We start from the raw sequence: 142,946 nt of genomic DNA, 5'->3' as shown, positions 1-142,946 counted from the left end.
CCCTGCGACCTACGTCCCTATTCATGACCACGGCAGGACATGAGCCGCGAGCGAGATCCCAATCAGCCCTCGTTCTAACCTTCAACAACTCTAAACCATAAGTCTGTTCATCCTCGCAGCGGCTTTTAGCTAAGCTTCGAACAAAGACAGCCACCCCATCGCGCGCTTCCAGATGTGCTTCTGCGACCGTCTGGAACGCTCTCCCTTCGAACATTCGGAAGCCATTGGAGCTGCGCACTTTTAAATCTCGATTGAAAACTAATTTCTTTTGAACGTATTTAGCTTGTTGTCCTTCCACCGCACCTCCGATTGCCACGGTTAGCTACGTACGGTGCGAAATAAGTTCAACATACAAACATGAACGGATGACCCCTATCACTAACACGGTGTGGGAAGGCCTTCATCCATTAGCGGATTGACAGCGGCCCGTAAATTATTCTCGTGCGCCGCTGTGCATGTATATGTTTCGACTTCATCGCTTATTATTAGCCAAATAACTTCATAATAGCTTCCACTTTATTATCACCAATATTATACACGCATCGTACATCGTGATTAATATTCGTTTACTCGTTGATTTCACGGTGTGTGGCACTGCATGTGCAACCTGCGCACGGCGTGCGATCGCTCAGGGAGTGGGGGGAGCAGGGAGTGGGAGAGGAGGGAGTGGGGGGAGGAGGGAGTGGGGGGAGCAGGGAGTGGGGGGGGGAGGGAGTGGGGGGAGGAGGGAGTGGGGGGAGGAGGGAGTGGGGGAGCAGGGAGGGGAGGGAGTGGGGGGGAGCAGGAAGTGGGGGAAATGGGGGAGCAGGGAGTGGGAGAGGAGGGAGTGGGCGCGGGGAGCGAGGAGTGGGGGGGGGAGCAGGGAGTGGGGGAGGAGGGAGTGGGAGAGGAGGGAGTGGGGGGAGCAGGGAGTGGGGGGAGGAGGGAGTGGGGGGAGGAGGGAGTGGGGGGAGCAGGGAGTGGGGGGGGGAGGGAGTGGGGGGAGGAGGGAGTGGGGGGAGCAGGGAGTGGGGGAGCAGGGAGGGGAGGGAGTGGGGGGGAGCAGGAAGTGGGGGAAATGGGGGAGCAGGGAGTGGGAGAGGAGGGAGTGGGCGCGGGGAGCGAGGAGTGGGGGGGGGAGCAGGGAGTGGGGGAGGAGGGAGTGGGAGAGGAGGGAGTGGGGGGAGCAGGGAGTGGGGGGAGGAGGGAGTGGGGGGAGGAGGGAGTGGGGGGAGCAGGGAGTGGGGGGGGGGAGGGAGTGGGGGGAGGAGGGAGTGGGGGGAGCAGGGAGTGGGGGAGCAGGGAGGGGAGGGAGTGGGGGGGAGCAGGAAGTGGGGGAAATGGGGGAGCAGGGAGTGGGAGAGGAGGGAGTGGGCGCGGGGAGCGAGGAGTGGGGGGGGGAGCAGGGAGTGGGGGAGGAGGGAGTGGGAGAGGAGGGAGTGGGGGGAGCAGGGAGTGGGGGGAGGAGGGAGTGGGGGGAGGAGGGAGTGGGGGGAGCAGGGAGTGGGGGGAGTAGGGAGTGGGAGAGGAGGGAGTGGGGGGAGCAGGGAGTGGGGGAAATGGGGGAGCAGGGAGTGGGGGGAGGAGGGAGTGGGGGGAGGAGGGAGTGGGGGGAGCAGGGAGTGGGGGAAATGGGGGAGCAGGGAGTGGGAGAGGAGGGAGTGGGGGGAGCAGGGAGTGGGGGGAGGAGGGAGTGGGGGGAGCAGGGAGTGGGGGGAGCAGGGAGTGGGAGAGGAGGGAGTGGGGGGAGCAGGGAGTGGGGGAAATGGGGGAGCAGGGAGTGGGGGGAGGAGGGAGTGGGGGGAGCAGGGAGTGGGAGAGGAGGGAGTGGGGGGAGCAGGGAGTGGGGGGAGCAGGGAGTGGGGGGAGCAGGGAGTGGGGGGAGCAGGGAGTGGGAGAGGAGGGAGTGGGGGGAGCAGGGAGTGGGCGCGGGGAGCGAGGAGTGGGGGGGGGGAGCAGGGAGTGGGGGAGGAGGAAGTGGGGGAGGAGGAAATGTTTGGATGAGGGAGTAGGGGAGGGGGAGTGGGGGAGAAGGGAGTGGGGGGGGGAACTTGGTGGGGGGAGGAGCGGGGAGTGGGGGAGAGAGGGGGGGTGGTGGGAACATGGAGTGGGGGGAGCAGGGAGAAAGTGGCGTTGGGGGGAACAGGGAGTGGGAGAGTGAGGGGGGGTAGAGAATGAGGGGAGAGTAGGGGGAGCGGGGAGTGGGGGGGGAGAAGGGAGTGGGGAGAAAAAGGGAGTGGGGGGAGGGGGAGTTGGGGGGAGCAGGGAGTGGGGGGAGCAGGGAGTGGGGGGAGGGGGAGTTGGGGGGAGCAGGGAGTGGGGGGAGCAGGGAGTGGGGGGAGTGGGGGAAACATGGAGTGGGGAGGAGAGAGTAGGGGGAGTGGGGGGAGTGGGGGGAGTGGTAGGGGAGTGGGGGAGCATTGAGTGGGGGGGGGGGGAGCAGGGTGTGGGGGGAGTGGGGAGAGAAAGGGAGTGGGGGGAGGGAGAGTTGGGGGAGCAGGGAGTGGGGGGAGTGGGGGGGGGGCAGAGAGTGGTGGGAGCGGGTAGTCGGGGGAGCAGTGAGTGGGGCGCTGGTAACCGGCCGAGCGGCGTTTCTCAGTGAAACGGCCCTCGGGGAGTGCGACTGTTTTCGGAGCCCAAGGAAACCCCCACACACACACGCGCGTGCCGGGAGCGCTTCTCTTGAGAATCCACCACTCTAATTACTTCCCACTCGATCCAGGCAGCAGCAGCAGCAGAGTGTCACAGCTAAGTGGAGGCCATTAACAAACTACGTGAGTCATCTTAACGACTTCTCCGTTCAAGAAGACCAATCGCAAATAACGAATCCCAAACGCGGTTGTCCAAGCACGTCCCGGCTGCTTGCGTTGTGGCCGAAACGTCGTGATAATTATTTTATTATGTTCTATTTTTATTATTTTATTATTTCCCTTCTACGTGATTTTACCGAAAGAACCAAGAAGATGAATCCCTGCAGTCACGAAAGCTTTAAATCGAAATTTTACGTCCCAAGTTGTCAATCCACTGCTGCACGATGAGGGTCTCCTCCACCACCCTGCGTGGGTCGTGTGGTGAAAGAAAGTGCTCGCCGCATGCACGACGGACGCACCGTCCAGACTTATCATCCGTGCTGAGATCCTGAGATCGGCCGCATTCTGGGCGATCCTGTCACAGGCCCCGGGGTTACACGTCAGCCAAGAAAGGCACTGGGGCGTCATGGTTAAATAAACGACGCGAAGAGATTATCTCGCTCTCATTAGGCTCTCCGACGGTTCCATAAAGTACACACACGCAAAATGAATTAACCTCATTGGGCTTACACTTGCTTAACTGAAGGATGGAAATAATACGTGCGTCGGAATATGGCTTTACAATTGATTTACCACCGTCAAGAAGTCATCGTCTCAGCGGACTCTCGCGTGACTGAACGGTAAACACGAATCAATGGGTCTCAAGTGGGTTTTACACCTCGTTAAATTATCGTCGACCATGATCAATCGACTGCTGGTGAATGCCTCCCCGTGCCGTTGCCATCCCTCGTGGCCCTGCGATGCCAAATCCATCTGGCACCTGAGTGACGAAGGGCATCTCCTTCGTTAGACGGATGCTTGTTTATATTTGGTCGCTGAGCCACTGGGGCGACATCTGCGTCACAGATCCAAATATAGGACAACAGATCTTGGGCATTTGTTGGTGGCGCCGGCTCTGGCTGCTTTTTCGGCTCGTCTGTGATTTCCTGCCCCCCTCCACTCCCCTCCCCCCCGTGCCTTCCGTGCAAAACACTGCGCGTTACAAAGTCTACAGCAGCGTTGTGATATGTGATTCGCGTGGACGGCGCTGAATGGTTATTACGATAATGCCTCAATGTTGTCATAGCCATCACTAGTATTAATATTATCGCGAAGCGACAGCAGCTGTGCCTGTGATGAGCCGCAGCCTCCGCCTGCCTCTGTCCAGAGACTCGGCCCGGCACAGCCCTGAAGGCAGCACGCGCCTTGTCGTAGCAGCAGCGTCCGTGTTTATTTGGCGTTGACAACCAAACTCCTCACATAAGACCTCAACGATGTTCCTCGCCGCCGACTCAAGATCCACAATCCCCCTTCTGGGATGGCGCTGCTGTCACCATCATAGCATCTCTCCCAGACGGCCGCTTCTGCGGCGACAGCAGAAATGCCTTCTGCGGTCGACTGAAACGCTCTTCCTTGCGAAATTAGGAAGACACTGGGGCTATGGGACTTTTACATCTAGATTGAAAACTAATTTCTTAGGAAATGTTATTTTGTGTTTAGTTTGTTGTCCTTTCCCCGCACCTCCGATAAACACGCTTAGCCTTCATGCGGTGTGAAAGAAGTTCAAGATGCGTATAAACAACATTGCCCAATAGAGGGGAACAACTAGGACGGACAACACAAACACCTAATTCGAGACGAAAACATCGCACCTCTTGGCTTTGACATTCCTCCTCAAAGACACCGATGGTGGAATCATCAGCCACATCAGAACATCAACAGACCGATGCGCACATCTCCTTCATAAAAAGGAAAATTAAAGACAAGCCACAGTAGTGCGCTTGTGGCCATGCAACCCGAACTATGGACCACAGAGTAAACCCACTGTGATCTGCGCTCCTTCAACGGAGGAGGAACAACAGCAACACTTCACGAACTCTCTCCTGAAGCCCTCTCGTGGCTCTCAGACCTCGCCGTTGGCATTTAGCCCCCCAACATATTGCTGCCACGCGCAAGTTTATCATAAAATTTGGCGTTCAGTGGTGAGCGCCATCCAGCACAGGAGCCCCTCGCCGTGGCTGGCTTCTCGTTGTTCATGCGCCCGGCAGCTTCTTCGGCGCGACGTTCCGGGAATTCTCCTCGCAAGCGCCAGGAGCCGACGCCGCGAGAGGCTTTGCGGCCAAGGGGCTAAGGGCCACCCGAGCTGGCCACGACGTTGTGATCACCAGGGTCGCAACGGCGGTGATGCGATGCGATCCTGGGTTACGCGAAAGCGCTAATTTGAACAAATAGACACCGGCCGTCCGACTGCTCCTCTCAAGCATTTGGCGTCTTGCAAGCTCTGTATTTAAATAATTAACTGGCATACAGCCGTGGTTATGTAACAGGCTCAACAGTTCACGAGACCCGGTTAACATGTAAACACTGATTTCTTGCTCAGAAAAACAGTAGTAATTTCATTTGGTCTGGTTAATTTTAAACAGGTGACGATCCTAAGTAAAATCGCGACAGGAATACATTTTACGAGCTTAAATAATTAATTTTTTTGTAAATAAGAAGTCGAGTAAACGTGAAACATTTTTTTTCTAAACTTGCTCAGGCCCACGGCACTAATGGAAAACACATCATAGTATCATGCAAGGCACGCTGTCATGTACCCTCAGCTGCCAAGTATGACTCCTCAGTTTATCTTTAAATAGTTTCCCTTTTGAAGCCCATCGGGAATTACTAAGTGGATTTTAAGCAGTGTTGCTCCTTTAAGGTGAAGGTCGACACCGGTTTGGTTGAACCGGACAGTCCGGGAATTGGCATATGTGTTGACATTGCTTTGTATTTAAATTGATGATTTGTATTTAAATTGATGATTTGTATTTCCGTCGGTATGTACCGTGGCCCCGGTAGTATTGTGCACAGTTTCGACAGACGTAGGATGGCTGAGGACTGTGGAAAAGGTGGCAACCCGAGGTTACGTAACGATAAGTAGTTATACAGTACGTGGATATAGGTTTAACACGACCAATATTATTCATAATAAACGTTTTTGGGTTAGATCGCGTTATTTATAAATGTGTCGTAACCCTCCACCACCCGACACGGCCAATCAGTAAAAAAGTGTCACGTTGACAAAAGACAAATAGTTCACTACTTTAGCCCACCGGTGTGTTGAAGAGTGAATCCACAACATTTACAATTTTTGAGTACGACGTTTCGCTGGTAATTACATCCAGCATCATCGGGCAATTTGGCAATGGTGACGGTGTAAAGAAATGTCCTGCGACTCTCACAGTCAGAGAAAAAAAATAGTACCTAAAACTAGACATGGAGGAACTACTGCGCTTCTGAAAGAGCATCAATAAGCCTCTAATAAAGGACGATAATCCAGAGCTTGTGCCATAGTCACGAGTGTTTGTCACAGCAGCTGAAATGTGCGACAGTATTCTGTGTTTTTTTAATGGAATCTGGCTGGGCACAGCAGCAGTGTCTGCTGTGACAAACACTCGTGATGGCAACGAGCGACTCGCAACTCCGCCCATTGTCTCTTGGAATTGATACAGTAAATCTAGTTGTGACGGTCCCACCTGATGACGGAGACTTGTGTTGCCTCCGAAACGTCGTGATTTATCATTTTATTTGTATTATTATTTATATTATTTGTATTATTATTTTTTACCTACGTGACTTTACCGAAAAAACCTAAGAGTATACATCATCACCATTCCTCCCTCCGTGGTCAATAGATTAAGTATACATTTGTGGGAAAGTCAACAGTGGCTGCCCTATACCGAGACTCGCCTCGGCCATAGGACTGCGGAATTTCCACCACTCGCTCAGGGCTTCTTCCTCGTGTCTCCTGTCCAACATGTAAGATATTTTCCCAATATTCTGCACAGGTCACCGCTTCTGGTGTGGGCATTTCCAAATATTGAGGAGTGCATTGTGGTACTGCAGGGCATCTCAGGAGATGATCCATGGTTTGCTTCCCCTGACCAATCACATTTTTCGGTTGTGTAGAAGCCTCCCTCCCCCCCATCTGCCCAAACCAACTCTCTTCAGTCTGTTTAGGCTCCACCATGTGAGCCATTTGAAATTGGGGCCAGATGCGAGCTCCTCACTGGGGGTGATTCCTTGCCAGCTCCGTTCGGCAGCTTTGTCGCTTGACAAAGCTGCTGAATGATAAACAGGAGATTTGAGCAGCAGGAGATCACTCTGATTTACAGTATTGAATGTGTTCATTGTAAACTGAAGAACGGCACGAGGTCGCCCATAGTTTCTCAACAAGGGCCACAAGAAAAATCGCAGTGTCCCTAGAGGCAGGACACGGGCGGGGGGGGGCATAAAAGCTACACAGTTCACATAGGGGGGCCCAATAGCAAAATACAGCGTCTGCATGCAAAATCAGCCCGATACGCCCTCCCACGAGTGTCGTTATGCAATCTCGTGTAGTCAGCGCAGACGAGGCACAGAACCTTAACAATATATTTTTGGCAAATATTTTCAATCTATCAATCACATTCAAACTGCTCCAATGGGCCAGTATCTTGGACGGGTGTGATGTGCGTCGAGCTGACTGAATTAATGTGTTGCTTTATGTCATTACTTATAACGACCTCCGACACATCACATACCACGCAGCCATTTACAAAACCAAACCCTCGCCATCATCTGAATAAATACGTGGTACGCCCCGAGACATCACACCAATCTCAGATCACGTTAAATTATTGTAACTTTTTACCGTAGCAATCAGAATTTCCATATTTACACCACCAAAACAAACTTTACATTGCATTTTGTATTCTTTATAAATAATTTGTATTCACACCAAACAATGATTATATCGGTGTTTTTAAATTAAAATTGTATGCAACAGAAACAAAACAGTTACGGTACTTGAAATAAGTCACTTCTGTGCTTTAAAGTTGCCAAACATACTTGCGATATTGACTTTAAAATAACTCGGCAGTCCACAAATTTCTAAACAAGAGACCTTCCTATAATGTACACAACACAATCATCCTCCGAAATACGTTCAATAGGCATAGCCTAGCAGACAATCCACAGGGAATCATTTATACTACAAATTAATAAAATAACCATACCACCTCTACCTACTCAGCAAATTACATTGTTGAGGAATTAAACAAATCTATTAAAATTTACAGTCTTCAGCTTGCTTGAGTCTACCAGTAATAGCTGTAATAACCCTCAAACTGATCTTATTAAATTTTCAATTCGCCTATAATCTTAGAAATGTTTTTTTTTTATATTATAATATTAATACGTTTAAATATGCCTATATTAACTTGAAAGATAATTTAATGTATCACTCTTCTATTGCGCATGAAACACTTTTCCAAATGCGGCATTGAATGTCTCCGTCGTCTACGCTGTGGACCCAGTTGGTCCCATAACTACACCGATGAATAGGAGTCAATGCCGTTGGAACCTCATTTGCCAGTAAAAAATTATAATTGGTTTTTTACCCTTCTATCTGGCAACAAAACTGACACCTTTTTTTACAAGGAGTCATGTTTGCATAGACCACAATACCTGCAGTCCTATTATCAGAGTTATGTTTTTTTGTTTGCATTATGACTGCAGGTATTGTGGTCTATGCAAACATGACTCCTTGAAAAAAAAAAGGTGTCAGTTTTGTTGCCAGATAGAAGGGTAAAAAACCAAATTATCAAGGAGTCAATGGTTCTGCTTCTCTGTTATCCCAACGTGCACTTGGGTAACAACATAACAAATAAGTACACATTACGCCTCCTTCGCATGTGTGTCCCTCTGCGGAAACAAAAGTATTTTCTACACATCCCATCAGCGACACGACCTTCTTTGCAGTGCATTATTTCAACGCAAGCGAACTCTGGACCGGTTTCAACATTCAGTGTCTCATTAGTGGAGTCAGCCTTGCTTGAACGAATGCTGGTGAATTGCCAGATGTTTATAGGCAGAATTTTATTGTGTTGAACCAACACTGGTGAAATTATGCCATCCCAGAAGGCCGCGTGACTTATGAGATGTGTAAAAAATACTTATTTTTTACGTGGAGGGATAGACATGTGTAGGGGTGCATTGTCTATTTATTTACGTTGTTACTCATTCTCCGCCACTATGCAAATAATTATTTAGTTTTAGACATCTGACCGATTTTGTCTCAGTCGTTCAACACTGGCCTTGTCCTGCTTTCATGATGCCAAAACTTGTGTTTTTGCAAGGTTCATCCGCAGATTGAAATGTAAAAGTCGTTGCGTCCTGCAATCCACGCACAACACCATTTCCCCTCTGCGCAGACATCGCAGCGTGAGAGACGGGAAACGTTGTGGAAAGCGACGGTGTCCACGCGTGTGATGCTGTGAGGTGTGCTGGTGTCCACGCGTGTGATGCTGTGAGGCGTGTCGGTGTGGCGAAACGTCGTCTCTTCCACCGCATGCTGACCTCAAGCGTTTAGCGACAGTGCCGTGCGTGCGAGGAAAATCCCGAGGGGGTCACATTCTTGGGCACGGCTTTGCTTATCAGCCGGACAACACCAACCCTAAGTGTGGCTCTACTAATTCCTCTACTAATGGACGCCCCTCCTTTTGAACCGTCAACAGCTGCTTCATTATACACGGTTAACCTTTGTCTATTTTTTTTGCTGTCATGCAATCCGCAATTTTGACAGAATCAATAAAATCGTACCATCAAAATACTCGTTGCGTTCGTTGGGGGAACCAGTGCGATATTAAATGTGGTTTCAGACGCTTGTCACGGCACGGACGCTATGTTGCGATAAACATCGATTGCGATGTTACACAGAGAGAGCTGTGACATCGTACTCCGTACGTGTAAAGCAACTGCCCGGTACAGTAACACAGAGTACGCTGAACAATTGACAATAAAACGTCTTCACAACCTTTTTCTAACGAATTGCCCTCCCACCAATCAGGTGTGGCGTGGACTTAAAACGTAGGCATTGGTCAACATTGGGACGTATAAATCATATTTTTTTTGATGGTGACAATCTTGGCGGGTGGTGGATGGGTTAATGACAATATGTATTTGCATTAAACTTTCACGTGGACTACCCCAAAAAGAAATATGGATCAGGTGAGCATCGTCATTTATAAATTATGCATTTTTATTTTTTATTTTTACCAGCTAAGACCCACTGAGCTATATAACTCTTTTTCAGAAGCAAACTGTCTACAAATCACAGCCCAACGAAGTGGCTTATAACGTGGCAATTTATAGCAGCCAAATACTCTAAACGCATGTTTATAAATGTGAAGGGAAAAACCAGAGGACCCGGAGAAAAAAACCACGCGACCACAGGGAGAACATGCAAATTCCAAATATACAGGCGTCTGTGTCGGGATCAAACCGACGACCTCCTGTACACCAGCCGAGGGAGTTAACATCTCCTAGCCACCGTGGCGCCCCTTATTATATGATTATTGACTCCTTCCCCAGCCCGATGGATGCACCCATTTCCAAATAGTCAATCTCCTTCATGGCTTGACACAAGCTGAGGACTTCTCCAGCAATAGAACCATAGTGATGCTTCTTTTTGGTTCTTTTGGTAAAGTCACGTAGAAGGGAACATAATAAAATAATTATTTTATTATGTTTTATTTTTATTATTTTATTACTTCATAAAAATAAAACACAATAAAATAATTATTTTATTATGTTTTATTTTTGTTATTTTTTTTACTTCCCTTCTACGTGACTTTACCGAAAGAACCAAGAAGATGAATCCCTGCAGTCACGAAAGCTTTAAATCGAAACGTAGTGATGCTGGCCAGCTAGGACCATGAGACAGTTGTCCCAAGCTGCTACAGCCACTCTAATGGAAACCTTGTCAGGGTATGTGCCCCAGGTGACCATTAAGGTTGAACGAGGGGCATGTGTGCGCCACGAGGCCACGCAGATTCCACACGCAGGGTTGCATTTTTATATTTGTTTTCACCAAGGTGATGAGCACAGGCCAAACGGACTTAATCATCAAGCGGCTAGCAAAAAAAACAGCATGATCAAAGTTTTAATAGATAAGAGTGTAAACACGTTTGTTGAGCTTGGGAAACAAGACGATGTTGGGAGGAGGAACTCCAAAGTAGAAGCATTGCGAGAGAAGAAGCAGAAAGAGAAGTGAGGTGACCTGCAATGTAGTAAGTGGGAGTGAATGTGTGAGTTGCCGTGACCTGCAGTGCGGTGGTTGAACACGGTTGTATAGGATGAGACGAAGCAGTCATTAGAAGAGACCGAGTCCTCAACGTGGGTGGAAGAATTAACGAGCGAAGTGCACGGGATCTGGTAGTAGCGATAGGAGAGTGACATGGAGGCAACTGACCGCGGCATTCATCAATCATCCTGACTGCTGCTTGCTGGTGGGAGTGTGAGCTCCCCACACCGCATTCTCGAATGACCGCTCTCCGATACCACAATGGTGCCTCACTCCGCTGGCCGCCTGACCGCACGCGATCTCGTGGTCGCCAGTTCTCGGATCCTGCGGATGCTGCCATTATAATGTGGGTGCACTGCCCGACTAACAATCTCTACAGAACATTGAAAGTTCGTATGATTTTATATATATGTGAAACAAATCTGGTCCATGTGCCAGAAAACAAATGGGAAGGAATATTTCAAAAGGAGCAATATATTCATGGATATATATATTCTTGGTTCTTTCGGTAAAATCACGTAGAAGGGAAATCATAACATATAATAAATTAAACAATTGTTTTATTTGTATGTTTTTATTTTATTATTTCCCTTCTACGTGACTTTACCGAAATAACCAAGAATATGAATCCCTGCAGTCACGAAAGCTTTAAATCGATATTCATGGATAGATTGATAATTCTAAATAATAATGATGGATTTATCTCACTTTTGCGCACGGAGTGTTTAGAACCCATCTCTTATTGACAATACGGAATCATCAAACTGTGTTAATTATACGTGAGGATTTCAACAACGAAATCATAAAGCAGGCAATTTTCCTCCTTCCCATGTCTGTCCCTCAACATAAAAATACACGTGTTTTTTGTAGGTATCCCATCAGCCATACTGCCTTCTTGGGTGTCTAAAGTTGTATAATTGGTTAAACACATACAAACGCAGTGCCTCATCAGCAGTCAGGCGAGCTTGAATCAACGCTGGGGAACTGGCAGATGTTTTCGGCAAGATCCCCACCCCCCTCTCGATTTGATATGAATCCTAGTGCGATGCAAAACTATTATAAGAAGTCTTTTTTTTCCATTGAATATTTTATAAGGCATCAGAGCTGTAATTACGCTGAACTAAGTGAAAACCAAACTGGGTACGATGGTGCTCTTCTGCGCAGTCTCTGGTGACGGGGCAATTTCACCCGCGGATGGGACCCACATCCAAGCCCTTCCATTGTCCCAGCTGACGGCACTGACAATGTATTAATTAGCTCTCTACGCCAACGGTTCTCAACCCTCTTTTTTGCTGGGCTACTGTACTTCTTATTAAATTTTGTTTCAACCGAGTTACCCCCCCCCCCCCTTGCCTGACCTTGCCTGACCCAACATGGTTCTGAGAAATACATCCGTGAATAATGAACATCAATATTTTAACCCAATTGTCCACGTTGTGAGGTATCATAACTTGCTAGTCACTGCAAGCGAATACAAAAATCAACACGTGCTTTGCAAGCACGGCGTCATTTATTCATTCTCGCTGGTTACTCTTGGAAACCACATTGTGTACGATCAATGAGTTTAGGAAGGTATATTTCGTTATCGGTTACCATATGGATTTAAATTTTATCGCAGTTTTAAATTGGCAGATTCGTACATGACTATTCACCTATGACTCGCATGTATGATTTAATTTCACACAATTATCAATCACCTCACGTACCCCCCTGGGATATTGGCACGTACCCCCAGGGGTCTGCGCGTTCCTCCGATTGAGAACCACTGCACTACACCATCCGCCCACGTCTGTCACTATTGCAGCAGCGTCCCATCGCATGGCAGGTGATGTGCATATTTCATGCAATTGAGGACCGCTATGTCGCAGATTTTTTTTCGTCGGTCCGAACGGGCACCTTTTTACGAACCACTCAAAACACCGATTATAAATTATTGTTCAATTTAAATTCTAAGTCAAAATCAGACATTGGTGAAATGTTTCATTTGCCCGTTAAGTTCGTTTGCATGTCAAATCACTAACTTTACATTTGCAAAGGTGGATGTAGTGTCGTATTCCTCTTTATAGCAAGCGTATATTCTTATTATTATTACGGAAAACCAACAATACGTTGTTGCCTTGCGTGCATCGTTACGGTTGCTGCTGTCCCTGCACAGCACACAGTGAATACTGATCGTGGTGACTTCTTTTTTACCTAAATTCGCACGATGGCAATTGCTCTCACATTATCTCACCCACTGGGTGGAATGGAATGGGTGAGGTTTAGTGCCCTATTGCCAGCCACTCGGTCAGGCTCGCCCACCTCTGTCTGGTTTTGACCCAGCGGGTGCGGGAATTGGCGTCTGTATTGATATGTGCCAAGATCTGGTCGCGGGATTGGGTTCAACTTTGCAGTATTACTGCAGTGCAGTTTTGATATGGAGCTTGGCTGACCGAGAAATATGCCCGGGTTTGTTCTCCTGCGGGAAATGTGGCAGCTCTACACTAAATGCTGTGGAAAACATTGCAGAGTCAATGCTTGATTTTGCAAGTCAAGTTTGTCAATAACTTCACCGTTAAATGCTGCATAACGAGCATGAATAAATACCATCTCTTCCTGGGTAAGAGAGGCATATTGACGTAGCTGTTCTGGTATATCAATTGATCTTCTGCTGACAGGGGTCCAGAAATGATATTTCTGACAGCCACACATTGAAATGATTGATAAAATACAGCATACTCAAATATGGCACGATACAGCATGCTCGATAGATGCAATGTACTATTCAACGGGTGCCCCAATCACATGTATAACAGCTAGTTTACTTACAAAGCCACACAGGGAAGTGCGTTCATGACTTCACCCACATTAACAGTAATTCTATATGGTAATGTAAATGTATATTCTAGATGTTCAATGTGTATGTCAATAGAGTAGACTTGGACCACGGGTAACAGATGGAAGCAGGGGTAATGAAGAGTAAACGATGGGCAACTGGTTAGATAGCCATTCTGTCAAAAACTACAGGAGAACTCCTCTTCTCTGCTACCCTATTGGCCACAACTCCTATAGCCTATGGGAACTGCAGGGTCCGTGAAAAACAAGTCGTTGCGGAAACGGAGTCCAATTCGCCGACAAGAACAGTCCAGCGAAAAGAAATGACTCCGATCGACCGAATTTTTTTCCTATCCCGCGGACAAGCGGGGGGAGATTCGTTACTAACCCCGCGACAGAAAATGGATTCGCAGTATTGGTATCACGGTGGATGAGAGCGCTGTTCTCCCGTACAATAAGTTAAAAAGGCAAGTGTGCGTTTGCAACGTAAGACTCACCAGCTCCACGCGACCGTACGTTCCTACGCCGAGGGTTCTGACGACGCTGAAGTCAGACAGCTGCAACTTGGGGATAGCACCCATCTGTAACTCCTTCCTAAGCGGGGTTTTTGGAAGGAAACACATCAGGGTGATCAATGACTGGCAGACGATTGCAATCTTCAAAAAGGTGTGAGAGAGGCGTGCGGAGATAACGCGTGATTCGCTCAAACGCAGTGGCACGCGCTCAGGTTCGCGTCTTGTACGTAAACAAACTAAACACGTCCGGTATTCAGCAAACAGAATGCACATTTTGGAATAGTTTACATCATAGCAAAGCAATTTAATAGTTTAATAAGTACAATATGTTTTCTCCTTGATTCGGAAAATAGGTACAAAGCTCATAAGGTGCAATTACATTGTCTTTCTTGGTGCATTTACAGTCACCGCAGTTACATATGCTGAGGTAATAATCCCAGTAGCTAGCGGTTGTTTAAGTTCTAAAATGAATACTAAAAAATGCTATGCAGTCATATTAGCTAAATGACAGCATTGTGATTTCCAGAGTAATGCAAAGTCACAAAGAGTGTTTTTAATTCCTGAATACTAACTTAATGACACTCGAGCTATTAAACATAGACACACATTTGTATTACGCGACGTATCCCCACGGTGTTTTTCCAATGTCATCGTCCAGAGAGGTATGCCAAAAACGAGGGTTACGTAACTGCGTGAAACCCATACTAACAATGTCTCTTTCACATCCTCCTCCTCCGCCGCCTCTTTTGCCGATGTAAAATTTCCACCCGTCCCATCTTCGAGACGACACCGTGAGCAGCAGCCGTGTGCCGGGCTGCCGATGGCCTCGTCCCACTCTGCCTGCATCACCCCGTCTCTTTCTCTCCTCTCTCTCTCTTGATTTACGATGCGGAGAGGAACGACGGCGAGAGGTGTGCGCACACGGTCTGCCGGGTGGTTCAGAAAGTTACGAAAAAGGTCGCCCCCCCACACCACCCCACCACAGGCTCAGGATTTATTTAAAGCCACAACGCAGTAGATGCAGCGCCGTTCCAATCTACTTTGGACGTCACTGAACACGATGCTGATGTAACAAATATAATGTTCTCCCTGCGGAGACTTACAGCGGTAATGAGAGGGTGGAAGAGAGGGCCGGTGACAGGGTTCAAAGCACACGGTGAGGGAGCGAGGGAACGCGGCGGCGCTGCAAGACGGTACCAAGATAGGAATCCCATTCCTGGGCTCCCCCGGAGAGCTGTCAATTAGGAAAACCAGTGCAAAGTTGTAATGGGGAATATCATTGCACCGTGCACTGTAGTAACACGGCACAGCAGTCGCGCTAGACGCTAAGTGACGAACGCTCCTGCTTCTTGTTAGAATGCCAAATGCAGAGGTGTGGACTCGAGTCATGTGACTTGGACTCGAGTCAGACTCGAGTCATGAATTTGATGACTTGCGACTCGACTTGGACTTGCATAACAATGACTTTGTCCTACCTATGAGATGTGGACTCGAGTCATGTGACTTGGACTCGAGTCAGACTCGAGTCATGAATTTGATGACTTGCGACTCGACTTGGACTTGCATAACAATGACTTTGTCCCACCTCTGGCCAAATGAATGTGGCACGTTTTTTTTTTAATTAAACGTATGCGTTGGACTCGAGATGCGTAGGAATAACGAGTTGCGTGAGAGCAACAGGCGCAGAGGTGGTGGTCGAGCTTAATAAACAGTGGTCGCGTAATTTCGTTAAAAAGTTCCCAAAGTGCTTTGCCAATCTAGCGCGCTGATTGGTCTGCGATCTAAACTAAACTCAAATAAACTTCAATTTTTATCAGGTGAGGCGCACTGAGCTACTAGGTTACTATTACTGGTAGGAACCTCCTGGTTACACCAGCCCACAGGGGATTATTGTGTCCGTCCGTCCGTCGTGAATTCAAAAATGGGAGGGGTGGGGCTGGGTGGGAGGGTGGGGCTGGGTGGGGTGGGGCTGGGTGGGGAGGGGCTGGTCACCCCGTGGTGCCCTTATAAAACTCAACGTTTAACCTACTCACGCCGGCTTGTGCCCGCCCTCACAGTCGGGCATATTTGCGGAATACACCACGCCGCCGTTGACCCTGGCCATTGACCGAGCAACCCAACGTTCCTACCAGCTCTCTCCGCAGGAGGAATGTTTTTTACCAGGTAAGGCCCACTGAGCTACTAGATTATTATTATTTTTATAAACGACCTGGCCACAAATGATAGCTCAACAAGGTGGCTTATGTGGACATGTATCGCAGCCAAAGACGATTAAACGCGTGTGGATTCTAAATGTGGGAGAGAAAAAATGAGAACCCGGAGAAAAATCCACGCGACCACGGGGAGAACACACAAACTACAAATATACACACGTCAGGGTCGGGTTCGAACCCATGATTTCCTCTATACCAGGTGAGGTAGTTAACAAACGATACCAACACCAACACTCTCCCTCAAAACAATCCTGAACAGGATTGATTAACAGTTGACGCTAAATGGGTTAATTGGCCATTGCATATTTGAGTGAGAATCAGGTTTGACTGCAGCGCCATATTTCAATGTTCATGGTTTAAACGTGATTGGTCAAGAAGAGTGAAGTTGAGATTCTGACTTTTAGTTTGCCCAGGTGCCGAGGAAAATGTTAAATGGCCAGCAACAAATTGCACCGTCAAAGTTGGAAAATATAATAGGGTGCACTTTCTTGAATTCAGCGAGTTTATTTATTGCAAGAACTTGGGTAGAGAGAAGATGGCAGATAATTCCAAAGTGAAGCAGTGTGAAGAAAGAAGCAGAAGAAGAAGTGTTGTGACCTGCAGTGTGGTGAGTGAGTTGGTGAGTGACAGGGCGAGTGAGTGAGTTGGTGGATGAGACGAAACAGTGAGTCTGGTAGACCGAAATTTACAGGAACAGGAACCATTATTATCATGATACTTGTTTACCCAGGAACACCTCACCAAGTCTCAGTCCTCCTTTTCAGGAGTGTCTTGGTAGCAGCAATTAAAGAGTGACGAAGAGGCGACCGATGGCCAATGAGTTCCTCGAGTGAATCGGTGAGTCTCTGATCATAAATCACCCTGACTGCTTCAATTACTTCTACCGGGCGCAGCACGTACATATAAAAAAATAAATAGGTCCATAAATTGCGTTTTAAAACTATTTTACAATGTTCTTTCTCCCCATCTTGATACACTTATTGAGACTATATTGTTTACGAGAAAAGTAGTTAAATCGAAAAATATCCACGAAATTAACATTGAAATTAGTTAATTTTAACAGTTGAATTCACTGGTGTTAAATGAGCATTACTGTATATAAATAACATTATTTATGAATAGCCTAAATTTGATCAAGCAAACAAATTATCTGACCAGGTGGCTCAGCGGTTGAACAAGTGACTCGCAATCGAAAGGTTACGTTCAAATCCTGGCTGGGGGTTGACTCAGAAAATCATCCCTCTGGGAAAGAGTGCTTGTCCCATGGAAGACTCGCCCTGGCCATAGGATTGTGGAATGTCCACGACTGTAAACAGGAGATGAGCACTGACTCAATGCTCATTGGAGCCCTCAAATCACTTTGAATCTGAAACTAATTCAGGGGAAGCGTTTCGAAAAGTAAAGTGTTGAGTTAATTTCATTTTCTTTATGGATACATCGTTAATAATATAATCTATCCACGGCTCTATATTTGGCCTAATTAAACTTAAGTGGGCTGATGTCAACCGTGAGTTTTCCAGAAATTTAGTTTTCGCTATTTTACATAATTCAAAGCTTAACTTTTCACACGCAATATTATTTTAGAAGAAAACTCATAACCATGACATTAAGAGAGGGAGCTAATGGAAGTGGAAGGGAAGAAGAAGCTCTTGGGTTGTGAGTTTGCAGTGCACTGACAGCAGCTGCTGCTGCACCACTTGTGCTAAGTAGTTTCGCCTCCAACAGAAAAGGTCCTTGCCGAGAAACAGCTGGGAGATCACCAGCGTTGATAGTGAGACTTTGAATGTCTAAACCGGTGCAGAGTTTTTTTTGTGACGAACCAATGCTGCTGAAAGTATGGACTCCCAGAAGAAGGTGTGGCTGATGGGAAGTGTAAATCTTCTTGGTTCTTTCGATAAAGTCACGTAGAAGGAAATAATAAAATAATAAAAATAAAACATAATAAAATAATTCTCACGACGTTTCGGCCACAACGCAAGCAGCCGTCTTCAGACTCTGCCTTCTCGACAGACCTGTTCTCCACCTGAAGACGGCTGCTTGCGTTGTGGCCGAAACTTCGTGAGAATTATTTTATTATGTTTTATTTTTATTATTTTATTATTTTCCTTCTACGAGACTTTACCGAAAGAACCAAGAAGATGAATCCCTGCAGTCACGAAAGCTTCAAAAGGGATGTGTAAAGAATATATTTGTATGTATTATGGCGAGGGACAGATTATTATGATTTAAGTATCAGTGATTAGTTTTAACGCAGGACAAGTTTGCTTTCAACACAGGGCAGGTTTTGCATGCACTGTGTTATAAGGTAAATTGCTAGATTTGACGTTTTCGTGACTGCAAGGATCCATACTCTTTGGTTCTTTCAGTAAGGTCACGTAGGTGGAAAAAGAAAATAGGACCATTGGAACCTCATTTGCCAGTAAAAAATATGATAATTGTTTTTTTACCCTTTTATCTGGCAACAAAACTGACACCTTTTTTTTTACAAGGAGTCATGTTTGCGCACAACTTTGAGTTGTGCGCACAACTTTGAGTTGTGCGCCTTTTGGCGTCATCTGGTCCAACACCTTGTGAGACTAGGCTCTAAGGAAAGCTGTCTCGGGTGTGGACCAATCAACTTCAAGGACAGTGCATACAGAGTTATGTTTTTTGTTTGCATTATGACTGCAGGTATTGTGGTCTATGCAAACATGACTCCTCGTAAAAAAAGTTGTTAGTTTTGTTGCCAGATAAAAGGGTAAAAAAACAATTATCATATTTTTTACTGGCAAATAAGGTTCCAATGGTGTAAATGCTTACCCCGAGCTCTCATACTTTGATGGTACATTGTCTTTGAGTTGTGCGCCTTTTGGCGTCATCTGGTCCAACACCATGTGAGACTAGGCTCTAAGGAAAGCTGTCTCGGGTGTGGACCAATCAACTTCAAGGACAGTGCATACATTATCAGAGTTATGTTTTTTGCTTACATTATGACTGCAGGTATTGTGGTCTATGCAAACATGACTCCTTGTAAAAGAAAGATGTCAGTTTTGTTGCCAGATAAAAGGGTAAAAAAACAATTATCAAGAAAATAATAATTAAAATAAATACATTTAATCACGACGCTTCGATTGCAACACAAGCAATCATCATTAGGTGTGACAACCACAGCAATAATTTTTTTACTGGTTGTCACACCTGATGATAATTGCTTGTGTTGCAATCGAAACGCCGTGATTTTATTTATTTATTTAAATTCTTATTTTATTTTTTTCACCGGCGTGACTTTACTGAAAGAACCAAAGAGTAAGTAAATCTATTTTTATGTTTCTACAGTTCTTTTAGGTCACATAAATTATAATGCATAATAATTTTGTAGCATAGCGTCAGTAGAATATTGCAGAATGTACTCATTAAATGTGTTGGCAAAACCCATGGACCCTGCTAGGCCACCTGATTGGAGAATACAGGGGCTCTTGGACGGGACTGTGGGACCATAGCTTGTGCAGTACAACTACTCGGAGCCGCCTCGCGGCCAGTGCCCCTGCGGCTGGATAACGAACCCTGGGTAATCAGCTCATTACCAAATATTAATCATTGGAGTGCATACATCAGTGAAAGGGAATCTCAAGCCACTGTAAAGCGAGGTACACACACAAAACACAAACACTACTCGCATACAAGATACATACAATGTCATTCCATCTTATTGGTTCTTTCGGTAAAGTCACGTAGAATGGAAATAATAAAATAATAAAAATAAAACATAATAAAATAATTCTCACGACGTTTCGGCCACAACGCAAGCAGCCGTCCTCAGGTGACTTTACCGAAAGAACCAAGAAGATGAATCCCTGCAGTCACGAAAGCTATGAATCGAAATTTAATGTCATTCCAATAAAATAATTGGGCGGATTGGCATAGTGGCCACAACGCACTTGCAAAGGTGGCACACGAGCTCTCAAACACGTGGTCCATTGGGGAACAGCAACAATGGGTACCACCTATGGCACCGATGTGTTGATTTGGCTAATCAGAGTAAATTAATGTACTTGATAACCCACTCATTTAAAATGACATAACTCATTATTGCTGACCACTCAGGTTATGCCACCTCAGATGGTACCCAGCGACTAACAGACTGCAAGCTGTTGCACGTATTGGAATAGTACTCACCAGCTTTGCGCGCATCACGCCTTGCATTCACCACCACCACCACCAAACACATCTCACTCACCACTGGCCTCTCACACCCACCAGATACTCACCTCTCACATTCGCCAGACAATCATCACTTACACTCAGCAGACCCCCACACCAGAAACTCACCAGATACTACAGATACAAAAATCCCCGTATAGCCTTAGGGGCCGTCCATAAATGACGTCACGCGATTTTGGACGATTTTTGACCCCCCCCCCCCCTTCGTCACACGGCGTCACAAAAAGTCAGACCCCCCCCCCCCTCAAATATGACTCTGCCCCCCCCCCCCCCAAAAAAATAAAAAAACGCTTCAAATCGCTTTAAACTATTGTCATTGTAGTGCGTATTTAATGTGCCGCTGCACTCTGATGTTGTAGGTTAAAACATTTATTAGAAAGTATATTTAAGTAGAACGTGTTGTCTATATTTATTTAAAGTTGCGAATTTTGATGTGACGTCACATTTATCACCCCCCCCCCCTCGTCACATATCGTCACAAATGTCTGAGCCCCCCCCCCAGGTGCGTGACGTCATTTATGGACGGCCCCTTAACAGACTGTAGACACGACTCCACTCACCAGACACGCACCACTCACCATGCAGCACACACACACACTCAGTGATGACAGACAGACACGAGGGGTGTCATATGAAACCTTGACATTTCCCACTGAAAATAAGCAGTTGCCCAAAGCACGGACGAGTCCCCACGATCCTAAACAGATGCCAGTCTCTGCATTCTACTACTGCATTCTTGAGGTCCTCAAATGACTTCTTCAGCTTCACACGATCAATCACTTTATCAAAGTCGTCAAAACACAAATTGTGTGGGCATGTTCAGGGCGTGTGACGCAGTGGCTCAGCGGTGGCGCGTTCGCCACTCATTGCAGAGGTTTGCGGCTCGGTTCCGGCAGGCCGCCCTGGTTAATACTGGGGCTGTATATAAACAAAGTTGCCTCGATTCCCCGAGCCAAATCTTTTATCTTTCGAATTGATTTTTGTGTTTAATTTGTTTTCCTTCCCCGCACCTCCTATTAGCACGGTTGGCTACGTACGGCGCGAATGAAATTAAACATACATACATGATGCCTATACACGGGCATGCTATCGCTCAGAACGTCGACACAAATAGTTGAGAAAGTGTAGCCATCCCAACAACAGGCAGGAGGGAAGCAAAGACACAGCTGTAGGCCGGTTTCATCCTCACGAAGACGCATGGGTACATTACAGGATGTTTCCAGCCGGCATTCATTTTTCCACGTTTTTCAGAGATTTGAATTCACCCAAACTATCGCTCACCGGCAGGCTTGACGAATGCGTCTCATGCGCGTTTTGGGACATTGAGGGGGCGTTGTTGGGAAGCATTGATATGAATTGTTCGCATACACAAATAATGAGTCAATCGTGAACACAGTGGCTGACAAGAGTTAACCAGGCTGTGCTATTTTGTGCAGCCCCATCCGTGGGAAGTAAGAGATTTTTTTCTCTATACTGTCGCCGAGCCAAGGCCCAGAGGACCAAAACATAAAACGGCAAATGCACCGTCAAAGTACAATAGGTGAGTCAACGCGTTTCTTGAATTGAGAAAAGTTATTCCTAGAGCTGGGGGTGGGGGGGGGGAGAGACGATGGGAGGGATTTTCAAGGTGGCGAGGGAAATAAGCAGAAAGAGCAGTGTGGTGAGTGTCTGAGTGTTACTGTGACCTGCAGTGTGGTGAGTGTCTGAGTGTTACCGTGACCTGCAGTGTGGTGAGTGGGTGAGTGTTACTGTGACCTGCAGTGTGGTGAGTGTCTGAGTGTTACCGTGACCTACAGTGTGGTGAGTGGGTGAGTGTCTGAGTGTTATCGTGACCTGCAGTGTGGTGAGTGGGTGAGTGGGTGAGTGTTACCGTGACCTGCAGTGTGGTGAGTGTCTGAGTGTTACCGTGACCTACAGTGTGGTGAGTGAGTGAGTGTCTGAGTGTTATCGTGACCTGCAGTGTGGTGAATGGGTGTTACCGTGACCTGCAGTGTGGTGAGTGAGTGAGTGTCTGAGTGTTACTGTGACCTGCAGTGTGGTGAGTGGGTGAGTGACTGAGTGTTATTGTGACCTGCAGTGTGGTGAGTGGGTGAGTGGGTGAGTGTTACTGTGACGTGGTAAGTGGGTGAGTGTCTGAGTGTCACTTTGACCTGCAGTGTGGTGAGTGGGTGAGTGACTGAGTGTTATTGTGACCTGCAGTGTGGTGAGTGGGTGAGTGTCTGAGTGTTATTGTGACCTGCAGTGTGGTGAGTTTCTGAGTGTTATTGTGACCTGCAGTGTGGTGAGTAGGTGAGTGTCTGAGTGTTACTGTGACCTGCAGTGTGGTGAGTGAGTGAGTGTCTGAGTGTCACTTTGACCTGCAGTGTGGTGAGTGGGTGAGTGTCTGAGTGTTACTGTGACCTGCAGTGTGGTGAGTGGGTGAGTGTCTGAGTGTTATCGTGACCTGCAGTGTGGTGAGTGGGTGAGTGGGTGAGTGTTACTGTGACCTGCAGTGTGGTGAGTGGGTGAGTGACTGAGTGTTATTGTGACCTGCAGTGTGGTGAGTGGGTGAGTGACTGAGTGTTATTGTGACCTGCAGTGTGGTGAGTGGGCGAGTTTCTGAGTGTTATTGTGACCTGCAGTGTGGTGAGTGGGTGAGTGTCTGAGTGTTATTGTGACCTGCAGTGTGGTGAGTTTCTGAGTGTTATTGTGACCTGCAGTGTGGTGAGTGGGTGAGTGTCTGAGTGTTACTGTGACCTGCAGTGTGGCGAGTTTCTGAGTGTTATTGTGACCTGCAGTGTGGTGAGTGGGTGAGTGTCTGAGTGTTATTGTGACCTGCAGTGTGGTGAGTTTCTGAGTGTTATTGTGACCTACAGTGTGGTGAGTGGGTGAGTGTCTGAGTGTTATCGTGACCTGCAGTGTGGTGAGTGGGTGAGTGGGTGAGTGTTACCGTGACCTGCAGTGTGGTGAGTGTCTGAGTGTTACCGTGACCTACAGTGTGGTGAGTGAGTGAGTGTCTGAGTGTTATCGTGACCTGCAGTGTGGTGAATGGGTGTTACCGTGACCTGCAGTGTGGTGAGTGAGTGAGTGTCTGAGTGTTACTGTGACCTGCAGTGTGGTGAGTGGGTGAGTGACTGAGTGTTATTGTGACCTGCAGTGTGGTGAGTGGGTGAGTGGGTGAGTGTTACTGTGACGTGGTAAGTGGGTGAGTGTCTGAGTGTCACTTTGACCTGCAGTGTGGTGAGTGGGTGAGTGACTGAGTGTTATTGTGACCTGCAGTGTGGTGAGTGGGTGAGTGTCTGAGTGTTATTGTGACCTGCAGTGTGGTGAGTTTCTGAGTGTTATTGTGACCTGCAGTGTGGTGAGTAGGTGAGTGTCTGAGTGTTACTGTGACCTGCAGTGTGGTGAGTGAGTGAGTGTCTGAGTGTCACTTTGACCTGCAGTGTGGTGAGTGGGTGAGTGTCTGAGTGTTACTGTGACCTGCAGTGTGGTGAGTGGGTGAGTGTCTGAGTGTTATCGTGACCTGCAGTGTGGTGAGTGGGTGAGTGGGTGAGTGTTACTGTGACCTGCAGTGTGGTGAGTGGGTGAGTGACTGAGTGTTATTGTGACCTGCAGTGTGGTGAGTGGGTGAGTGACTGAGTGTTATTGTGACCTGCAGTGTGGTGAGTGGGCGAGTTTCTGAGTGTTATTGTGACCTGCAGTGTGGTGAGTGGGTGAGTGTCTGAGTGTTATTGTGACCTGCAGTGTGGTGAGTTTCTGAGTGTTATTGTGACCTGCAGTGTGGTGAGTGGGTGAGTGTCTGAGTGTTACTGTGACCTGCAGTGTGGCGAGTTTCTGAGTGTTATTGTGACCTGCAGTGTGGTGAGTGGGTGAGTGTCTGAGTGTTATTGTGACCTGCAGTGTGGTGAGTTTCTGAGTGTTATTGTGACCTGCAGTGTGGTGAGTGGGTGAGTGTCTGAGTGTTATTGTGACCTGCAGTGTGGTGAGTTTCTGAGTGTTATTGTGACCTGCAGTGTGGTGAGTGGGTGACTGTCTGAGTGTCACTTTGACCTGCAGTGTGGTGAGTGGGTGAGTGACTGAGTGTTACTGTGACCTGCAGTGTGGTGAGTGGGTGAGTGTCTGAGTGTTACTGTGACCTGCAGTGTGGTGAGTGGGTGAGTGTCTGAGTGTCACTTTGACCTGCAGTGTGGTGAGTGGGTGAGTGACTGAGTGTTACTGTGACCTGCAGTGTGGTGAGTGGGTGAGTGTCTGAGTGTTATTGTGACCTGCAGTGTGGTGAGTGGGTGAGTGTCTGAGTGTTACTGTGACCTGCAGTGTGGTGAGTGGGTGAGTGTCTGAGTGTCACTTTGACCTGCAGTGTGGTGAGTGGGTGAGTGACTGAGTGTTACTGTGACCTGCAGTGTGGTGAGTGGGTGAGTTTCTGAGTGTTATTGTGACCTGCAGTGTGGTGAGTGGGTGAGTGTCTGAGTGTTACTGTGACCTGCAGTGTGGTGAGTGGGTGAGTGACTGAGTGTTATTGTGACCTGCAGTGTGGTGAGTGGGTGAGTGGGTGAGTGTTACTGTGACGTGGTAAGTGGGTGAGTGTCTGAGTGTCACTTTGACCTGCAGTGTGGTGAGTGGGTGAGTGTCTGAGTGTTATTGTGACCTGCAGTGTGGTGAGTGGGTGAGTGTCTGAGTGTTATTGTGACCTGCAGTGTGGTGAGTTTCTGAGTGTTATTGTGACCTGCAGTGTGGTGAGTGGGTGAGTGTCTGAGTGTTACTGTGACCTGCAGTGTGGTGAGTGGGTGAGTGACTGTTATTGTGACCTGCAGTGTGGTGAGTGGGTGAGTGTCTGAGTGTTATTGTGACCTGCAGTGTGGTGAGTTTCTGAGTGTTATTGTGACCTGCAGTGTGGTGAGTGGGTGAGTGTCTGAGTGTTACTGTGACCTGCAGTGTGGTGAGTGGGTGAGTGACTGAGTGTTATTGTGACCTGCAGTGTGGTGAGTGGGTGAGTGTCTGAGTGTTATTGTGACCTGCAGTGTGGTGAGTTTCTGAGTGTTATCGTGACCTGCAGTGTGGTGAGTGGGTGAGTGGGTGAGTGTTACTGTGACCTGCAGTGTGGTGAGTGGGTGAGTGACTGAGTGTTATTGTGACCTGCAGTGTGGTGAGTGGGTGAGTGACTGAGTGTTATTGTGACCTGCAGTGTGGTGAGTGGGCGAGTTTCTGAGTGTTATTGTGACCTGCAGTGTGGTGAGTGGGTGAGTGTCTGAGTGTTATTGTGACCTGCAGTGTGGTGAGTGGGTGAGTTTCTGAGTGTTATTGTGACCTGCAGTGTGGTGAGTGGGTGAGTGTCTGAGTGTTCCCGTGACCTGCAGTGTGGTGAGTGGGTGAGTGTCTGAGTGTTACTGTGACCTGCAGTGTGGTGAGTGGGTGAGTGGGTGAGTGTTACTGTGACGTGGTAAGTGGGTGAGTGTCTGAGTGTATTGTGCCCTGCAGTGTGGTGAGTGGGTGAGTGGGTGAGTGTTACTGTGACGTGGTAAGTGGGTGAGTGTCTGAGTGTTACTGTGACCTGCAGTGTGGTGAGTGGGTGAGTGTCTGAGTGGTACTGTGACCTGCAGTGTGGTGATTGGCTGAGTTTATTTTATTTATTTAAAATTGTATTTAGTTTATTTAGAATTGCCCTGTGAGCTCAGAAGCTCTTGAATCGGGTTTCATCAATTAAAAGAAACTGTAAAATCGAGGAGGGCCTGTACCCTGGTTCGCCAGAAGGCAGTACAGCAAGTGGACTAATTGTCATCCGTTTCCATCTGTGCGGGGATAGAGTGTTGTTGCCCCCTTGTGAGCATAGGTTGTTTCCAGGTGCGCTGGTTTCCTCCCACACGTATAAACACTCACCATTATCTGAAAACATCTTAAACATCTTAAAGTAAACACTCATTGCAGGCCTTCCGAAAAAAGAGTCCATGACTTAGTGTGGCTTTCTTGGATAATAAAAGCACATTTGACAACAAACGTGTTAGTTATTCTTTAGTCATTATATATTCATATAATATGTAGGACATCTCATGGTCTCTTAAAGAAGATGTCATCTGCCACCAGAAGACTCTAACACAGTAATCGACTTATGGAGGCATTGGCCCGTCACCGCTATTTATTTGTTTTTTATTTGTCGACTCTTCCAGGAGAGCCACGCCACCCCTGAAGGTCTGGACATCTGGGCCATAGCATCCAAGGACCGGACAGGCAGTACGCTACAGGCAGACTAGCGCTTGTGCTCCTCTATATATAGTGTAGAGTGTGGCGATCGAGTATTAACTGGGGACTGCACTAGTTGTTGTTTTGTGTATGTGTCTGCCTCCCATAGTTATATAATGTGGAGTGTCTGAACCACTTCTCCCTCGGGCCTCTGTGAGTGGCAACGATGTCCACTTTGGTACCAAACCCAACGTGTAGGAAACAGAGTCCAACTTACACGAGTACATCACGTTTCACTAACCCTACCAATCATAACCACGTGCCGCTTAACAAGCAAGCATGCGTTACTTTATTATAACCTTGTTAAATTCACGAAACGTATTAACTCTGTATCTATCACGGCTTTAATGGTGCTCTTTGTTGCTAACCGCTTGATGGCTTGGCCCTTCGGCTCTGTGCTTAGCAACCTTGTTTAAAAAAAAAATCATCAGGTTCAAGTTAATTTTGTGTAACGAGGTAAGAGATGAATACACAACAATGGTCTCATTTGCAAGAGTGACCCGGGTCACCAAAAAAATAAAGTACAGCAATTAAAGCAAATAGAAATCACAGCAAAAACTGGCACGAGAAATTCAGAAAGACTACTTGGCACAGCACTCACACAATCAGAATCTTTACTTCAAGTGTGCCGACCTTGTTCAAACCTTACTGGTCATCTGATTATCTTCAAATTTCAATTAATGTAATTTTTTCCTTTACGTGATATTATCATCATCACCTCTGATTATCGCGGTTGGCTACGTACAGTGTGAAAGAAGTTCAACATACATATACATACATAACCCAGTTATGACGAGGGTCTGCTTACTCACGTTTTAAAGCTACCGAGGAACCCGGGTTGGCAATGGAAACCTTGCCAATATTGGTGACATTGGAAACCACACAGGAATTCACTAAGGCTCAAGCCAAGGCGCAATGGCAGGCGGTGGGTAAGATTCCGTTGCTGTTGACCTCATAGATTCTCATCACCCTATGGTGAGATTATGAGTTTCCAGTGCCGCTGCTCTGCTGTGGATACCACTGGTTTCTGAGGCTGCCCTGCTTTCCGTAGATCTAGACAAGGGCTCCCCACGGTTGTATAGCCATGCGACATTGGCCACTACCTTCGGGAGATCCTGCTCATCACATTGCATGTCTACCATGATGACGATGGACGTTTAGATTTGGGAAAAGTAATACATGCAAGGCATTTGTGAAATGTACAAGAATGCACAAACGTACCATTTTCGTTCATAAAAAATCAGGCTGAACCACGTTATTGTTTCATAAAATGATTATTTTCTTTGCTGGATGCCTAAAAATGTTCAAATATATATTATTGCATTAAATGCACAATTTTAGCTTATCTTGTACTGCGGTTATCAAAAAAGCAGAAGATGTTACAGCAATGGTTTCCATGACGCTATGCCAGAGAATAAATTGCATCTGACATCTCTTAATGGAAAACATCAGCATGTGGGTATTTAATGTCCAGACTTTCCATCTAAAAATATAGATTTAAAAGCCTCAACGGCCGAGAGGGCTGACTTGACACAGCCATCAAAGTTGGAATGAGTGAATCCGTCTCCTGCACACAGAATGAGAGGCTCCGCGCTCAGAACCATATGTCCTGCGCTCCCACCAACGGGCCTGGTCACCTGAAACACATCAACAATGCAATGCTAATTCGATTGTGAAGCGTATTCTCATCATGGGACCTCCTTTGCCAGTACCAAAATATACTAATAGGGTTTTTCCCCTTTTTTCTGGCAACAAAACTGACACATTTTGCAAGGAATCATGCTTACATTAACCACAATACTTGTCTCTGGTGTGGACCAATCAGTTTCAAAGACAATGCATAAATTATCAGAGTATTGTTTTTTTGTTTGCATTTGACTGCAAGTATTGTGGTTAATGTAAGCATGATTCCTTGCAAAAGGTGTCAGTTTTGTTGCCAGAAAAAAGGGGAAAACCCCTATTAGTATAAGCGTATTCTCCTCAATCACGCTAGCGATTATTTTGTGTCAGCAAAGCATGTGTCCTCTGCCACTAACGGAATGCATGGGGACATACGGCTTCACACGTCGAAACAAACCAAGCTTGGACTACGTAATAATGTGAAGGTGATTCAAAATTGATTCTTGCATGGGATCGCGTGAGTAAAATGTGTGTCGTAAACCCTCCCCCACCCGACACAGCCAATTAATGAAATTGTCATGGGAACAAACTTGTACACCATGGAACACCACCAATAATGTTGGAGAGCGATCCACACACATTTAACAATTTGGTACGTTTCCTGTTACAACCAGCATCATCAGGCAGATGTCAGAATTTTTAAGTGTTTTTTTTTACCGTGATAAAGGCTGAGACTGCCGCGTCGCCATTGGCTGCCACCAACTGAGAAAACCACATGAGGTCCACCCGTTCGGTCTGGCAGAACCGAGTGCGACTGTCGTAACTAAATAAATCGTTTGGCGATGTTGATTCTGCATTGGCCATGGTGCATGAGCACGATTAACACCAAACAGATTCATCAACAACACTGCGGCCTTAAAAGGGAAAGACATGCACACAATTGCCAATGCTTCAGGCAATGGCCCTTCATTACACATTGAGAGCGGCCAAAGAGATGGCGTGAATAGTAGTTGGAAACTGCACTATACATCACGGGGGCCTGCTATAAATTACATTTTATAATTGTTTTCAGATGAACAGTGTTATTTACACAAAGGATCTGTTTTGTGTTAGTGTCATGCCACATCCTATCCAACCCATGAAGAACTCCACCACAACTTTATATATCAATACAATCCTATGTATGTAATGATAGCATGTATCCATGTACCTCCTTCATTTTCCCCATCCATTATAAACCGTATTTATGGTATTATTGTAGATTTTATTTAAAATTCCAGTTATTGTTCACATTAGTTTTTGTTTGACCGTCAACTTTAAATATTTTTTTTTAATACAGATGCCAAGCGGATGAAAATAATCAACAGCAGCCATTGCGTCCTCCTCTGAAGAGTGTGACACTGGCCTACCTGGGAATAGCGCCACTTGTGGCACTTTCCGTAGGCATGCTGAGGCAGCCCGGGCAGGAGCCTGTTCAGTTCTGCCAGAATGAAGGGCTGCACCACATTCACATCTTCATCCACGTACTTTTGCCCAAATGCCACATTTGTGTGGACCACCAGGGAAGGGCCCACTGAACCACATTCTGTGAAAAGCATTGCACATACAGGGAGCACAGGGCACACAGCCAATAGTGACGTTCACTTCACGACCATTGCAACAGGGCAGTGCTGAAAACAGTGAAATGTATAGATGGTATTTTTCATGGTATACACCATTGACATAATACTCAAACTCTGAACATTCCTCATTCAATGGAAAAATCAGATCAGACATGAGATTTGAAATACATGTCAGCATAGAGCTACCGTGTACACAGCAGAACCTACCATCACACTTTCAACTCATTTGTTTTATGATCAGGTTGTGCTTAATTGGCAAACATGATAGTACATTTAATTGCCAATAAAACATGTGGGACATTAAAATAGCCTCTGAGTGTTATTCATTTCCCTCATCCACACCCCCCCCGTTGCCCTGCACTAGAGTTCAAGGTAGAGCTCTCCACAGAAGCGCCACTCACAACCTCCTCCTCTCGACACAAAGGACCAATACAGCCGCTTGCCGGCTTGCAAGCGACACTGAGCACGACTCGGCGCCTCATTTTCACGGCAATTTATTTCCATGAAATATTGTGCACGTTATGAAGCGCATTATTATTAAATTGAAAATGAGGATATATATCATACATTTATTGGAGATGTAAATTATAATGATAAAAACAGTTTAGAAACTCTGAAATTGGGCACAATTACTTAAGGCAAACTGGGATCTTTCTGATGAAGTAGAGGTGGTCGTCAGCGTTGTGGTTGCGAATCGGGGAAAGTTGATCGTGATAATGAAAGCGGCACGGCAATGCGCTGCGAGAGAACGGGTTTGGATCAGTGTGTACTAACCGCTGTGACATATGCATAGGAAACAAGGTCATGAAAAAAAATGGGAAAAAAACTGAAAAGCGTGCAGAGAAGCAAGGAGAGCCGTATACTCAGAGTGACATCGGCATAAGTTGTTCTAATTTCAATACGTGCAAATGTAAACCTATAGATGTTTACCTGAAGAGAAGACTGTCTAGCAGAGAAATTCTTCAGCTGACACGTTATGAAGTGAATGTTTCATAGGTTGCAGTGATGCCATGGTTGATTGTTGCGCTAATTTACACACGTTATGTGATGCCTTGTGATTATATTGCATTTTTTTTTTTACTCAAAGCAACAATTCCTGACCTTGACTTCGTTTCTTTTTGTTGACAGCGATGTAACGTATGACGGAGTTGTCCGAGACATATTTGGCAGTCCAGGGGAATTCAAAGTCAGCATCAGAATTATAGAAAAGGCCCAGCGCAAACCGCGAGGAATAAGTGGCCATCTCGAGGGCTCTGCGTTGATCTGCATTCAGCACTGACAACACCGTTTTACAAAGCACCATTAGTCAGCACACTACAGCGAACACATGCATTGAGATTATTTACATAAATTTTCTGCTATAAATGTCCAAATGATAAGCCACTTTGTTGAGCTATCATTTGTGGCCAGGCCACTTCTGAAAAAGAAGTGAATACCTCAGTGGGCTTTGTCTGATAGGATGGTGGATGGTTTCGTTTTATTTGTTTGTGTTTGGGTGATTTGTTTACCTTTCTTGTATATTGCACTCCTATCATGTTTTGTTTTGTTTGTTGTTGTAACGTTCTTACCCGCCCCTACTGAACATCTCTAAAAAAGAGCTTAATAGCTCATTGTATTCCTCCAGTATAAATACATATTCTGATTCTGATATTCTGAACACAAGTGTGCATTCAAAGTTGATAATCTGCACTACATCATAAACATTATCATCCATGGTAATTCTTCTGCTGGATGGAGGCCTCCCCAAACCACCACCACCTGTCGCGATCTTGCGATGTAATAATCCACCCAGCACTTGCACGTAAATGATTTCACTGCTCCATCTCAATTAAGGCCGAATCAACCCGGGGGGGCAAGACCAGTTCAGATAATCACCACTTATGTTAGCTATGGCCAGGAATCGAACTCAGCTTGATGGGTTCTTAGCGCAGTGTTAAAACCACTACGCAACCATTCCACACAAATAACTGCATATTAGGGATAAGTTTTGGATTTTAAAAAAGTGGAATTCACATTTAAAGGAAAAGTTAGCATTTTTTTACGGATTTTTCAGATCATTTACATCGTATAATAACTGAATGTGGTTCCGCGCTAACAAGTGACATCACCCAATGCCACCACATTTTACGGGAACAGCATGAAAGTGACAAAATACAAGTGCTGTCACGTCATGTGACGTCTTACTTTTGGATCAATATGAAAGTAGATTTTCTTGGTATTATCCAAAATTTAATATCAAGGTACGATTTTATTATTTTTCAGATAACAAAAATCAGGAACACATCCCTGGTGTGGGGTGCATGGTATGTGGCCAATAATGTGGGTTAGGGCTTGCTCGATGTAAAACCACCTTACCATTTAGACACATACTCAAACTATGTTGTATTTGATATGAGAAAAAAATGCATTCGGTGTTTCCCTAGCTTTTCCATAACTTCTGTGTATAATATACGAGTTCCTCTCAGAAGACAGGTAATCTAATAACGGATGTACACTTTCGTATTAATTTTTTTAAACCACTTGAAGCCACCTTAAGAGAAGTACGCTAATCATACATGATGAATACATTGCAGTGTAATAGATTGCATGCCTCCCTTCCCTGACCTTTGAAAAATATTTCCTTGATGTAAAACATCCCGCTCCTTGCACGTGATTAGCGAAACCCGTGCGATCTGGTCCTCTATTTCTGATATGCACAACATTCCTGCATGTGTGCTTAATGGACTTGGTGTGACCTAGTGCTTCAGAATTGATGTGCATCATCTGCCAGTGTTTATTTGAATGGTGCATGAGTTGGACGTTGCTTTCCTTGAATGCAGTTGCTACTCAGTCTCTGTGCTGTTATGATTTATTTGCTGTAATTTTTTTCCCCACCAAGGTTCTCTGCGGGTCATTCTTGTAAAACAGCTTACGGCTGAATTTGTCTTACCTGTGTAAAATAATCTAATCAAATGGAGTATAACCGAGATACGTACTGGCCTGCAGGTTGCCCTGCAGCTGCAGGATTTGTGGGATAGGCATGGTGAGGATGAGAGTATCGACGCAGGCCGATGAACCGTCCCGATTCTCGACCGTCACCACCCCATCACCGAGATGGACTCGCTGCACATGGTGGTTATACAGCACCTCTGCTCCTGTCAACACGCAGTGAGATGGCAAGGCAATTATCACATGCCAAGGCATCAAATAACCCTAAGGTAATCCCCATCAACAGTTAGCAGTGCATATTTGAACCTTATGGTGGGACCCCGGGGTCCCGAATAAACGTAAATCAAAATCGTAATTAATTTATTGGCGACTCCGTCCCACTGCGCACATAAACGCCGCGACCCACCAGAAATCAATCCTCTCGTTCTTCTCCAAGCACCCGTCGTTGCCAAAATTGCTGTAGTCATAAACAAAACTTTTAAACTTTGATTAGCGCATCGTGTAGAGCACGCCGAGAGGAATGGATTGCCGTATCGTTTGCCTTCAACAGTCATAGAATGACGTCGTTTGTGCGAGAGCCAGGGGCTTATGGGACCTCGGGATCCCGCCATAAGGTTCATTTATCAGTCTATAAAAATACTTGATGTTTGTGATTATGTACACGTTTTCTCATCAATGTAACAATATTATTCGTGGACTTAGCATGCAATGCTGTTTTATGGATCCCAGCATTATTGCTGTTTTTTTGGCTGTACTGTATAGGTCTGCACTGTGTCTTCAGGTTACACCGCACGTAGTTAGGCAATATATATATTTTTTAATTTTCAGCACGTGGAGCGAAATTTTAACAATAATGCTAAACAAGTCGCAGTACAACCTGAAAATGCATCGGAGAGATATGGATTAACATCGCCTAGGTAAAAATCACGCGGAAACCACCTGATAGTGTTGTATCTCGGAAGCTAAGCAGAGTTTTAATCTAGATGGTGCGTTTCATGGGTGACCCCCAACATCCAGAAAAAAGTAGGATGTTGCGGGGAATTGAGGTCGCCATCTCCTGATTTTCCAGGGTATTGCAATATAGTTAATTACATATTAATTCACATCTGTATTCCATCTGTACAGGTGAAAAGTGTTGCCCCCCTCACGCACGTGGATTTTCTCCAGGGACTCCGGTTTCCTCCCACGTGTAAAACTGCTCATGAATGGAGTTGGAAAAACTCCCCAATATAGAGCCACAGAACTTGGGAAATTGCTGGGGCAGGTTCTGACTGCCTTCCCGCTTGTCTGTGCTTTTCCACACCTCTGATTCTTTTAATCTAGTGAAAACTCTGCATGTTATAAATGTATAATTATATATATATAAAGCCCCTCATCCTTTGTAACATGGTTTACATCAGAACTTCCCTCTGTCTCCCACCCTGTGCTAAGTGCCTGATAATGCGACTTTCAAATACAGTATTGTACAGCGGTTACCTGACTCCTGAAGATAGTATTTCACCAAAGAAGAAGTCCCTTCTGGAACAATGAAGTGCCGGATGTTCTCTTCATACTCCTTCATCCCGTCGACTTGTGATTGAAGGGGATAAAGTATTCCCCTATCTAGGAGCTCCTCGTAAAACCTCCAAAGAAAAACACATGCTTTGATTATACATTTGAGCCAGATATTTAAAGTGTACATTTTAATAATAATTCATCGCAATCTTTGCATGTACAGGACGCTCACTTAAATGTCTCAACACAAAGGGTAACTGTGCCTGTGTGACACAAAGCGAACTCAGCAGCTGGCTTGCAAGTGAACATTAGTCTTCCATTAGGGCAACGTTGCTATGTGTAATCCCAATTGAGTAATACATTTTTTCGGATATTTTGGACTGTGACGATGGCACACAATGGCCTACCCTGCTATAATGATATCAGAGGATCTTTAACGTCCACTGTGACGCACATTATGCATAATATCTAATGATTAATACACCCGCAGGATTAACAATGGTAGGCAACCAGATTCGAACCGTGAACATTTGCAAGAAGTGGCGAACGCTCTACCGCTTGGCAATGTCACTGCCTACATTTTACAAACAAAACTTTATCAATGCACATATTAGCATCCACATGCAAAACTAACATCATACACCTCGCATCAATGGTATGCTGTTATTTATGAGGTTAAATGTTATCAAAGCAGCATTTATAAATATATTCCGCATATAACATGAATGGAAAAATAGAAATCTGATGTGTAATCGTCTAACCAATGTGCAGTGCAGAGTAGAGAACGTTCTGTATATATCCACGATGCTTTCACTCCCAGTGTTTTGAAAGTGTATGAAAAAATACGTTAGATATTAAACCTGTAGAATAATGAATATTAATCATATTTGGAGACTAAATAAGGGAACTATTGAAATATATAACGCATAGGCTTGAAATATAATCTAAAATTACATAGACACGTGGGATAAAAACAGCTGCAATAGCGCATTCTAGAGTAATAAAAGTATTCTAGAATTTGTCTAAAGTTTGTAAAGCATCTGGACACAGTGGCATGACCCTTACCCATGGCCTTGCCCATGTCTTGTATCAATAGAGACTAAATTCTACCCGTAAGCTCCACAAGGGCAAAACAATTGGTTTGTGAACCGAATCGTACCAATGCATAAAACAAATTGTGGATGTAAATGGTTACGATTTTCTCAGTTTTTAATTTTGCACGTAAAACCATAAAATAAATAAATACTCCATCGCATAATCGTCCAAGTGATTTCCTGCTCAAGTGAGCAATGTGGTGGTGCTCAACTTTTTTTTACAGCCCTGAGCCAGTGGTGGAAATTCCACATTCCGGAAACAGGGGCAAATGCTATCCATCGGACAACCACTGGTGACTTACCCACAACGTGGTACTCATATCATTGACCCCGGAGGGGTTATGGACTGACCAGGATATGTACTCGCAACCTTACTTTCGAAAGCCGCTCACGATGCCACTGAGTCACCTGGCCGGATGAATGGCAAGAGGCAGTGTGATGGTCGGTGTGATGTGGTGTGAAGGAATGGCATACTTCTCATGTTCCAGCCAATAGGCTGGTGTGGCAGAAATGTATTGTGCTCCAAGGTCAGCTGAACAGGATTCATTGTTGGGGCTTCTACTTGTGCTCATTCTTCCACCTGAAAACCAAAACGTTCAAGTACAGAGTATGGCGTTTAAGCTTGTTTGTACTTTTAGTATAAATAAAAAAATTACTTAGAAGTTCAACTGTAGTTCACTCAAAATCATCCATTAGACTTCTAATCACAGTCACTTTATGGTTTATATCGCTCGAGCTGTTACACGAGACGCAACTAAATAATGCAATAAAGTACAGACGTGATGACATCCATAACCACGATGCAGTCAATCCTTCCTAAAGTGTTTTGTAAAACAAATAAAACATCATACCTGTCAACCCTGTATCAGTGACTACCTTATTAGAGACCAATTCAGATCTTATTGGTCGCCCCGTGCCCTTATAAATCTCAACGAACATCCTACAAAGTTCCATCACAAAAATATCCGTATTGAAACGGCTGTACGCCGTATGGACCTGAAAATATTTCATTTTTGTTTTCGTTACTTCATGATAGTAAATGAAATACAGGTACTTAAACATAAGCAACAATAATCACGATATGTATATTTTTCTCTCTCAAAGGGACAATACTTTTATTGTGAACGCCATCCATCGTGTTGGGCGGCATGTGGTCTCCATAGAAACGGGAGGGGGAATGTGGTCCCCATGGAGACGGGTGGGCAAATGTGGTCTCCATGGAGACGGAAGGGGTTAAGTGGTCCCCATGGAGACGGAAGGGGTTAAGTGGTCCCCATGGAGACGGGAGGGCAAATGTGGTCTCCAAGGAGACGGGTGGGGTTGAGGGCTGCGGTCTCCACGGAGACGGAAGGGGTTAAGTGGTCCCCATGGAGACGGGAGGGCAAATGTGGTCTCCATGGAGACGGGAGGGGTGGGGGCTGCGGTCTCCATGGAGACGGGAGAGTGACCCCACGCACACACCTGGGCCCCGGGCCTTGTCCCACAGGCGCACCGCGCAGCCGCTCCCTCGCCTCGCGAGCAGCGCCGCGATAATCGCTCCCACAGGCCCCGCGCCTACCACGAGAACCCGCGCCGCCATCGCCACCAAGCACCACCACCTCCCGCTCAGCCCGGGGTAGCAAGAGCGAGCGGAGTCACGAGCGGCCACGCCCCTAAAAGCCCTTCACGAGCAGCGTGTGAAGGCCGCGTTGGACCGCTCTGTCAGCGCGCCGCAGGCTTTCCTCACCCAACATGGACGGCTCCGCGCCTTCGTTCACTCACCACGGGCGTCTTCCCCACGCAACATGGCCGCGTCGGGGCGGGGGAGGGCCCGCGGTGCCCCCCCCCCCGCGAGAGTCACGTGGGTACGCGGAAGCGGCACGGACTGCGGGAACGCGCGGAGACGGAAGGCGACGAGGTGAGATCCTGAGAGGGACGAGGTGAGAGAGATTACAGACGAGGTGAGAGGGGTTAGTGACGAGGTTAGAGGGGTTACAGACGAAGTGAGAGAGATTAAAGACGTGATGAGAGAGGTTAGTGACGAGGTGAGGGGTTAAAGACGAGGTGAGAGCCTGAGAGGGACGAAGTGAGAGAGTACTCTTTGGTTTTTTCGGTAAAGTCACGTAGGTTAAAAAAACTTAATAAATTAAATCACGACGTTTCGGAGGCAACACAAGCTTCAGTCTTCAGGTGAAACCGTCACAGCAAAACTGCTGTATCAAGCTTCAAATCTAGACGAAGTGAGAGGGGTTAAAGACGAGGTGAGAGGGGTTAAAGACGAGGTGAGAGAGGTTAGTGACGAGGTGAGAGGTGTAATGTGAGGGATGGGGCGACGAGATGATTGACGGATCGGGTAGACAAAGTAAGAGGTGTGTGATGATGAGTGATGAGGTGAAATGTAATTCTCATCAGGCCCCATGGTGTAGAGTGCAGTCTCCGACTCGTGTTATCCACTCTATCTCTGGCTTTGAAGGGAAATTGCCCGAAACGTCGCCTGTTTTATATATTTTTGTTTATAAAGTCCGCAGTGTTTTGACGAATGTGTTCAATTTATGTTGTTTGTGGTTGTAACGCAGCAGCGCATCACTAAATAATGTGAGAAAATAAGTTGATTGATCTCAATGGCAGGGTTTTGTGCAGTTTTATATTTGTGCCAGGATTTATGGTGGGGGTTAGGGATGAGTTATGGGGGTGAAGAGTCATGAGGGTGACATAATCAACGATTTTTGGGTTTAGATCGCGTTATTTATAAATGTGTCGTAACCCTCCACCACCCGACACGGCCAATCAGTAAAAAAAGTGTCACGTTGACAAAAGACAAATAGTTCACTGCTTTAGCCCACCGGTGTGTTGAAGCGTGAAACCACAACATTTACAATTTGAGTACGACGTTTCGCTGGTAATTGCATCCAGCATCATCGGGCAATTCGCCAGAATGCCCGATGATGCTGGATGCAATTACCAGCGAAACGTCGTACTCAAATTGTAAATGTTGTGGTTTCACGCTTCAACACACCGGTGGGCTAAAGCAGTGAACTATTTGTCTTTTGTCAACGTGACACTTTTTTTACTGATTGGCCGTGTCGGGTGGTGGAGGGTTACGACACATTTATAAATAACGCGATCTAAACCCAAAAATCGTTGATTATGAACAATATTGGTCGCGAAAGCCTACGTGTTAAACTCATGAGGGTGAGTTATGCGGGTCAAGGGTGAGGAGTAATTTACGTGTCTTCTCGGCCAAAGTTATGCCCTCCACTCTCTATGCTTGCGAAACGTGGAGCCTTCTAAAGGAACATTTGCGCCGGCTTGAAACATTTAGGCTAGCCTGCGTACGATCCATCCTGGGTTTAACCAGACTGGATTGTGTAAGCAGTGCATAGGAGCGCCGTGGTTGCGAGATGTTAACTTTCTCACTTGGTATGCAGGAGGTCGTTTGTTCGATTCAGACCCTCACGCCTCTATATTTGGAGTTTGCGTGTTCTTTCTCCCCGTGGTTGTGTGGATTTTTCTTCGGGTCCGGTTTTTCCCTCCACATTTAGAAACATGCGTGTAGAGTATTTGGTTTCTATGAATACCCACATGATAAGCCACTTATTTGAGCTAACCCATGGCACCTAGGTCTGTTCCATGACCTCCTGCCATCGGGCCTACCACTCTTTACGTGGCCTCGAAGTGCACCTAGCATGGCACAAGTGCCGTGGTGACATCACTGCCACTTAGTAGTGAACTGTGGTTGTTGTTATGGGAGTGAGGTATGGGGGTGAGGAGTGAATTACGGGGGTGAGGTGTGCGGGGGGGAGGTAAATTGTGGGTGTGAGGGGTGAGTTAGGGGGGTGAGGAGTGGCATGAGGGTAGGCATGAGATTGTGTGATCCTATAGAGGTTCACCTGAACACTCCGCTCTATCCAGCTCCTACAGAGTAGGTCGGTCGGGAGCCTTGTAACTGGTGTTTCATAACGGGTATGTCATCACCATCGCCGTGCCAGATCAGGCGACCCGCCTTGACCTTGCATAATTCATTTTGCACTGTTGTGAAAGAGCTTTGCTGAAAAATAAATAATCAATCTCCTTTTCTGTCATCCTTTTTCACACAAATAGTAGCTATTAAACTAAAATTATTTTATTTTACCACTTGAGGCCTGGCCACAAATATGATAGCTAAAGGAAGTGGCTTATGTGACAATTTATAGCAGTCAAATACTACTCTAAACGCATGCTTCTTAACGTGGAGGGAAAAACCAGAGAACCCGGAGAAAAATCCTCATGACCACAGGGAGAACATGCAAACTCCAAATATACAGGTGTCAGGGTTGTTATCGAACCTACGACCTGGGAGTGCATCATTTCAGCAGCATTTCTTTAAATTAAGCAAAACGCTTGTTTTTTTTACGTGGAAATACACATTTGTGAAGGAGGCGGATTGCAAATAAATTACGTCGTTTAAGAGGAGGCTATGGCTCACTCCGTGCAGGCAAAATCCAGGAAGTTGGAAAATGTACAGGATTGTATTGACAAACGTTTGCATTACTTTGTCAAATTTGCTCACAACCTCATCAAATGCATGCGATGAGTCCAAGGTTTAGTGCTACCACTTGAAATCGTTTTAATTGTCTGTTTCGGATTGTCCCGCAGTGTTGTGCATGTTGTGGATTTAATTATGCTTTGTCTTGATCAGGAACATGGCGCTGATTGTGGCACTGCGTGTCACGTTGTTGCTGTTTGGCGTGGGCTTTGTGTCTGGTCGTATGCTGCCTGATCAGTACAACGGCCTACGCAGCGACCCAGAAATTTACATGAACATTGTAAGTGCAGGACATCGTTGTGCGTCACGTTTGTTTATAACCTAAGGTGCTCATGCCAATTGCGCTTCTGTTGTCGACGATCTTAACTATTGTGTAGAAACAATTATTGCATTTATGTTTTACGGCAGACTAGGAATTGGTGCACGAGTTGAATTTTAGATGCAGTCATTGCTGAATGCAGGGTAGGTGAAGCAAAATGTGCTGGTCAGTAACACTTTACATGCATAAATAACAAATGTCAGAATAATGAACGGCTATATCAAGTGCATGTCTTGTGGCCCACCTCTGAGGCGACAGAGTTTCACTGCACTCAATACAGATGGACTGACACTTTAATTATAACCGGACAGGATACAATTCGTGTTAACAAAATCATCTTGTGAAAACAGCACAATATCCACATCCTAGCATATGTGTGCACGACAACGTTATCTACAACTGGTCCTACAGAACCACAATTTAAAAAAACGTTAACCTAATTCTGTCTGCCTCACACCCTGTTGTTACTCTTCCACACTCCCCCACATCCTTCTCTCTCAACCTCTCCCTAACACTCTCAATTATACTGTGTCTTCCCGTGCAATCTTTCTGCCTCCCTCCTCTGTCCATCTCCCACCCTGCTCCCACATTCCACTCTCAAATGCCTGTCTCTCCCAATTGAATCCACATTCCCAATGTGGTCTACTGCATCCTCCCCATTTGCACCATTCCCATCCCCTTAATTTCAGATTCCTCAAGGCCCTCCCCTATTTGCTCTGCTGCCCCGTATCGTCAATTGGAGGTCACAATAACACAACGCCCGATAGCTAACCTTGCACTTACGCCCCTGTGTTTTAAACACAGTTTTGAAAACAAATATTTTACGCAGATCTTTTTTTATGAAACAAACTACACATTGTGACTCCCTTCGTAGTTGTGTGTGTTTTCACATCTTGCAATGATTTCCTCATTGAGCTGTGAAATCGGGAAGTGGTTTATTGTGGTCTTGCCAAAGAAGCCTGAGCTTGTTGCAAATATAAAATGAATAGGAAGTCATGGGTGACTGGACTGGGATAAACAACTTGATACTCTAGGAAAACCTGGTTTGTCATCTGCAAAGAAAGATAGATCTAGATTGTAGTGTTGTGTTAAAATGCTTTCGGTTATGCAGATGTGTTTGCCTGTATGCTTACCGATGCATGTATAGCCTGTCGAATAATAGACATTGCAACTATTGACTAAATAAGCAGACAATACGCCTCTTTTCCATCTGTCATTCCACATAACAAATATATTTTTACACATCCCATAAGTCAAAAAGCCTGCCAGTACGCTCACTCAGTTTAATAAGCATTGCTACAGTCTACATCATAGACTGCCAGTACACTCACCCAGCTTAATAACCATTGCTACAGTCTACATCATAGACTGCCAGTACACTCACCCAGCTTAATAACCATTGCTACAGTCTACATCATAGACTGCCAGTACACTCACCCAGCTTAATAACCATTGCTACAGTCTACATCATAGACTGCCAGTACACTCACCAAACTTAATAACCAGGCTACAGTCTACATTATAGACTGCCAGTACACTCATTCCGATTAAGAACCAGGCTACAGTCTGCATTAGTGTTTTTTTATTTTATAATTTTTATCAACTTGATTTTTGATTATTATTGTTCTATCTACGTGACTTTACCGAAAGAACCAAAGAATATCAGCAGCAATGGTTCAAAACAAGCAACCTCTTGACTGGTTTTGACATTGATTGTCTCATCAGCAATCAGGTTTGATAAACGAATGATGGTGATTTGTATATGTATGTTGAACTTCCTTCGCACTGTACATAGCCAACCGTGCTAATCGGGGGTGCCTAGCTTGTGGGAGTGCAAAGGGCACTTGGATGCTACTATTGTGGAACCTTTACACATGTGCATAGTGATTGCATAAGGTATTACCTTTCAAAACATGCAGTACATTCGTTTTGCAGGCTTTAATGAAGGTTACTGTTTGTATGGGGAAAAAAGTAATATTCTGATGAACATGTGTATGTTTCTGTGTCCCTTCAGAGCGAACTTATTTCTAGTAAGGGATATCCGAATGTGGAGTACGAGGTGGAAACTGCAGATGGGTTTATCCTGAGTGTGAACAGAATCCCACGTGGACTGAAGGACAAAACGGCAGGTATGTATGATAAAAAGATGACCCAAAATAACTGTGTAATCCAGAGTGGTCCTTGTCACACCACCCGCTCGTGCACCGTGCTGACCTTCATCGGTGCTCCTGAGCAGGGCACAAAAGGCAATATGGTGAAGATTTGTGATTATTTAAAAAAATATATAAGTTTATTTTGCATAGCCAGGTTGAAAACTCAAGAGACCAGGATTAGAGTTTCATTTGCAAAAGTTACCTGGGTCACAAATATGAGAAAGCAAGAACATGAAAACATGTACAACAACGAATCAAATAGAAATTGGAGCATAACCAAGCCTGTTACAGAAGAAATTAAAAGCAGTGTGAACATAACATACATTTTTAAGAACATTTCAAGTCCAGTAACCAAACTTGGCTCGGACAGTAAAACTCATTTAGAGGAATTTCGATTTAAAGCTTTCGTGACTGCAGGGATTCATCTTCTTGGTTCTTTCGGTAAAGTCACGTAGAAGGGAAGTAATAAAATAATAAAAATAAAACATGACAGACCTGTTCTTCACCTGAGGACGACTGCTTGCGTTGTGGCCGAAACGTCGTGAGAATTATTTTATTATGTTTTATTTTTATTATTTTATTACTTCCCTTCTACGTGACTTTACCGAAAGAACCAAGAAGATAATTTAGAGGAACGTAACAAAGAGTATGTATTGGGGTGATTATTGCATCCGTGTGTAAACGGAAGATGAGGATGCGTGTTTGTGGACCGAGTTAGTGGTGTCTTGCCGCTGTGTGGGTACAGCAGTGCGTCCCGCCGTGCTGCTGCAGCACGGGCTGCTGGCTGGCGGAAGCAACTGGGTGTCCAACTTCCCCCACGACAGTCTGGGCTTCATCCTGGCCGATGCCGGCTACGACGTGTGGATCGGAAACAGCCGCGGAAACACCTGGTCGCACCACCACCGTACCCTGACGCCTGATCAGGAGGAGTTCTGGGCGTGGAGGTAAATTGGAAATGTGGGGGTGTGTGTGTCTGTGTGTGGAAATTAGCACATTGTCACGTAGAGGCAGTGTCCTGAACCTTGATCGTGTCAATTAAGAAGGTGGAATGTGGCTGATGGGATGTCTCAAAAATACTTAATTTTTTTTATTTAGAGGGACAGCTATGTGAAGTATGGCAAATTGTCTGCTTCTTTATTCTGTTTCGTATATACTCCACAATTATCATTTTGTGTTACGTATTGTATAGTTCTACGTCGAAGTAACACTGAATGTTGAAACTGCCCCAGAGTTTCTTTGTGTTGAACCAATGCAGCTACAATTATGCATTTCTACTCAAATTTCTATGATCCACCAACCCAGTTAATGCTGTTCATGTTCTTTTGATGCTGTGTGACACACAACTTGAGTGGTTGTGTGGAAGAGTTTAAGCAATTTGTGTTTCTCGAGCCATCGCTGTATATTTGCTTCGTCCATTCTGTCCAACCAGCTACGATGAAATGGCCTCTTTGGATCTCCCTGCCGTGGTGGACTTCATCCTCAACGAGACCAAACAAGAGCGGTTGATCTACGTGGGGCACTCCCAGGGAACTACCATTGGTGAGTCCCTATTGTGGGTGACCCAGGTCACTCTTGCAAATGAGACTCATCCTGATCCCTTGGATTCTCACACCTGGCGGATAAAACAAAAACAATTTGAAACTTGACCAGTTGTTGGATGTTGTAACTTTATGAGCTGTAGTCGGTCTTCTCTTGCTGGTGAGGAAGTGGGGTACGTGGTGTCTCTCATTCATGAAAGCATCCTGTAATAATAGAAATAGGCAGAAGTTGTGTGGTGTAGTGGTGTAATGCTATGGTGTAGTAGTGTAGTGGTATGGTGTGGTGCAGTGGTGTATAGTGGTGCGTTGCCATCTGCTGGTCATCTTGCAGGTCCGCACCTGCAATGCCTGGCAAGCACTGGTGGCCGCCCATCCAAATACTAACCGGGCTCTAAGATGTGGCGAGATTAAGCACACTCAGGGTGCTTTGGTCGTACTTATCTGTGTACTTGTTAAAGAGTGAGAGATTCACATTCAGCTTGTGTGCCTTTGCAGCCCTGGCTGCTTTCTCTTCCAACCCTAAACTGGCGAAGAAGATCAAGCTCTTCATAGGGCTTGCGGCTGTGGTTAGCGTGCACCACTCCACAAGCCCCATGGCTAAACTGGCTGACGTTCCAGATTGGCTCATCGAGGTAAATGTGCAATGTTTAGAGTTTCATCCGTTGGGGAGGTGACATGATCCAGTGGTAGATGGTTTGCAGTTAGAAGCTGCCCTGGTGTAACAACCAAAACAACACGATCCGCCGCCTGCTTCACAGTGGCCAGTAAAGATCCCCTGACGTTATTCACAAGGGTAGGCCATTATGTGCCTGTGTCATCCACATTTTCCATATTTCACAGCATTTACCTGCAAATTATCCAATTGGAATCTACATAGCAATCATAGAGCCTCCCTCCTGGGAACGCTTTGGCAGGATACTCCTGAAAAAGTTATTACACTCAGGGTTTCCTGGGTAATCAAGCGTAGTAGTAGTAATAATAATAGTAGTTCTCGTGAAAGTGTAATATTTCAATTCAAGTATTTTTTTTTTTAGGTGATTTTTGGAAAAAAGGACTTCCTGCCTCAAAGTGACATTCTCAAATGGCTGTCGGCAGAAATTTGTGACAAGGCAATCATCGAAGACTTGTGTGAAAATGTTTTCTTCGTCATTTGTGGCTTCAACGAGAAGAACATGAACGTGGTGAGTGGAGTAATTGTGGGTGCTGGGTGCCATTTAACTTGTGAAACTTTAAGCTTTACAAAAAATGTTTAAACATTATTAAATCAATAATTACGAAGCAACACATCGGTTCTGTACATGTGTAGTGTTGTACTCGTCGTTGAGCTGCGTTGATGCTCCCTGAGCATAAAAAAAACAACAACGTGAAAAGGGAGACTGACGTCAAGAGACAAACGGAGTAAAGGAGAGGCAAAATGGAGAGAAAAAGGAAGGGCTATAGCAGAGGTCGCAACCGGGTACCCGATACCCGGCCGGGTACGGGTAGCCGTTTGCGACCCTGGTGCGGCCGGGTACGGGTAGGCCGTGAGTCACTGGTGAGTAGCCGTTTGTCACTCATTTCGGGTAGGGTACGGGTAGGGAGCGACCCTGGTGCGGCCGGGTACGGGTAAGAAATCAAAACCCGTTTGCGACCTCTGGGCTATAGAGAGAAGGACTACACTGCGTGCGTGTGCCCTACACGCCAATTGCTCTAGGTGGCGCTGGAGGGTGCACATTTTTTTTACAAAGTCTTAAACATGAGGCGAAACCAAAGCGTAAAACTTTGCTAACTCTAAAATGTTTAAACTCTTAAACACTTTAAACAACTAATAGAAGTAGCGAGATGGTTGTGACTTTGTGTAGGTCATTGCGCGGCGATCTGAGAACATTAATATGCTGCGTCATGTGTATGAGCGGAATTAGGGTGCCCCAAATAATCACTCTGAAATTGGTCAATGGCTGTTAAAAATGCATATTCAGTAGAATAAAAAAAAGGAAAATGTGCAAATACAGATCGTGGTTTTAGACTTGCGCTCTGTGGTCCACCATAGGCACATGACCACAGCCTATGCTTGGAAAGGAGAAGTAAATTTCGTGAGACTGGCTGTGACAACAACAACCGCCACTAAGAGACAGATACAGAAAGACGAGACAGAGAGACAAGACGGCAATGACGGAGAGATAAGACGGAGAGAAAAAAAGACGGACATGACTGGGAGACAGACTCGTATAGACTGAGACACAAACATACACAGAACCAATTACGGAGAGTCAGAGACAAAGCAAAAGCTACAGAGACACACAGACAGAGGGAGCCAAAATAAGCCAAACAAAAAGGAGAATTTGTGAATTAGTCCTTCCCTATGTCGAGCTTTTTACAATGTTACAAATTTGTTAGACTACGTTTAAGCACAGTTGCGGAGCACATCCCAATAGGCCAACATGTCAAACGGCCAGCAACAAATAACACAATCAAAGTTTTGATAGATAAGAGTGAACACATTGAATTGAGCAAGGTCATGAGAACTTGGCTAATGAGAGAATGGAAGGGAATCCAAAGCCAGGCTTGGAGAAGAATCTGTTCAGAGAAAGAAATGTCACCTGAGACATGAAGTTTGGGAGCTGGAGATGAGGTTGATTTCCTGTGTGTGGGAATGAGAAGATTCACTTTGCCCCGAACCCAGCGACTCGAGTTCGATTCCCGTTCACAGCTCACATTGGTGATGAATATCTGAACCGGTCCTGAATCTCCTCTATGTCGACTCAGCTTAATGTTAGTACCTAGTTCGGTGTGTAAGCATCAGCACTGGGAAGACAAAGGCAGCTGGACGTTGAGCTGGCCACCCACCCCCTCATGTGCCATTCCGGCATTGTTAGGCGCTCGCTATCAGTACTTGCCCAAAAGCCTGAGTAGCCTACACGGGGGGTGCTTGGATGTCAGTCATCCTTGTGTGAGGAGAGGTTAGATCGTCGTTGGAAACTGAGGATTTCTAAGATGTTTTTTGAGTTTCACATAAAGTAACACATTTCATTGCAAGAGTATACAAATTTTGTCCAATATTTTTTATAATAATGCTGCTGTTTGTGGATATTTTTCACAGAGTCGAGTGCCAGTCTATACCTCTCACTGCCCCGCTGGAACCTCGATTCAGAACATGCTTCACTGGCGACAGGTTGGTATTTGGATTTTTGTTTTTTGTTTGTTGCGGTTGCACCCGATTCAAGAGCCGAACGGCTCACAGGGCTATACCAAATAAATGAAAAACTGAAAACTGGTCTGTGTAGTAGAACTGATTTCTGTTTTCAATGTAGCTCTGCACTCAGTGGTGGAAACGTCTTAGAACTACAGTCCATGTTCTCTGACACAACCATCACACACTCTCATTCTCACACTTTCATTTCCTCTGAGGAAACATCAGAGTATAGGTATAGGAATCGTTCTGAAGATAGACACAGGTTTTGTGTTGTGGGAAGCGCTGGTATGGCCTACAGTAGTATACCAGCCTATCTCCACCATTAGACATAGCGACGTGTGTTACCTGAGTAGGCTTCACTTTCATGGGCAGGAATGCAGTGTTTCTATGTGTATATAATTACGGCTTCCTCATAAAATACCACCTTGTAAAATCTGGCAGCATTTAATTTTGCCTCATTATAAGCACTTTACAGCATAATTGCTGAAATAATTCAAAAAAAAAATGTGTTGAACAGATACTGTATGTATGTTGAAATTATTTTGCACCGTATGTAACTAAATCTTGACTTAAAGCTTTCGTGACTGCAGGAATTCATATTCTTTGGGTCTTTCGGTAAAGTCACGTAGAACAAAACTAATTTTTACAAAGACCCAAAGAATACGTATGTAACTAATCGTGCTAATCGGAGGTGGAGATGGACGTTGTCTGCTTATTTACTTCGTTAAAGCTCTGCAATATTAAGCTCCAGAATACGTTATCTGTAGTTACTTTTTTTATACAAAAAGTTTTTCCTCCATTGCTGTTTTTTTTTCTTACATTTTTATTTGAATATTGCTTTGGGGGTATTATGGGTGAGGATGGGCAGGTAGTGCACCTGTGTTCACAAAGAGACATTGTGTGTGCACTTGACCCATGCTGTGGATTTTAGTGAAAACTTTGTCTGAAATGTTTTGCATTTCTCCAGGCTGCAAAGTCGGGGCGCTTTCAGGCCTACGACTATGGGAGCTTGTGGCTGAACATGAAGCATTACAATCAGGTGCTGCCTTTTCAATCTTCCTCGTTAAGTTCTTAGATCATATCTCGTAGTTCGTTTCCATTGGGTGTTATAGTTACTATGCCACTACTAAATCTGATGTGATATCTCTCTCTCTCTATGTTTGTCTTCATATCTTCCATGCATTTTAAGAAAACATTTTACAATGTCGCTGTAAATAGCCATAGAGCCTTGTCTTTTTTTCGTACAAAACTCACTGAAGCTGTTCCGTTCTTGCGCTTGGCTTTTATGATTTATTTTGTTGTAATTAAGGTCTTGTTTATTAAGACCTTGGATTTGAGAGGGGGAAATATTCCGTCCCCCTCATGGGAGTTCACATTTTCACTTCGATGATTCGACATTTGCAGTCAAGGCCGACTATACACATCCCACCCACGTGTTCTATGTGGGAGTGGAGAGTGACAGCGGGTGATGCTACCACCATCGCCTCCGCCCAAGTGACTTCATTCCCAGTGTTTGTACACTTGGACAGAACCAATCTCGACTGAGTCTCCTGGCTCTTGAATCCCATATGGGTGCTTGGCCTCTGCAATAATGGAAGGATTGGCGAAAGGCCACTTAGAACTCCCACTGAATACTGACGATTTGCAAGTGCATTCAGTCAATCTGACCCCATTTATTTATGGTGATCCAAGGTTTGATGCAAAATAATTAACATAATGGGGATTATAAGTAACAAAATACATAAAGATACAATATGCCTCCTTCCAAAATCTGTTTGCACACCATAAATAAGATATATATTTTTTAACATTTCCATCAGTCATACGGCCTGGGAGTGCATAGTTTCAGCAACAATGGTTCAATACAAGCAAACCACTGGACCAGATTCAACATCCAGTGTTTTATCAGTAGTCAGGCTTGCTTCAACCAATTCCACCAAATTGCCAGATGCCCATAGGCAAGGACCTTCTCTGTGAGACATTCTGGGTGGTGGTGGCACATGCCTGTAATCCAGCACTGTGGAGGTAGAGAGTATTGGTAAATCACACAAATGTTGTGAGACTCCCTGTAGATGTAGAGTAGGGGCTGTAGCCTGGCTCACAAGAAGAATGCAGTACAGCAAAATGGTGGACTCCACTTGTCCCATCTTTATGGTATAGAGTGTCTCCCTTTCCCACGTGTGGGTTTTCTGCGAGTCCTCCGGTTTCTTCCCACATGTTAACACTCATCATTTGGCTGATAGCACCTTAATATATAGTGGACCACAGAGCTTTGGCAATTGTTGGTGCCAGCTCACCTCGTGGCTGTCTTCCCTCTTGTCTGTGGTTCCCTCTTGTCTGTGGTTCCTTGTGCCTCTGTGTCATTCATTCTCTTCGAGAGCGAGTGATACTCTGCGTGTTACAAGTTGAAATTATTATGTGTCTGGGACACTGTCGAAACCAGTTGAGAGGTTTGGTTGTTTTAAACCCGTGCTGCTGAAATGATGCGCTCTCAAAAGGCTGTGTGGCTGATGCAATAATTGACAGTAATGCTTACCCTACGATTGGAGGCAGAAGAATAAACAACTTAAGATATGCTGATTATACCACACGACTAGCAAATCGCCAAGCTGAAATGATGATCCTGTTGGTAAATGTTAAATAAGCTAGTGAGAAGGCTGGACTCTGCTTCAATCTCCAAAAGACGAAGGTGATGGCGACAGAACAACTAAACTCATTTAGTCTGGAAAATGAACCAATCGAAGTTGTGAAGGACTTTGTATTCTTGGGCTCCTTGATTGCTGAATACGGGGAGTGTAGCCACGAGATCAGAATACGGATAGTTCTCAGTAGAACAGCCATGTCACAGCTCAATAGTATATGGAGAAACAATTGCATTACCTAAACACCAAGAAGAGGTTTGTCAAAGCTCTGGTATTCCCTGTTGCCCTATATGGATGCGAGTCATGGACGCCTAGATTGAATGAGTGAAAGAGGATCAGCGCATTTGAGATGTGGTGCTGGAGAAGAATGCAATGTATACCATGGACAGCCATAATATCAAACATGTCCATCCTGAGAGTAATCGATCCCACTCTTCCACTCAAGGCCTTATTCATGAAGCAGAAATGTTCATTCTTTGGACAAGTTATGAGGACCTCTGGACTAGAATAATTGGTCTTGCTTGAGAATGGAGAAGGTTGCAGGGGCAGAGGTCGACCTCCGTGGAGGTGGATGGACGACATCAAGAACACCACTGGCCTTACACTAACCCAGCTACGAGAGGCCGCGAGAGACAGGGGTGGATGGCAGAGTCTGGTCATGGATGTCACTCGAGGTCGTACTCGACGTGACGGTACAAGGTGACAAGGTGAAGGTGGCTTACCCTAAAGTAGTTGTCAGGGGTGACTGAGCCCCCTACTAACCTCCCCCACCCCGTGTTGATGTTTGCCAGGCAACACCTCCTGCGTACAACATTAGCGCCATGACGGTGCCTACGGCCCTGTGGTCGGGCGGACAAGACTGGCTGGCCGATCCTACCGACACCGCCGCTCTCCTCGCCGAGATCCCCAACTTGGTGCAGCACAAGGTCCTGAAGGACTGGGAGCACCTGGACTTCATCTGGGGCATGGATGCCCCGAAGCGCCTCTTCCCCGACATGCTTAAGCTAATGAAGAAGTATAAGTACACATGAGAAACCAACCCAGTGAAATGCAAGGGGTGAGTTGAGTACGATATTAATTCGACAATTGCTAGTAGCCGGCTGTGCATGTTAAATTTGCCTTTTATACATATATTTTCAAGGAATAGGTTTCTAGAGCCCAATAGCATGAGCAGCCTGGGTGGTTTGACTTAACAATTTGGGACATTTTATCCGTGGAGGATCTCACCATTACTCACACTGTTTTAAAATTAGATTTTAGTCGCAAATAGATACCGAAATAAAATTACTCACTGTGAATTACATGTGAATAATTACACAATTGGTACCTTAAAGTTTTCATGAAGAAAACATAATTTTTAACTCCACGAGTATAGCTGTTAAATTGCATAAATGTAACTTGTGGTTTGCCAGCTTAATCACCTTCAAAGGCATCGCCATTGTCACCTTAGTGATTAGCACTGTTTACTTCGCCCATTGCCACCATCATAATCACTCCTCGCACCCCGCCACTATCGTCACCCATATTACAATCGCTGCTGTCATTAACACCACCATCAACATCATCAGCCTCATCAACACCATCATCACTACCACCACAACAACCAAACACATTACTGCAGAGTACTACCATTGTTCACAACATCCTCAACCTGAAAATGTCATTACCATCCTTACCCACAGCCATCATCACGCTCATCATGAATGCAGCACCACTGGTATCATCAGCATTATCGCCATTTGCTGCTGTTTCTACTGATTTGGCTAAATAGATTATTCTAATATTGAAATCAGGCCCACATCACATAATTAGCAACCAAGTCTTCATAATTAGTCTGATTAATGAGAAACTGTGCATCCTTATATTCAAAAGTATTATGTGTAACCTATTGAGAGCTCAAGAGAGCAGGAGAGTGTTAATTGCAAGAGTGATTTGGGTCACGAAAATTAAAAATAAATATATATCTAAGCAAAGCAATGAAGCAAATACAGATCAGAGCAAAAACAATCATGTTGCAAAAGGAATCGAAAAACAGAACACTCACATTATGCTGTGTAAAATAAAAAATATATATTTCCAGTAACAAAAGTTGGCTTTGACAAATTACTTTTATACAAAACCATTCACAGTAACGGTATAAAACGTTTCGGTAAAATTAAGTGGCAGAAACATAAATATAGATTTCAGGTGATTTTTGCCCTCGTATGTAAACAGACGAGGATATGTATTAAATATATCCATGATTGTCTCAGCATAACAACTTTAATGCCTTCCTTAGTGTGGCTTAAATTATCCGTGATATTTTACTGGAACAAAGTGGAACATGCAAAATTATTATAGAAATACGTAAACCAGACGTTCACTCATCCGGTTTTCCCACCGTTGACCTGGGCTTTTGGAGGCACAAAATATCGGTTAAAAGAATTGCCAATGACTTAAATCAAGGCATTAAATACAGGGGACCTCCAATGCAGTTTGTGCCGGCAATGATCCCAATAATTATGTAATTACGGGTATATAATAAAGTAGAAAAATGGTGCTTTTTATTCTTCCTTTTTAAATCTGCGATCCAGCTTTGGTGTTTGTTGCTGATTGATTATACTTTATTCATCTCATATTTTACTTTAAAAAAATTCTTTATTTTACCAGGTAAGGTCCACTGAGCTATATAGTTATTTTTAAGAAGTTCCCTGGCCACAAATTATAGCTCAACGAAGTGGTTTACCCATATGGAAATTTATTGCAGCCAAATACTCGAAACGCATGTTTCTAAATGTGAAAAATCCACGCGACCACGGGGAGAACATACAAACTCCTAATATACAGGCGTCAGATTCGGAATGGAACCTGACGCTTGGAAATCCAGTCATAGGTGACATGGCTGTTTTCTTGTAAACTATGACTGGAAGAGCTTAACTTGCACAGACTGTGTACATGGATACCGTCGTGCAGCGTTTCGTATACTATGCCACAGACCTGGTCACCTAAGTTTGATCCCTCATCTTGGGCCTCCGCTAGCTCATTCTTAAATGAGGATCTGTGAATTTTCATGATAAGTATTGGGGAGATGGAGGCAGCTGAGTATAATGATGGCCACTCCACCCCCTCGCGTGCCACACCAGATTTAATATATGTTCGCTAAAATACTTGCCTCAGCAGCGCGTGTGGCTCTGCGGGGCCTGTGTGTTTGTGTGTTCGCACGCACCACCTGGAACATATTGTCCACGTGACCTTTTTTGTGTAGCAATGCAAGAGGAAATGTCTGGTTTTGACATGCTGTAGTGATGTACACATCTCCTTGCTCACACAACAATAAATACGATTTTACGTAGTTTTTTTGTTTATCCTAATGTAATTGCTTCGAATTTGAGAGGCAAAGAACTGGGAAAAACGTGACGGGGTGGCACAGTGAATTCAGTGATTGAAATGTACATGCAGAAGTGCTGATATGAAACCCGTGCATCCTGCAGCACATGTTCACTTGCACGGATATGGCCAGATGTGTGAGATAGTGTTTGCTTTGTCTGAATATTGATTAAAATTACTCGAGGGTGAATTGTATTGCACTTGTGTTGAATATTGTTTTCAATTGTTTAATATTTCACAGTATTATTTTATCCATTATCACTCAATTTACCAACAACCAACAAATCCATGTTTCTTAATAGAACCACTGAAAGCAGGACAGGAGGTCGTGTTGAAATGTTCGAATTGCTTCAAATTATTTAAATTGTTTGTACCAATGCTATTAAACAATGGGCATGACACCTGCTCATCCACCTGCTTGGAAAAATATTTGTGTGTTTTTTTATTCCGAATGATATTCCAATTGTGCTATTATATTTATGTCAAGAAACAGACATTCCTCCGTCAAGAAACGTATTCAGCAGAGCGTCATATCGAGTCGGGTAACGATGCTTGCTGTGGTTTCATGAGCGTTGAATGACAAACCGAAACCTTATTCATCCATAGATAGAAAATGCCAAAGTATGTGATGAATAAATGCGGTACCCGTGGAAGCCGTGCCGGCCGAGTGATCTGAAATGGACTTTAGAACACTCGGCCATGTGAACTCTTCTAAGCCCAACTATGCTGTTGAAACGAATGGGCTCCAGCTTCTTGCTGTAACAGATTCCAAAAAACTCATTGCATTGTAGTATTGTTAATGAGTTCCAATCTCCGTAAAATATTAGAATTGAGGTCACATCCTATTCAGGATGTTTTGTCGTTGTGATCCGTGTAGACCAGTGGTCGTAGAGTTACCACGAACCAATTGTGCAAGATAAATTAATCAGGACATAATTTTTTGCACTATGTAGCAAGTGTCCGTTTTAATTGACAAATCTGACTTCCAAATTTGTTGTAGATCATCAGCCATGATGTATCCACTGCTGGATGAAGGCCTACTCACGTCATTACCACCTCAAAGCTGTCGCGGTGCAACAATTTAACTATTGCATGAGCTGATTTCATCGCTCCATCTCCGTGATGGATGTTTTGTGCGTGTTCCCCCCTCTGTGACAATGGCCATCGTATCATCTCTGACCTGCCCAAGCCCACTTAACAGTCAACGTGTCAATCCAACATTTCTAATGCATCATATTCAGCACAAATCTGAGACGGAAGCATGGATGGCACTTTAGGAAATGAAACCAAATTTGGAGCAGAAGAGAAAAGAATGTTTTTGCTCCGGTCTTTAATAAATCACCGACTGTTTCACGGCTGACGAGACTTCAGTTGGCAGAGATGATTCCAGGCCACCAGGACTGCTGATGAGAAACTCGGTTCTGCCATCTTAAGCCGAGTGTATTTAACACAGCAGCAAGCAGGTCCGTGCCAGATGACCATAGATTTCGTGATGGTAAATATGAGTGAATGGCATCGGTTAGGTAGGTTAGATTCTCTTCTGCACTGGTGACCAGCGCAGAGCGTCTTCACAAGGAGCGAGCGAGAGGTGGGAGGCAGGTAAACGACTGGCGAGACGAGCGTTTTGGAGACGGTGGAGACATTTGCCGAGGCCATCGTTGACTTCGTGCAGCAAGGGAGTTGTAGTCGTCGAGCCGTGTGGCAATTAAGACCAAGGGTGGCACAGTCGGGTTTTTTACAATCGGGTTTAATTGTCTTTTAATATTAAACCCGATCATCTGAGATTGGGAGAAATCCGGTTTAATTGGTTCTAATTGCAGAACCGCACTTCGCCAACTTCTCAACGATCGCCTTCATCCATTCCAAGCGAAGGAACTCACTGGCGCCCACGATTGTGGAGAAGCTCGTGTTCATCAAGACCAACCTGCCCGCCACATTCTACGACTACCCCGTGCCCGACGGCCCCGAGTACGATAGCAGCACCGACGAGGAAGCAGCCTCAGCCTTGGATCAGAGTTTCGTATTCATAACACCAGGTTTTAATTCCCCGAAATCGGGTTTAATTGTATGAAAGAAAAAACCCGATGCCTGCCGCTGAAAAATCGGGTTTTTTCCACCCATTATTAAGACTGCACGCGATGGGATTTTTGACATCCTTGTCGATGCAATTGCAGGTGCGATGGAGAGCTCAGGTGTGGTACGAAGTGCATGACCGGATAAACTCGCTGATACGGATTCATTCTGCTAAAGAGTTGGCCAAGAAAAATTGTGATTTGAATTGTTGGAATTACATTTTTAAAAAAAGAGGAACACACATGCACCATAGTGCTAGCCAAGAGCGGGAATGAGAGGGGGCCCAGCGTGGAGATGGAGCGATGAATCAGCTCGCGTGCAAGATGCTCGGAGGATTTCAGTTTATTTTGTGTAACCGGGTGAGGATCGTCACGTCCCCAGACCGGCAGAAAAAGCGGCGGCTTCGAGTGGCTGTTCCATTATGTAAATTCATTCAATTCAATGTATTTTTTTTTAGGAAAAACGCACACCCACGAAAGAGGGCATCGAAATACTTTACACTATAAATTAGCCCCTACCTATAAAATCAAGACAAATAAAAAAAATATCTAAATGAGGGGACATACTCAAGGAAAAAGATCAAATAAAAAATTAACCCGTAAAAACAAAGTTTTTCACTATAAATCCTTTATATGCGTGGCATCGGTTTTATTTTATTATTCATTTCAGTTTTTCTTGAGTAAGAGTTTCATTTTTATCACGTTGGTATTTTAAATTAAATATGAAACAAATTTTCCCTAAAAAGTGGAAAATTTAGGACATTTTTTTTCACGAAAATAAATTGTCACGCACAACGAGTCTTTGTGTGCAAAATGTCAGCTCGATTGGATCACGGGAAGTGGGTTAAAAAACGACCGAAAGATTTGCACGGTCGTAAGCGCGCAAGCAAGTGAACTTAATATAAAGGATTTTAAAATGAGTCTTGCAGTTTCCTGAACTGTTGCTCGGAGACAATCTGAGGGTCAGTGGAAGAGTTCCAGATCTTAGGCGCCACACTCGAGAAGGCCTCATGGGCGCAAGGTACATTTACCAGTCGTCTGGGGGGGTCAGACAGGACTGCAGGTTAATGAGGACCAAGGCCGTTTTAAGCTTTGTAAGTGATTACAGCTAACTTAAATCGTATGTGATAGCTGACTGGTAGCCAGTGCAGATCACGGAAGATTGGTTTTAGGTGTCTATTTTTTTATGTACCCATGAATACGAGGAGACATGACAACATGAAGCACAACTTCAAGTAAAATTGTTGATTATTTGAAAATCATATTGGATACATGTAAATTTGAGAGTCCATAAATGAACCGGATTTGACAATACAGGTATTACAATAGAAAAATTAAAGTGCACATTGAACGTTGCTCTTTACTCGCTGCAGGTTAACGAGTCATCAGAATTAGACAAACACGCTCTGAGACACAATACATCGATGCACAAAAACACTGAAGTGGTTACGTGTAGTGCTTGTGCTCCGCAAAGAAGTGGAAACAGCCTTGAAAAAAGCAACTTTCAACTTAACAACAGCTGTTTCAAGCCTTTCAGTTAAAATATAAACGTACTGCATCTTGCTGTAATTATCCTGAAAAGCTTATTTCACAGAAAAGTTACATCAAAGTGAGTTCCTGCACAAATAAGCCAGCAGTGGACATTCTACAATCCTATGGCAGAGTCGAGTCTATCCATAGGGCAACTTCCCCCTTAAAGTGGTACTCACTTTATCGACCTCGGAGGGAAATATGGGCCGAATTAACCCATAACCAGGAGTTGAACTCGCAACCTTCCCGACTGCTGTGGACCACTCGCTCTACTGCTGAGCCACCCGCGTCAGCTTTGGTCATATTCTTTAAAACACTCCGAGTTGTGCACGAGCTAGCGACTTTCTCAGCATTGGTACCAAACACTCCTGGCAAGGATGTCGTGGCTCGCAGCCGGCACTGCCAATTCACAGGGCCTTAGCAGACTCTAACGAGACACACGTCGTATGCAAAGAGCTCGGGGCAGGGCCGGCCGCCCCCTATCGATGGCCGCAGGACCGTGCGGGACATCCGCTGGAGACCGAAGCCACAGGAGCGGCTGCAGGGCCCCGCGGGAGACAGCGGAGATACTGCACAGTCCCCCTTGCTCCCCGCTGGGACCCCGTCCGCGTCTCTATCCCCGTCCGACGCCTTGGCGTGCTTTGCGACGGCGGCGGCCCCCCGGGCGCTGGCTTCGGCCGGTCTCCTCGGCGGGGGTTTGACATTCGGCGCGGGCATCGCTGTGAACGCTGAAGGGCTCAGCCGAAGCGACTGCTGCAGCTCTGGGTCATCGTCCGGGTCAGAAATCTTCGTTTCCGAAGTGGGTGTGGACCAAACTATTGATGACCTTGTGGGCTCCACATGTGTTGGTTCAAGATCTGATCAAAAAATATGCCACAAAGCACGGTTAATGACAATAGTACGATGTTTTCAAGCACACCTCAAGTTCAACACGTACTATACGTTATCGTAGCCACAGGTAATGATAGTGCGGTTTACTCGCCTGGGCCGCGTGTTGAGCGTTAATTCTCTCAAGCTTTCGCAACGCACTACTACCGCAGACATCTTCATCACAATGTAAATACAATTTCCTACGTGAAACTGCTTAATGAGAGAAGAGGTTTCTTGTAATTTGTTGTACCACAAGTGAGTTCATGGAGAATAATTGGAAAGTGACAAGACCACGATGGGAACATGGCCATACTTGAGATCACGTTACTGACGAGATGGCTCGTACTGTTGTGGCCATAAGCCGACAGCCATTGCAACAGAAACAATATTCACTCACTCCCCATAATCGTATTTACTGGTTAAACTTGGGCGGCAGGGCGACAGTGGCAACACTTGTGCCACACAGCAACAAGGACCTGGATTGGTTGCCTTTCTGTGCAGAGTTAATTATGTTCTCCCCCTATTCTGCATGGGTTTCCTCTGGGTTCTACAATTTCCTCCCATAGCTAAAAATTTGCAATGTATCTGAATTGGCTAAACATCCCAACGTAGCGGGACCATCCTGGATCAATGTGGCTTTCCTGGGCAAATCAGTACTTGAATTAAAATTGCTATAAGTACACGGCATTGAAGAATCACAAATACCACTCACCGATTGCGAAGCCGTGGTCAAAATCTACATGTGGCCTTTGAGTTTGTAAAAGAGGACTCCTCAAATTAGTGCCTGCTGAATGCGTGGTCTTCTCAGGTCTGGGCACAACGGCAGTTTTTTTCTCCGCAGCCATCGCAGATGACGACGTTGGCTTCATATCAGAAGTGGCCATTTCTCTGTTTCCAAGCACTGGGGCCGTACTGTTTGGTGTATTCGCGCTCTCGGGCTCCGCCGTTTCAATTGCAGCAGAGGCAACCGATGAGTTGCCTGTATCTGCCACCGTCGCGGTCTCAACGCACGCACGGCCCCCTGCACAGGTCACAGGGTTGTGGGTGACCGAAGCACAGGCTTGCTCCACGCACGCCTCCTCCATGTGCAACTCGGGGCAGGGTCGGCCACCGTTGGCAGGCGTCTGAATGACGAAACGCGTGCTGCGCTTGACCCCTATACTGCACGTCCGGCTGCAGAGCCCCCACGCCGCCCAGTCCGACACTTCGCAGTCCAGGGGCGTTCCAGCAGGCTCCTCTCTCTGGCCCGAATCTGACATGAGACGCAGTGGAGAAACTGCACCACGATTCACATCAAACCGAATTTGTGTGCAAACATACCCGACCTCACTATTTGTCAGTGTTTACAAATGAGGTCATCTGGCCATGTGGCTTGGCAGTAGACTGAGCCACTTGCAAGCGGAAGGTTGAGATTTCAAATCCTGGCTGGGGGGTTGATTCAGTCAATCTTCCCTCTTGGGTCGATACAATGAGTTCCACTTGTGAGGAAGTCAACAGTGGTTGTTCTATGGAGAGATTATCCCCACGTTAGCAAAATGGAATTTCCACCACTTAACTTTGAAAATCTGCATTCAATAATTTAAGATAATCACGATTGTTACCTTAACAAAAATCAAGTTTTATGCTTTTGTAGTGTGTACAGATTAAAGGATCACTTTGGATGACGGTCTTGATAGCATTGAAGAGTTGGCTGGCGATGCCGTGAGGATGCTTGCTGGAGTTTTGTTGTATTGAGTTTTCATTTGGAGTCATCTCGTCCATCGTCCCGTTTTCATTCTGTTCCTGTTTCTGCAAGTCTGACGTCGAGTCCTTTGAATCTGTAACATTATATAACCGCCAAAAACACATGGGCATAACAACATTAACGCCCACAGTGAAGTTTGCATTGACCCGATGCTCTTGGGTGCTCGCCTGCTCCTGCGAGACAAATGTTGGCTGGCGCGTGAGCGCGACTGTGAAAGCTGGGGCATGTGTGCGGCACCTTGTTCAGTTGAGAAAGGGTGTGGGAGTGAGTGAGGAGGGGCTAGTGACATAGGACTCTTTTTAAATCCTTTATATTACGTTCACTTGCTTGCTTACTTGCGCGCTTACGACCGTGCAAATCTTTCGGTCGTTTTTTAACCCACTTCCCGTGATCCAATCGAGCTGACATTTTGCACACAGACTCGTTGTGCGTGACAATTCATTTTCGTGAAAAAAATTTTCCAAAATTTTCCACTTTTTAGGAAAAAAAATCATATTTAATTTAAAATACCAATGTAATAAAAATGAAACTCTTACTCAAGAAAAACAGAAATGAATAATAAAATAAAACCGATGCCACGCATATAAAGGATTTATAGTGAAAAACTTTGTTTTTACGAGTTAATTTTTTCAGGATCCTCCTGAAAAATAGTCCTATGACTGAGTGTAGCGCTCGTGGATAAATAAGTAAAATAAATAAGTGACGTATTTTTCCAAAATAGTAAATATGTTATTTTCAAGCCGGCATTAATTTCATAATAGCGGCTGGTTTGGAAGCGGTCCACTCGAGTGCAGGGGGATGCTGCTCACTCGCTGTGGTTACGCTGCTCATTGCTATCGCAGGCTCGCAAGTGGCAAAGCGTTTTCCATCTTCCTCAAGATGAATCTCGTGTTCATGGACAATTGTCGGTAATAAGATTTCCCCCCTCAAAATGTTAGGAGTGTTAAATAAAACGCTGCACAAGCAGTACAAAAGAGTTCACAGTTATGCATGCAGTTTTCACACGAACACAAAAAAGTATTACAAATCCAGAAATGATCAATGTGAACCGTGGTCTGCAGGTTGAAGGTGGAACTCGAGGAAGCCGATTCTGGGCAGCGCTTGGAGGCGCGGGTAATGGAAGGAGTTGGCGGGATGCGACGGCCTCTGCGCCGTGATGAGCGAGATGGGCTCCTGCGGCTCGCTCGCGTAGTTGGGCGACGAGAACGCGAAGCCACTGTCCGTGCCACCGTCCCACGGCTGGAGATCGTGGCTCACCAACGGCGACCAGCCTCCGTCTCCGGCATCGGAGCACAAGTCGAGAGAGCTGACTCCCACAAACCAGTCCGGACTCGGGATGAGACGTACAACTATGGACACCTGCAGGATTGGCCCCGGTTAGTTTATTATTATAGTTTGCAGTCGGCGCCCTTCATACCCTCCATCTGCCAACTTGAACAAATGTAAACAAAGCAACGTCCATTGGCCCAAGGTCAGAAAGTGTCGGGTTTGAACTTTTATAGTTACCAGCATAGACCCAACTTTACTCTACATGTACCAAATTTGAGCTCTCGAACCTCTCTAGAACATGTTCATGATTTGTCGCTCACTCACGATTGGATTTTTTAACCACCACATTCTGCCACCCTTTCCAGCACAGACTAAAACACATTCCTGCGGAGGGAGCTGGTAGAAACGTTGGGTTGCTCGGTCAATGGCCAGGGTCAACGGCGGCGTGGTGTATTCCGCAAATTTTCCCGACTGTGAGGGCAGGCACAAGCCGGCGTGAGTAGGTTAAACGTTGAGTTTTATAAGGGCACCACGGGGTGACCAGCCCCTCCCCACCCAGCCCCACCCCTCCCACCCCCACCCAGCCCCCCCCCTCCCCACCCAGCCCCTCCCCACCCTCCCCACCCAGCCCCTCCCCACCCTCCCCACCCAGCCCCTCCCCACCCTCCCCTCTCCACCCAGCCCCACCCTTCCCACTTTTGGATGCACGATGGACGGACGGACGGGCACAATGATCCCCTGTGGGCTGGTGTAACCAGGAGGTTCCTACCAGTACCAGCACATATTTCTCAGTCAGCCTGGGTCTGTTTCCAAAACTGCGCAGTATCCGGTTTTCAACCTCAACACAATGCCGCCATGTCTCCTTTTGGTTTGGTGTTGGTTTATTTTGGTACGGGTAAAACCCACTGGGCAATGTCATTTTTGATTGGAGATCTGGTTACACAATATAAACCTGGTAACAGCAAAAAAACATGAACAAAAACAATCCAAAATCAACTGTACATGGTCAAGTTCCGAATGACAAGGTCATGCATCAACGTGGACAACCAACATATAGAATACAACAAGGCACAATAAAATACACGGTACAAAGAATACCACCATGTCTTGGTATATATCAATTCATGCCACCCGAACACAGACGCCAATTCCCAAACAAGTGACAACCCTCAACCTGTCACGTACCATGGGATGTTGGGCATCGATATGAAAAGTTGTGGTGGAATTCCCCACTCCAGCTCGCAGCGCAGGAACGGAGAACCAGCTGAGCACAGGGCTGGATCCTGCGCCAGCAGAGCCAGAGTCTGCCCTGCTCATCAAGGCCTCCACTTGGCTGCGCAGGAGTCTGTAGTCTCCTTGCTCCACAAACGTCTTGAAGGCTGGCGACGAGAATGCGCCCTCGGACCACAGGCTGAACGTGCTGCTGTGAACTACACCTGCGCGCCAGCCACGGACATAGACGGTGAATGTGGCCAGAACCAAGAAGATGAATCCCTGCAGTCACGAAAGCTTTAAATCGAAAGATAACGGGTGTCTTGGGAATGCGTGCGGCATACATTTCAACGCATACCTCGCCATAATTTGATATAACTCACTCTCGTATAGATCTTGTTTGCATGTTGTGTGTATGAATATTGGTTGACATAAGGTGGTTTATGCTGGTTCCGCCATTTGATTATGATTATTACACTATTTGGCTTGTTTTCCCAGAAAAGCCTTTCGGAGTCAACTCTTTTTCAGGAGGGTCTTACCAAGTTTTTGCAGTAGGGGGTGATGTTGCTTTATGCAATCTCCACTGAGTAGTTAAAAATTGGGCTGTTTAGCCAAAACTAATTACATTGTTGTTTGAGCTATGGGAGGAAACCAGAAAACCAGGAGGAAACCCATGCAGAACAGGGGTTGAACACACGAACTCTACACAGAAAGATGCCCAAGCAGGATATCTAAACCATTGTGACGCGGTAGTCATGAGTTGTTACTACGGCGTCACAATGATGTGCGATTCCACGTTTATTGCGCGTAGACTGTTTGGGTTTGTTTTTCTCCATATTTTTCGCAGCTCAACTGTGTATTGCGACATATGAGAGGTCGCTCTCGTCATCCGATCCATAGCAACCAATGTGGATGCGATGTTTGTGCCGTCCTGTTGAATGCACGCTGGCGCGCCACGCGGGGTCCCTCCCTTTATTTTTCAGAGCGATTATCGTGCAACAGATGTGAGTGTAATTGATACCCGCGGAGTTTTGGATATTGCCGTCAATCCTGAGGTCACATGATGGCTGATCCACGGAGACTCGTGTGTATGTGATGTGTGTACTCGCATGTTCTCCTTTATTGGATCTGTCAGCTGCACTATGTTGCCGTGTGCTTTATTCTCATCTGAACCTATATTTGTCTGATATAAGGCAGTGTTGGTGACAACTGATGTTTTCCATTATTGGCTCATCCATTATTGGAAAGAAAGAACGAGCCCAAAACCCCTCACTCCTGGCTGCTTGTAGTTGTACTGTCGTTCCATGACTCTGTGTTAAGCAAGCAAAGAACCACCTCAGCCCATATCACCACCTCGCCTCATCCACACACTCCACACATCTCTACCCGAGCACAGACCACATACCGTTGCCATATGTGCCGATTACTAACGGCGGACACGGATTTCACGCAGCTGTGTAAATATAGCCGAGCCACCTTTCTCAATATAGGCGAAACCGGGACGTATTTCTGAGTCAGCATCAGTCTATTATCAAAACTGTGCAACAGACTGTGATAATACAGTTCAACACAATACCCTAACCAGCTCTCAGTACAAATCGGTTCCTGCCACCCCAAACACAAGATGCCCATTCTTATATTGTCCGGGTCGAACCGAGGACAAGTAGCGATCCCGTATAAATGTTATCATGTGTTGAGAAAGAGCAGTGTAGTTACTGTGGCGCGTTAAGCTCACCGATGAGTGCAGACCACTGCGCAGGCGGCCGGGTGAGCGGGTATTGCTTGGGGAAGGCACGCGCGTTCCACTCGGCGTGGAACGTGAGGGCATAGCGTGCCGGTCCAGCGTGGCACGCGCCACCGCGTGCGCGCTCCACCCCGCCCAGCGCCCACAGCAGCAGAGCCAGCAGCGGCATTTCACTCGGCCACCCTCGCAGAGTGGGATCCTCGACGGCGCACGCACGTGAGCGCGGAGTGGAGATGGAGCGCGAGGCCACCGCTCCCCAGCATGTGACCCCGGCCCCCGCTCCAGCAGCGCGGCACCACCGCCGGATTGGCTTGTCGCACACGCTGCGGGGTGGGGGGGGGCTCACAGCCACATCTTGTGTTCCCCTTCAGCGTGCAGATTGTGGAATGTAACACATTCTTTTTATCTTGGTGATGCGGTGTTTTGTTCGCACACACAAATCCTCTCTTTCTCTCTCTCTTGCTGCTCGGGTTCGAGGATAACGCTGTCGATCGCCAGCGGCTCTGCTCGGATCTTCATGCAGCTCCGCGGGCCAGGACCTACGCGGGCCGCAGTGGATGCAGTGCCACACGTTTTGGTGAATAATACAGCATTGGTGGCAAATAAACAGATTGGTGGAATAAAAATATGACTATCCTAAATGTGGATATCCTGGTTACCTCTCACCTGGTTACACCAATAAACTTGATTTCCCATACCTGGGGCAATAATCCATAAGCATGGGAGCCAAGAGCAGATCAATAAAGATGTTAGAATGGCAAAGGCAGCCAGCAGAAACTGCACAGCAGCACAAATTGCTGGCCAACCAAGGGCTGAGCGTGAGAACTCAACTCCGATTATAACGGCTGTGTGTGGTTGAGGGGACTGCACCGATGCGAGACTTGGACACTGAAAAAGGAAACAATCCGAAGGATGGAGGTGCCTTAGATCTGGTGACAATGGTGAGAATAGGAAAAGTTAAATGATGCAACTAAGTGTTCATATTATTGCTTGCCAAATAATAATGTTGGATTTAGTCAAAGAAAGATGGCATATTGCGGACACAAATGGATGGAATCCATATTTCCAGAAATGTAAACCTAGTCAAACATATGTAGTCACATAGGCAATTCCAGGTCAGACTCCTGATGCAATCACTGAGGTCTTCCTCTAAACAAATTTTTATTGTCAGGACCCCCGGTGAAACTGCAAACCATTCAGGGAGGTCATTTCAGCTCTTACCTGCACCGTGATCTCTGTTATTGGCTGAATGTGAAGATCTGCACTTCACCATACCATCGCCAGACAGGTGTGACATAGTGGAGAGATACAAGCAAAGTTTAGTGGCAACATTATCTGAACTGTCAACAGTTGTCATTGCCAAGGGTCTATGCACCCACTAAGCAGGACCCTTTCCCCTGTAATTTATATGGACGTTCAGAAATCAGCCGACCTATCCCTGGGTCCTTGCAACCCAATGGGGTAGAAAGCCAGCTATGGTGCTCTGCAACAGCACAGGGTAAGATTGCCACCTGCCCGGATTTGAATCGGTCAGTCCGGAAATTTAAATTTGTGTTGGGGTGGCAGCAGGAATTGATTTCAACTGGTGGCACTGCGTTTGATGTTACAGCAGTAGAATGCAGTTGTGGTAGACCTAAACTGACTGAGAAATGCGTTCGGGTTTGGGATGTGGAAAAGGTAGGTAATCATAATTGTATTTCATTCATCAAAAACTATTTTTACTTGGCGGATTGTGTTATGACTGCATAAATGTTCATGGTTTGGGCCTAGGTTGAGCCTAAACTATGAACACACACACAGACCACACGACACGTCACTTGGCTTTTACATACCTATCAATTCCTTATAATTGCCCTGACAAATCTCAATGTTCATCCTACAAATTCCCATCACAAGGGAGAAACACAAAGATATTTTTGCCCGTATTGAAACGGCTGTATGCCGTATGGACCTGAAAACTCAATTTCCGTGTACAAGCACACGGGTAAACCGTATGGGTTGACACGTATGCTTAAATGTTAAGCTCCACTGTGGTGGTGTGAACGTGTTTCATGCGAAGTGCGTCCTGTGGGAGCCCTGCCTCAATCATTGGCAGCCCCAGGTAATGTCATACAGGGGCCGTCAACACAACTCAATCAGCACCAACGGCGGATTGCCTCGCGTTCAACGCTCCTCTGAATGTGGCAATCGCGCAGAGACGGCGTGAATAACACCACCTGCGTTTGGCATATCACTTCGCCGATGTGTACTGTGCAGCTCTTTGCTACATTGTTGTTCATCATAATTTTTGGTTTGGTAAACCCGTATTTTGTATTACCGGTAGCATAACCGGTAACCGAATGGTACAAATAAAACCTGGGAGAAATTGGTTACCGATTTTCCACGCATATATAAATAACTATCATTAAAAATTGCTTGTATTTACCGAGACACTAAATGAGCTCCCGCAGTGGAGCAATGCTTGGCACGCCTGACCCACACCAGACACTCACCAGATACGACAAATACAAAAATCCCCGTATAGCCTTAGGACCCGTCCATAAATGACGTCACGCGATTTTGGACGATTTTTGACCCCCCCCCCCCCTGTCACACGACGTCTCAAAAAGTCAGACCCCCCGTCAAATATGACGTCACAAAGCTCTGCCCCCCTACCCCCCCCAAAAAATAAAACATGCTTCAAATCGCTTTAAACTATTGTCATTGTAGTGCGTATTTAACGTGGCACTGCACTCTGATGTTGTATGGGAAAATATTTATTGAAAAGTATATTTAATTAAGTATAACGTGTTGTCTATATTCATTTAAAGTTTCCCATTTTGATGTGACGTCACATTTCTCACCCCCCCCCCCCTCGTCACACATCGTCACAAATGTCTGACCCCCCCCCAGGTGCGTGACGTCATTTATGGACGGCCCCATGGCAGCTGAAACAGTAAAGCTTCTAAACCCCATCCACTGCCTCTGTCCACCCAGCAGGTCGCGTGTTGAAGAGTAGACCAAAGGCCCCCTTCCCCTCCCCCTACAGCGCCCCCTAGTGGATGCCCTTCCGACAGCAGTAGCTTGACCGAGGGAATTGCAGGGCGTGCGCCTCTACTAACGTTGACACTTTTCCAAGTTTTAACGGGGAAACGAGGGCAAAACGGACCACGCCATGACTGAGACGGCCGTGCGTTCACTGCGAACGTTCCGATTGTGAAAACGGTTACCGGTTTATCATCGTTGGAAGCACCGTCTCGCTGCGAGGCTGCTGCTGTTGCCTGCCATGCCGTGGCTGCGGTTCCTGGAGAGATTGAGATTTGCATGGACGGCGACGACCACGCTGTATAAATACAAAATAAGTAACATTAAAAAATATATTTTTTTAAACACGCTTTAATGAAATGTACCGCACTAGTAATGGAAGAACTCCACGACTCGAAGAAGTGGCCCCGAGGTTTGCCACAACATAAGGGGCTGTGGCCAATTACAGCCAACGTGAGTTGAGCGTGGACAATTAGACCCAAGCCGAAACTTAAGATATAAAAATATTTATTTTTAAAAAAAATTAATGATAGAATATAGTATTGTCATCAGTATGACATAAGTATACCAAGTTTGAAGTCGATACCACATTGGGAAGTGGGTTAAAATTGAGTTACAAGATTTGAAGATATGACAACAGACAGAGTGAGTTAAATAAAAGCGTGTAATAAATAAATGGGACCTTTTTGCCGGAATCAAAGTATAAAAAAATAATAGCTTTTTACCCGTTCTGGCAATAAAACAGGTGTTTAAGATGTTCAAACGCCAAATATAAACAGTTTGCAATGAATCAGGTCTGAATTAACCAAATACTGTACTTGTTCCATTGGAACCTCATTTGCCAGTAGCAAAATATGATAATTGGTTGGTTTTTTTTCAAGAACAGTGCATACATTATCAGAGTTATGTTTTTGTTTGCATTCCGACTGCAGGTATTGTGGTCAATGCAAACATGACTCCTTATAAAAAAAAAGGTGTCAGTTTTGTTGCCAGATAAAAGGGTAAAAAACAATTAACAGTCCTTGTTGTGAACATACCAGAAAGGGTAAAACCTATTCTTGTTTTTTCATACTTTGATACTGGCAAAAAGATCCCATTTCGTAGCTGCCCACTCCGGGCTATACATGCTCCGATAGTGCATTGTTCTTGTGCTGTTCGCCTTTTGGCGTTCTCTGGTCTGACGCTGGTGAGACTGGGCCCTAAAAGCTGGTGTAGGTTGGCCAATCAGTTAAAAAAACACAATGCATCATCTATTATCAGAACATGTTTTTTTGTTTGCATGTTCACCACAAATACGTGTGATTCCTTGCGAAATTTATCTATTTGGTTGTTTTTTTTAGCCAGATTATTTAGCCAGAAAGGATAAAACATTCTTATTTGAAACAAAAAATATTATAATTGGAAACTAGAAGATGTGGTAGACAACTTCCGGAAGAGGTGGTCATCTTCCAGAAGATCTCATCAACAGGAAGCCAAATCAATCATCTTCCGGAAGAGCTCGCAGTCTTCCGGAAGACTTCTGGAAGACGATCCGCGAATAAAACGCGGATCCGCGCGTGTTGGCGTGGTCGGCGCGAGAGTTGGAGGGCCGATTCTGTGCCTCGTCCCTTTAACCCTTCAGCGGAGTATGCGAGCGCTCTTGCGAATCGCTGGAAGACTCTGCGAGGGTTTGAGAGACTCTGAGAGAGGCTGCGAGGCACCACGCTCAGCGAACCGGGCACTCACTCCCGTCCAGGGTGAGCGCGGGCTCAACCATGTGGCGCCTACAGAGGGGGTGACAAAGACTTGGGGGGGGGTGAAATGGTTTCGCCCAACTAAGTCACGTTTCTTGACTTAAAGCTTTCGTTCTAGATTTGAAGCTTTCGTGACTGCAAGGATACTCTTAGGTTTTTTTCTGTAAAGTCACGTAGGTAAAAATAAGAATAAATTGTATTATTATTTATTATTATTTTATTAAATAATAAAATATTTCACTTTATATGAATTCTTGCAGTCACGAAAGCTTTAATACCCTTAGGATTGTTTCGGTAAAGTCACGTAGGTAAAAAAAAGTAATAATAAAATATTTTATTTTAATAATAATAAAATATTTTATTATTAATAACATATTTTATTATTAATACTTTTTTACCTACGTGACTTTACCGAAAAAACCTAAGAGTATTAAAGCTTTCGTGACTGCAGGAATTCATATTATTGGGTCTTTCGGTAAAGTCGCGTAGAGAGGATCAAAGAAAATAACAAAAAAACAAGCAGTCATCAGGAGAAAAAATTGTGTGAAAGCTGCTGAAGCAGGCTGTTTAAAAGGTTTCAAATGGGTGTAGCCCAAGGGTCATAAGCGAAGTGGGCTGGGCTAGTAATGTTAAAGTGAGAAATTTGCATGTCAATGTAAGATCGGAGAGCCACCGCCACATCGAGAGACATTTAACCTGTTAATGTGAAACCAGAGAGTCGATTATAACTACTAACAGCAGAAGCTAGGATAGAAACATCACAGCTAGTTATGACTTAAACTGGTTAATAACGTCCTTCCAATGATTGCTCAGTTTGTACCCATCTTCTCGGTTGAAATTGTGTCTGTGTCTATATATATGGATGGTTAATGAACGAATCTTTGTTGATAGCCTGTGGGCTTGCAAAGTACATTCGTCTTAGAGAAATCAATTTCGTGTGAGCCCACCGCATTAATAAAATTATCAACCACGGCCGAGGTATTGGTCCTACCGTGTTTCAGATCTGCCTTGTGTTCACGAACATGGTCCCAGACATGTTGTTTAGTTTCCCCAATGTAACTACTGCTGCAGACACAGCTTAGTTTGTAGACGCCGGGGTATTGCATGTCAGGGATCACATCCTTCACAGGTGGGATCCGATCACGCATTTTAAACCTTTAAAACAGCCTGCCTCGGCAGCTTTCCTGCTATTTTTCTCCTGATGACGATTGCTTGTGTTGCGATCGAAAAGTCATGTTTATGTTTTAACATTACGGAAATGAACCCGTTTTATATATTTTTTCTTGGATCGTTTGGCTCCCTTATTCTTCTTGCTCCCCTTTTTTTCTGGTGGGGAGAGTGGACCCATCTTCAGGTGAACATTTCTGGAGTGTACACAGGAAATTGAATGTAAGGACTTTTAACCAGGTTAACAAGTACCACGGTACTGTGGTGGTTAAAGTTGCCATTACAACGGTACACGTTCCGACTTGTGGAGGTTGTGGATGCTTAGGTCTTTGCAATATCCATAAAAAAGATCAATCATCACCGTCCATGATATACCCACTGCTGCGCTTCCAAAGCCCTTCACCATGTGCTATTGGCTTCATTTTATTTGTTTTTCTGATCTCTTGAATTCCAGCCTCGTTAACTTGAACAGCACGCTATGAAAAAGAGCACTCATTGATCAGATGGCTAACTGGACATAAGAGGTGAAACTTTGGAAAATTAGCAGACCTGTTTAAAATTTACATAAATGTAAAGTGTACATTTGCGATTTCATGCATGCATCGTTAGCCTTGCGCATCCAGAGTAATCGTGGAATCCAGATTCAGACCCTACGCCAGCCGCATCGAGTGTAGGTCGCTTTGTATGGTTCTGCATCAATTATGGTGTTTCCTCCCATCATATATTCCAAAGCTCTTATAACCTTGCTCTATTAAATAAATGTGAACTCGCGTATCACAACTTTGATTGTGCTGTTGGTTACTTGGCCGCTTGTCGTTTTGGTCCTGCATCTGAAACAAAGCAGATTTTGTATTCCACGCTTGTGAAATGACTCGAACGACGAACTACAAGGAGCCTCTCTTATTAGAACACCGTAACAATATGAGGTCTGGGCTTCATGCTTGGTCTTGAAGGTCGTGTCTTCCCTCGGACATCCCCTCCCATTGTGCTCTGCCCTTTTATATCTCTCAATGTTTTCTCCCCCAGCAAATCTCAGTCCTATCCCAACCGTCGCCTCTGGCTTTCACTATTTACGTTCAAAGGGGGCATCCATTTAGTACATACGCAAAAATCTGTCAACTTGACCACTCCCCCCTCCCTGTACGCACGCGTACTTTTTACCCCCCACCTGCGTACATACGCTTGACGCACCCCCCCCCCCCCCCAGAATCCTATAGAACGGCCGATATTTAATCCACGCAGAAACGATCAAGGATGAATAATATTAACGTGTTAAACAAACACTAAGTCCACCGCCGGACTATCTAACTCATTTGGAGGCCAATGTAGACAAATTATTATCGAGGCTTCACACCCCCCCCCCCCCCCCCCGTTTCCTATGTGTACGTACATTGTCAGTAGGCCCCCATACGCAAGCGTACGCATTAACCCCTCCCTCCCCCCTCCATGTGTACGTACTAAATGGATGGCCCTTAACCTTTTCTTCCAATCACTTCAATAGACTTTCCCCACCAATCGCTGTGGAAGCCTCTTTCTGCCAATCGGAGACTTTGGCCTATTTTTGAATAACCGTTATGCTTGCACATTGGCTTGGGGTGAGTGCTTGTTATTTTCGGTCATTACACTGGCATCAACTGGAACCAGGACATTGCCATGCTAGGGGATCCGTTGAGTTGGTGCAGGAGTCGCGTGTCCACTGGCCATGGAGCCACCGTCCTCTCGCTATTGTTTGTCTTTTGATCTCAGACCTGACTTGTACGTATGCATATACCTGTCAACCCCTTATCATTGCCTACCTTATTACAGACCAATTCAGACCTTATTGGTCACCTTGTACCCTTATAAATCTCAATGTTCATCCTACAAATTCCATATTGAAACGGCTGTATGCCGATTGGATCAAAATACTAAATTTCCCCGTACAATAATATGGGTAAAGCATATGGGTTGACAAGTATGCATGTGTGTTGAACCTCTTTCACATTGTACGTAGCCAACCGTGCTAATCGGAGGTGCGGAGGCAAGACGACAAACTCAACACAAAAATAAGTTCTAAGTAAATGAGTTTTCAATCTAGATGATTTAAACGTGCACAGCTCCAGTGGCTTCCTAATATCAGAAGGGAGAGCGTTCCAGACGGCCACAGAAGCACATCTGAAAGCGCCCAATATGGTGACCGTCTTTGATTCGATAGCCAGCCAAAAGCTGCTGCTGCTGCAAGGATGACCGGAGTTTGCGTGATGGATTATGCTCCTTGATGAGATCAGCAAGGTATTGTGGTTCATTTGTGGCAAGCACTTTGTTGTGTAATGAGTGCAACTTTATAATGTATTCGTTCCAGGACCTGGCGCCCATGTTTGGTGTGGAGGAAACCATGACCAGCGAGGCCTCCTCCCCGTGTCGGCTCGGCTCCTTCATGTGCACGGTGGGGCGCGGCCTGGAGGCCCTGGCCGCCGCGGAGATCGAGCAGCGACTTGGGGCCACGCAGGCGAGCCTTCTGATCCCTGTCCCACATTCCCTGCCCTCACAACCCCCCCTCTTCTGAGTCTCTGCCCCGGGTTCAGTCTGCACCACTGTTGGTCTCCACATTTAGTCACCACTTTATTGATCTGATTCTTGGCTCATGAGGCCGAGACGTGGCTTATAGGCTGCGTCTACAAATCCACTATGTACGTTTGCACCGAGATGTGAAGCAGAAAACTAAATTTAGGATGACGAGAAAAACCAAACAAACTTGGGTCTAGATTCAAAATCCAGGATACACACTGGCGTATTCTGTGTCCGTCATTAACCAGCCAAGACGCTCAGTGGTAGAGTGAGCAGTTCGCAATTGGAAGGTTGCGAGTTCAAATCCTGGGTGGGGGTTCAATAAAATAGAATACCACTTCTTGGGAAGTCGGCAGTGGTTGCTCTATGGTTAGACTCCCCCCCCCCACCATATTTTCTACTATAATGAGCTAAGAATGTGTGTGTGTCTCGTGCGTGACGTCACTCCACATGAGGCCAACCCCCCCTCAATAATCATGAGCGGGTGACGTCACTCCACATGTAGCCCCCCCCCCCCCCTCTTTAATAATCATGAAGAGGTGATGTCTTCCAAATGGACACCCCCCTCCCTCACCATTAATAATAATTAGCGGGTGACGTCACTCCACATGGGGTGGTGAGGCGCCTCCTCCCCCCTCCTCAGCGTCAACTTATAACCCTCACTACAAAGGCAGAACCCTCACGTCACGCGATCTCCGTAATGCTATTGAGACATAGAAGTAAAAAGGACATGATGAACAAGGGATTATAACCTTTAAATGAAATAAGTCTGTGTCACCACGGCCTTACAAATTACACACGAATGGATGCAATGAATATCACGTCGCGGTCTGCTTTTCGCTTGCAAGTTTCAGATTTACTGCAATACACCCGTCCTTGGACGGGCAAAAGGCTAGTGAATATATAATATCCACCACTGCTCATTGGAGCAGGACATTATTTGGATATCTTCTATCTTTTTCTATATAAAAATACAATTTTGTCTGTGGGTTTGTGTGTGGGTTTGTGTGTGTTTGCGCGCTTGCGAAGGATTTGGCTCTCCAACAGTGGGGTTTACGTAAAATAAAAATAGCCAGGTACCACGCCGTAAGCCCCGCCATAAGCGCTATTTCTTTTTCACATTTATCAACTTTTAATTAGTTGAATTAGCGATTTAGTGCGATTTCTGGGCGTTCCCAATGTATTTATTTATTTATGACACGTGCATGGCCATACCAACTCACGCGCCTTTGGTGGGGAGGACGGCTCAAGCCAAGTCGCATGCCTTCAGTGGGAGTGTGGGGGACATTTTCTTTGGCGTTAAAAATACTATAAAAATACACTAAACGCGCAGGTAAATTCTTCACTGTGTGATGTCCCCCCCACCCCGATGCGTGCAGTTACTACTATTTAACTACTAGATTAAAACTCTTCAAATCTAGATTACTACTATACAGTCGCTAAATGCTACCACTATAGGCCGAGATATTACTGCAGAGCGGCCGGGGAGATCGTGGCTGGGGGGGGGGGGGTCAGGGGTAGCAGCCCAGCCCCAGCCTGCCAAGGTGCCACCTCGGCCGGCTGGACAATCTAGGTGAGGCCAGAGGCTCTGCACGGGACTAGGCCTCACCACGCCACTCTGTCAGGTGAGTACTTTGTGCTATAGAGTCGATAAATACTGCTGTACAGTCAACATGTACTACTGTAGTGATAGCAGGTACCACCACAGTCGGTATGCACTGCTGTAATCATAGCAGGTACCACCACAGTCAGTATGCACTGCTGTTAGATTTTTCAGAGTACGTTTTAAATATATAAATTTAACCCGGGCAACGCCGGGTACTTCCCGCTAGTTACTAATATACCCCAATGATCCGATCCAAATTAGGGATTTTGATCGGATCATTGGGGGGGCACGTGCCACTCCACCACCCCCACTGGCTCCACCAGTGCACTTACAAATATATCATATGGAAAATCCGTCTAGATGCAACATTGTATTAGCTTTCCTGCTGATTGACTTATTTATATTGATTTCTAAAACTTTTAACAATACACCATGCAAAAACGATTTACAAATATACCAAGTTTAGTTAAGTATCGTCTACGCCTGGCAATAATATTGCAGCTTAGGATGTTTGTTGTGGGAAGGAGTATTTATTAATTTCAAGATCCTTGCAGCACAGCAATAGACATTGTATTTCAACAGCATTTACTAGAGATGCTGGTTTCCATTATAGGCAAATATCGATTCTGTGCTCACTAAGCCTCGCTGGCATGTTGAGTTTTTGCTTATTTTCTTTCATATGGCTGATGTAGATGCAGAGCAACAACTACATTGTCACATTGAGGTGGTCAAGCCAGATAATAACTGCGTCAGGAACAGCGGAGTGTATCGCTGTGATGTCTTCTTCATATTTGTGGATTGAGCATTGCATCGTTATATGATGTACGGTCTGTTCTGGATGACCCACAGTCGCACATTACTGGAGTTTTAATTTTCTATATGTGTATCAGGTATCCGCATCAACCATGTTTTGTGCAGATGAGGTTTAGGGTGTACCACAAGCTTCGTGGAAAATCAAAACCAGAGATCTTCTGTTTTTTTTCTTATTACATGCAACTGATTTGTCAGAATTCCAAGAATGTTTTTTTTTAAATTAAATATCTACTTTCACAGATTGTGTTGAGGTTAAAGGTTTTGGTTTGTAACAATATGAAAAAAATACATCATATGGAAGTTTTTAGTAATAGGGAAAGAAACAAAATGAGGTTCTGTGGCTTTTAACCAAATCTATAAAAACCAGAGAGAGAGAGCCCTTGAGAAACCAACCCCAGAGCCACAGCGCGGGTGCCATTGCACGAATGACGTTACGCACGGCATGGCCTGGGATGAAATGCCTCGCCCAAGTCAGAGAAGTAGGTTGAGGCCATAGTTTTTCGTAATTTGGCAATAAACCACTTTGCCATAGAGTCAAGAACATCAATAGCAACAGCTCTGTTTTCACCAATCGCATTAGTGGCGAATGTGGCCGTGTGCACATGACAGACGAGCAACTCTTTAAAACCATTTGTGGGATGCTATTGGGGCCCCCTGATATTGTGATTTATAAGGTTATATTGTCGGAAAATAAGATGGATGCTGTTGTGTATTATGCAAACCGATACCAACACTAAATGTTCCACCATAATTCAAAGTAAATTTACCTGCAAACATTGAGGCAAGTGTAAGGACAGAGTTGTTTGCCATGAGTTGTTTAATAATTTTTCATATCAGAAGCCCAAAATGCAATTACAATATAAAATGTAGATATCAGCTTGTATTGGAAGATATTCTCTTTCACATTGGATATAAATGTTGATATTAACATAGATTTTATGGATTTATTGAAATATATGGAAAGCCTCTGTGCTTCTCTTAATGACCTTGGAATAATTCCTATTAAACCATGACATTCAATACATATGTGGCTGCTTTTATAGACTAAAGAGAGTATTTCACCCTCTTATATAAAAGAGCAAAAAAACAACAAGAAAGATTTAAGAGATATTTAATATCGCTTAGGCTGGATCAGTGTGGGAGCAGGAAGTGGCTTAAGGCAAACTTTTAAATAAATCATGTGGCTCATTCCACTCTGTTGATTTATTACACGGGCTGCTCCGGGAAGCGTTGAGATGAAAGAGCGGCTGATGTGATCACAAGAACGGATTTGAACTGCTGTGCCGTCCGTGCCTTCATTTGGCCTTCATTTGGCGGTGTGTGGTGAAGGATGATTGTGCCGGAGGTGGGGGGTCACACAGGCACCCCCTGAATTTCCCAGTAGAATCCCTGTGATGAGCTGTGTGCATTATATGTAGTGAGAAAGAAGCTCCGTTTGAAATCATCAACACCTTGTGAGCAGCCTAAGGTGGAGCGGGGAGCAGCGGTGGCACAGGGGTTAACACTGCACGTGATTTCTGGTCGTAGCTAACGTCAGCGACGAGTGATATCTGAACCGGTCTTTGGCCCTCCTGTCACCAACCGAACTAATCGGTGTGGTGAATTATGATAAAAACAACCCCCATATCCAAGACGGCATGTCGAGCCTTCATGCAGCAGTGATTGACAACTGTACATTGTGAGCAGTAGAGCTAATTTCTGCTGGTGTTTATATACATAAGTGTGTGTGTGTGTCTCCGCATGTATTTTTCTACACCTGTGTGTGTGCGCGCCTTTGTTTGTGATAAGTAGTTGAATTATTTATTTGCAGCCATGGTCAATCCAGTGCTGGATTAAAACCTCCCCAAAGCTCCCGCTATCTCTGACGACGATGTAATATTCCACCTAGCACCTACACATGAGCTGATTTAATTACTCCATCTCAACATTGGATATCCTCTCGGATGCATTAGATCTGTTGCAGTATTATGGTAACCATTAATGTAGAAATTATTTTTTGTTATTGAAAATGCAATGTGATAATAAAGGAATGTCTTTCGCTTACATGTTTTCGCAGTTCTGCACACATTAATATCGGCCATACAAGGTGTAGCTGTTTTATATTAAATTGAGGTATAATAAAAAAACAAATATGGTCGACAACAAATTACATTTAAAACATCAGATTCTCATCGTAAAGTTACAAGTTCAATTCCTCTCGTCTCTCGCAGGCATGCTCAATCGCCACTTGTGGCCTATCACAAGTTATAAATGGTCCCTAAGCTCTGAAGTAACACAAGGAGAAAGGTGTCGGGGCGCGTGACGCACGGTTGTTCGTCACACGTGTGAAACGCTTGAGAATGAGGATCGTTTGGGAAGGAAACGGTGATTTCCCCAGCTGCTGTTTGAGCAATCGTGTGCAGGCAGCTGCACAAAAGAATTTAACGGCAGTATCCGTGCTCCCACTAAACCTGCTCACGATCGGTCAACAATGTCTGCAGGATGAAGGCCTCCTTAAGCTACCACCATTGCTTAACTTCTCACGTTGCAACAAGCCATTTAGCTCCCGCACACCGGCTGATCTCATCACTCCATTTATGCGATGGACGTATTCTTGGGTGTGTTCCATCGTTTGGCTGCTATTCCATTGTCTCAACTGCTGGCCATCATTCCTTTTAGCGATGCACCTTGCCCAAGTATGTAATACTCCATGCGCTTTTCAGATTTTGTTCCGTTTTTTGAGAACATCCATTTTTCAATTTGATGTGTCACGGCAGGTGATATCGACTGATTATAAACTTTGGTCTCGAAGTACATTGGTACAGTAAACATCTTGACGATTAGTAAAGTTGGTCGAGCTTTTCTGTTTATAGAGGGGTGTCCCACGTCTCGGGCCTGTTTTGTGTCGATATGTTGGTAGTCATTCTGTAATGAGATAGTGACATCTACTGGTTGGAAAAGGGAAGCACGGGTACAGGCACCATTATAAACATTATCCAATCCCCAAAGGGAGATGTATCTAGGCCAAAGGTGAAGAAGAGCAGGGCCGGCCGAGAAACTCCGAGAACCGGCTAGAAAGTTCCACGAGAGGGCGTGGCCGGAGGCGGAGCCTAGCCGCGCCTGTGGCAATATAAGCGGAGGCGGAGGAGGACTCGGGGTCGGTGTGGGGAGTCTTGGGTCCGGACTGCCGCTGCTCGCCGTCATCTCTCTCCGTCGTTCGGCCACGTGGCGGATCTCCTGCGGAGTTCCACCGCCCTTCCCGGCACGCCGTCAGCAAGCGGCGAGACCGGGAGCAGACGGGCGGAACCCGCCATGTGATCAACCGTGTGTGTAGTCTGCAGAACGTTAAAATCTAAGTGTGTATTTGGAGAGGAAGCCGATAACGTTGGCCTGTGCTGTGCCCGTACGTGGAATAAAGAAGAGAACCCTCTACACGACATATCGCGGAAGTCGCTCATTACAATTGTACCACTTTTTGGCAGAATGACGGCCCTTTCCAAGTAACATGAGAGCCCTTTCGCATTTCATAATTAATCTTTGGCTGATTCCATACAGAAAGTTGCCCATTCCACCACTGGTCATGCTGCAGAATGATTCGGAGTGGGCAGGATTAGGTCAGTGTTAGGGCATAAGTAATGCAGGCGGATAGCTTCCGCAAACTGTTAGGCCACGAGGTTTTTTGTCGAATACTTACATGCAGATTATCGCAGCCAATATGATGATAATAGATATTTTGGGTTTGGCACCAGATTTATCTGGCCAAATATTTGTCATGTAACCCTCCCCCAGTCGACGTTGCCAAAATAAATTGTCATGTGTACCAACAGGCCATTTTTTTGTATTTCACCGGTAAGTTAAAGAATAATTATCACAACCAAAATTTGCAAGTAGACACGATGTTTTGCTTGAAACTGTCAAGCAAGATCAGGTTATGAAACCAGGACGTTAGACTTACAACATATACTGACCAAATAAAATAATGGATTATCGCACTCATGATATGATGCTTATGTTGTGATTCTAGAAATATATTGTAATCGGTCACTATCTGTCATTTCATGTTCAATTGTGGCAGAAATAATCTCAGTTATTTCCCAACTTTGTTATTCCGCCAGTCAAGCAAGGCTGCGTTTGACTTATTTCTGTTTTGTTTCAAATTGCATTTCTATCTTGTTTAGGTAGAAACTTCAGACGGTAAAGTGTTTTTCATGGCGAAGGGAGATGAAAAATTATTGGAGCTGAAGTCTGTGGAGCGTCTCTTTGTGCTCGTAAAGAAAATCCCATCGGTCACTTTGCCACGGAACAAAGGTAATGAATACACTTTCATATTTTTATTAAGTTTTCTTCCCTTCCACTGATTTTCATGGATTGCAAATTGTCCTCTTGTCCATTAATGTGTGCATGTTCTCTGTTGTAACGTTTCACGTTAAGTGGCAATTGCCACATTAACAAATCAAAGCATACGTTGTTTTACGTGCACATGCAAGAGTGACCTGCATCACCAAAATGACGAAAAAAAAACAAATTATAAAGAAAGTACAGCAATGAAGCTATTGAAAATCAAAGCAAAAATAACTCGACTGAAAAATCCAAAAGAATATTGCACAAATATAAATAAATGTTAACTAATAAAATCCCTGCAGCATGAGTCTACTTGGGAACATAATTTTTACACTGATCACAGTACGGTATCAGTAAAAAAACATAAAATAGACATAGGGTGAGTTGGACTCATGTGTAAACTGCGAAGGATACACTCGTCAAATGCAATTGCAAGTGAGGTTATTATAAAGTGTGTTGGCAATTACAAGCACTTAGATTGCATAGAAATCCAAGTGTCTTCTACCACCATTGACTGAGCTTCCCATTCCTTCAATTCACATCTCCATTTGTACTTACGTGATAACTCATTCGGACCAATTCATTTTGGGAGGCTCATTAAGTCTTTGCGAATGCACCACTGCCAATAAAGCCTCTTGAGCTGTGTTTGAAATTTAAATAAGGCGGTTTTCATAATCAAGTGATTTTAGTTCTCCGGTTAAATTGTTTTGTGCGTTTCCTGTACGTACGTTGAACCCCGTTCTTTATTTGCAGGCGCTGGGTTGAGGATGATCTCCAAGCGAGTGACGTCGGACCTCGCGTCGTGGGGCGACGCTGTGACGCTGTGGAAGGGCCTGCAGGCTGTGCAACGAGGCCCTCCCGGTGACCGTGTATCCCACAGAAAGAGGCGTGCTCAAGGTGAAACGGCTTCTTGCTGCAAGAAGGAAAGGACATCGCCAATGCTCGATCCGCAAGTTGTACCGACAAGGATGGAGCCTGTGCCCGAACGTGAGGCTAAGGAGTTCGATTTGGAGAACGCTGAGCAAGATACAGACAGGTGTGACGCACGGAGGCCTGTGGAAATAGGAGGTGAATCTGCGTTTGAGGCGCAGCCTGGGAGCTCTGAGATGATGCGCCATCGCATCTGCGCGCCAACCGATGTTGAAAGCTTCCGAGTGTCTTTCCGATGTAGTGGGAACAACAGTCAACATTACAACTCTCAGGTAGGTCCATCGGTTTAAAACGAGTTCATATTCAAGTTAAAACATTAAAACGTGCGATTCATATACTGTGACAGTTTCTTGTTTTGTGGGACACAGTATGTAACGGTGGAAATTTGCTTTAAAAGCGCAGCGTGACACGCTGATTCTTTTTTACAGTGCTTTGAGTCATCATAAATCCATTTTGGCAAAATATTTTGTACAGGAAGTTTTTTCCATCGTGCAGTTTGCAATCCAGTGTGGGCCTGGGTGCCTAGAGCTGTAGTGCAACTAGGACATAACTGAGACTGTTTAATCTCACCAAATATTAACAGTACTGTTTGCTGCTGGCCACTTGACATTTTGAGGGGTGTGGCCCTATGTTCAGAAATTGTAAGATGCAAAAAACAATTGCTGAGAAACCGCACGCAAAATCACAGCATTCCGCAGCTGGGAGGAGGGAGGGAGGCCAGAACTCCATCACAACATGTGCATCTTGAACTGGAGCACAATCGCTGTGGAATGCACCCGTTGCATTGCTGTTAGAATGCCTCTCCCATGGGGATGCTGTTAGAGATGTACGGCATTGCTGAATCCCGAAACGTAGAGTCGAGCTTCACAAAAGTTGCAACGTGGGTTCGGGGTGCCTCTCTCAAGGTATTCTCACAAGCGTTACTTACAGGGGCGATGTGGCGGATGCGTGAGAGAGTTGAGAGTGGTAGAAACGTGCGGAACGTAAGAGCTCGTGAGCATGAGGTGCGGAGATGCACCCAGCGGGTTGGGAATTGATCGAATTCTTCAACCACATTGGAAAAGAAGAGGGGGGAAAGTCAGCCGTTTAGGGCTTGAGTAAGTAATATCTCTGTTACCGAAAAGGTCGGATAGTTAGAGAGTGAATCATATGAACCTTATGGCGGGACCCCGGGGTCCCGAATTAACGGAAGGCAAAATCGTAAATAATTTATTTTTGGCGACTCCGTCCCACCGCGCACATAAACGCCGCGCCCCACCTGGCGCGGATCATTCTGTTGTTGTGTCGTCCAAGCGCAGCAGCGAGGACGAATGCGCAGAAGAGCTGAACAAGCGAAACTTTTATTAGCGCATCGTGCAGAGCTCGTAGAGAGGAATGGATTGCCGTATCGTTCGCCTTCAACAGACATAAAATGATGTCGCAACGCAGTTTATGCGAGAGCCGGGGGCTTATGGGACATCGGGGTCCCGCCATAAGGTTCATATCCACGAGCTGACTAATGCCCCCTTGCAGGCCAGGTGCCGAGTCACCTGCCACGGGGGGTGTTCTCAGACGTGTAGAGGGCGCTCTATCAAAAACAAATCATTATTATTAAAGGAAGTGTTTGGCGCTGGATTGTAGGTGGAAGTGAAAACGGGGGGTTAGTGTGTGGATCGATAGCACTGAGTCACATGGAGGCAGTGCTTGGGAAGAGGAGGATGTGATGCAGTGTGCACAGTGGAGGAGGTCTGTTTTTGAGATGGGTTCTGTGGGTGCCCAGCGATTGCTCACGAAGGGGAGGACCTAATGGTGAGTGCTGAGATATACTATCGCAGCAGGCCTGGGAGGGAGTTTTGGATGCCCTTTGAGTAACATGATCTTGACCATGACACTGCCATGCCAAAGGCACACATTCACGATAGCCGTGAGGATGCAGTGGTGGTTGTTGACAACAAGGAGTCGCGTGTGGGTTAGATGTGGTTTAGTGAACGAGTGAGACAGTGACCAGGGGGCCTACTGGCTCCATTTCACTGGCCAGTGATGTTCGCCCTCTTCTGGGGTTGCTTCCAATACAGCAGCCACCAACTGGCCTGGTTGTGATGTCACGGGACATGCCATTCAGATGACCGCTCTTGCATTGAGAGAACACGAGGATTGGGGACAGCTCGACAGCTCTGGCACAGTACATGCTCAGCCCAATCAATTCGACTTTCGTTTCTGTAAATTAGATGTGAGATGTGATTACACTGGTCAACACACTTTTTCTGGCATAAGGTATTCCAACGGTTTTAAGGTAATCTGGCATCAGTTTTTGTCTATCACATCAGGTTTTTGAGATATCAAATATTGTATTTTCAATAAAAACTGCAGAAGAAAAATTTAATAAATGTGGATATCTACATAAAATGATATTATAAACACACTATCCTAAAAATACAGCACCATATTTTAACACTAAAGCAGTCACTGACTCGCAACAACTTGCAATCATAAGTGACAGAGTTAATTTCTGGTAAAATCAATGAAAATGGGGTATGCCGATAACATAAAAATGAGATGTGATGGAGCAAATCTGAGTTCAGATTTGAAATCAGCACCCTGAAATTAGTCTAAAACAGCTGCAAAAGTCCAGGCCAGTGTTATTGAAAAATCAGTGTGATCCTTGTTACACTCTACCTACCACATATATTTTCCATGTGAATGCCATGAAAGATGTATGCGTATCTGCTTTAATGTCTTTATGCGTTTGTGTTTTGTTTGTCATTTGAATGCCAATAATATCGCATTGTGAAATACGGTCGAGTTAATGCACCATGCAGGTCAGACTTATTTGTGATTTTATTTGGCTTCTGTCGCAAAAAGTCACGTACACAATATATTGCACAAAATACATAAATAACAATCATGAAGTTTAACTCAAACAGATTAGCACTGTTGGTTATGTACGGTGCGAAAGAAGTTCAACATACATACAAACTTGGTGTACACATGAACCCAAATCATTTGAGTGCATAGCTTCTCTCCCTTGTTACCTTTGTTCACCTGGCGCGGCTGCGGATTTGCTAGGGGGATGCCTTCCACGACAGTCAAAGGCTTCCTCTAACGTCCCCCATCCCTGCTCACGCTCACTGGTGCGCCCTGTGCCATCTATTGAGCCCTGATGATCTCTTTGGTCCCCAGTTGAAACCACAAAATATGAGTCAAAGATGTTAAAGGCACTCAAATATCACATTATTAAATTATAATTCTACATGCTTGTTTTCAAGTGGGCAGCAATTTGGTTAATGACAATACACATTATCAAGTAAATTATGTTAAAATGAAGCCGGACAGACAAAGAATCACGTGTTGGTGAGATGGAGACACAATGTGTGGGCACATTAGGGCAGGTATTGCTGCAGTATCAAGATTGCCATCTTAAAGATTTCAATCACTTTGTAATCAGTAATCACATTGTCATCAGTATTGCCTCCTCGCTAAATGTAATGGAAACAAGGCACTTCATAATTATGCACATCCATCATTGGCCCCCTAACTGGTAGACGGATTCCCCAGGTCTCATGACACTCGGCCTGGTCTCTTGATGTTGATGTCCCAACCTCGTGACACAAAATCGACTTGAAACCTGTACTTGACGGCGAGGCAGCCCCCAGGGCAGAGTGACGGCCGCAGCGCCTGGCCTGGGCTGTGCAGGCAGCTGCCAGGAGCAGTGGGGGGGGGGGGGAGCAGTGGGGGGGGGGAGCAGTGGGGGGGGGGGGGGAGCAGTGGGGGGGGGGGGAGCAGTGGGGGGGGGCGCACTTCGTGCTGGGACTCGTAAGTGGCGGCGATTGCATCGAAGCAAAACGACCCGGATTTGAACTAAATACAAAGGCCACTCGGAGGTTCATCAGTGCAAGCGGGGTCCAACCCCCTACAGCTGGCAGCCACTTTCGACCACAAGCACAAAGGAAATCTGTGTTAGGTCAGGGGCCCCCTCTTTAAAATCGTGAATAGGAGTTTATTCCCGCTGGCATATGCAAATGTAAAAGCTCCACCTGAAGGACCCGATTTAAAGTTATTTCATGGAAATTCACGGTTTAACATAGTTGGCACCTTAGACAGGTATCCGATTGGCCTCGGCTCACACTGAGAGTGGGAAGCTTCGTGTTTCTCATCAGGGAATCGCACAAATGTCCTTGTTCAATGAGGGGCACTTTTAATTCCCTTCCCGGCCATCTGGGCTGCTTTTAGCTCCGCACATCTTCACCAATGCATTGGCCGGGCTGCTGGCGATTCTGCAACAGAAGATGGAGCAGTTAGGGTGCATGGATGGTGTAGTGTTTTACACAATTGAACCACTTATGAAGCTGAACGTAATTTTGCATCATAGCCTATGTACAGAAGTCCAGCTACTGCAAGGCAATATTGATTACCTCTAGACTGCTAAATGTACCAACTTTATATTCATATGTTTGAGTTGTACGCCTTCTGGTGTCATCTGGTCCAAAACCAATGGGGACTAGGCTCTAAAGAAAGCCGTCTCGGGTGTGGACCAATCAACTTAAAGGACAGTGCATATTATTATCATTATCAGAGTTGCTTCTTTTTGTTAGCTTTTTTGACTACTTGTGTTGTGGTTATTGCAAACATGATGCCTTGCATAAAGGTGTCAGTTTTGTACCAGTTTAAAAGGGTAAAAAACCAACTACTATATTTTGCCACTGGTAAAAGAGATCTCATAGTTTATATTCAAGCGTTGCACGGAATGAAAACCTTTTGATGATGTGATGATGATGATGAACGTTTCACAGAGGACGGATACCAAATAGTCTGGTCAGCGTTTCTAAGCTGCATTGACGATGACTCCAGTTCACTTGCGGGAACACTGCGAATGTTTTTGATTATAACTCTTTGGCAAAGCACCACCCTGATGGATTTAATCTAAAACTGATGTTTGAAAATAGTTCGTCTCATTGCAAAGAGACGAACTTTTGTTTATCCAGCTGTGGAACACTGTTGTGACACCCTCATCTCACAATGGGAAGATCTAAAGTGTAAATCCTGGTTGAGAGTTAACTCGGCCCCATCATCCTCTCTCGAGTCCATAAAACGAGCCCCATCTTGTGAGATGTCACCAGCGTTTGTACTGTGGGGTGAGACTGTCTCCTGGCATAGGAATGTGACATTTCCACCACTGCTTTAGGGCTGCCACGACCACACCTCCTAGTGTGCACCGAGGTGGGTGACACATTGTGCCCTGGCTGTGGTTCACTGTGTGTGTTGTCTTTTTTTTATGCACTCAGGACCTGGGTAAGGCAGTAGGGAAGGCACTGGCAAACGCCTATGGGTGGAACACGGACCTACGCCATCCACAGCTCGAAGTAGGTTCAACACTCGTTGACAAGCATTTACGACAAACACATTCCTATTTTAATGTCATCCACAACTATGCACACATTGCATGCTGCATTTAAGAAGCACATGACTAACTGGGATTTGGTACGGTGCTATAAAACACTTTCAAGTCACGGGAAATGTCAGTTGTAAGTAAAATACTCGTGTTTACACGAAAGATGTACACGACCAACGGACCTGTTATTGCACTGGTAAACTCCGTTATATTAAACACTGAAGTCCCTTTTCTTCGTGTCAGACTTAAAATACCACTATGACAAAACTCTGGTTTGGCATCGCAGAAGGACATATGGCAAATAGCATTGTGGATACCGACTGTGTGCACTGTGGAATAAAAATTTTCGACAAAAATGTCCTGCGGGTAGTTCTACAATTTAGGCAACCTCACAGTGAAAGATTCCACATCACATCTGGGGAGTAATTGTGAAGGTAATTAATTTCTATAGTTTTTTGAAAACTTGACTTATGGAATAAGTTGGTTTCACATGCACATGAAAATGAATGCATCGTCACCACCTTCCCAGTGTGAATAACAAAGTGGATGACTGATCTATTTGTGAATGATAGACTTAACTGGTGCTCATGTAAATATCCACTTGCGATCATACCAACGGTTATACAAATGAAAGTGTCTGAAACGGACATCAGAACTCCTGGAACGGGCCCTGTGCATCCTGGCGGCTAATCGGAAGTTCCCCTGCGATGTTTCCAGCTGAATGATGGAACTCTGCGGGGCTGCAGAATAATCATCTATGGAACCATGTATTATCGGTGTCCAAATGATGGAAAAAGAATAGGCCTTTACCCTTTCCGGCAATAATACGGGTGTTAAAACAGGTCTCTGGTCTAACACTGGTGAGACACGGCCATAAAGGAGGTTGTCTTGTCAACGTGCATTTGCATGTTTGACTACAAGCAAGTGAAGTCATGTAGAAGGAAAATAATAAAATAATATTCTTTTATTATTTCCCTTCTGCGTGACTTTACCGAAAGAACCAAGAATATGAATCCCTGCAGTCGCGAAAGCTTTAAATCGAAATACAAGCAAGTGGTTAATGCAGACTTGATGCCTTGCAATAGGTGTCTATTTGGTGTTTGACCATCTTAACACCTCCTGTATTATTTCCGGAAAGGGCAAAGCCTATTTTCATTTCATCATTCAGAATAATCATCTCTTCCAATCGGCAGCATTCTGCGGATCATTTCAGTGCAATGGCTCGTCGTCAATGTCTGTTTTGCCATCCGTAAATGCGTAAATGACCGACATCTTTCGCGCGTGTAGGTGCTTCTGTACGCAGCACGCAAATCCGCGTGAACGCTCGGTGGCTTGAACATCCACTTTTAATAGACATTCCATCCAAGCTGCACAACAACGCGTGTCAACTCTAGCAGTCTATAAGTACTGCAGCGCCTCCGCGTGGCCGCACGTGACACCGCGTGGCGTTGTTCTATAACAAGCGTGGCGTCGTACATGGGTAGTGGCTGCAACCTGTGACTTAGCGGCTACACCTGTGATTTTGCCGGAGGCATTGGTGAGTACCTGGAGTTGTCGGATCCCAGTGAGATCTGCAGAATTGCGGATCACACTGGTTCACGATCAGATGATTGAATGCGATCTGAAGCATTTGATTGTGCCCCACTCTACCAAAATCGCGCTGGCCAAAATAAATGTTTAACTCCTTTTGGATACATATGAAAATTAAATGATTATTTATCCTATTCCACCGTATATTAATAATTTTACCATTGTAGCACGCACAGTTTACATTCACTGTCATGCGGAGAGAAAACGATTCGGAGGCACAGGAAACCACAGGCAAGCGGGAAGGCAGCCAAAGTTAGCGCCAACAATTTGCCAAGCTCTGTGGGGTTCTCTATTTGGATGTTTGGCCAACTCCATTCATAAGGCATGATAGTTGATAAATTACACTGTCCCTCGTATTCACGGTCGGTTGCCCTGTACTTGGCTGTGTTATTTTGCAGGTGTTCGTGCATTTGAATGATTTGTATTGCGTTGTGGCGTTTCCTGTTACACGGTGAGTCAGCAGCAGCTCACACCTTATCTAAGCCAATTGTACATAAACTGTTTATTTCACAATCTCAATTATGTCATCAAAAATAAAAAATAAAAGTTTTGTGTGTGGCTGTCTTATCCTGACTCCAGTTATCCATAGGATCCAGATAATCCTCCAATCTTCCTGGATATTTACCAATTGTTTCTTCCTGTTATCTGTGAATCACGAAGTAGAATACCAGGACAAGACAACTTACGACCTTTGTATGCAAATTGTTGACAGTCCACAGATAACATACATTTGAGAAAAAAAACTATTCCCAAGAATTGCAAGATATTGACTCGATGTTTCACTAACAAAACAAACATTATTTAATCTCTCGCTTTTATTCAAGCTGTCAATGATGTAAAAATATTTTATTTTTATTATGTACATATGTGGAACTTCTTTTGCACCATACGTGGCCAACCGTGCTAATTGGAGGTGTGGGGGAAGGACAACAACTAAACACAAAGAGCACAATTCTAAAGAAATTTGTTTTAAAGTGCAGAGCATAATGTTTCCAAATGTTTAATTGTATTGCATATGAACAAAATCAATGAAAGTTGTTATGTTCTTCCCAGGATTCCGTTGTCAAAAAGAGGGTACTGCATTCGCTCCGGTTTGCGTTCCACCGTGGCGTATGCTATGGCCAGCCTCGCGGGAATCCAGGTACTGTGCGAGCCAGGGATGTGAATGTCCCATTGTTAAGCTCGTGGTACGTGGGCTGTCAGAATCAGAATTATACTGGAGGAATCCGATGAGTTACAAAGCTCTTTTTCACAGATATCCAGTAAGGAGCGGGTCAGAAGATTATTACACGATCGGAGTGCAAAGTGTAGGAAAGGTAAACAGATCACTTAAAAAATATATACAAATTAAATTAAACAATTTTTTATCTTACCAGGTGAAGCCCACCGAGCTATTAACTACTGAGCTATTAACTACTGCGATACCGCTAGAGGGGACAGGGCGGGGCGTTTCAGGCTACGCCGAAGCCAAACAGCTCCATATGTTTCAGTCAGTTTCAGGCAATATATCAGATGACGGCATTTCACTTGAAACTGCCAAGCATCTTGGGGACAGACTTTAAGAATTGAGAATTTTATTTGTTTGGCTATGTCAGGTGGTGGGAGGGCCTTACAACATAAAATCGACCAGATCGTGTCTGTGAAAAACCTACGCATTACATCTGAATTAATTACACAAACAACTTTGTATGTTTGGTATATTGATGTCATCAGTAATCAACAATTTTCTTAATGGAGGTTCAAACCATCAATGCATCTTACAGCTAGTAACTGCTTAATGCTCAAAGCGAATGCGTGGCTAAAGTGCGATGCACAGGAGTCACTAATGTGTGTGTTGTGTGTTTTTTGTCAGCCACATGCAGTTGTCATGGACCCCATGTGTGGCATGGGGACACTGCTATTGGAGGCTGCTATGGCATGGAAGGTGAGTGGGGTGCTTTATAGGCCACCTGTATTTTTCTTCCGTAAGGAATTCGCCAAACATCCAAAAACGTCTTGGCCATCATTAAAGCTACCATGCAAACTAAACGATCCATGGGATTTACAAGCTGAGTGAACCTCACTGCTTGGGCACTGATACCGGTGTCAATTTATTACTCAATCGGGATAACTCAGAGCAGCAAGCATCGCCCCTTATTGGTAAACTATTGTCCGCTTGCAGGCCAAGTGCCGAGTCAACTTGTTCCGCACAGAGGCAGCTGCTACTGGGTGTGGGGGGGGGGTCTCCTTTGAGAATGCCTGAGCTGGGATGTGATAGAATGCGTGGCCCAAGGAGATCAATAGCTCAATTAACAACAAACACAAATTCACACACACATTTGTCTTAAAGCACGAACAAAGTATGACTTATATGAATTATGTTCAGTCCACAGTCCGTAACACAATGTACGTAAATATCATTGTTGGATCATTGTGGTCGCACCAGGCAAGAGCACAGATTTACGCAACAAAAATGTTTTTCCAGACCGTGCGCTGCCTTGGAACAGATGTGGACGCACAGCAACTCGCGCAAGCACAAGAGAACATTCACTTTGCAGAACTGGATCATAGGGTTGGGTTGCTTCAAGCTTCTGTCACAGGTGAAATATGGCAATCTGTGCATGTTTGTATATTTTCCCTTTGCAGCCTAGAGTAACTTTTGATTGTGTCACTTTTGAATGTCTATTTTTTATAAAGTTTGATCCCATTATGGCTGAGACATGACTATGGAATGTTGTGTATGTGAACATTGCTGTCTTTTAGCCCTGCCGATCCCCTGCAATGCTATTGATGTCATCATCTGTGACATTCCTTTTGGACAGAAGTATAGCAGTGATGAAGAGATGAAGACTCTAATGCCAAAAATATTACAAGAAATGATGAGGTAAGCATGTTTTGTAATTATTTTTAGTCAATGTCGTATTGCCTGGCGTGAGAATGCTACCTTTCTGTAGTTTTTTAAAAATCATATCATATTATAGATTTGAAGCTTTCGTGACTGCAAGGATTCACATTCTTAGGTTTTTTCGTTAAAGTCACATTAGGTAAAAATTTTAAATTAATAAAAGTAACAAAAATAAATCACGTCGTTTTTTACCTACGTGACTTTACCGAAAAAACCTAAGAATATGAATCATATCATAGCCAATTCCAAATTAAAACAATCATGCACCTTTCCTACACCCGATGTTATCGTCGTCGCTGATGGGTCCATTGACGAAACCTGTCGAGGCACGCGTGCCCAAGGGGCCACGGTGCAGCAGCAGCAGAGCCAGAGACTTCCAAGTTCAAACTCCAGTCAGGGCTTGCTCCTAAGTGCCACCTCGTGGCAGGCCCGAGTGGTTGTCAGAGGTCGCAAACGGGTTTTGATTCCTTACCCGTACCCGGCCGCACCAGGGTCGCAAATGGGTACCCGTACCCGGCCGGGTACGGGTAGGGTACGGGTATCGGGTACCTGATTGCGACCTCTGGGATGAAGCCATGTTTCAGGCGCGGGTGGGTTGATTCTAGGAACTTGAATTGTGAGAAGAGACAAGACGTTGGGAAATTAGTGACAAACGGTGACTCACCAGTGACTCACGGCCTACCCGTACCCGTTCCCGGCCGCACCAGGGTCGCAAACGGGTACCCGTACCCGGCCGGGTACGGGTAGCCGGGTATCGGGTAGGGTACGGGTATCGGGTACCCGGTTGCGACCTCTGGTGGTTGTTCTACAAAGAAACTGGCTGCCACGCCAGCCATGCGGCATTCCCATCGCTAGCTCAAAACCACCAATGGAGAGCCGCGCTACTGCACGAGATTTTAGGCAGGGAGATGATGTGATGGAAATCACAAGAGCCCTTTTGGTACACCCACATAACAATGACGTTGTAGATGTATGGAACACAGCCGCTACAGACAAGCCATTAATGAAAAGTGACGGTTGAGCTATTTTCTCCGGGAATTATTTTGGCAAAATAATTTGCTTCAAATATTTTCTTCATAGTTTTTTCCACGCTAACTTTTACTGTCAATTATTACTCTGTGCCAGATCTTAGTTGTTGAAACACTGCTTGGTTAAAGTCTGAAATAATTGGTGGTATTGTTTTAATTTTCACTTTTCCAACACAAAACTCTTTAACTGTACCGTAAAGTTCAAGCCAATGGGACCTTCGCATACCGAGGCCTGGTGTGGTGACAAACGCCTCCACCAAATGATTATGCGAAGGGTTTTGGGAATCTGGGGAAGTCCAGTTTGACACCAACCTGCAGGGGCAGCAAGATGCCAGCACGAGGCAGCACCACAAGCAGGCTGCTATCCTACTTTGTAAGGACAGTGTACATTCTTTCCTCCTTGAACGTGCGCACACTGAGAGTGGGACTCGCCGACTGCCTACAGGGAACCTAGAAAAAGTCCTGAGACTAAAGGAGGCGTGGGGGAGACCTTCATCCCTCAGTGGCTTGATTATAACTTCTGACAACGATGATAACTGTTTGAGTACTTTTGCATGCTATAAATAATTTAATCGGTCGATAAATTCTCAACATTTAGATTATTGTGGTCTCGATATTCCGTCACTTCTACATTATTATTATTATTATTTTCTTCCAGGGTGCTACGAGTTGGTGGCAACATCGTTCTTCTCGTCAGCTGCCAAATGTCCTCTCGCGTACGCAGTCTGTCTCAAGAGCTGCACAAACTTTGCGACAAAAATACTGAGTCTTCGGTTGAATCAGCTGCTGCTACTGCCAAGACAATGGTTTTTCAGGATACAAGTGATCCACAAGCAACATCAAATGAAGACGGACAGCGGTGTGTTCAAGCAAGAACTGAATCGTGCGTTGAGAGTGAAGAGGTGACGTGCGGCGACTCAAGGCTGACGTGTGAAGGTGTATACCCTGTGAGTCTGGGGGAAACCGACGCCTGTATCCACAGGTACAAGAAAACAGCAACTCCCACGTGAGGATGTTGCCCAGGGGTTGCTCACCAAGGGGAGGACCTAATGATGAGTGCTGGGAAACACTATAGCAATAGGCCTGGGAGGGAGGGTGGGTGAGATTCGAGTAACATGTTTTAAGTCATGTTTGCTCTAAGCCAAGTGAGACTCAAGTCGTTTTTTCCAAGGGTCACACAAAGCAATGGAGCAGTGACCACACACCCCTTGGGCTGCACCGCAACCTCTCAACGGCTGCGCCCCTACCCCACCTCACACACAGTGGTGGCACAGAAGCCTCCTCGCACTTCTGTGTGTGAGAGGAGTTCTGCGCAGGAGATGTGAAAGGGATACCTCCACTCACAGCCATCCATGCCTTGGAAAGGAAGAAGCAGCCTCAGTCATTCCAACCCCGACCACAGTGACACATGGTGCATCACACAGGCAAGGTGAGTGCTGTTAACGAGCACCTCTGAAAGCCAACAGAAGGCTAGCACCACTACGCCCGGCTACCTTTGTCTCCCCACTGGTGATGTGTATGTACCGCACAAGGTACCCATTTACGGCCGAGTCAACCTAGGAGGCCAAAGTTCAGTTTATATATTTGGCACTTCATGTTGGCCATGAACCCCTGGTTGGCGGGTTCGTAGTGTATTGCGCTAACCACGCTCTACTCATGTGGGACTGTGTATGCTCACTTGCACACACAATCCGACATGTACACACAACACTTGCTTGCAAATGAAACGCTTGACCTAACACTCATCCCCTCACGAACCTTGGAAATGCTGCTTTTCTTGTGTATCTGCCGTATACAGACCTAATTATTTAGTCATTTGGCATTGGCAGTGAAGTACAAGAAAAATGACAATAATTCACTTCATTCCTCAATAATACTTGTAGCCTTAAAAAGGAAGCTCTAGAAATATTTAAGTCATATTTCAGGCAATGGCCTTTCTGCTGTTTGCTATAAAGGGACCAATTCCCGAAATGATGCCTGGTATATTTTTGGAGGAATGTGACTCTTCAAAGACTCTGCTGTGCACCCAATTCGCCGCCTCACTCTGTCCAGGCAGACAGGGCGGGGGTGGGGGGGCTCACTTCTGCCCATCGTGATGTTGGGGAATTCAAGTCACCATGGCTACAGTATCCTTGCTGTCGTTGACATTTCGCGGTGTTTTAACTTGCTACTCGGTGTGTGTAATGTCATGATACATACGCTGATGTGACTTCCTATTCTTCAAGCTCCTCTGTGGGTCATTGTTGTAAAACAGCTGATGGTTGAATGTTTAACCCACGTTAACAAATAAAATAAATAAAATTGTTCGTCATAAGCATGCATATTCCCAGCTCACTGTGTGTATCGTCACTTTGCACCTCATGGCTTTGACATTCCTCCTCAGCCACTGGTGTAACCATCAACAAGGCCGATGCACACTTGATGAATATAAAATTGAAGACAAGCCACAGTTGCGCCATTGTGGCCATGCAACTCAATCAATGGACCATATAAGAAAAACACTAGTCTGTGCTCGTTCAACAGAATAGCAATACTAAACAAACTCTCTTGAAGCCCTCTCAAGGCCATAAGATCTCGACATTGTTATTTAGCTCCCCAACTGTATAGCCTTCGCAAGAATAGAACGGCACTAATGTTGACGCCGCAGTATCGGCACTTACCGAAAGGAGCCGAGGACCGTGGTGACCGACCAGTCTGGGCGACGGAGACATTTGATGGCCAGCGCCGTGAGTGCAATCCCCAGCACCAGCAGGCTCGCCACCACCACACCGGCCACCACGCCGGCGCCTGTGAAACAACGCACACGCGCCCCCCCGTTTCACCACACATCTCTGTCTCGCTTCCCTCACCGCTAGAGCCACGCGACCCGAGAGCAGACGTTGCAATGGCAAGGTAATGCCGCTTCATTGGTAAATACTGGGGGCCCCATATTGAACAGAGAGGGTGGTCATTGTCTATAAATATCTGGAATTGGTTCAAGCAAGCGTGACTGCTGATGAGACACTAAATGTCAAAATTAGTCCCATGAATACTTGTGCTGAACTAATGCTGCTGAAATTATGCACTCCCGGAAGGCCGTGTGGCTGATGAGATGTGTAAAGAAAATATTTGTATTTTGGAGAGACAAATATGGGAAGGTGACTTTTTAAAGTATTTTTGTGGTCATCTACAAACTTGCAATTCTAACATACATTTTCCCAATCCTGGTTATTACAAAACCGTGCCTCTAGCAGTTTGTTATTTAGCTCCTGAACCATATTGCCTCCGATTAGCATGGTTGGCTACGTCGTGTGCAAAAGAAGTTCATAATATATAGAGATCATTGCCAACAAGGATGGGCAAATTCGATTTAAAGCTTTCGTGACTGCAGGGATTCATCTTCTTGGCTCTTTCGGTAAAGTCACGTAGAATGGAAATAATAAAATAATAAAAATAAAACATAAAATAATTCTCACGACGTTTCGGCCACAACGCAAGCAGCCGTCCTCAGGTGAAGCCGTCCTCAGGTGAAGAACAGACTGTCTTATCGACAGACCTGTTCTTCCCTTGAGGACGGCTGCTTGCGTTGTGGCCGAAACGTCGTGATAATTATTTTATTATGTTTTATTTGTATTATTTCCATTCTACGTGACTTTACCGAAAGAACCAAGAAGAAGGATGGGCAACTAGGTGATTGGGGATCGCGGCATGGGAGGAAATGCTGCTGCCCTGCCACTGACCGGTGGCCGGAGGAACGGGCCCACTGTCGACGCTGCCCCCATTGCCCGGCTGATCGCAGAGCGGCGGATCCCAGCCAGGGTCACAGTGGCAGTTCCCTTTACTGTTGCAAACCTGCAGGCGCGGGCAGCCGCAAGAGCACGGGGAGAGATTAACAAGAGCTCCTTTCCGAAGAGATTTACACACGCGGTATTGACATTTACTTTCCGATAATCTCTTTAAATCTGGCTTCATAAACAAAACTGCTCGAGATATGAACCTTATGGCGGGACCCCGGGGTCCCGAATAAACGGAAGTCAAAATTGTAATTAATTTACTTTTGGCGACTCCGTCCCACCGCGCACATAAACGCCGCGACCCACCTGGCGCGGATCATTCTGTTGTCGTCCAAGCACAGCAGTGAGGACGAATGCGCAGAAGAGCTGAACAAGTGAATGCACTCCATGCTTGGGTATGGGCAGGATCATTACTCTTATCCAAAGCTGCTCAAACTGCCTATACGACTTAAGTCCTTTATTTGCCATAACGGTATGCATAATACAGTGAAACTGCTCTCTTATCTTCATTATTATTTGTGACCTACCAATGTCTGCAGCCAGGATCAATCAATGACAATCCTACTACCTGCAGATATTTAACAGATGAGATGCATTGCACCGTTAATTCCTCCTGTTTGATAAGACTTCTCTTGTCCATATGCATCTGTGCAGATAGGTTTTTTTTTTGCGGATAAGCCATAGTCCCTACATACCGCTCGTATCAATGCGCATAAGAGGAGCGGCGACCCACTACTCTGTAGAGTAACATTGGTATAAACGCTTGTTACAATATGAACAGCCCATTGAAAACGCGTACTATTTGATGTACTGTTTACAAAGAATTCTCTCATCAAAACGCTATACCATAGAGCCCATGGCATTTCTGACCAACACCACCTGACCGGTGAATTAAGACATGTACATCGGACCCTCAGGATGAACGGATACTCTGACCGTACTATCCGCCACGCTGTCTCTCCCACCACACAGGAACAGCCACATGAAACTCCGACCAAAACTATCACGTTACCATACATAGCAGGCGTGACCAAAAAGATCTCCAAAATTCTAAACAAACATAAGATCCAAGTCCGATTCAGTACAGTGCATAAAATCCGTGATCTGATTCCATCTGTGAAGGATGTCGTTCCTGACTTACAGTATCCTGGAGTCTACAAATTGAGTTGCATTTGTGGTGATTGCTACATTGGAGAAACGAAACGCCATGTTTCTGATCGTGTCCGCGAGCACAAGTCAGATCTGAAACACGGCAGAACCGATTCTTCGGCCGTTGCCGATCATTGCTACAACTCGGTGTACTCTCATGAAATTGTCTTTTCCGAGACCAAGGTTCTCTGCAAACCTCCCGGCTACCATCAAAGGTTTGTACACGAAGCCATACAAATATACAAACACAGACATAATTTTAACCGTGATGAGGGGTACAAACTTAGTAATCATTGGAAAGATGTTATCAACCACGCAAAAAAGACTTAATTACACTTTTTTGGCCATCTTATCTGACAGGCACTATCTTACTTTACGTTACCGAGTGTTAACATCCCTAGTGTTTAACAGTACTCTCTTCATTGTTCAGCCAGCATTGGTATAAACATGGGCATTTTCGTTCTTCTTTTTTCTATCATGTGTATCAGGCCTCCCCCTCCCCCTCTCTGTCCAATGCGTTGGCGTTGTGCAACAGCAACCGCTTCCACGCAGTCGTGCATTCTTTGGCCCCGCCCCCCTCCCCCTCCCGATGCGTTGTGCAACACCAACGGCGTCCACGCCGACGTGCATTCTTTTGGCCCCGCCCCCCCCCTCCCCCTCCCGATGCGTTCCATTCATTGGCTACCACATTCTGATGAGCTCCCCCCCCCCCTCTCCTCCCCCTCAACTTGCTTTTTAAATCCTTTATATTAAGTTCGCTTGCTTGCTTGCTTGCTTACGACCGTGCAAATCTTTCGGTCGTTTTTTAACCCACTTCCCGTGATCCAATCGAGCTGACATTTTGCACACAGACTCGTTGTGCGTGACAATTAATGTTGGTGAACATTTTTTTCCAAAATTTTACACTTTTTAGGACAAAAATATGATATTTAATTACCAATTGCTTAATGCTGCCATGCAATGATCTGACCCATAGGTGGCAGCCATCTCAAGCCAGAGGACGAGAGGACTCAGGCCGCCACGCATATAAAGGATTTATAGTGAAAAACTTTGTTTTTACGGGTTAAACTTGTTAAATCCTTTATATTAAGTTCGCATGCTTGCTTGCTTGCGTGCTTGCTTGCGTGCTTGCTTGCTTACGACCGTGCAAATCTTTCGGTCGTTTTTTAACCCACTTCCCGTGATCCAATCGAGCTGACATTTTCCACACAGACTCGTTTTTTTTTAGGCAAAAAAAAAATATTTTACATATATTCAAATAGAACTCATTCTTGGCTTTGGCTGAACGTCACAGTATAAGAGCCCAGAGTGTAACCCCCTCCACAGGCCGTGGCGGTGTAGCGCAGTTGGTAGCGCCCTCGCTTCCCATGCCAAAGGTCGCGGGATCGATCCCCGCGTCCTCCACAGGCGAATATATTTTTTAATCCTTTATATTAAATTCGCTGCCACGCATATAAAGGATTTATAGTGAAAAACTTTGTTTTTACGGGTTATACTTATTAAGGGATTACATCTTGAATCATTGCCTCACTTGATGCAGCTAATCCGGCTGTGACGGTCCCACCTGATGACGGAGACTTGTGTTGCCTCCGAAACGTCGTGATTTTTGTTTTATTTTATTTTTATTAATTTTGATGTTTTACCTACGTGATTTTACCGAAAAAAACCTAAGAATATGTTTACAAAGTGTGTTCACAAATCCACACTGAGAAACACAATGATTGACAGAGGGGTGTAAATACTTTTTTGTATAGTGTCTTTAAATAGAGGTACTGCAGGTAAGTAGTTTTCAGTTTTAAAGGCATAGTTTAACAAGACAACACTTGCCACCATCCGTCAAATCCATTGGTGAAAAAGAGCAAAGTTTTTGTTTATTACATTATAATATAATGTTTATGCGAGAGTCGGGGACTTATGGGACCCCGGGGTCCCACCATGAGGTTTAAATGTTGCATCATTAAATACTGAAAATGTCCAGATACTGGACTCGTGCATACATTTCCACATGTATTCTTTTTTCGTTTGTTTACCCAGAAACCCCTCACTGGGTCTCAAGACTTTTTTTTCAGGAGGGTCCTGCCAAGTTATCCCAGTTGGGAGCGATGTTGTTGCTGTTTGTAATCCGATAGAGTAATTTGCAGGCAGTTTTTCAGCATTGGGATGTTTGGCCAACGCCAGTTACATTCGTATGTTATTTTATTTAAGGGAGGAAACCAGAGAACCAGGGGGAAACCCATGCAGAACACAGGGAGAGAACGTACAAACTCCACACAGAAAGAGTCGGGAATCAAGCCCAGGCCCTTCTTGCTTTGAGGTGCGAGCGTCACCGCTGTGCTGCCACCACCCTGCCGCCCGCGTGGTGTTTTGAGCGGTGCGAGATTGTGCACAATGAACACTTACCCCATGAGCGTTACATTTTGATGAGCACGCTTCAAATCCCAGGGTAGAAACGTTAACACACTCCCGATTGTGGCAGATCTGGTAAAAGAAGAAAACTGTTTAGGAACACAGCTGTAGGATTATTTCGAGAGCTCTCGAGATGGGTATGCAATGCTAAGCAGGCTGTGAGCAAATGATAGACAAGACATTGGTTTCATCGCTGACTGAGTGCGAGGAGTCCACGGGCTGCCACCTTCTGCTCAGTTCCACGGCGACCGTCTTGGGGGTGGGGACTCCGTGAGGCTGGCCAGCCGGCCGCTCACTCGGAGCCCCACTTCATCGCAGCCCTGAGCCCAGGGTGGACCTTCCAGGAGGGTCCTGCCGCATTGTGTGTTTTATTTGAAGATGTTTTCAGCCAATTATTGAGTGTTTACACAAGTGGGAGGAAACCTAGCACCTGGAGAAAACCCACACCTTCTGCGAGGGCACAACACTATCCGCTGCAATGTTTGGTTGTACATGTTATATACATCGTTTATTGTTCAATTTAAATGACAGTTCCTATGATTACTGTTGTTACATTGTTTTTATAGCGTTATCTTGGTGATTTCGAAAACAGATGGGTAATCTAAATTGTATTATGGTTGTTATTGTTTGACTTGCATCACACTGGGATTTTTGCACACAGCGTTTGTTTTTTGGAACATTTGCTGGTTTATCCAGGATGTTTCGTCGCTTTAAGATGTTCTCCGTTCATATTTTGTTTGTTGCGGTTGCACCCGACTTAAGAGCCGCATGGCTCACAGGGCTATACCTAATAAATTAAACTTGAAACTTGAGTCCACTTGCTATACTGCCTTCTGGCGAGCCAGGGTATGCAACCTGCTCGAGGACCACGGGAAGGGAGGTTCACAACATTGGCGTGGTGATCCACCAACCCTCGCCGCTGCCTCCACAGTGCTGCATTACAGGCCACGTGCAGCGTAGCTACCATTGCCGCCGCCCGGTTGCTTCTTACGCAGCTGCGGTGGGCAATTAAACAAGTAAACCCGTAAAAACAAAGTTTTTCACTATAAATCCTTTATATGCGTGGCGGCTAGAGTCTTCTCGTCCTCTGGCTTGAGATGGCTGCCACCTATGGGTCAGATGATTATCTGCCAGTATTAAGCAATTGGTAATTAAATATTTAATTTGTTTTCCCTAAACAGTGTAAAATTTTGGAAAAAAATTTTCACGAAAATTAATTGTCACACACAACGAGTCTGTGTGGAAAATGTCAACTCGATTGGATCACGGGACGTGGGTTAAAAAACGAGCGAAAGATTTGCACGGTCCTAAGCAAGCAAGCGAAGTTAATATAAAGGATTTAAAAATATATTCGCCTGTGGAGGACGCGGGGATCGATCCCGCGACCTTTGGCATGGGAAGCGAGGGCGCTACCAACTGCGCTACTCCGCCACGGCCTGTGGAGGGGTTACACTCTGGGCTCCTACACTGTGACGTATTTGAATAAATGTAAAATACATTTTTTTTGCCTAAAAAGTCTAAAAAAAATTAACATTTTTTTCACAAACATTAATTGTCTCGCACAACGAGTCTGTGTGGAAAATGTCAGCTCGATTGGATCACGGGAAGTGGGTTAAATGACCAGCGAAAGATTTGCACGGTCCTAAGCAAGCAAGCAAGCACGCAAGCGAACTTAATATAAAGGATTTAAAAAGGCACAGAGGAATATCAGGCGTTGGCAAAATACCTTCCTCGGTCCGCACGTCGTTCCGGCGAGCGCGAGGCCCGGGTCCGGGATGTCCGAGTAGACGTGAACGCCCTTGCAGAGCACGCGCCGGCCGCCCCGCGTGGGCACCGTGGTCCGAATGGTCACGGCCCCTCCTCCCACCACAGGGGCCTCTGCCCCTCCCTCGCACTGCAACTTGCCGCACAGGGCGTGCCTGTTCCAGAGGTGCACGCAGACACGGCGAGGCACGCGGCACGCGGGGCCGTGGTCTGACTTAGGACGCGCCAGCCGGAGCAAGATGGCAAGTACACAGTGATTATGGAGGACAGACAAAAATGGTCGGGTGTTAAACAAAGACTTAAATAAACAATAAATAAGCAGACAATGCCTCCATCACATATGCCTGAGCCCTCCACACATCCCATCAGCCACGTGGCCTTCTTGAAGTGCATAATTTCAGTAGCATTGGTTCAACACAAGCAAACTCTGGACCAGTTTTGACATTCATTGCCTCATCAGCAGAGTCAGCCTCGCTTTAACCAATGCTGGTGAGCTGCCAGATGTTTATAGGCAAGGGCCCTCTTAGATATGGCTTCTAGTTTGATGACAAACTATATAAGCACATGCAATAATATTCTTATGAATACAGGTGGCCAGCAAGGTTTACATTGAGACAAAAAGGTCTCTGTGCATGGACAAAATCTGGAGGCAATAACCACAGAATAGTTTCGAACAGTATTTCACGAACTCACTTGTGGTGTCCATCTAAGGAAGCAACGCCACTCCTCCACATCAAGTGGCACCCAGTTCAGCCCTGATCCACGGACGCCAACGGGGGCGAATTTATCGATGACATCACGACTCCTTAATGGAACCGCCGGGCACCTCCCCTCTGTCTTACTTTTGTCTGCCATCCGAGGTGGCGCACGGGCCTTGCCCATGTCACCCCAACGATGGGGAGGAGCGCGTCGGACTCCAGCACCAACCCGGCAAATGCCACCCTGGCACAACCGTCACGGTGGAAACGGTTTCCACCGTGACTTGCCACCAACAACACCGATTAGACCCAAAATCCGTATTGCAAGGGAGATCTGGGGGAGGTAACAAGGGGGGGACAAAAAATGTGGATAGAGAAACGAGGCACAAAATACGTGGGAAAAATTATAAAGTAAATTAAAGTGACAACAAAGCATGCATGCGAAAACATATTTTCTCAGATTTACCGCCATGGAAACATGCTCACTTGCAAGAGGATATTTTCGAAAATATATGGGAGTGGTTGCTATAAATTGGCTGCAAGTGCAGCCTAAAAAACAAACGGAGAGTCTTCTTCATAGCCAATCAAGAAGTCCAGCTGTACGGCTCAGCGGCAGGAGGGCGGGCGGCTCGCAATCAGAAGGCCGCGAGTTCAAATCCTCGCTGCCTTGACTCAGCCCATCATCCCTTCGGGGACAATAAAATAAGCTCCACTTTATCGGGAAGTCAACAGGCCATGGTTTTCCCATGGATAGATTCGCCCCCTGCCATAGGAATGTGGAATTTCCACCATTTTCTCGGGGTTGTAGACAGGAGATGCGCACAGCACCTCAGTGCTCACGTGAGCAGGAGATCGCTCTGAATTGGGGCCAGAATTTGGTGAATGGAGATTGAGGAAATGATTCAACTGGAACCGCAGGGGGGACTTGTCAGGCAGCACTTACTCCTCCGTGCAGGTCACGTACTCCCCGGACGTGTCCTTGCCACAGTTTCCGTACTTGTCTCCTGCTCCATTCACCTCCACGAAGCACTCGCGCGGGGCAGCGTAAGCACCTATAATCACAGAGACAAAGATCCCCCCCAATAAATAGCCTTCACAGACTGTTGGGTAAAGTGCTGTTAGCGAGCAACCTATTAAAAGGCTGGCAATGCACACGACTGGGCGGGTGGCCAGCACCACGCCCGGTCGCCTTTGTCTCCCCAGTGCTGACGTGCACACACACGGCACCAGGTACTCATTTAACACTGAGGAATGAATTTCCGCTCTCCTGGTTGCATACGCAATAGGATTCTTGGACAAGAGGACGACATAGCATTGCTTACATACTTTACATCAAATAAGACATCATCTGCGCCTGAGACAAACAGTAGTGTAATTAATAAAGGCGCAGCCCTGCCATTTCTCACCCCACGCCACTGCCGGCCAAATGGCCTCCACTAGAGAAGACTCCAGACAACCCCTCTAACTCGAACACACTCATCGAATGTCAGTACCCACATTTTACCCCATCACATGCGACTTGCCCATCGACTGACTGTGGTGCACCCATTTAAGTTCAACCAAAGCAAATGGGCAGCACAGGTTCAAGCGAATGTAAGAATGTTAACGTTTGTCCTCGTGGCGTTTTGTCTTTGATCGAGGACAGCGGGCGGCCACGGTCTGCAGCCGTGCTTCTTGGTTAGCATGGAGGATCCGCTCGCAGCTGCGTGGCCATGCGCGCGGCCCGTAGGGGTGGCATTGCGGTGTGGCGTCATTGTGACGACACGGCGTGGCATCATGGTGTGACATCGCAGCGTGACATAATATTGTGGCATCACGTGACATTGTGTTGTGACATTGTGTTGTGGCATCACGTGACATCGCGGTGTGACATTGTGTTGTGGCGTCGCAGCGTGGAGTCACCTGGCCCCCACAGCCGCAGGCACTGCGCGCCGAGCGTGACGCACGTGCCCGTGAAGCAGTGGCCGCCCCCCCGGCAGGGCTGCCCGTCGTGCGCGTGGGCGTTCTGGGGGCACTGCGCCGCCGTCCCCGTGCAGAACTCCGGGAGGTCGCACTCCCCCGCTCCCTCGCGGCAGAGGTGCCCTGGCCCCTGGAGCTGGTGGGGGGGGGGAGACGGATGGTGCGTGTGCAGAGGGGAGGTAGAGTGGAGAGGACACGGGAAATGAATATTAAGCGTGTCAGATTTTTTTTCACGGGACCTGCTCAAAAGTTTAAAGGTTTATTTTGTGTGACTGGGTGAGATCTCATTCACAAGAGTGACCTGGGGGGCACCAAACTGACAAAAACAACAATAATAATACGAAACTAACTGCAACAAAGAAAATATAAATTAGAGCAAAAACAACAAAACAGACATCAGAGCAGTAATGACCACATAGGCAACAAACGCTGTCATTAGCAACTTACCCTGCACCTGTCACAGCACTCCCCGTGCGCGCAGTCTGCTCCCAGCGCCAGCGCGCATGACGTCGCGTTGCAGCACGGATTGTCGCACTCCTAGAGCACACAACGACACGCACCTCTAGCCAGGCAGCGGTGACCGTGCTGGTGGTGGCTACGGTGCTCTATGGGACGTTGGATCCAGTAGTGCTGTGGAGGCAGCAGCGAGGGTTGGTGGCTCGCACAAACATTGCCCAATTCCTTTTCCCCTGGGCAGTCGGGGAGGTGCCATGCCCTGGCTCGCTAGAATAATGTGGTGCAGGCAAGTCTAGACTAATCTATTTTTTCCATCTGAATGGGATAGTGTGTTGTCCCCTCGTACACGTGGGTTTCCTCCCACGTGTATAATAAATCGGCTGAAAAAAAATCTATAAATAAAAACCCAATGCAGGGACCCCCCCTGAAAAAGTGTCCTACGACTAGGCGTAGCTCTTCTGGATAATTTATCACGAGAGAGATGCGTTGTTTCCACGACGACGATGATGATGAGGATGACAATGACACCTGTGGCTCTCCGCAGTCGCAGCTCTCTCCGTCCTCCACGTAGCCGTTGCCACAGCGGCCGCCGCCGTACAGCGCCGTGACGTCGGGGGCGTTGAACACGCAGGGGGCGCCCCCTTCGAGCAGCGAGGCTCGCAGCGCACGCACGCTGCACGAGCTGAACACGTGGGGGTACGGGTGCCTGCAAGGGACAAAGACAACGATCCCCCATATAGCCTTAATCAGACTGTTGGGGCAAGTGCTGTTAGCGAGCACCTATGAAGGCTGGCACGGCACATGAGGGGGTGGGTGGCCAGGACCATGCCTGACCGTCTGTCTCCCCAGTGGTGATGTTTTTAAACATTTAGGCTGAGTCGACCTCGGGGCGGCCCAGGACCGGTTCAGATAATCGTCACTGGTGTTCGCCACAAATTGTCGATGGCATCCCCACAGCTCTTGTGCCAGGCTAGGTGCACTTTGAGGCAATGTGGATTGTTGGAAGGCCTGTTACTGGCAGGTCACGAGACAGACCCAGATGCCAATGGTTGACTGTGATGGCTAGCAGATGCACCACCTCTGCTTTCCACTGTGCCAACTTTCTGCGTTTTAGCCACCCGGCTCGTTGTTTTGAGCGTCTCTCCTCTGCCTTCCATTGTTGTGGAGGGTGACTGCCTCTAACTGCCCAGTAGCGCCCTTCACGAACGCCCTCCAAAGAGGCCAATCTTGACACCGCTGGGAGTATCAGTCTTAGGCAAATCTACTCAGCTCCACATCCTCCTGTACCGAATCAGCTCTATCTCATCTCTTGCCCATGCCGTGTCCCTTTATCCCCCTCTATCCTGCCAGACAGAAAGGTACTTGGGCATGTGGTGGCTGGGCATTAGGGCGACATGATCCAGCCAACGCAGCCTCGCCTGCCAGAGGAGCGTTACGAACCCAGTAGCAGGCGCCATGATGCAGCCGCCCTGCTGCGCCGAGTGCTGGCACGGGCACCGACGGGCATCCCCGTCGTGGTTCAGTCCGAAGTTGTGGCCCATCTCGTGCGCCACGGTGGAGGCCACACCGAGTACGCTCTCCGTGTGGTCCTATGCAGAGATGGATGCAACAATCGCCAAACGCAACGAATTGATCAAATGAAGCTTTCCACGCCGGACACTGATAGCGTATCAAGCACATGTATGTATGTTGAACTTCTTTCACACCGTACATAGCCAACCACGCTAATCGGAGGTGCGGGAGGCACAACTAGTGCATGCATTTATTACATTTTCTGCATTAAACCCTCATTTTGCCTGGACCTGAGCATGCCCTCCCCTATGCATAGAACTTCATAACCAAAGTTATCTGTTTATATCTCGAAAACCTTTACCAAGTCTCAGTTCTTTTGCTAAAGTGGAACATTTGGCCCATTTCCTTCTAACGAGTGTTATGTACATGGAAACCCATGCCTGCAAGGAGATAATGCTCAACATTCATAGGGACAGATCGCCAGAAACCCATTTGCTGCGCTGTCATCACCTATTAAGGTTGGTGGATGACACAAATGTTGCTCAACTCCCTGTGGCCGTCAAGGTGCCATACCCTGCCTTGCCAAGAGAAGGCGGTACAGCAAGTGTGTGGACTAATATCCATCTGTTCCATCTGTGTGGAATCAAATGTTGACCCCCTCACTTGCCTGGGTTTTCTCCGGACGTTCCGTGGTTCGCTCCTCCCCCACGTATGAAACTCGTTATTAAATCGGCTGAAAACATCATGACGTCTAGGCACGTCTCCGCGTGTCGCGCAACGTGCAGCTTTGCGCGATGCAGTCGGCGTGAATGGCGCCGCTGTATGAACACGCTCGTGTCGCCATTATCGGCGCGACAATTATGGTGATGATACTGATGACTTGCCATGTTCACGCCTCCGGACTGCTCGCGCGAACACATCCCCATAAGTGGTGCCATGCCCACCGTCACGCCGGTGAACCTGGCGCCCCTGGAGACAGGAGAAAAGGCGCCGTTATTACTCGAGTTTCTCTCAGCACACTCGGCACACGAGACGCAAGCTTCACGCCGGCGTTGTTACGCGGGTGTTTGTTTATTTACTTGCATTTCCGGTGACCACATTTTAAAAACCCGGTTGCCGGATTGCCGCGCACATGGAAGTGCCTAAAGCGACAAACATTCCACTTTACGTTGGCCATACAACCCAAACTATGGGCAAAATAGTAACCCACTGCAGTCTGCACTCCTTGAACAGAGGAATAGCAAATCTCCACGAACTCTCCCTCCTGAAGCACTCTCGTCCTGGCCAACAGCCCTCGACATTGGTATTTAGCCACCGCATATATGGCCAAATACACCTTTACCCCCCGTTAACTGAGGAACGAGGGCAAATAGACACCACGGTGACTTGGGCTGCCGTGCAGTTTGCACGTCCGGTTATGCCAATCGGCGTGGGCGGTTCCGGCATGCCCACTTGACACGATTGCCAGTTCCTGACTTTTGGAACCGGTAACAGTTTCTGAAAACAAGTACCGGTTCACTGGTTGCCGTTCAACAACTCTGCTAGATACGCAGCTGCACAACCCAGTAAACGTGTAACGTTGTGCCAATGTTGGGCCAACGTTGGGCCGACGGTTCCAACCGCACGCCAACTTTGGGCCAACGTTGCACATTTTTTGAGGATGTGGCATCCTCCTGCGTTGTGGACGCACGTGACGAGCTGGGCGTTGTCGTGCTCCTTCCTGGGCAGGAGATGTTTTCTTCGCCAGGACAGGAAGTGGGCGAGGGCCTGGTAGGGGTCATGGGGCACGGGGGTCTCATCCCCGGATGACCAGATCTCCACGCCGACCAGTGGCACGCGCACTCCAAGCGCCCTGTAAAACTGGCGTAGACACGGGCGCAGCGAACGGAGCAAAGTCACCAAATTTACCCCAAGATACGGCCCACGATGTCCCCTCTGCCGGAGCTTTAGAACAACAACAGCGAAATGGAACGCGGTGAGCTGCACTATGGGGGCGAAATGTTTCCGTGCGTTCAAGTCCCACTCCGATTGCATTACCGCACCATGTGCAAGATGCTCTCGAATTCCCCAGACAGGCCTCGTGGGCACGGGAAGATGTCTTCTCATCGCCACACATAGTGAACAGCCCAGTTGTTTTACGTTTTATTATTTCATGCAGCAGAGGTGGCCGTTGTACCTTGTCCACGTGGTTGGCGATCTCCATCATACGCAGCGCCGTCCTCCAGTAGTCGTGTCCCATTTTCATGAACTGCGACAGGTTTAATAAACGGTGTATAAAGTGCACAGCCAGGTTGACTTCCAGGCATTTCACCATCTTTGGGAAAGGTAACACAATGCTGAACTGTGCTCCACACATCGCGCTTTCACAAACGTATACGGCATGCATGACTTCACACTTTTGCCGAGATTCACCCAACATGAGCTCGTCGATTAAGGTGGACATCTATATAGAGATCAGCTCCCGTAAATCCCGTGACTTCTGTGCAGCCACCCCCTCTCCCCGCCCCCTGTGTATACAGACGCTGCTGCTCCTCCTTTGTGCAGCTCACGTCTACTCCTTCCTTCGCTCTTCTGCCTCTCTTACCTAGCCTCTCATCATCATCTCCACCTTCTTATCCCCGACATCTTGGCCCGGTGGATTCCTTCTCCCCCCCCCTGCCTGGCACTCCTACGTACTTCCTGCTGCTCACCTTGAGCCGTGCGCCCTCTTCGTCTCTGTTGGGCTCCTCTTCCTCCCGCTCTTCATCCTTTCTGACCTCTTTGCGCCTATTTCTCCGTTCCTTTTCCATCCTTTTCCTTCTCGTTTCCCATTCCTTCTCTGCTCTCTTCCCTCTCCCGTTCCTTTCACTTTTACCGAGCATTGCATCCTTGACTCTACTCCCCTTTCCGCGGCAGCGGTGGTGGACACCAGTGAACCGTTACACAAATTCAATGCCAAACTATTTAAACTAAACTAACGTTTAAATTTCGATTTAAAGCTTTCGTGACTGCAGGGATTCATCTTCTTGGTTCTTTCGGTAAAGTCACGTAGAAGGGAATTATATTATTTTATTACGTTTTGTTTTTATTATTTTATTACTTCCCTTCTACGTGACTTTACTAAACTAACGTTTATTTTATTTTTTTACCAGGTAAAGCCAACTGAGCTATATAGCTCTTTTTCAGAAGCGACCTGGCCACACATGACAGGTCAACGAAGTGGCTTATCACGTGGAAATTTATAGCAGCCGAATACTCTAAACACAAGTTTCTAAATATGCAGAAAAAACCGGAGGACCCAGAGAAAAAATTACGTGACCACGGCGAGATAGAACACGCAAACTCCAAATATACAACAGGCGTCAGGGGTCGGGATCAAACCCCGCGACCTCCTGCATACCAGGCGAGGTAGTTAACGTCTCGCCACCGCGACACCCCAAACGCGAGAGCACGCGTGAACCCAACGCACCTCGGCATGGTCGGCGACGAGCACGAGCTCCACGTGTTTAGCAGCCCTCCACGCGCTGCTGCGCTTGAGCTGAAACACAGTGCCCGGCACCGTTCACGGCATCACCCAGGCGGCATTCGAGATGACAGGAGGCTTTAGCCGAGCGGCGGGGGGCGCTACGCTGCACGTGGTTGCCTGTAAGTCAGTGCTGTGGAGGTGGCGAGCATTATGTGTACACCGCATGTTGAACTTCTTTCGCACCGTACGTAGACAACGGTGCAAATCGGAGGTGCGGGGAAAGGTTTGTGGATCACACAAATGTTGCTAAACTCCCTTCCTGTGGGCTTAGAGGGGAGGCCGTACCCTGGCTTGCCAGAAGGCAGAACAACAAAATGTGGATTCCCACCCATTCCGTCTGGATGGGATAATGTGTTTCCCCCTCTGCAGATACTGTGGTTTCCTATCACTTGTATGAACGCTCATTAATTAGCTGAAAATACCTTTAAAAAAAACCCAAATGTAGCAGGACCTTCCTGACTTAACGTGGCTCTCCTGGATAAATAATTAAATATATATGGACAGGAGACAAAGGGAGCCTGGATTGTGCGGTTTTGAGGAAACAGCACTCGGGCTGGCGGATCGAGCTCATTATGTTACAAAAGCTGTGTTGTAGCGATTGGATATCGTAACAGGCAGGCAAGGTTAAATCAGCTCATTCATAATTATTTTAAAACGCAAATTTTTACTTTAAATATTGGAGAAAAAATGTTGCATTGTTTGATTTTATAATCTAGGAGTAGTGTTTACAGCTGTGAGGATGGTAAAGTGCTGCCTACTCGTTTTGCTTCCTGACGCCACAGCCTTCACCAACACCTCTCCTCCTCCTCCCCTGAGCCTCATCTCCCGGTCTCCGGCACTCTGAACGTGGCCCAACTGGTGCTCCTCTTCCCTGCCCACGTGCCGACCATCTCACCATCTCAAACCTCCCCTCTTCTCTTTCATCAAGCTACTGGACGGAGTAAGGGAGTGATGGGGGCAATAATCGAAACTCCCACAATTGTTATTCTATTGACATTGACCATCGAACATACGTCACGTGTTTTATCTTGTTCACGTGGCAGGACCCTGTTTAACAGGCCTGACGTTCCGCGACCGTGGCCACTCACGCGGATGTGCGGCGCCCGCGTCCGAGCCCGGCCTGACTGAGCGACAGCGCCGGCCTGGGTGAGGTTCGTGTGGCCATACGCCACACCGAGGCCTCCTCCGTGCCCGGACTGGCGATCCCTAGCCCGTGACACAGCGTGACGAGGGCAGCAGTGATAGTGGTAGCCGCGGCGACGACGAAAGCAAGGCCCTCTGACCGCCCCGCCGACGGTGCCCGCGGCATTCACAATCCCCTCGTCGGTATCGTGTTCCTCAGAATTCCCGTCCACTTTGTCTTCATCAGCATGCCGCCCGCACTCTCCGCGTCTTCCCAGCGGCTCGATGAGGAAGTGATCTGCACCGACGACGATGGAGCCCCTGCAAGCGGAGAGGGCGAGGAGTTCGTTCGGAGATCTGCGACAAAATCGGCTTCAACTTGAGACAGGTGCCGCTCGCGAGGACCTGTTCAGGTTAGCACGGCGCACCAGGGGGGTTGTGGGACCAGCACTATACCCAGCCACCTTCGTCTCCCCTGCACAGATGGTTACATGTCATCGATTATACATACATATGTCGTTAAGAGGCATAGTCCTCAGTGTTCACATTTTCTTCTGATACATTTTATTCTCCACGTGGAATTGACGTGAGGTGGTGTCCGATTTAGAAACTGAAGCAGCCTATTGTTTGTGGGTGGAGAAAATGGCACCGTTTCTGGCAGAAACATCAGCCATGATGCAAAAAAATATATATTCATGCAGCTCCTCATTGCTGCTCCTGCTGCTGATTTATGGAGGTTGAACGTCTTTCGTACCCTATGTCGCCTACCGTGCGAATCTGAGGTGAGAATATCGGGTGCTGATATTCTTATCCACAACTCGTATCTACAAACAAAAATATGGAAACGTAGAAACGGTTTGTGGCGGGATGAATCCGATTGGCCCTGCAGCCAGCGCTTACTGCCGTTTCCCCTCAGAACACGAGCGTCGCTCGAGTTTAAAAACGCCCTGAAGAGAGCTGGCGTGGCGTTCGCCGCCGAACACCAACCCTCCCCCATCTTCAATACGCAGTCACTAGAACAGTCTACATGCGAATATCCAATCGTCTGGTCGCAGCTACCACAACCAACTAGTTGTATGCAGTGACATTATAAATAATATAATTCACTTCGTTTGGACTTGTGACATCGCAGACCTGTGAGCGATGGCGACAGCTTGACCTTCATCCAGCAGTGGGCAGATCACGGCTACTGCTGCCGATGATGATTATTTGAGAGTGGTGTGAAATGTGTTCACTCTGCACTCCACCGTGACGGTGCCTGCGAGTCAGCGACACGCCCTCCCCCCTCCCCTGCAAGCAGAACCGGCCCTAGACCTTTGGGGGCCCTAAGCAAAATTTGGTTGGAGGCCCCTTTGATGTATGATTTTTTTCACCCACTAGCTAGCAGTGACTCTAGGGGGCCCTCTGCTGGCCACGGGGCCCTTTGCAATTGCAAGGGTCGCTTAGTGGCTGGGCCGGCTCTGCCTGCAAGGGAGTCCATCGCTGCCCTTTCACGCACGCTCGGGATGTAATGACGCATGGGGGCAATCGATTCCGTCGATTCTAGACAATGGAATTCAACGTGCAGAATCGTGCGGGTTAAATATATCGCTCACTATTCGTACAACCGAAGCGTGATGGACACATGGAGCCCATCAAGGCCGCGGTGAATGCTGCACAGCAGTCACAGTGGATGTCACGACCACTTTGTGCTCGTGTGTCTGTGTGCATGCGTGTGCACTGCATGGGGAGCGGTGGCGCAGTGGTTAACGCACCGCACTAACAAACCCGGCGACCCGAGTTCGATTCCCGCTCAAGGCCAACACACCAGTGACGATTATCTGAACCGGTCATCCGCCTCCCCTAGGTCGACTCAGCCTCAAATGAGTACCTGGGGTGATGTAAAAACATCGCTAGTGCAGAGACAAAGGCAGTCGGGTGTGGTGGTGGCCACCCACCCTTTTGTGTACCGTGCCCGCCTTCGTAGGGGCTCGATAACAGCACTTGCCCCAAAAGTCTGTTAAGGCTATAGGGGGGATCTTTGTCTGTCTCGTGCGTGCAGCTGGCTATTCGTGGCGATCTTACCTGAGCCCCTCGCATGTACTGAGCACCACCAGGGAGTCGCGCTCACCCGCCACGCGTCCGTGGTAAAGGCAGTGATTCTGTAAAAGCACAATCAAGGGACCTGTCCGTTACCCACACTCCACCGAGGCAGCACAGACTGATCCTCGTGGTGAGCAATGTCGCCGCGAAAATTATGCATTTCACGGCTCTCATTGCACTCAATTATCCTTCACGCAACAGTCACCACTGGAAACGCCTTGCATCTGGTCATTACTGCGGGGTGCATCAACCATGGAATATGCGCCATCTGCTGCGCAGCGGACGTTGAAGATCCCGTGATGTGATTTCAAACGAGCAGGCCGTCACGCGCCGCCTTCACGGGCCGAAATCGACAAGTTTTAAAAATTATTCCACTGGGTTACGCATAGCAACCGTTGTCCAACCCCCCCCCCGCCCCCCCGCTCCTCTACCGGCAGACCAATGTTGTATTGCAGGCCAAGTGTTGAAGTTAACTTGTGTTGAAGTTACCGTGAAGTTACCTTGTGCCGCAAAGGGACAATTGGCCACTGGGGGGGCGCCCATTCAAATGGTTGAGATGGGATGTGACTCGATTCGCTTATCACGTGTAAAGTGCCGTGGTGTAAAAAGAGGGCGGCTCCATCAAACAACTCATTGGAAGCCTCACCACCACCACCATCATCGGCATCATCAGCCAGGTATGCGAGCGCTCATGGACTTTAAAGAGTGCCTTGGTAATGCCAGCGATAAGTGTGGGTGGGGGGGGGGCTCAAAATAAAGTGCCCATTATACTGCAAACACTCCCACTGATTTACGTGTCCAGGTCGCAACACCTTGGCAGACAAATGGAAGCCGAATTTCACACTCACTGGACGCTTCTGCACAACGAGGAGGTAAATTACACCGCCCAGCAGGGCAGGTGTGTACAGCCATCATGGGATGCAGCATTGACCATTCACCTGACCCTCACCGCTCACCAGTCCATACCACAAACAGACCCTTTCCTAACAGCACCTTCCAATCTGTTATACAATTTATTAAAAACAAGGACATGTGACATGATGGGCATTTATAAATGGTAGAGCAGTTAATCATGGTCCGGCCTGACAAGTCAAATTGTTGGGTCATGGTCATATATTTTATCATTTCGACTTAATGACATTGTTGGAGCGGTCCAGGAGTTCTCAGGGCCCAGACACCGATAGAGATGTAAATCCGCTCGGTGCACAGGAGAGACTCACCAGTGTCAACGAGGGCGTCTCTGTGATGAGCGAGCCATTGGCGAGGTGGTGTGTTACTGTAAACGTAGGCGGCAAAAGTTTCCTGAAAGTCAAAACCAAACGCGACGTTACCATACGCGTCTCAATCGCCACGATGACGTGCGCGCCGCACACCGAGGCGTCGTACGCAACTCGGGCCGTCATGAGGAGTGTGTGCGAACATCACGTACGCTGCATCTTCACACTCGCAACATTGAGAACCCTTCAACAGATTCACCCCAAAAAGGTGCTCACAGGAACGCAATGTGTGCTCAGCTCCATTGAGTCGCCCAGACTTGTACTCTCCAATGCAAGTTCTTAGACAAGGTCCCAAATTCCTAATATTCCATGGACACTGGGAGCCATGCTCTGCTGGCCTGGGAGCCACCCAGGAACGACCCCGTTCCGGGCTGGAAACAGGACCAGAGCACCGAGGTTTGAGTCGCCACCCTCAAAAGAGTCACAAAGGTCTGGGCTCAGCTCAACAGCAGAGGTCGCAAACGGGTTTTGATTCCTTACCCGTACCCGTACCCGGCCGCACCAGGGTCGCAAACGGGTACCCGTACCTGTACCCGGCCGTACCCGTACCCTACCGCACCAGGGTCGCAAACGGGTACCCGTACCTGTACCCGGCCGTACCCGTACCCTACCCGTACCCGGCCGGGTACGGGTAGGGTACGGGTATCGGGTACTTGATTGCGACCTCTGGGATGAAGCCATGTTGCAGGCGCGGGTGGGTTGATTCTAGGAACTTGAATTGTGAGAAGAGACAAGACGTTGGGAAATGAGTGACAAACGGTTACTCACCAGTGACTCACGGTCTACCCGTACCCGTACCCGGCCGCACCAGGGTCGCAAACGGGTACACGTACCCGGTAGGGTATGGGTAGCCGGGTATCGGGTAGGGTACGGGTATCGGGTACCCGGTTGCAACCTCTGCTCCACAGGCATCGTTACCCGGCCTCCCGCCTCCTCATACCCTCCCCTTCCACTTACCCTCGAAAAGCATTCTTAACGTATCATTTTCAAATGGAATAGAATCGTACACGTACATAAGTACAGTGCCCCTTGATGTGCGTCGGGTATGACTTTGCCGGCCATGACTCGCATGACACACTGGGGAATACTGCACGCATCAGTGAAGGTATACTCCCACGCATTATCCATGCCATCTTACAATGGTTCAGGGCAGAAACCGCAGCGCTCACCGGTTCCTCTTGATTTGGAGAATCAATCTTTTTCCTGCAATCCTCACCACGATGTTTGCATTTTCAGGATGCACCTGGAAAACACGAAGAGTGTTGTGCAGCGACTACTTATTTATGTCCTTCCTCTACACCCCCAATCGCTTTCGCTCTCAAATCTCGATCCTTTTATTGCAGCTGCTGACGGTTTAATCTCCTTAATGGACCACTCTCTGTTTCCTCACTCTCATCTCTGCTCCAGCCAGTCATTTTACATTAACCCCTTCGCAAGATCCTCATTCCTCTCCATATGTACACGCTTACTCTTCGCAGGAACCTCCCAAATGCCTCTCAACAGCCTTCGTGAAATTAGCCCAAGGGTTCATTCAGACTCGAGGGTTAACACGAACGTTAACAGGATCTGTTTGCAGCCTCTCTTACAACGCAGCTCAAATGACGCTTCATCCGCTGGCGTGTAGCCGTGCCTCAGTGCATGAGTTTACGAGTGAGTCACCGAATCGGCCATTGCGAGCAGCTTGGCACAAACGTTCCGTTTTGCCAAGCGAGCCCTTGCATAGATACCGTACGGGCAGCAGCGGATGTACACGTACAGGTCATCTTTGTAAATCCACTGCTGGGTGAGGGCATCCCCACTGCCATACTATTCTATACTTCACCAATGCCGGTCAATGTGGGTTTGCGAAGAGGAAGCATAAACCTTCTGAGCGTGGAAACACAGCGCTGTACTGCCTGCACTACGATCTGCGGATGTCGCCCCATAGCAGCTGCCTACAGCACCCTGTTCTGTGCACGGTGGTGACCGCCCATCACCAGCACCACCCAGGCTCAGCCCTGCACTGGCTTCCGGGCTCTCATGAGATCGGGCACGGCGTGCCCCCTTGATTGTCGTTGGTTAGGGGCAGCGAGCACACAAACACAGGGCGAAATCACTTAATGCACACAGATGCCTTGATTAGTAAATACCAGCTGACACGGGCTGGAGGTGAGCATTACTCACAGTGGCAGACGATTGGTTTATTATCCACGCTGGCGTTGTGACTTCAAGCCCATTCATCCGGTCTTCCAGAGGAGAACCGTCAGCAACTGACAAAGTATATTTGTGTTAGAGAGACATTTTAACGATTATTATTCAAGTAAAAGTTAGGGTTTTTTTTTTTCAAACAAATATTTTTCGTTCTTTACCTGAGGACGGCTGCTTGCGTTTTGGCCGAAACATCGTGAGAATTTTATCTTATTATGTTTTATTTTTATTATTTTATTATTTTCCCTTCTACGTGACTTTACGGAAAGAACCAAGAATATGAATCCATGCAGTCACGAAAGCTTTAAATCGAAAATATTGTACCCTTCATTTAAGATTTTTCTTTGTTATTTTAATGAATACAGCAAATATACAATCACAGTAGCAGCGATCCTCATGGTAAACAACAACAAGATCACCGAGGCAGTTTATAAGCAAGCGTTAATGTCATGAAACATGAAGATAACAAATGCCGCATGTTCCATGATGCCAGTAAACACCGTGAGTTGTCTCGTGTCGAGTATCGTGTGCACGCGCGTAAAACTCTTTTGAAGCCAGTGAACACAGTGGGATTGAAACGGCCAGGCCTGCATTCTATTTGAGGTCTTCTCTCGGCCACCGAGATTTTAGCCGTGCGGTGTTTTACCGTACGCTTGCGATTGTGGCTGGGATTGAGGATGAAATGGCTGAAAGAACAAAAAACAAAGTCACAACAAAAAAAAGCCAAAGTGATTTCCTGCTCAAGTAATCGTTGAGGTGGTGCTCACCTCCCCGCTTTGTGATGTTGGTGATAATGAATGCTGCTGGGTTACCAGGTCTTCTTGGCAAGGGCACTCCGTATGAAACATGGCACTTCATCCAAAAACCAATACCACACACAACCTCATCACGATGCCCACGTGGAACATTACGGTGGCCATTCAACCAGGTGATGCATGTTCCAGCTGGGGGGCAATTCAGATGATCACCCTTCATCACCCCTTTTTGTTGTGTTAGGGGCCGTCCATAAATGACGTCACACACTTAGCGGGGGGGGGGGGGGTCAGACATTTGTGACGATGTGTGACGATAAATAAATATAAACAATATAATTGTTATAACAACACAATTTTTTTTAAATACATTTTCATTATTAACTATTTTATTATTTACATTTACTAAGGTCACTTTTTATATATTCCATGAAGGAGCATTCTGCTTCTCCATGGGAGAATGGAGAAGCATACATTTTCTTTAAAAAAATTATGATTGTTATTAAACATTTTCATTTTAATGATTCTACCAGGGCTTTTCATTCTGCGGAATGAATATGTCATTGTTTTAATTGTACTCTCCATTTTGCTTCGTTCTACTACAAAGTTTCAAGTATTTTTTTTAGTTATAATTACTTTTAATATTTTATAATTGTAAGAAAATGTCAAGAGAATATTCTGAACATCTGCAGTTTTAGTTAGACGTTGAATATTTTCAAGTGAATTTTATGCTAAATTTCAGCTTCCAACGCCTCCTTTTTAATCCATGTTTTCTCCTACAACATCAGAGTGCAGTGCCACATTAAATACGCACTACAATGACAATAGTTTAAAGCGATTTGAAGCATGTTTTATTTTCAAAATGGAAATATGGTTTGGGGGGAGGGCAGAGCTTTGTGACGTCATATTTGTGACGACGTGTGACGAGGGGGGGAGGGGGGGTACAAAATCGGCCAAAATCGCGTGACGTCATTTATGGACGGCCCCTTAAGTTTGTTGTCCTTCCCCCGCACCTCGAATTAACACAGTTGGCTACGTATTGTGCGAAATAAGTTGAATATAGATACGATAAAGTGAATATCACTTTGTGGGACTTTAACATATAATCTACGGTACTAGCTTGGATTCACGACGCCCGGCCGCCTTTGTCTCCCCAGTGGCGATGTTCACACACCACACCAGTTACTCGGTTGAGGCCGAGTCGACCTAGGGGAGGCCCAGGAGCGGTTAAAATAATCGTCACCGGTGGTGGCCGTGAGCGGGAATCGAACTCGGGTCACCGGGTTCGTAGCTCAGCGCGCTAACCACTACACTACAATGCGTTACGCTTCCACGTGCGCGGGTCACGTGACAGATTTGACGTCACAGCTCACTTGCCGTGCAAAAAATATATGCATTATTGAGCTCCCCCCCCAAAAGTGTATTTTTATAATTTTTGCATGGTGTACAGTCTGTAAAGTACCCACATGGCAAATTAAAAGTTTGTTGCACGTCGGGAAGTACGCTAAACATTTTGAACAGACACACATAATCACAACTTTGCCTTTTATATATATGGAGATAATCTCATGGGTCTTGCCATGGCAATGTATAATGTCAACAACTGGCTCACGACCATCATCACGGGGGAAACCCCGTAGATTGTCCGAGCGTAAAGACACCGACTCGTTATGCAACCCTCAACAACTGAAATACAAAAACATAGGCACTTGATTTTGTCTGAGAAATAGCAAACTCTGCACAGGAAATATTACTTTGCCGTGCATTTTTTATTTATTGATTTCTTTATAACACAATATTTCACCCCGCAGTAACAACTATTATAGAGTATACAATTCACAAACAGAGCCGTATAGCAGGTTGTTCAAATTTCTTATAGAAAAGAGATAAGATATGCTACTGCATTGGTGTGGCACAGTTTACTCAGCTGGGCTGAATTAACGCGTCATGTTTTTCAGTATCAAACTGTATTTTATTTTTATTCTGGGTGTATATCACAAAAAACATGCACACTTGCAACGAAAATGTGCTTACATTTTCAGTAAACATTTAATCTGTTAAATACATTGATCAGAGTGGTGAAGTATGGTCAAACAGCCCCCCCCCCATTAGCATTACAGTGTGCGGCGACCACCATCGGCAGAAAAGGGCCTTAAATGATACATTTTTAAAATATGTATGCTCCCTCTACCCCACCCAGCAGTCTGCTCACATCCCAACCATTAGCGGGGCACACACGGGGGGGTCTTTGGACACTCGGGGGTCGTCGCCTCCCTCGTACTGGAGCCCATCATCAAGTCGCTGACCTGGGGTGCGATTCACGAAGGGAGACATCACAACCAATTCCCACCCACCCCCCTTGGCCCGAGCTGACCAACCAGACTCCTGACGGGAGCCCACCCACCAAACACCCCGAGCGGGCGCTCTTACCAGTCCTGCGCTTCTCGGTGACGGTGCAACCACCATCCCCGCCGCCGGCTTGTGCCGCCGTGCCACGCTTCGCTCGCAGGTGCTCACTAAACAGCACTTGCCCCAACAGTCCATGAAAGCCTCTCTGTTAATGTGTGTGGGCTGTACGTAGATCTGTACTGATTCCACCCTGGTGGGATCTCATGAACGCTTTTCTTTAGAATTGATTTTTGTGTTTAGTTTGTTGTCCTTCATCCGCGCCTACGATGAGCACGGTTGGCTACATATGATGCGAAAGAAGTTCAACATACCAAGGCCGTAATTATAATATTATAATATATTGGGGGGAGGGGGACACCCCCCCCCCCCCCCCCCAATATTCAAATATGTTCAAAATGTCCCACCCAATATATTGCTATAAACAAAATATATTTTAAAAAATTCTATGCTATGTGAATAAAAACTAAAATTAGCTAAACCTTGGCCACAATATCTGGACTTGTCTTCATATAACAATGCATAGATTTATGTCTATATGATTGTGGTTATGGTTGTACTTTATAAAGCCATAATCTCTGTCATTACAATGAAACAAGAAAAGGTAAAAAAACAGAGCAATGTAATACAATACACTATTTGATATTATTGTAAAACAAGTCAATTCCATGTGTTAGTGAATTTTTTAATATTTTAGGCAGGAAATGGCAGGAAATTTGTTTCCAAATTTAGATTTTTTTTCTGGAGGGGGGGGGGGGGCCTAGACCCCCTGGAAGATTTGGTCCCCCCCAATGTTGGCCACGGCCTTGCAACATACATCTCAGGAGCCTGCTGCTGCCTCCTCTTTGACTACGGTCATGAGTCGCACCACATCACGCTCATCCCTCGTTCAGCGAGCCAACAAGTGCACAGCTGGACAAGACCACGTGCACCGCTGGACATGACCACATGCACCGGTGGACAATACCACGTACGCGTGCAAAACAGCCCCAAACACCAGCCGCGTGTGACTCGTTCGATAAATGTTGCACGTTCGAGCTGAAGAGGTGAGGGGCTCCAGATCGATAATGACATTGATTTTGAACGTCTGTAAAATGCAACAATGCGTAAATCACACTGAGCAGGTCGGCATAAGGCCTCCATTAGCCACGTGGCTGGGGTACAAAAGGCGACTTAAGATCCCCACCACCCACCCATTGACCGGAATCGATAGACTGCCCATATACACACACACACGTGTTGTTGAAACCTATAGCAATATAAACAAACCCGGTTACACTTTTACTACTAAATAAATAATTGGGTGGATGGGGATGTCAATTTCTATTGTGCCACAAGAAGTTAAAAAAGAACAGTTACGCAGAATGGAGCGACTCTGGATAACTAGGTGCTGTCAAACGGTGCACGCAAAATAAAATCTCTCCTCCGAGGAATTCTGCACGGCTATTGACGAACAAGTATCCCCTTTAAAATGCTGCCCCCAATGGGATGGCACTCAAATCTGACGGCGCTGACAGACGGGCATTCTGCCCAGAATTAGGATTTTGTTTCTTCCCACCGATGCTTAGCGCACAGCTGCTACACAAGACAGAGACTCCTGTCACGACACGGAGCTGGGTGAAATGTGACGCCGAGAAGTCTATCGCCAGTCTCGGCTACATGCAGCACGAATTAGCAGACCCCCCCCCCCTCCCCACCTTCTGGGATCGGGGTGCTGTCACCACCCCAGTATCGCACCCAGATCCCGAAGAATGCTGGTTCACAGAATCAACATCTCATTCGAGGACCCAAACATCAATCGCACCTCCTCGCTTTTACATTCCTCCTCGAAGACGGCGGTGTAATCATCAATCGCACATCCCCTTCGTGAATGGAAAGTCAGAGAAAAGCCAGAGTAGTGTCATTGTGGCCATGCAACACAAACTATGGACGATATAACAAACCCACAGACAGAGAGACAAAGAGATTGCTGCCATGCAAGCAAAACTATGGACCATTATAATAAACCACTGTCGTCTGCGCTCCTTCAACGGAGCAAAATTACACGAATTCTCTCCTGAAATCCTCTTGTCGTGGCCAGCAGACCTCGACATTGGCATCTAGTTCGTTAACATATTGCTGGCACACACAAGAATACAATTCGGCGCTTACATCTCGTATCTCCATCTATTCCGCAAACATAGGCTAAATCATGACCTGCCATAGTGAACAGGAGTGTAACGCAGCAGAGTGCAAGAGTGTATGTGCGAGTCTCAGGTGTGTGGTAGATTGTGGCGATGTCATTCCAGATGTCCCCTGTACGTACGTACTCTGGTCAAACCGGCTGAGTGGCTCGGTGGTAGAGCGAGCGACTCGTCACAGTCGGAAGGATGCGAGTTCAAAATCTGGTTGGGGTTTGAAACTTATCCAATTATCCCTCCCTGTGGAGATCATGAAAATAAGTACCGTGCCACGTATTGGGGATAAACTCGCCATGGCAATAGGAATAAAGAATTTTCCACACCACTGGCTCAGGGTCGTAAACTGGAGAACTTCCTTTGCACCGTGCGTGGCCACCCGTGCTAATCGGAGATGAGCACCACCTCATTGATTATACATAATCATTTGGGCAGGAAACAACTTATCTTTGTACAATCGAAGCCGACCGTCCCAGCTAGAATATGAACAATTCCGTTAACATCCTTATTAAAGGGACGTGGAAGATTGCTGGGCTATTCGTCTTACACAAATTCAACAAGAGTACCAGCTCCACACGATAGCCCACGCAGCGTGCAGGCAGCGTGGCCCACACAGCCGCATCCGTCATCCCCAGCGTAGGGGGTTAAATGCCAGCAAACACGTGTCCGTATGTACCACACTCAATAAACCAGTAACCAGACAATGCAATACGCATTCTCTCCCAATACCTGTCTCTTCGCTATGCGGAGGGGGGGGGGGGTCCGCTTATTTACTGTGGGGCTCATTGTCCCCACGACGCCCCACGCCGATGATCACGATATTCTCTGTTCGGTATAGATGAGAGTCAGAGACAGAGAGAGAGATGCACGCACACATGTCTCTCTCGTTCTGCTCGTGGGCGATTGCGTGCGCCTTACCGGGCACTCCCAGAACTCTCGCCATCGCGTCCAGCAAGCAGCAGACGCACCACAGGATCATGGTTGACGATGGCAGAGTGAGAGAGAGAGAGATGAAGTAGATAGATGATGATGAAGATGATGTGCGGAGGGATGTGCGATTGTTTGCCGGGGGGAATGAATGGAGGGCGTGTCCCGCCACTGTGCTCCACACAAAGACAAAGATGCCCCGTATAGCTCTTGACACGATGTCGGGGCAAGTGCGGTTAACGAGCACCTATGAAGCTTCGGCAAGGAAAATAAAACTCAGCTCTTTGGATTTACTGTGTACGGATTTGCATTTTCAGGATGCTGTACTGAGAAACCCAAAGCCTTACAGGAAATCTCCGGGTCTTCCAGTTTTGCCACCACATTTAGAAACTTTAGAAGCGTGCGTTGGGAGTATTTGGCTGCTATACATTTCCACGTGATGACAATAACGCCACTTCGTTGGGCTGCTATCATTTGTGGCCAGGTCGCTTCTGAAAAAGAGCTGTACAGCTCCGTCGGCCTAACCTGGTAAAATAAAAAGTTAGTCGTTTAGTATTCAATCATTCCAATGACCTACAGCTGCATTTTTTGTTTTTTGTTACACCTAGGGGACCCCCAAGCCGCAGTTATTTGTATAAGGCAGCTGTCCCTGTGCGGCACATGGGTGAAGAGGGCGGCACGTGGTGGGGGTAGGAGGAGGGCGAGCAGTGAGCGTGGGTGTTGATGGTGGAGCTCGGGTCGCCCTGCAGGTCCCGGGAGCCACAGGTTCAGTGACGAGACCGACCGACCTACCCTGCTATACCACCTCCAACGCAAACCACCAATTGCACGGCTGCGCTCCAGTCATTTATGCACAAACCCTATCAGTGCCAACCTTTTTACAGACCAATTCAGATCTTATTGGTCACCCAGTGCCCTTATAAATCTCAACGTTCATCCTGTAAAGTCCCATCACAAGGGAAAAACACGAATAGACACTAAATGTTGCCCTATTGAAACGGCTGTGCGCCGTATGGACCTGAAAACTCAATGACCCAGTACAATAATACGGTTAAACCGCCTGGGTTGGCACGGTATGTTTGTGTAATGATCCAAAATGACATAAAAAAAAATCAAACTCAAACACGTTCGTCAAAAAACCAACAGTGTCTTAAGGAACAAAAACAACTTAAAAGGCGACGTTTCAGACAACGTGCTGTGAAGGGAAATTGCCCGAAACGTCGCCTATTATATATTTCATTTTATTTAAAAAAATAAATGAATGCGTATATGCTTATATTTGCTGCGTGGAGGGAGAGATATGGGAAGCAGTTGAATCATGTTTCTGAATTATTTTAACACGACCATTATCCTTGTCTGAGCGAGCGCGGAGACATGACGCCACACCTATCCATTGTGGAGATGTCACCGGTCGCCGCATCTGCACTCAACGGATGACGTCACGCTCGCATCGACACGCGGGATGAGGTCCCGATAAACTCGACACGTTATGACGCCACTGTATAGCTACGCTATGGCGTCACTAGCTTGTCGTCGATGACGTCACGATAAATTTGACAGTCTATGACGCAACTATCTCGGTACGCTACAACGCCACTGTCTCAACGTTTTTGACGTCACTGTCTCGACGTGTTTTGACGTCACTTTATCAACGCGCCATGACGTCACTTTATCAACGCGCCATGACGTCATTGCCTCGACTTCGCAGGGTGACGTCAAGTCGCGCGCCCTGATTGGCTGCCGAGACCTCTCCTCTTCCGAGTTTCAGGATTGCGGTGAGGCGGCGCACGCTCATCACCATTCACATCATCATCACCACATCATCATAATCACCACAACATCATCACAACAACATCATCACCATTCACATCATCATCACCACATCATCATAATCACCACAACATCATCACAACAACATCATCACCATTCACATCATCATCACAACATCATCATAATCACATCATCATCACAACATCATCATCACCATTCACATCATCATCACAACATCATCATCACCATTCACATCATCATTACAACATCATCATAATCACGACATCACCACCATTTACATCATCATCACCATTCACATCACCATTCACATCATCATCACCATTTCATCATCACAACATCATCACCATTCACATCATCATCACCATTCACATCATCACCACATCATCAAAATCATATCATCATCACCATTCACATCATCATCACCATTCACATCATCACCACATCATCATAATCATATCATCATCACCATTCACATCATCACCATATCATCATCACCATTCACATCATTACAACATCATAATCACATCACCATCATCACCATTCACATCATCATCACCACATCACTACCTCCATTCACATCATCATAATCACATCATCATAATCACATAACCATTCACATCATCATAACATCACCATGCACATCAGAATCACATCACTATTCACATCACCATAATCACATCATAAACCCCACCGTTACATAACAACTATATCGTCATGAACACAATCAGCATTAACATCGTCATCTACACAACTCACCGGTACCATCACCATTAACAATCTTTAACTATTTTGTCAAATAATCTTTCCAGCAACGTGGTTATCACATCTGAACCCTGTCCCGGGACCTTGCCTAGGTCGACTCAGCCTCAAATGAGTACCTGGTCTCTGGGGGAGACAAAGGTGGTCGGGCGTGCTGTCCACCCCCTTCGTGTGCCTTGCCCCGGTAGCTTTCCTAGGTGGTGCTCGCTAACGCCTCTTGCCCCAGCCGTCTGTTAAGGCTACACGGGGGAGCTTTGCCTTTTGTTGTACGACCACGAGGTGACCTGTAAACTTATCGCACTCAACTAAAACTATTTCATTTAAAGCTTTCGTGACTGCAGGGATTCATATTCTTGGTTCTTTCGGTAAAGTCACGTAGAAGGGAAATAATAAAATTATACGAATTTAATACAATAAAAATTCACACGACTGCAGTTTCGACTGCAATACAAGCAATCATCATTAAGTGTGAAATCCACAGCAAGAAACACCTCATAGCCACCGTGATGATGAGAGAGAGACAACGCAAACTCAAAATATACAGCAGACGTCGGGATCGAACCCACGACCTCCTGTATACCAAGCGAGGTGGTTAACATCTCCTAGCCACCGTGATGATGATGATGAAGAGAGACATCGCAAACTCAAAATATACAACAGGCGTCAGGGTCGGGATCGAAACTATGACTTTGCACACCAGGCGAGGTAGTTAACATATCATAGTCACCGTGATGAGATAGAGAGACACCGCAAACTCAAAATATACAACGTGTCAGGGTTGGGATCGAACCTTCGACTTCCTGTAGTCCAGGCGAGATAGTTAACATCTAGCCACCGTGATGAAGATGATGAGAGAGACAACGCAAACTCAAAATGTACAACAGGCGTCTGGATCGAACCCACGACCTCCTGTATACCAGGCGAGGTAGTTAACATCTCCTAGCCACCGTGGCGTCCGAACAGTCGAAGTTGCCCCATTGTAGGGGCAGCACGATCTGGCAGACTCCAAAACCAGTGGCGGCTCCTGCAAAATCTCTCAGTGGGGGCAAATGTCTGGATGATTTATAAGGATAAGGTCCACCCATGCAAAGGATAAATTAACAGCTTAAGCATGTAAAGGCAACTTCACTTCTTTAATATTAATGAAAAATAAAGTGACTCTTACAATACATCTTGTTTGTTTCTATACTCACTATTAATACAATCCACTCAAGTTTATTTTATTAAAGATTCCACTAGGTGGCGACAAATAATATTGTTGGATGCAACGTGCTTACGTATGATGACGTAAGCACGTTAGTGCGAGCCTTCCCGGAAGCCATAGAGAATGCATTGCAGCGCCCCCCGTTAGAAAAAAAACATCTTTGAATGTAAGTCTATGGGACCACTCTGGGCGATTCTCAGCCGGAGTGAAATCGCCCAAAAAGAGGCGGTACTCCACAGAACGTGACATGACGCTGATTGGACTATATCCAGAGGCACAGTGACGGCTAGCGTGACTCTGTGGTTGAATGACATTGGTGGTGCGTCGCCCAATCGCCCTAATGAAGAAACCGCCCCTGTCCAAAACCCCCCATCACTCACCCTCCATCACTCACCCTCCAAACTCGGGAATCTCTTTAATCACCGAGCGGGGAGGGACAAACACGACTTCCAAACACATTGCGAGTGGACACCGAGACTCGGATCGCGCTTCAATGCCTGCACACATTATACACCAAAGCGGTCCACAGTCACCTGCGTGCCTATACAATATACACCAAAGCGGTCCACAGTCACCTGCGTGCCTATACAATATACACCAAAGCGGTCACCTGGTGTCTATACAATATACACCAAAGCGGTCACCTGGTGTCTATACAATATACACCAAAGCGGTCACCTGGTGCCTATACAATATACACCAAAGCGGTCCACAGTCACCTGTGTGCAGGGCGAGAAGCGAGATCCAAGTCTCGGTGACAAGTCGCAATGTGTTTCCCATAGAAGGTGTCTCTTTTTAAGTCGCATTCGCCCCCTCGGTGATTAAAGAGATTCCCGACTTTGGAGGGTGAGTGATGGGGGGTTTTGGAGTCTGCCAGATCGTGCTGCTCCTACAATGGGGCAACTTCGACTGTTCGGACGCCACGGTGGCTAGGAGATGTTAACTACCTCGCCTGGTCTACAGGAGGTCGTAGGTTAGATCCCAACCCTGACACATGTTTATATTGAGTTTGCGTTGTCTCTCATCATCATCACGTTGGCTAGGAGATGTTAACTACCTCGCCTGGTCTACAGGAGGTCGTAGGTTAGATCCCAACCCTGACACATGTTTATATTGAGTTTGCGTTGTCTCTCATCATCATCACGTTGGCTAGGAGATGTTAACTACCTCGCCTGGTCTACAGGAGGTCGTAGGTTAGATCCCAACCCTGACACATGTTTATATTGAGTTTGCGTTGTCTCTCATCATCATCACGTTGGCTAGGAGATATTAACTACCTCGCCTGGTCTACAGGAGGTCGTAGGTTAGATCCCAACCCGGACACATGTTTATATTGAGTTTGCGGTGTCTCTCATCATCATCACGTTGGCTAGGAGATGTTAACTACCTCGCCTGGTCTACAGGAGGTCGTAGGTTCGATCTCAACCCTAACACATGTATATTTTTTGTTTGCGGTGTCTCTCATCATCATCACGTTGGCTAGGAGATGTTAACTACCTCGCCTGGTCTACAGGAGGTCGTAGGTTCACTCTCGACCCTGACGCCTGCTGTATATTTTGAATTTTGCTCGTCTCTCATCATCATCACGGTGGCTAGGAGATGTTAACTACCTCGCCTGGTATACAGGAGGTCGTGGGTTTGATCCGACCTTGACGCCAGCTGTATATCTGGAGTTTGCTTGTCTCTCTCTGCCCGTGGTCGCATGGATTTTTCTCCGGGTCTTTCGGGTTTCCCTCCACATTTAGAAACATGCGTTGAGAGTATTTGGCTGCTATCAATTTCCATGTGATAAGCCACTTCGTTGAGCTATCATTTGTGGCTAGGTCGCCTCTGAAAAAGAGCTACATTGCCCAGTGGACCTTACCTGCTAAACTAAAAAAAATCTTTACTTTTAATTTTTTTTTACTCTATTTTAAAATCTAATCTTTCTTGCCTTCGCCAACCTTCACCGACCGGCGTGGTGTGAAGTATGATATTCACAATCCCATTGGGAAAATTGTACAATTATTCACCTATGTGTTTTTTGTCACAGTTTGTGTGTAAAATTAGAAGTACAATAGTTCCGCATGTGTCCTAAAACCATAATAAATGTGTTCTGTAACAGTGGTTGCACAATACGGTACATGCAGTACTCTGAGTTTCTGTGGTACACTACCGCCTATGCACTTTTACACAGTGCACTGTTACACAGTGCATATGCATTATTGTAACACTGAAACAGCGTACTGCATATGTATTGTTACAGTACTGCATTAGTACTGCACATGTACTGTCAGGGTGTGTCGTATGGCGCTGTTTGTGAAGGCCTGGATAAGGGGTCACACTGGGAGCGTGTATGCGACTCGACGGAGCCAGTCGGTTAAGCAACGGTTGTGTAAGTGGTTAATCATTAACATAACATTTAACACTTGGGCTTTTGTAAGGATACAAAAACATTCAAAAGTGAGAGGTTCAAAGTGTTCAACTGCCATCAACAAACATCGCTGTAGGTGTTGTAACAGGTGAGAAGTTAACGCGTTTCTCGAATTGAGCAACGTTTTTGTTCCCGAAGAGCTTCGCAAAAGAGACCATGGAAGGGAATTCCAGAGTGAATCAGTGCGAGATTAGGAGCCGACAACTTGAGGCTGCAGATGGCATCCATGTGACGGTAACACATCTTGTTGGCAGACGCAGTTGTTTTGGCCTTTCTGGTTTTAAATAAGCCATGATTCCTTTGATGTTGCAGTCATTGAAATTTAACGGTTCGTATTCGTACGGACGTAATGCAGGCATTACTGTGAAGCCAAAACGGCGTCGTTTGGCACGGTGTCGGACTTCGCGAATCTAATCGCAAAATTTGGTTGTGAGATTTGCTATGAACGACACGGTGAGCTTAAACAATAATTGGAACGTTTAGCACATGTACGTGTGACGATTGAATTTGTTTGGAAGGTCTTACGACTTAGATTACCCATATAATTACTTGGCCTCACCCAGAAATCAATTATGAAAAAAATTACATGTTTTCAGATCACGGGGAGGAAGAGGACAACATGGGGCACGCTGCATATGGGTAGCTCTGAGCAGATTTCGACTCATTTGGATGGTTGTCAGTTCGACACAGCCCATTATTCCTCTAGGATCTATAAAATGAATAACACTTTGTGGGAAGTTAATTGTGGTTATCTTGTGAATCAACATGTCCCCTGTTTAACACGTAGGCTTTCGCGACCAATATTATTCATAATAAACGTTTTTGGGTTAGATCGCATTATTTATTAATGTGTCGTAACCCTCCACCACCCGACACGGCCAATCAGCAATTGCATCCAGCATCTAGCGAATTGCCCGATAATGCTGGATGCAATTACTAGCGAAACGTTGTACTAAAAAATTGTAAATGTTGTGGTTTCACTCTACAACACACCGGTGGGCTAAAGTAGTGAACTATTTGTCTTTTGTCAACGTGACACTTTTTTTGCTGATTGGCCATGTCGGGTGGTGGATGGTTACGACACATTTATAAATAACGCGATCTCACCCAGAAAAGTTTATTATGAACATGTCCCCACCATATGAATGTGGAATGCTGCTCTAATGCTAATTTACACACAGAAAAACTTTGAATTGAGACTGTGAAGTGAACATCTGCTCATATTGTATTGCTGCGTCAAACCCATCTAAGTTGTCCTATTTTGTGTTGGGCCAGGGTGTGGAGAACTCCAGCTTTTGAAGAGCGGATCCGGATCACTTGTGAGTCACCCACATGCCCCCCTCTAACTATCACCATCATCACCTCTCATGAGTCTTCCATGGGACAGTCCGGTCCCATTGCATCACTCAGCCGTGCTTCCTCTACTCTGGGTGTGCACTGAGGAGAGGTTTGCTTTCAGCTAAATATACCCAATGAGGTGAATGGCCAGTGCCGGCATCTATGGTGGTCAGAAGGCTCTGGCAGGTGGAGGTGTGATCTGACGGCGAGACCCGCACTGGCAATTGGGCACTCTAATGGGGATGGGGTGCCGACTGGCAGTGAGCAGAGATACTTACGAGACACGACAGACAGGAAAATCCATGAGGGAGGTGAGGTGAGAGGAGGTGAGAGGATTGTTGTTAAGACATGGTGTAAAATGAAATAGAGGCAAGAGAGATGAGACACGCTGACACGATGTGAATGAGGGGAATTGGCCTGGCAGACGGGGAGATCATACGTGGGGAGATGGAGCAAAGAGGTGGGCATGGAGAAGCAGGTGAGGAGGGCGATTGCAAAGAGCCATTCCCTCGTAGTGATCGGTCACCCACAATGTGCTGAACTTGAGCAGAGGCTGCACTCACTGTAACAACATGCTCATTTTGCCCAACGTGGTGGAATTATGATTTCAAGCCACATTTTTTTTTTAAATGCCACTGATTGGAAAATCTATAAAACTAAGTAACAGCCATTAACCAAACTTAAAACAAGGATTGTATTATAAAAGGCTTATGACCCTGACTGGGCCCAACTTCAACTAGGCAATTTGTGTCCTGGTCATTAAAAAAACCATCTATATTCAGCTGCCTTAAGGCAGTCCATTCGATATAAGCATGTTTATTCAGAATTATTTTTGATACTTGTAACCAATGGCAGAGCCAGGATTTTCAGTTGGGGGTGGCAACCCCTCCAGCAATGAAAAATGATAGGAGTTGTTAGTAAGTAAGGACTTGTCCCTTGCTTTTTATTTGACGCGTGTGCGGCGATGGCGCAGCCATCGATCGAGGGTCGAATTCGAACCGTGTGTGATCGGCATCGCGTTCGCTGAAGGTATGCCTTCAGGGAAGTCGTGTACTGTATACACAACTGCGCACAATTCTGTGAGTCGCTTATAACTACTTTGCCGTTACTTATTGCCAATTATGGACTTAGACTATTGTCCTATCATCTCATAGAGTCCCTGGCACAATAATATGCTACACAGTGGCAGTGGGGGTCGCAAAATGCCAATTTATTACGAATAAACCCCAATGATCCGATCGAAATTAGGGATTTGGATCGGATCATTGGGGTGGCACGTGCCACCCCCCCCCCCCCCCACTGGCTCCGCCTGTGCTTGTATCTGTGACCTATCATGAACAGACTGAACAAGCACATCCAGTCAGTGGTGGCGGGAAAAACTTCCCGTAGCCCGGTGATGCTTAACACTGCCATGTGCAGTCACCAATGCACCCCAATGACCTTCGTAATAAACATTGCGCATGCATTATATATCAACGATGAGATACGATCATGTTAAGTGTATTTCTAGTTGCATTCAGTTCTGATAAAGTGCCAATGGTGTTTTTCCATAAATGTATATTTTGTTACGTTTGTGGGTATGGTTAAAAATTAAATTTCTCAATAATAATTATAACCAAAAAAAAATGCCAATAATGAAATGTGCAATATAAATCTCTTTTGACAGAGAAATGTTAAAGAAAGTAGCGGTCGTTACAGGCGCCAACAAGGGCATTGGCTTGGCCGTTGCGAAAGGGCTCTGCGGCAAGTGGACCGGAGACATATTATTGACGGCGCGTAACGAAGAAAATGGTCAGCGCGCCGTCCAAGCCTTGTCCACCTTGACTCACGGGGACCAGGAGGCAGTGTTCCATCAGCTGGACATCACTGACAAGAAGAGCATCGACAGCTTCGCGGGCTTTGTGCGCGAGAAGTACGGAGGCATCGACGTTTTGATTAACAATGCCGGCATCGCGTTCAAAGGTGAGCAGTATACAAAAGTGTCAGTTTACTCGAGAAAAACATGACCAAGATCATTCATATTGTCATTGGGGTGTGGTGTTTCCATAAATGTATGCTGTGTTTTGTTAATGATTTGAGGATTATATAATTGTTATATCAGCGCCATTGATTTCAGTCTTGCTGCTGAAAGAGTATTTCACTTTAATTCTGTCCAGATCGGTGTGGCTCGTTTGCTTGACTCTTTCACATGGCCTCTCTGTCATGCATTTGTTGAAAAATCGGTAGGATTTTACGTACGTATGCAATTTGCACCCGTATACTTTATTTCTATTTATATATTTGTTGCGTGACTTGCTTACCTTTTCTCTACTTTGCACTCCTATCAGGGTTTTTGCATTGTTTGTTGTAACTTGCTGACCCCGTCCCTACTGAACATGTGTGACAAAGAGCTTCATGGCTCATCGGATTCCTCCAGTATAAATAAATATTCTATTGTTTTTACCAAATGCAATTACATTTAAATGTATTATTGACCACCTTTTTTGGATTGTATCACCGTTTTTGTCCTGCTTGTATCTCGAAAAACGAGCCACTTCAAAAGGTCTGGCTCTGAACAGTGGTTTAAAAAAAACGCATCTCCATCGTCTCGCAATTCTCTACACCGTAGCGTGGGGCCAAGTTAAACAAAACCCAAATATAGCCGATGGTGATCAGTTGAGACAACTCACTGCAGTTCACTTCAGATCTCATCACGGGTGGATTCCCAGCTTCACAGCCAGAATCTCTCTGCAGGACTTGACATGAGCACGACTCTCCGAAGCAGTAAAGCTGCCTGGTATCTTTTCCTTTCTTACTCGGGTTAAGTTCCAAATTGTAGTTCATGATTTAATGCCTTTGTTGTGATATAAAAATTAACGTTCTTGGCAATGTGATTAGTGATATTTGAAATTATTTAAATAAGATTGCACATTTAACATAACCTGCAGCATAATACAGCATATAATTTATATATATAAAGTTTAAAATGTGCATTTTATGTTTACACAAAATCTAAAATCGCGAAGTTTTAGAGGAACATTTTATAAATTTTATTGATTATCATCCTTATCTTTTTATGCTGTACTTCACTCTAAACGTGTCCCAAAGTGCAGCCGAGACAAAGTAGCGGCCGGGTGAGTGAACCAGCTGTTGTAGAACTACTATGGCACATGGAGAAATGACAACCAATCCACAAACACACTTTCCTCATGGGCTAGTAGTAGGAACAATTCCAACAAAACTTCCTATCTTTTTCATCAAAACCAGCTACAATGCTATTTGTCTGGGGTGAGCTGATGTATGCATGAAGAATAAAAAGTCTCGAGAATGCCATAAACTGATTTATATTTGGGGACTGAACCACAGGTTCTTCTTCTTTCGTATGGCATGAGGGGGGGGGGGAAGAAACAGTTTGTCAAAGTTGAATGCTTCAACTAATCTGTGTGGATCGCAGCAATACCGCCAGGGTGTGCGTGGATGGCGCACTTGTCGGTGATGTGTTTTATCGTTTGGGCTTTTCCACAGTCGCAGTTTGGCAATTCTTTGATATTCCATTTGTGGAGCAACGTGTACGACAAGGCGCATCTCCCATGCTGCGCCAGTGTGGTCCACATTTGTCATGAGAGAATATCGGTACTTCCATGGTCGGGTCCTCAATGATGCTTTTGTTTACCACGTTCTTAGCTGCCCAACATTCAGACCATCGAGTGCTTTTGTCTTTATTTTTAGAGACGCGTATCCATAACGGCTTCCTGGATTTAAACCTAAGGCTTAAGGGTAGCTATTGCATGGTTAGGTGTGCAGACAGAGCAGCTTTTGGAAGTCTCTGGGTATTCGTGGAGAAGTTGGCGATCGCCAGAATGAGTTTGCCTCACTCTTGGGGGAGGCCGTCATCCAGCAGTGGATTGATCATGGGTACTGATCATGAAGATGATTTGCCTCACTGGGCGATGATAGAAATACACTTTGAGTAGAGGCCAATTCTCGGAGCACTTCATGCGATTATAATGGGATCAATAACTGGCATCTCAAATGTCGGGATCCAGCGCATTTTCTTCCAGAGAGGAGTCACCTGATCCCAGAATTTTAAAATAAGGTGTGCTTCAGAGCTGTGCATCTGGTTACCTCTTGAGTCCCTTTGCAGAAAGACCCAGGGAAAAAACATATTTTGTGATAATTGAGCCTCAGTAGAACCAGCCAAGAGGATCGTCTCAACCCTTGGCAGAGGATGTTTAACAAACAAGCAGTCTGACCTAGATTACATTTTTCAGATTTGACTGTATCATGATTGAACAAAACAGATTTGAGTCCAGGGTGATGTCCAAAGTCTAGGGTCTCTGCATGATTGGTCTTTTATAGCCTGCAATGTTCCCTGTTCGGTGATATTCCGACCAGCTGTTAACGAGTCCCAAATAACTGCAAATGTTGTTTTCATATTTATCTGAAGGGAATATTGCTTACACCAGCCCATTATGTTTTTAATTAAACATGTATGCAGCATCTCTATTGTGTGGTTGAGGGCATTGCTTAATTACTTGGATATGCCTTGAAATATCAATCTTTTTGTTGTGTAATTAAAAAAAGTTGGCTGTTTTAACAGAACATGATTATCCCGAAGCTACTTCTTTTCCATGTTTGAATGGCAAATCGACAGAATTTACTATTTTAAAGCCATTCTGTCAAGGGCTTGAAAGCAGAGGAGAGTTTTCATTCATCAGAGCAGGCAGGATGTCACGTCGAGACCGATGAGTGAACGTGGCTCGTAATTTTAAGAGACTGCTTTCATCCATCTTCTTCAAGGACAACTAAAAGATGGCAGACAGGCCCAGTCGATTAAGCGAGCCTCCACTTTGTTTGGAGGATTGGGCGGTCCAGAAGCGCTCGTGTGGAAACACGCCGACACACAAACGTGCACACACGTTTGCGTGCACACGCTTCCTCGAGCCGGGAGGCACGCGTCCCCGAGCGCGCGTGGCCCACTATGCGCTTGCTCTGCCAGGCACCGACATCCGCAGGCGTGCGCACCTCAACGCGCGTCTCGAAGCCACGCAGGCAGCCTCATGGTAATTTAGTATTTTTCAATAAAAGCACTTTTTTTCAAAAGTGTGTGTTGTCAGTCTTACTAAAAAATTACAATAGGTCTGGGAATTGGCATTGTAAGCGCTGTTGTGGTAGGGTTTTTTTATAGCAGTCGGATTAGGAGTTTTGTCGGTATTTTTTCATAACATATGAAGTGTATATGGATAGACTGATGTCAATTTTCCAGGCATAGCAATATGTGGCAATGATGATGATTTATGACAATGACTTGTTTTTGATAGAGCGCCGTTCACACCGCGGCCTCTCGGAGTGCTTTACAACGCAGTAAACGGTGACTTGCATCTCGTCTGCTGCACATGTGAGAAAGTGACAGCTGTCTCAGTACAGCATGAAGTGACTCGGCACACCTGATCTGCAAGCGGGCATTAGTCTACCAGTAGGGGGCAATTACTGCCATGTGTAATCCCAATTGAGTCATTTGCCAAATTGGGACCCAAGACGCCAGCACAGAATACTCGTTTCGAATGACGTCAGAGGATCTTTAACGTTGACTGTGAAGCAGACGGCACGTATTTAATGGTTATTGCGCTCGCTGCAATAACCAATCTGTGTGGGAAATGTTTATTCGTTATTCGGATGACGTGTGGCGTGAATGGTATTAAGAGAATTGGATAGGTACAGGAGCTAGTTCACTCATTAGGCCCATGCTGTGTCAATAGGCTCTTTGGCAAGTCCATTGATGGTATCGCAGTGAAGCAAAAGCCAAGACTGCTACATAAATGATACAATGTGGATCCCAATACTTGAATGTGTTGTTATGAAATTACCACTCGTCAACAAAAATATATATTTTTTGGTTCATATTTTCCTAACAAACTAGGAAGTAAAGCATTGCTATTGAACTGTTGACAATGTGTTCCGCTATGTGGCAAACATCAAACAGCAAACCGCATGGTCAAGAGTCGTCCGTTGCATTCACTTCCCCGCGGGATAGCAAAAATTCGTTCCGCATCCAATGACGCTCTCGACTTTTCAAGACCCATTTCTACCCATGTCATTGTTGCAATATCCAGTAGAGTTGGGTTAAATTAAAACTATAAAAAAAATTGTAAACGTTTCTCTTTTACCAGGTAAGGCCCACTGGGCTATACAGTCAACCCTCTATTTGCGAGGGTTACGTTCTTGAAAATGCTCGCGAATGCAGAAACCTTGTTCAAGGGGGAAAATGGGGAGGGGGAATGGTAATGCATTTAGTAACTCGCGAGTTTGCAAAACTTGCGCATAGCGAGGGTTTATGGTATAGCTCTTTTTTTCAAGAGAGACTCGGTCAAAAATGACAGCTCAACGAAGTGGCTTATCATGTGGAAATTTATAGCAGTCAAATACTCTGAACTCGTGTTGATTCTAAATGTTTAGGGAAAAACCGTAGGACCCGGAGAAAAGTCCACGCGACCGCAGGGAGAACGTGCAAACTCCAAATATACAGGCGTCGGGGCCGGGATCGAACCCACGACCTCTTGTATGCCAGGCGAGGGAGTTAACATCTCGCCATCGCTGCTTAATATCAAAATGTTGGCGTTGGTTATAAGAGTGCGAAACATTGAGCATCGCGTTACAATTTCATGGCAAAACTTCTATGCATCATGACCCTCCTGATGGCCTTAAACTTATTGAGATTTCTCTGTCTAAATAAAATCTCATTATTCAAGATAATCCTGGAAGCAACGTGATCCTAGTACTTTTGTTGTTCAATTGGAATTGAGATTATAAATGGACAATCTCCAAAATTGATACACTTAGTATTCTGTTGCCATAAACAGAACAGCAGTAGCTTCACTATTCATGACTTTATTCCAGAGTGTCCTGTTTGAGATTTTTGGTAATTTTTGTTATTGTTCGTGCGGTGTATCGCTAAATTACATGTGTTTTGTTCCTTGTACTAGTGGCTGACACGACACCGTTTGGAACACAGGCGGAGGTAACGATGCAAACCAACTATTTTGGGACGCTGGCGGTGTCGAAGGTTCTCCTGAAGCTGGTGCGCCCTGGAGGACGCGTGGTGAATGTGTCCAGTTTGCAGAGTAAACGCGCGCTGGCTGCCTGCAGCGCTGAGCTCCAGGCCCAGTTTCGCAGTGAAACGATCACCGAAGAGGAACTCACCGAGCTGATGAATCACTTCGTCGAAGACGCAAAGGTAAGTTGACTGTTTTCCCTCATTGATGTAAAGTTTTGTGGCGATGATAATTCTGCATTTGACGACATACATTTTGAACATGTTATGTTTTGTCTTGCATTTTACATTCTAATAATTTGGATTCCCAGCAAATATTACAACTAATTAGATGCAGCTATCTTATGGCCACACTCCTTTTGGACATCTGTGAAACTACTGGACATCTGTAAAAAGTAGCTTTATAACACATCGGATTCCTCCAATCCAAATAAATATTTTGATTCTTTGAATGAAAGGTGCAATCTCTATATATAGTTCACTCCCATGTACATGTCAGTGCACCGATGGCCTGCCTGACTAACCTTGTAGTATTTAATCTAGATCTAATTGATGATGCCCCAGAGACCTGTCAGATAGGCCAGCGCGCTCAGGCTCTGTGCATGTCCACACGACAAGAGCTTGAGGGAGATTGAGACCTGGCCTCTCACGTGTGTTGTAGGCACAGGCGAAGCAGGAAATGCTGGCCTGAGACGACCTCGGGTGTTGAGACTCGTCTACGTGCAGCAGCTGCACTGCTGCATTGGCTGCACACACCGGCAAGCACAAATCTGCAGCAGTGCAGCCTTGCTGAGGCCACCATTTCTGGTCCCTACTGGACGTAGCGTCACGTAGCTATCGTACGCAACGTCGATTAGTTGATATGTTGCTTTTGGATAAAGACCGTAAATTATTATTAATTCATCTTAGTTTTTATATTACCCATTGTAAACAGTCTTGTTATTAAACATATTTTACTAGGCTTTGTCACAGATTTGCCTATGATGAGAATGTTTCATCTCTTGGGTTTACCATCACAGTGCAGAACCATCCTTGCGAGATCACTGTGATTGGCTGCTGATGCTCCGATAGGCAGCGGATCGGATCACTGTGATTGGCTCTGATGCCGAAACCCCGATAGGCAGCGGACCAGATCACTGTGATTGGCTCTGATGCCAAAACCCCGATAGGCAGCGGACCAGATCACTATGATTGGCTCTGATGCCGAAACCCCGATAGGCAGCGGACCAGATCACTGTGATTGGCTCTGATGCCGAAACCCCGATAGGCAGCGGATCAGATCACTGTGATTGGCTCTGATGCCCCAATAGGCAGCGAATTGGGTTGCTATGAATGGCTGCTGATAGCTTCTTGAGGAAGTGTATATGGGTTTTGCATGGGTGTGTAAATACAGTGGGATGAATGTGAAAAGATCACAAGTCCACATTCACTGTGTTTTGCAAATGTAACACGATGTAAAACAGGGCAGTAAGTACTATAGCCTGTGTCAGTCATACTTAGTATCGAGACAATACAGTGTGTTCTAAAATACAGTATTAATAGAGTACAGTGATGGATAATTCATGTTTCATTGCAACTTCCCAAGTTACTTATTTAAGCCTTCAATAAAAATATATATATGAAATGTTTTCTTTTAAGGCCACAGTGTTTTTGACGAATGTGAGTTTTGTATTGTGCTTTTGCACCACCGCTTATGTAGCATCTCCAAATAATCTTAAGTCTTTGGAAGTTTGATGGATTAAGCACGATATCTATTTGCCCATCAGACTGCAAAACACGTAGGGCTTACCTCTGTTGGGAAAGCAAGAGTGCGAGTGATCCAGGATTTACGTTCTACGTATGTATGTTAAACTTCTTTCGCACCGTACGTATCCAACCGTGCTAACCGGAGGTGCGGGGGAAGGACAACAAACTAGACACAAACATAAATTCTAAATAAATTAGTTGGCAATCTAGATTTAAAAGTGCATAGCTCCAGTGGCTACCTAATATCAGAAGGAAGAGCTTTCCAGACGGCCGCAGAAGCGCATCTCAAAGCATGCGAAGCAGTGACCTTCTTTGTTGGATGGCTAGCCAAAAGCCACTGCGAGGATTGAGCGTACGTTGTCTCTGCCTGTGATGTGTTCCGCTGAGTGGATGAACTGTGTCTGTGCCGTAATCATTGCCCTTTCATAACGAGGGAGCATGACGGTTAATTATGCACACTGTGCATTTGTTGCCAAGAATTAGTCTTCTTGGTTTGAGAATATACCATACATTTTGCGTGTTTGTGCCAACACAAATCTGCTTGTTAACCACATTATAGCACTTTTTACTTACCACCAAGTGATTGTCATCTGTCTTAAAGCAAGGACGGCACCAAGACAACGGATGGGCGAATTCGGCCTACGGAGTGTCCAAAATCGGGGTTACTGTGATGTCACTCATCCATGCAAGAGAATTAAGTCGTAATCGACCGAATGACAACATCTTGCTGAATGCTTGCTGTCCAGGTATGTGTAAAATGGAATGTGACTTGTAAAATACGGTTAGAAAGTAAGGATATGTTCTGATTTGCTACGTTGAGGCATGATCTTGTTCACGACATTGCAGAGACTAATTCATTGCAAATTTAACCATAAACTTGCATCTTGGTTCTGATGTTAAAGCACCAATCACAAGGCACTGTACAAAACACACGCCGTCAGCCTCGCACCAATAAAATCCAACCCCAAAACAATTCAAGAAATATAAATAAGCCCTTAAAAACAAGTGCGTATTTATGCGCGATTTGGATAAAGCGAGGGAGTTGGCAGAGCAAGTGTCCAGTGGAAGTGAATTCGGCTATAGTGAGTTTCTCGGTTAAGATGAGCAACTTTCCTGAACAGTTTGTGCCAAAGTGCTCCCCTGCACAGCCAAGCATATGAAAACTGAGGCATCACATTGAACACAATTCGGAAATGCATCCTTACGGTCATTATTATTTGCTATTTATTTGCTCAAGTACAGCAATTTGGTTATTGAGGCTGTGAGAGGAGAGAGAGGGAAAAACGAGAAGTCAAGATAGACACTCGGAGGGAGACGGAGCTATTGAAAGACAGAGCAACTTTGAATGTGGGAGATAAAGAGAAAGTGGCAGAGAGACTTGCAGACACGGACATAAATACACAGTTGTGCGATACATACGGAGACGTACAGCCAGAGAGAGAGACACAAACATATAACAGCAGCTTGGGGTCGTTTCTCAAGAAAATAATCTGTAGGAAGCAGTGCCTCCTCTAACTACAATCCACCAGTCTTGCCCAGACTGGAGTACTCCTTCCACGTGCGGGGTGATGCGTCAAAGTCAAGAGTCACACTTCTTGGCAGAATCCAATCAAAAGCTGTCTGCCTTACTGACGATCCAGCTCTGTGACTCTCTCTGCCTCTTGCGCAGGTGCTTCTGTAATCAGCGCTCTTCATAAGTCCCTTGCATTAATCCTCCCCATTCTTATTATTGGCTTGTCAAGTTTTTCACACCCAGCTGAGTCTTGAGATGCCATCCCAATCAGGTGCTTAGTCAACGGAGGTCGTTGTTTTACGATCAACCCACTCTTGCCGCTTGCATCTCTTTGCATGCAAATTTTTCCTTGCTCACCTTCCGCACAAACCACGTTGCTTCTTTCGTCACACCCTGTGCAGATAAATTACGTAATTATATTCCTTTTTATATCTGATTACAACTTTCGCACTTTTATACAAGGCTGCTTGCTATCGCTATATAAGTTTGTGACCTACATTGCTGATAGCATTTGAATTCACAGATGGTCTGGATGCACCTTCAGGAAGAAGAAAAAAAATATTTTCTTGGAGTAGAGAGAGACAGAAGCTCACTAAGAATAAACATCGGGATGCACAGGGACACATGAGAGATTGAGCGACAGTGATAGAATCAGCGCGGGCAATGCACAAAGGCAAATATTGAGAGATGCGCACAAACGATATAGTTACAGACATAACAGACGCAATTACTGAAACAGATCCGCTGAGATGGGGACAAATGCAGAGATACACAAAGAGACGCTAGGATGCAGGGCATAGCTATCGGGCCCCATCTGACAGGCCCGACTTTGCTAGACTACCACACACTGACCTTGGCTTCTCCTGCAATGAGGATGACAGATGTTGAAAGAAGTGACCTCGTCTGAACTGCTGATTTTGATGGCTTATGTAGTCCATAACCACGACCCCCGACTGTGATAATAAAATACACATGTTGACCCGACCTCACGCAGCAAACTGCATTCCGCACGTTGCTGCCTATATGGCATAGTGTATCTCCCAAACACTCTGTGTGGAAGATGGGTAACATCTGAGCAGAAGTCATCTGAAAGTCGTGACTAAAGGTCTAGGATTATGGAACCCATAGTGTGAACAACTGAAGCCTGAGTACACTTCTTTGGGGGCAGTGACATCTACAACAGAATAGGATTCATATTGAGTGTTAATTAATAACGTGGATACTGTTAATCGTTAGCTCAGATGAATTTTAAACTAGATATAAATATGGTTAATATCTAGTTTAAATCTTATTGGGTGTTTTGTGAGGTCATGACTTTCTGAATGTTATTCCGAATTCCTGGAACTTGTCCTGAAGATGATTCAGTTTTAAGCGAAATGTCGCATCTCATGGCGAAGTTTGGTTGTGGACGTTATAGTTTATCTTACCAGTCATCTTAACAATAAATGAGCTGAAGCACCAGTAATTGGGGCGTTAAATGTGTGTACACCACGTGAAAATCTAATTTGGTTGTCAAGTGATGGAGGATCTCGAAACAGAAATGTGACCGAACCCAAAAATCAATCGTGCATCATAAGCCTCACTTTCTAATTCATCACTACTTCGATATAACTCCATGGGTACGAGTACATGTGCACATGCACTTCTCTGCAGTACCACTTATCCGTGTGTTCATGTTGGCCGTGGAAAGTCATTGGGAGCCATTCGCGTGTTGGCGAAGCCTTTGAAGCCTCGTGCAATGCTCTCCGTCTCGGCGCAGCCCATGCAAAAAAAAAACAGAGCGCTCCACCAGGGTTAAACAGCTTTGCCAAGTATTAATTGCTCCCATTATTTATTGTAACGATGGCGCGCTTCATACGGACATGCTGCTGCTACTGCTGCCTAAGGCTGCACGTGTACACCGAGCTTCTCGTAACGTTTGAGTGTTTCGCGCATCTGTACACAGCCTAATGTCTGTAACTATCTGTGTCCGCTCAGGCTGGGTGCGCACAGACATGGCTGGACCAAAAGCCCCAAAGAGCCCCGAGGAGGGGGCGGAGACGCCGCTGTTCCTGGCGCTGTTGCCTCCGGGAGCCGGCGAGCCCCACGGGCGGTTTGTGAGTGAGAAGCAAGCGGAGCCCTGGTGATTCACCACCCGGCCTCATCAGGGGAAACGGCTTCATCGCCACCCTGATCTTCACAATAATCGCCGCATATTTTTCTGAAGGATAATAATATTTGATAAATTCTTATGCACGCTGCGACCCTTCGTAATAGTTGCGTATAGTAAATGGGAAATTTGGGGAGGTTTTATTTTAACGCCGGAGTCTTTGCTCGGGTGGGAATGGGCCTCTGGTTGTGATGTGCAGTGATGCACCGTGTACCTCGCTCATGGGATCAGCAGGGAGCCTATAATCGTTTCTAAAAACTTGCATGCAATCTTTCTAAAACCCACACAATTTATTGCTTAATTTGAACAATGTTAACTGGAGAAATTGCATTTGAAGAAATGGGAGCAATTAGAATTGATCTTTTGATTGTATTGGTAAAACATAGAAAAATAAGCGCTTTAAAAAACAATAAATGCATCGAACGCTCGTTTCTAATTGTGCATGTTTATTTCTCGGTTTGGTTTGTGTAAACGATTTTGAAGAGTTTTTTTTATTAAACGACTCGAAGCAATCAATCCATGTGGATCGTTGTAACGAGCTTTGGGAAATTCTCACACTTTGAAAACGCTTAGACCCCCTGTGAATGTGGAGAACAAATCCCACTTTGTAAATTGCCTTCCCACACAGACGAACTAAAATCAAACATTTAAAAAAACAAGTACCGAGCAAGGGATACAACACATTCACTAAAATATAAGAATTTTCCGCGAACAGCTGAAGTCTTTACCTGATTAGCGAAAATAAGAAACTCGTCGCTTCCATTAAAAAGCAGCCAAAAAGCACATGCACACAATCCGAGAATACGAACAAAAAATTTGACATTACTACACGACTTCTATACAACTCTACTGTACATCAATCAATTTCCGCCACCACAGTGTAATCGATTCTGTCCATTAAAGCGATCTGCTCAAACGAGGCGGTGCTTATCTGTTTTACAGCCCTGAGCCAGTGGTGTAAATTCCACATTCCCATGGTGGGACGAATCTATCAATTGAGGTCAATCATTGTTGACTTCCCCACAAAGTGGTACTTATTGATCCCGGAGGGATGATGGGCCGAGTCAACCCCCAACCGCTCTCACCACCGCTTGATCCACCCGGCCTGGCTACATCGATCTGCCCCCAAATCGCTGCAGCTGATGAGAAATCCGCCCTGCGCTGCCCATCACGGATATGTGCCCAGCAACCACTGGTCCCTCCCGCACTCACTCACTGCGGTTAGACGTGCCGGCAAGCAATGGGAGGCAGTCTTCTTTCGTATGGCTGATGCAGAGCAACGACTACAATTTCACATTCAGGTGCTCAAGCCAGATAACTGAGTCAGGAGCAGCGGAGTGCATCGCTGCGATGTCTGCTTCGTGTGTGTGGATCGGGCATCGCGTCGTTATATGTTGTACGGTCTGTTATGGATGACCACAGTTGTACACTGGAGGCGATGGCGATGAATACACAGTCGGACAATCTCCCTCCTTCCCCCACTGTTCCGCCACACGACAAATACGAGTGAAGTCAGCGGTTCTTACCGTCATAAAGGTTTCTCTTTGGGTTCGATCGCCAAAATATAAATGTGTCGTTAAACCCGCCACCACCACCATTGGAACCTCATTTGCCAGTAAAAAATAGGAGTCATGTTTGCATAGACCACAATACCTGCAGTCATAATGCAAACAAAAACACAACTCTGATAATGTGCACTGTCCTTGATGTTGATTGGTCCACACCAGAGACAGCTTTCCTCAGAGCCTAGTCTCACTGTGAGCCTACCAATTAGTAAAGTTTGTCACGTAAGCAAAACGTTCCAATTCGTTGCTACTTAAGCACACCCACCGGTGGTGTGCTGGAGACAAGACCCACGACATCTACAATTCGAGCACGACGTTTCGCTGGCGATTGCAACAAACAGCTCTATCGGGCGATTGGCCAGAATTGCGTCGTCTTCGCTCTGAAATGGAGAAGTAAAATGCGATGTTGATCACTGTGAGCCTATCTCAGGACCGTCCATAAATGACGTCACGCACCTGGGGGGGGGGGGGTCAGACATTTGTGACGAGGGGGGGGGGTGAAAAATGTGACGTCACATCAAAATGCGCATCTTTAAATAAATATAAACAATAG

The 142,946-nt window shown here is 46.0% G+C and overlaps 7 protein-coding genes and 1 long non-coding RNA gene across 15 annotated transcripts in view; 4 read left to right on the top strand and 4 right to left on the bottom strand.

Annotated features, from left to right (window-relative positions):
- The window catches only part of LOC144720770 (cGMP-dependent protein kinase 1-like), a 24,134-nt gene extending 8,600 nt beyond the window's left edge, over positions 1–15,534 (bottom strand). The window contains exon 1 of the mRNA XM_078597796.1: positions 14,187–15,534. Within this exon, the coding sequence (XP_078453922.1) occupies positions 14,187–14,477 (291 nt within the window). The 5' untranslated portion in view covers positions 14,478–15,534. The remainder of the gene's footprint in view (positions 1–14,186) is intronic.
- Positions 15,535–27,419: 11,885 nt separating this feature from the next.
- On the bottom strand, positions 27,420–37,307 carry RNLS (renalase, FAD dependent amine oxidase). 3 transcript variants are annotated; one of them, XM_078597646.1, is made up of 7 exons: positions 37,050–37,307; positions 36,063–36,168; positions 34,477–34,622; positions 33,048–33,206; positions 31,174–31,347; positions 29,860–30,035; positions 27,420–28,467 (listed from the first exon to the last, which is right to left on the bottom strand). In XM_078597646.1, exons 1-7 carry the CDS (start codon positions 37,165–37,167, stop codon positions 28,294–28,296), a joined length of 1,053 nt encoding a protein of 350 aa, XP_078453772.1. In that variant the 5' UTR covers positions 37,168–37,307; the 3' UTR covers positions 27,420–28,293. The 3 variants fall into 3 exon arrangements, with proteins under 3 accessions (XP_078453772.1, XP_078453771.1, XP_078453773.1); XM_078597645.1 differs by having other exon boundaries at positions 28,089–28,491; positions 37,050–37,285; XM_078597647.1 differs by having other exon boundaries at positions 28,089–28,491; positions 37,147–37,233.
- Positions 37,308–37,431: 124 nt separating this feature from the next.
- Positions 37,432–53,709, top strand: LOC144720685 (putative lysosomal acid lipase/cholesteryl ester hydrolase). Of its 3 annotated transcripts, none has more exons than XM_078597640.1 (10): positions 37,432–37,485; positions 40,246–40,372; positions 42,426–42,540; positions 43,310–43,508; positions 43,994–44,103; positions 44,598–44,734; positions 45,137–45,283; positions 47,182–47,253; positions 48,242–48,313; positions 50,708–53,709. In XM_078597640.1, the coding sequence occupies exons 2-10, from the start codon at positions 40,250–40,252 to the stop codon at positions 50,945–50,947; spliced, it is 1,215 nt and encodes a 404-aa protein (XP_078453766.1). In that variant the 5' UTR covers positions 37,432–37,485; positions 40,246–40,249; the 3' UTR covers positions 50,948–53,709. The 3 variants fall into 3 exon arrangements, with proteins under 3 accessions (XP_078453766.1, XP_078453767.1, XP_078453769.1); XM_078597641.1 differs by having other exon boundaries at positions 37,434–37,507; XM_078597643.1 differs by having other exon boundaries at positions 37,467–37,528.
- A 2,875-nt stretch (positions 53,710–56,584) lies between these two features.
- On the bottom strand, positions 56,585–64,090 carry LOC144720683 (spondin-2-like). Of its 2 annotated transcripts, none has more exons than XM_078597638.1 (6): positions 63,715–64,090; positions 61,953–62,203; positions 60,548–60,857; positions 59,410–59,571; positions 58,467–59,030; positions 56,585–57,741 (listed from the first exon to the last, which is right to left on the bottom strand). In XM_078597638.1, exons 1-6 carry the CDS (start codon positions 63,890–63,892, stop codon positions 57,302–57,304), a joined length of 1,905 nt encoding a protein of 634 aa, XP_078453764.1. In that variant the 5' UTR covers positions 63,893–64,090; the 3' UTR covers positions 56,585–57,301. The 2 variants fall into 2 exon arrangements, with proteins under 2 accessions (XP_078453764.1, XP_078453763.1); XM_078597637.1 differs by having other exon boundaries at positions 58,467–59,006; positions 63,715–64,033.
- A 4,203-nt stretch (positions 64,091–68,293) lies between these two features.
- THUMPD2 (THUMP domain 2 tRNA and snRNA guanosine methyltransferase) lies at positions 68,294–91,845 on the top strand. Its single transcript, XM_078597639.1, has 11 exons — positions 68,294–68,483; positions 71,989–72,135; positions 78,771–78,900; positions 79,687–80,135; positions 85,125–85,202; positions 87,220–87,272; positions 87,875–87,962; positions 88,674–88,745; positions 89,286–89,400; positions 89,564–89,684; positions 91,392–91,845. Exons 2-11 carry the CDS (start codon positions 72,001–72,003, stop codon positions 91,741–91,743), a joined length of 1,593 nt encoding a protein of 530 aa, XP_078453765.1. The 5' UTR covers positions 68,294–68,483; positions 71,989–72,000; the 3' UTR covers positions 91,744–91,845.
- On the bottom strand, positions 83,624–121,078 carry LOC144720686 (disintegrin and metalloproteinase domain-containing protein 12-like). The gene is made up of 20 exons (XM_078597644.1): positions 120,877–121,078; positions 114,600–114,685; positions 113,606–113,679; positions 112,380–112,461; positions 111,142–111,218; positions 109,044–109,398; positions 107,899–107,967; positions 106,627–106,698; positions 106,141–106,310; positions 105,335–105,419; positions 104,379–104,527; positions 103,467–103,644; positions 102,930–103,019; positions 102,426–102,618; positions 101,467–101,575; positions 99,788–99,980; positions 98,056–98,133; positions 94,453–94,564; positions 93,394–93,520; positions 83,624–84,116 (listed from the first exon to the last, which is right to left on the bottom strand). The coding sequence occupies exons 1-20, from the start codon at positions 120,935–120,937 to the stop codon at positions 84,038–84,040; spliced, it is 2,439 nt and encodes an 812-aa protein (XP_078453770.1). The 5' UTR covers positions 120,938–121,078; the 3' UTR covers positions 83,624–84,037.
- LOC144720687 (uncharacterized) lies at positions 91,886–98,873 on the top strand. Its single transcript, XR_013585788.1, has 2 exons — positions 91,886–95,870; positions 97,690–98,873. It is a non-coding gene; the product is annotated as an uncharacterized LOC144720687 (long non-coding RNA).
- A 1,450-nt stretch (positions 121,079–122,528) lies between the features above and the next one.
- On the top strand, positions 122,529–141,256 carry CBR1 (carbonyl reductase 1). 3 transcript variants are annotated; one of them, XM_078597635.1, is made up of 7 exons: positions 122,604–122,660; positions 126,944–127,013; positions 128,328–128,371; positions 130,057–130,352; positions 135,353–135,603; positions 137,768–137,912; positions 140,657–141,256. In XM_078597635.1, exons 4-7 carry the CDS (start codon positions 130,061–130,063, stop codon positions 140,803–140,805), a joined length of 837 nt encoding a protein of 278 aa, XP_078453761.1. In that variant the 5' UTR covers positions 122,604–122,660; positions 126,944–127,013; positions 128,328–128,371; positions 130,057–130,060; the 3' UTR covers positions 140,806–141,256. The 3 variants fall into 3 exon arrangements, with proteins under 3 accessions (XP_078453760.1, XP_078453761.1, XP_078453762.1); XM_078597634.1 differs by lacking the exon at positions 126,944–127,013 and having other exon boundaries at positions 122,529–122,660; XM_078597636.1 differs by lacking the exons at positions 122,604–122,660; positions 126,944–127,013 and adding an exon at positions 127,196–127,286.
- The last annotated feature ends 1,690 nt before the right edge of the window (positions 141,257–142,946 follow it).

The sequence above is a fragment of the Lampetra planeri genome, chromosome 9 (assembly GCF_965212315.1).
Source record: "Lampetra planeri chromosome 9, kcLamPlan1.2.h2, whole genome shotgun sequence".
NCBI lineage: Eukaryota > Metazoa > Chordata > Hyperoartia > Petromyzontiformes > Petromyzontidae > Lampetra > Lampetra planeri.
This window is presented reverse-complemented; position numbering and strand designations above follow the sequence as displayed.

Bases quoted from the DNA above. Each gene is read 5' to 3' on its own strand.
- RNLS (XM_078597645.1), bottom strand. From the start codon at position 37,167: ATGGCGGCGCGGGTTCTCGTGGTAGGCGCGGGGCCTGTGGGAGCGATT. The intron at 33,207-34,476 runs GTAACCGCTGTA...GCGTGTTGACAG, and splicing joins ATACTATCTTCAGGAGTCAG to GAGCAGAGGTGCTGTATAAC. The intron at 31,348-33,047 runs GTACGTATCTCG...CGGTGTTGTCAG, and splicing joins GCAGGGCAACCTGCAGGCCA to TGCTGAATGCAGATCAACGC.
- LOC144720685 (XM_078597640.1), top strand. From the start codon at position 40,250: ATGGCGCTGATTGTGGCACTGCGTGTCACGTTGTTGCTGTTTGGCGTG. The intron at 44,735-45,136 runs GTAAATGTGCAA...TTTTTTTTTTAG, and splicing joins TTCCAGATTGGCTCATCGAG to GTGATTTTTGGAAAAAAGGA. The intron at 48,314-50,707 runs GTGCTGCCTTTT...GATGTTTGCCAG, and splicing joins ACATGAAGCATTACAATCAG to GCAACACCTCCTGCGTACAA.
- LOC144720686 (XM_078597644.1), bottom strand. From the start codon at position 120,937: ATGATCCTGTGGTGCGTCTGCTGCTTGCTGGACGCGATGGCGAGAGTT. The intron at 103,020-103,466 runs GTGTCATTGTCA...TGTGTGCTCTAG, and splicing joins GCGACTGCGGAGAGCCACAG to GAGTGCGACAATCCGTGCTG. The intron at 101,576-102,425 runs GTGACTCCACGC...CTGTGATTATAG, and splicing joins CCTGCGGCTGTGGGGGCCAG to GTGCTTACGCTGCCCCGCGC.
- CBR1 (XM_078597634.1), top strand. From the start codon at position 130,061: ATGTTAAAGAAAGTAGCGGTCGTTACAGGCGCCAACAAGGGCATTGGC. The intron at 130,353-135,352 runs GTGAGCAGTATA...TCCTTGTACTAG, and splicing joins TGCCGGCATCGCGTTCAAAG to TGGCTGACACGACACCGTTT. The intron at 135,604-137,767 runs GTAAGTTGACTG...TCTGTCTTAAAG, and splicing joins ACTTCGTCGAAGACGCAAAG to CAAGGACGGCACCAAGACAA.
- LOC144720683 (XM_078597638.1), bottom strand. From the start codon at position 63,892: ATGCCGCTGCTGGCTCTGCTGCTGTGGGCGCTGGGCGGGGTGGAGCGC. The intron at 62,204-63,714 runs GTGAGCTTAACG...GCTGGCGCGCAG, and splicing joins GCAGTGGTCTGCACTCATCG to GTGTAGTTCACAGCAGCACG. The intron at 59,572-60,547 runs GTTCACATTGAT...ATAATGTTACAG, and splicing joins CCTTCAACCTGCAGACCACG to ATTCAAAGGACTCGACGTCA.
- THUMPD2 (XM_078597639.1), top strand. From the start codon at position 72,001: ATGTTTGGTGTGGAGGAAACCATGACCAGCGAGGCCTCCTCCCCGTGT. The intron at 72,136-78,770 runs GCGAGCCTTCTG...TATCTTGTTTAG, and splicing joins AGCGACTTGGGGCCACGCAG to GTAGAAACTTCAGACGGTAA. The intron at 87,963-88,673 runs GTACTGTGCGAG...GTTTTTTGTCAG, and splicing joins CCAGCCTCGCGGGAATCCAG to CCACATGCAGTTGTCATGGA.